This window comes from Myotis yumanensis, unplaced genomic scaffold (assembly GCF_028538775.1).
Source record: "Myotis yumanensis isolate MYYU_CA2020_CCGP unplaced genomic scaffold, mMyoYum1.0.hap1 SCAF_9, whole genome shotgun sequence".
NCBI classification, from domain to species: domain Eukaryota; kingdom Metazoa; phylum Chordata; class Mammalia; order Chiroptera; family Vespertilionidae; genus Myotis; species Myotis yumanensis.
Genome location: NW_027223760.1, coordinates 32,135,044 through 32,256,939, shown reverse-complemented (window position 1 = coordinate 32,256,939; position 121,896 = coordinate 32,135,044). Strand labels below are relative to the sequence as shown.

At 44.7% G+C, this 121,896-nt stretch overlaps 1 protein-coding gene and 1 long non-coding RNA gene across 3 annotated transcripts; one reads left to right on the top strand and one right to left on the bottom strand.

Moving 5' to 3' along the window:
• The first annotated feature begins 392 nt into the window (after positions 1-392).
• Positions 393-48,756, top strand: SLC37A3 (solute carrier family 37 member 3). Of its 2 annotated transcripts, none has more exons than XM_070424023.1 (15): positions 393-411; positions 11,180-11,341; positions 13,257-13,362; positions 24,323-24,415; positions 27,977-28,060; positions 30,503-30,648; positions 34,345-34,441; positions 36,698-36,782; positions 37,466-37,644; positions 39,872-40,013; positions 41,782-41,883; positions 42,473-42,520; positions 43,531-43,682; positions 45,663-45,728; positions 47,412-48,756. In XM_070424023.1, the coding sequence occupies exons 2-15, from the start codon at positions 11,253-11,255 to the stop codon at positions 47,502-47,504; spliced, it is 1,482 nt and encodes a 493-aa protein (XP_070280124.1). In that variant the 5' UTR covers positions 393-411; positions 11,180-11,252; the 3' UTR covers positions 47,505-48,756. The 2 variants fall into 2 exon arrangements, with proteins under 2 accessions (XP_070280124.1, XP_070280123.1); XM_070424022.1 differs by lacking the exon at positions 393-411 and adding an exon at positions 1,271-1,358.
• A 2,689-nt stretch (positions 48,757-51,445) lies between these two features.
• Positions 51,446-53,420, bottom strand: LOC139016888 (uncharacterized). Its single transcript, XR_011472735.1, has 3 exons — positions 53,339-53,420; positions 52,356-52,601; positions 51,446-51,690 (listed from the first exon to the last, which is right to left on the bottom strand). It is a non-coding gene; the product is annotated as an uncharacterized lncRNA (long non-coding RNA).
• Between the last annotated feature and the right edge of the window lie 68,476 nt (positions 53,421-121,896).

Genomic DNA, 121,896 nt, shown 5'->3' with positions numbered 1-121,896 from the left:
ACGCTGATAGCACATTTCCCCAGATACACCCTTAGGTGACTAGAAACAAAACTACTACTGCATTGCACACATTCCCCTCCTCCCTTTTCTTTCAAAATTTCTTTCTGCGTATGTTTAAAATACATGTACAGTATATATTTGTAATGGCTAGATAACCTGTGGCTAGTCTCACTGCTCAGGAATGTTTCCTCCAGGACCTGGCAACCATCTTTGAAATGCAAACAACCAGGAAGATAGTGTCCCTAACACCCAGTTCCTGTGTAAGTGTAGGAGCCTAACTTTTTTTTAAGGGATTATAATTTTATTAAATCATCTGCAAACCAGATGGGCTGCCCAAAATGGCGTCAGCTTAACAGCCTAACTTTTGTGGGCACCTTGCTCCAATCTGCAAGACTATCTCCTGTCCTAAAGGTATGGAAATTTGTTTCTCCTCTGGTTAAGCCAACACAGGTTTTGTCTCCCCAGTTTCCCTGATAAAGTTAGGATGTGTGACCTTGTCATGTCCTCTCATTTGAGAACATGCTTTTTAGTGGGTTGTCTTGGCTTGGCTATATAAAGGGGAGATTCTTTCTGTCTTTGCAATCTTAGTGCATTGCTTGTAAAGTGCATCACATTCTGGATTAAAGTTTATTTAATAACAAAACGGTTTCCTAGTCTATTACTTTTGTGGAAAGACTTCTGGGTTGGGAGTTTTTTGTTTTTTCCTCCTAATTATATTTCCCCAATAGTTTGAAAGCAGCCCAGAAGGACAGAGACCCTTGTTCAAAGTTAAGTGTTGTAAGACCTTTAATTTTTGCTTGAGGCCTCCAGGACCGGAACATTCATTTATTTGAGTAGGTGGGGTGCGACATAGAACAGTGAATGATACTGGTAGACTATGGGCAACTGTATTTAATTAAACAATCTAAAGCTTATGCCTTCGTGGCAGGTTAGTAGCACACTTAGCAACACGTTGCTTTCTATAAAAAAAAAAAGAGCGATAAAGCTTTTTGAGAAAAAGGTGATGTATACATCATATCAAATTATATGTTATCTCTCCTTCACTGCTTTTTTCCTAACATTCCTGGACCATATACTGCTCCCCCGCCCGCCGCCCCCGCTGCGCCCCGCCCCCACCCCCCTGTCCCAGCTCCGCCCGCTGCTAGGAGCAGCCCCCGCCTATCCAGTCCCCCCCCGGCCTTCGCGGTCAGACTACAACTCCCAACATGCCACGGGGACCGCGCGGGTCACGTGGGCGCCCGGAAACCCTGACCGCAGCGCTGGGGGTGAGGTGGCGGCGGAGGCGGGCAGCGGGCAACGGGACCAAGCGGAGTGAGCGGAACAGCTGGTCGGAGAGCAGCGATTTCTGCAGGTTTCGGGTGCGCGAGCCGCGGCCGCGGGGCGCAGTCCTAGAAGGGGCCGACAGCGGGGTGGGGGCGCCGCACGGGAGGGCAGGTCCCAGGGGTTTCCAGGAGTCCGGAGGGCGAGGCGGAGATGCCGAGGGTGGCGGCCGGTGGGTGTGGCGCCGCGGGGCTGCCGCGCACTCCTTCCACCCGGTGCCTGGCTCCTCGGGCCCCCTTCCTCCCCCGGTGCTGCGGCCCTGGCGGGGCGGGCGAGGAAGGCAGCCGGAGGTCCGGGAGGCCCGAGGGCCGCGCGGCGGGGCTCCCGTGCGCCTCGCACTTTGCCGGGTGAAGGTGTCCTTTCCAGGCGGGAAGGGGAAGCGTTTGGGAAGGGTGTGCAGAGGCCGAAGAGAGAGGGGGGTGTTAGTGGGGACCCGGGTTTTATTTCTTGGTGACATGGTCTCAGTCCAGGAATTGGGTCGAGTTACGCATTCGCCATTCCCTCGGTGCTCTTATTTGCAGATGTGGTCTGTTTATTCTCACTTTTGACAAGAGGACAATGGGAATGTGTCCACGAGGCTTTCTGAAATAGGAGATGGTGGGTGATGTCACGGCAGCTTTTACTGAAACGTTTATAGGGGGGAGAATATGTTCCTGGGATGAGCAGAATCTCATTCTTAATTCCAACCTTCTTTCTTCCATGTCTTGGTACTTGAATTATTTCTTTCCCATTCGTTGGCTGATTGCTGTGTGTCCGACTCTCTATATATAATTATCTCATGTGATTTTTTTTCTTTTCTTTTTTCATGTGATCTTTAAATGAGAAATTTGAGGCTCAAAGGATTTAACTAGGTGGAGCGTCTTGGATTCCAACTCGAACTTTATATGCTTTTTTGTGAGCCACACGTGGCTTCGGATGACATCATTCTCCTGTTGCTTTTTGATTTCCATCAGAAGACCCAGAAGCAGCACTTTAAAAGTAAAATCAGGGCAATATTTGTTGCTCTCTAGCTGTTAGGATCAAGTGTATCACTGAAGGTTTTATTTTGTCTCTATTCATTTGTGGTAATGAAATGCCACAGCAACGACCATTAACTAGACTCTAGGAGAGGGAAATCTTGTCTTTGGAATGTGTTCAAAATAGGTGGGAAGAATGTGGTTTGGGGAATCTAGAATAAGATGAGAGAATTTACAGGTAACTGCTAGGTATTTTACATTTGTGGTAATGAAACAATTTGAGAAGAGAGAACAATTACAGGAAGACTTGAGTTTTGAATAAAAGGATTTATGTGTTACAGGTAAACGGCTTCAAATGAGATAATGTGGGATAAAGAGACACTTGTATAAATGTTGATCATTGGGCTGCTAAATTACAGCATATACAATACTGTCAAAATAGGTGAACTCACCTATCCATGTAATAGGTTTTCACCTACCTCTCTATACTTTGAGTACTTATAATATTTGTACTTTGCACATGTAAAAACCGAAGTCTAGAAAGGGAACTAATTGCGCATCTAGTGGCCACATTTGAGAGTAGTGTGTAAGAGAACCACTGTTACTAATAAGGTGTATTTTTCCCCATCCTGGATTTATATGTTTTAAGTTTAAGGTGAGATATGTTATATTTTAACGTTTTCCTCGTATACAGTATAACCTAGGGGCTAGGGTCAGGTCTGGGTTTGATTATTCGCATCATCTTTTGAGAGAAAGATTACTTTCTAAAATCTGTTTTCTCATCTGTGAGATGTTATGAGAACTAAATGCATGAATGCAGGCAAGTACCTAGGACAGTGCCTGGCACTTTGAAAGCCTTCAGTGTTGGCCCTCAGAGAATCATTCATGCAGAACGTCTTTACTGATCGTTCTACATGTTCTGCTAGGTGCTGGGGAGATAGCCTCTGGCTTAAGACAGATAAGGCCACTGCTTTTATAGAACTTACGGATGGACAATAAAGGGGTAAACAATTAAACCAGGTAATTACATTGGGAGAAATGTTATGAAGGGAAGGAACAGAGTGAGATGAGACAGGTAGTAGTAACTGAGGGAAACCATTTTTTAAAAAATATTTTATTGATTTTTTACAGAGAGGAAGGGAGAGGGATAGAGAGTTAGAAACATGGATGAGAGAGAAACATCGATCAGCTGCCACATGCCCTTGACCGGAATCAAACCTGGGACCCTTCAGTCCGCAGGTCAACGCTCTATCCACTGAGCCAAACCGGTCACGGCCATTTTTTTTCTTTTTTGATGAAAGTTCAACTATTTTTAAAATCGATTTTTAGAGAGAGCGGAAGGGGAAGGGAGAGAGAGAGAGAGCGAAACATTGATATGAGAGGGAAACATCAATCTGCTGCTTCCTGCATGCCCCCTTGGGGGTGGGGGGAATGGAGCCCACAACCTGCCCGTCCTGGAATTGAACTGGCAACCTTTTGGTGAATGGGAGTCACCCAGCCCACTGAGTCACATTGGCCAGGGCTGAGGGAGGCCATTTAAAATAGAGTGATCAGGATAGGTCACTCTAGAAGAGTACTTTTGAGGACAAGCCAAGAAAAGGAAAGAGCAAGCCATTTGCAAAGAACCAGGAGAAAAACATTTCAGGCTGTGAAACAGCAGATGCAAAGACCCAAAGCAAGAAGGGAGCTTGGTGGGTTTAGGGCCAAGAAAGGGATTAGTGTGGGGAGGTGGGAGTGAGTGTGGAGTTGAGGTACTGGTGAGGGTGCAGAGCAAGGTGGGCAAGGAGTAGGAGGGGAGTGGGCAGCACCTCACTGTATACTGGCCAAGGATTGGAATGTCCTGTAGACTGGAATGTGGCAGCTTTGCAGATGAAGATGTGGATAGACCCCCCAACCTCTGATCAGTGAAGGGAAAGATGGTGCAGAATAGTGTGTGTCACATGCCATCCTGTATGTGTGAATGTGAAGGCCTATCCTGGAATGTATGAGATGCGGAAGCAAGGGTGATGGAGCAGGGAGTGAGATGTCACTGTTATACCCTTTGCTGTCTTCTTTTTTTTTTAGCTTTTTAAACTTTTTTTTTAATCCCTTTGCTATCTTGTGAACTTTCCACCTTATGCATGTAGAACCTATTTGAAACTAATTTAAAAAAAGCCCATTCTCTCAGTTATTGCTTAGGCAGCCCCCTCCTTTATCCTTGGGTTCTTTCTGCCAACCCCAGCTGTCAACTCTACTGCCCCCCACCCCTTAATCTCCCTACTATACAGCTGGAAGGCCATGGCAAAGAGGTTTGTGTTTTTATCTGAGTCCTGGGAAGCCATCAAAGTGTGTTAAGCAGAGGAATGTCGGCTAACGTATGCTTAAAGATATATTTCTGGCCCATGTGTGGAAAATGAGAGTGGGGGCCGGGTAGATGTAGAAACAGTGAAACCCACACAGGAGGCTGTGTGGTTGGCTTGGTGGGGGATGTGGTGGTTTATCTTACCGATGACAGTGGGGATGGAGAGGAAAGGTTGGACTTGGGGTGTATTTTGGAGGTCATAGGGACTGAGCTTAGTAGTGGGTTATATGTGGAAGCTGAGAGAAAAGGAGAAATGAAGGATAAGGCCTAGTTACCTTAGGAAATGGAGCAATGGTGACACCGTTTGTTGAAGTGGGGCATATTGGGGGAGGAATCGGTTTGGAGGGAGGATGAAGAAATCTGTTTCAGATGCAGGGAGGGGTATCATGTGGTTGGTTGCTGTACCTTCGGGAACCCTGGAGTGTCTGAGCTAAAGATCTGGGAGTCATTGACCGAAAGCCCTGGTACTCAATGGAGGAGGAGAGAGAGAATGTTGGAAGTTTAAAGAGAGAAGTGTGAAATCTCTGTCTTCGAGCTTGAGAAAGCAAAATGATTAGGGAAGTGTAGGCTTGCTGGGCAGTATTGCATGTCCTTTGAGGTTTGTGGTTTTGAATCTAAAAAGCACAACCAGCCGGAATGTGTGATTTTCCTCCGCCAGAACCCAACTGCTTGAGTGCAGGGAAGGAGAACGGGGCAAGCAAGAAAAAGAGAGTCCTGTAGGGAGATAGTTCAGATTCTAAGTTGGTGAAGAAGGAGATGAGGACAAGAGGAAGGTATTGGGTGATGGAAAGAATGATGAGGTGACCGAATTGGGAGCCTTGCTGAGGTAAGACGGCTGTCAGAGTGGGCAGTAAGAAAGAAAGCAGTTTTCTGGAAGGAAAGGATGTTTGAAATCCAGTTGGGGAGGTGATTCAGTTATTGGCCATGGCAGGGACCAGGTTTGATCATGGGGTACGTTTTCATTGTGGGGTAGAGGCAGAAGTTGGTGGTGAAGAGGACAGGGATGTGATTGAATACCTCCTGGATGTTGACAGGAGACATAGGCGGTGGTGGGAGGAAGCGCAAGGCAGGAGCTGTCTGCAGGGACAGGGCCCTGGTGGGAGATCAGACAGTGACAGCTGTCAGCACAGCCGGCAGTAAAGCTCAGGGCGTGAGTTTCAAAGAAGCTGGGGTTTCACAAGGAGGAAAAGTGGGTGTGAGAAAAAGATTGCTTCTCCTTGAGAGACCTCAGAGGAAGCAGGGTTATCTAGGGCAGGCAGGAGTTTGCCGGGGTATAACAGAGTTTATTAACCGCTTATCTAGATTCCTAGAGAGCATGGCAACAGTTGGGGCTGGGTGCAACCTACTGTGAATTCAGAAACACTGAAATGAATTTTGATTGTATTAATTATAACAGCATTTACATACACTTGAAAAATTTAGACATCTGTTTATATTTATTTATTTCTTAAAAATATATTTTATTGATTTTTTTACAGAGAGGAAGGGAGAGAGATAGAGAGTTAGAAACATTGATGAGAGAGAAACATCGATCAGCTGCCTCCTGCACAACCCCCACTGGGGATGTGCCCGCAACCAAGGTACATGCCCTTGACTGGAATCGAACCTGGGACCTTTCAGTCCGCAGGCCAACGCTCTATCCACTAAGCCAAACCAGTCAGGGCTGTTTATATTTAGAGCAAAAAAGAAAATGGTTTTCAGAAAGTAGGCTGTGCTTGATGGATTCAGATTTGGCAAAAACTCTGTGTGCTTCCCCAGAGCTCATAGATTATTAGAAATCACTTCTGTGATGTAGGGTATAGAAGTGCAAGGTATTATTATAATTACACTAGTAGCCGGTGCACGAAATTCATTCTCATTAAAAGGGAGTTAATTGCCGAAACTGGTTTGGCTCAGTGGATAGAGCATCGGCCTGCGGACTGAAGGGTCCCAGGTTCGATTCCGGTCAGGGGCATGTACCTGGGTTGCGGGCACATTCCCAGCAGGAGATGTGCAGGAGGCAGCTGATCGATGTTTCTCTCTCATCGATGTTTCTAACTCTCTATCTCTCTCCCTTCCTCTCTGTAAAAAATCAATAAAATATATTAAAAAAAAAAAAGGGAATTAATTGCCCTAACCAGTTTGGCTCAGTGGATAGAGCATCGGCCTTTGGACTCAAGGGTCCTGAATTTGATTCTGGTCAAGGGCATGTACCTTGCTTTCGGGCACATCCCCAGTGGGGAGTGTGCAGGAGGCAGCTGATCGATGTTTCTCTCTCATCGATGTTTCTAACTCTCTATCCCTCTCCCTTCCTCTCTGTAAAAAATCAATAAAATATATTTTTTTAAAAAAGGAAATTAATTAGTGGAGATATTTTAATATTGCTATTTGCCCTTTCTCTATAATAGAAGTGTGAGAGATGAAAGGAAATTAGTAAAATGTATATGAAAATAATATATAAATTTATTAATAAATAAACAGTAACAAAAGGATATAACAACGACAGAGGCATGATATAAAAACGACAAAAACATGATATGAAAACAAAAACATGATATAAAAACAACAGTGATGCAAACAATGACTGATAAAGTGATTAAACTTATTCTAATATCTCCCTGTACACCGTGTTAAGAGTGAAAACACTTTCAGAGTGCTTGACTAATTTCCCTTATGATGAAGTACTTAGAACTTTAACTGAAACATCACATGCTCTTCAAACTCGAGAGAAAGCAACATATAACTGACCATGTGCAAAAATGGGTTCAGGTAGGAATATGCCTACTTTGTCTAGAGTTTGTCCTTGTGATTTATCAATAGTCATCACAAATGCTGGCATCACGGGAAACCATCATTGAATCAATTTAAATGGGAGGCCAGTGTCAGATGGGGACACATTAATTCTTGGAATCAGAACAGCCTCTCCCTCTGCAGATCCTGTTAATACTTCAGCTTTGATAATGTTAGGTCGTAATCTTTTGAAAATAAATCTGGTACCATTACAAAGACCCCATTTACTATTGACATTTCTCAATAGCATGATGATTGCACCCACTTTCAATTTTAATTTATGACACAGCATTGCCGAAGGAGTAATACTATTAAGAAATTCGATGGCAAAATTTTCCTTTTCAGCATCATCTGTGGAATCAATGGAATCATCACTCAAATATGTGTGAAAATCTCCATCGAGTATATCCAAATTTTCTTCACTTAATTTTTGAACATGCTCATTTTTTGGACAAAGAATTACACGTTTAGATATATTTTTAATATTATCTATAGCAGTGGTTCTCAACCTTGGCTGCACATTAGAATCACCTGGGAATCTTTTTAAAATCCTGATTCCTGGGCCTCATCCTCCAGAAATTGTTTTTTGTGTTATGGCGCGGGGCCACAACATTAGTAACAAAGAAACAGAATTAAAACTTTATTGTGGGGAGCCGCTAGTGTTTTGGACAGGTTCAAGCCTTGGGCTGATGAGAGGGCACAGTCCTCTCATTGCCACGTGCAAGTCCCAGCTTATAGGGCAGGGCCCTCCCAGCACAATTATAGCCAATAGCTGTAGTTGTAAGCTTGAACCTATGGTCCGAACACATGGCCCCACGTGCCTGAATGATGTAGGCTTGATAGAGTTCAGGTACATGTAGTTGAGTAGGATTGAAACCCAGGAGAATGTTGTAAACATCTTGGTCACGCCCTTACTTTGCCTCATAGATTCTGCTATAAAATAAAGGTATGGCTTTGGGCATGGTCGCTGTCTCTCAGAGAAGCAGCGTCCCACCGAGACCCCGGCTTTCATTCTCTTGTCTGTCTTTTCTAAGCCTTTCAGTTGCCCCCACTCAGGTTCACCCTTGGCTGTGCTGGCGTGGCACACTTTATAAAGAGATGCCTCCACGCTCCCAGGGCCCGCCTTACAGGAAACAGCTCCGGGAAACAGCTTGGGGGAGGGCACAGCTGTTGCCAAGACAACCCCTGCAGGACTGACTTCTTTCTGCTTGGTCGCAGTTCTGGTTGTGATGAACACCACCCAGGGTTTTTATATAAGTAGATAGGACCAGATGTTATAGTAGTATTCATTTTAAAAGTCACTCTGCCAGTAGCAGGTGAATATTTAAAACCACTTTCTCCATATACTTATTAAGCCTTTTCTCCCCCATCACTATAGCCAAGGAAAAGGTGGTTTATTTAGAAAGTAAATCCAGATGGTCCAAAACAGCTTGTTAGTCATTAAAGCTATTAATGTAACTGTACAGCCCTGAAATACACAACCATTATTGCCAAAGTGATGTAATCCTAACTTGTTGGAGTGTAAATTTTTGGAATTATTTTCCCTGATAAATTATTGAATTTCATAACCCATAACCTTTCCTGAAGTACTCAGCACAGTGTTTTGAGGTGTGAATGTGTTCAAAGAGCTATCCTTTATAAAGAATGGCTGAAGTTTCCAGTTGTCCCACTTGGGTTGCATGTTTAATTTTTGGGAGTGGAGATAAATTTAGCAGTAACGCTAATAGCTCTCAGTTTGGTAACTTTCTGGAATTACAGACAGCAGGTTTATTTGTTACATTTTGTAAATGGAATTTTACAGTCTTACTCAACTCATAATTTTGTTAAAAATTTTCAGGGACAATGGTTAAATGAAGTTAGTTACATTCTGCTGATGTGAGATTAATCCTGGGCAGATCAGTGACTAAAATAATTATCTTAAGTCTTTGCATAAATTGTTTATTTTAGTTTCATAACTATTAGAGATAGGCCATCTGCAATTTATAGAGATTAACTTGTCCAAGGGCTCACAGCCAGTAAGTGAAGCAGTTATAATGTTTATCAAGAATGGCCTTTTAGCCAGGTGGCTCAGTTGGTTGGAGCGTCAGCCTGTGCTCCAAAAGGTTTCGGGTTCAATTCCCGGTCAGGGCACATGCCTAGGTTGTGGGTTTGATCCCCAGTCGGGAGCGTATGGGAGACAACTGATTGAACTTTCTCTCTCCCTTCCTCTGTCTAAAAAATCAATTAAAAACATATACTCAGGTGAGGATTAAAAAAAATAAAGAAAGGCCTTTCGCCTGGGTCTTGCATCATTTAAAGTTTGGATACATCACCAAGCTGTGACTAATGAAAATGGGCGTATAATAGCAGTTACAGGGAGCACAGCCTTGAAAGCAATGCCCTGTGATTTGCTAATTTAAGTATTGGGAGCTTTTGAGTTTGTTTCCTACCTTGACTATTATAGTGCATTTATCATACAAGTCATTTTGTTAATTTAATTTTTCCTAATATGCAGATCAGTTATAGGACTTGTTCAGTGCTGTTGGATGTTTCCCTCTTGATTATAAAAGTGATATATACATTTATTGTAGAATTTTTAGGGAAGTATATAGAAAATTAAAATTAATCCTAATCCCACTACTTAAGAAGAACTAGTATATTCCCATATACTATTATTTGTAAATAGTATGTAAATATGAATGGGGGGGGAAGGGGACATATGTAATACTTTCAACAATAAAGAATTATTAAAAAATAGTATGTAAATATGGAGTTCATTATATTTATACTTCATTTAACATTTTCTCATGTTATTAAAAAAAGTTAATTCATCATGTTAAATATATGTATTTTTATTTCATAGAGGAAGGGAGAGGGGGAACATCAGTGATGAGAGAGAATCATTGATTGGCTACCTCCTACACACCCCCTACTGGGGACCAGGCATATGCCCTGACTGGGAATCGAACCGTGACCTCCGGGTTCATAGGTGGACACTCAACCACTGAGCCATGCCAGACTCTTGATGAACTTGGCCAGATTGTCTTCCTGTAATACTGTACTAATTTTCACTTCCCTCAGCATCATATGAGAGTTCAGAAATCATTGGACTTTGAGCTGTATTGGCCACAATCTGTTGTGTTTTTTAAAATTTATTTATCGCCGAAACCGGTTTGGCTCAGTGGATAGAGCGTCGATTCTGGTCAAGGGCATGTACCTGGGCTGCGGGCACATCCCCAGTAGGAGATGTGCAGGAGGCAACTGATCGATGTTTCTCTCTCATCGATGTTTCTAACTCTCTATCTCTCTCCCTTCCTCTCTGTAAAAAATCAACAAAATATATTAAGTAAAATAAAATAAAATAAAATAAAAGTTATTTATCTTTATCATTGAGAGTATTACAGATGTCCCCCAGGCCACAGTCTGTTTTAACTATGCAAACATTTTCTTGCCTTTATTAGCATTTTTTATATTCCTAATGAGATATTATTTGGTAAATTGAATAGCCATTTCATTTCTTCTGAATTGTCTATTCATTTCCTTTGCTCATTTTTTTTCTGTTAAAGTGGTTGATTTTCTTATCAGTTTGCATGAGAGTTCTTCCTATTAGGGTGTAACCTTTGGTCAAGGATTCCTTTTTTTTAAAGGACTAGCTAACTGCTGTAAAACGTAATTATCCATCTGTTTTTCTGGTGTCAGCTAGCCCACATGATTTTTCTTTCAAGGCCTGATTATATGCTGACTGGCTATAAGCTTAAATAATTCAGTGTTGGGATAAACTGAGTAATGTTAATAATGTGTTTTGCCTTTCCAGAAAGAAGAAATGGTGTAAGCCATCCACTATCCAAATTTTAAGGTCAAAGACTGGAAGGAAGGTCAGGAAGAACATGGCCTGGCCAAGTGTTTTTCAGAGAGGAACTCTGCTGTCCCGGTTCAGCCATCATCATGTTGTCGTGTTCCTGCTCACCTTCTTCAGGTAAGGGGATTGCTGCAACTGTTGCTGTTTTTTCCTTTTGAGGGAGATACTTATTCATGGCGAGTTTCTCATGCAGGAACTTGTATGGACTTAACATGAAATAGCCTAGTTACTCCTCTTGTACTTCTTTTTTTAAAAAAAATATATTTTATTGATTTTTTACAGAGAGGAAGGGAGGGAGATAGATAGTCAGAAACATCGATGGGAGAGAAACATCGACCAGCCGCCTCCTGCACATCCCCCACGGGGGATGTGCCCGCAACCCAGGTACATGCCCTTGACCGGAATCGAACCCGGGACCTTTCAGTCCGCAGGCCGATGCTCTATCCACTGAGCCAAACCGGTTTTGGCTCTTGTACTTCTTGATAGCTCTAATAAAGTAGTTCTTGGGGGCTCTTTTGCCTGTATTTGGCAATGTCTGGAGACATTTTTGGTTGCCATGCTATTTGCATTTAGTGGGTAGAGACTAGGGATGCTGCTAAACATCCTACAATGCACAAGACAACCCCCCACAAATAGAGGATTTGGGGGCCTAAAATGTCAGTGGTGCTGTGATTGAGAATATAAAGCCCTATATTTGTTAAAATGAGGAGCTTGAGAACAAAGGGTGTGCATGTTCAGGGACCACCCTGTCCCTCCTTGAGTAGTAAAAATGGTATGAGAGAGTTATGAGGAACTCTGGTAACTCATGTGAGGTCCCTGCCCAGTCAGCGTGATTCAAGAATCGTCCATGTTTGTGAGTCAATTCTGTGGCCCTCAGTGGCCCTCTTTAGTGGTCTGTTGATGACACAAAGTAGGCCTTTTGGTGTTAGGGGCATGTTATTCATAACCCTGTGACTCAACTATTTTGATTATTTTTTCTGAATAGATTTTCTTCTTTATTAAAGGTACCACAAATGAGGATGATGGTTTTTTTGTTTGTTTTATTTTCAAGTAGAAACTAGGAAAATGGTTCTCTAATTATGTAAGAGTTGATAGGTAGTTTTAGACGCTTGGTTTAGGGGATATCCATTTGTGAGGGGTGGGAGGAAGCAGTAGTATGAGGAAATGCAGGACCCAAAGAAAAAGCTACTGCCCTGGCCAGTGTTGGTCAGTGGTTGGAGCGTCAGTTCTTCTCCCTAAGGGTTGTGGGTTCGATTCCCGGTCAAGGGCACAGTACCTGGATTTTGGGTTCCCTCTCCACCCCTGGTCGTGACGTGTGGAAGGCAACCAGTCAATGTATCTCTCTCACATTGATGTTTCTCTCCCTTGCCTCTCCTCCCTTCCACTCTCTCTGAAAAGCAGTGGAAAAATATCTTCTTGTGGGGATTAACAAATAAAAAATAAAAAACCAAAAAGCTACTGAATGGCTAGTGCAATGAGCAGTCAGTGTTTGTTAAAGACTTAAAATTTTTTACAGAACTGCAACCATAATTTATTATTTTTATTTATTTATTTTAAAATATATTTTTATTGATTTCAGAGAGGAAGGGAGAGAGAGATAGAAACATCAATGATGAGAGAGAATCACTGATCGACTGCCTCCTGTACGCCTCCTATTAGGGATGGGGCCCCCAACCCAGGCATGTGCCTTGACTGGGAATCGAACCATGACCTCCTGGATCATAGGTTGATGCTCAACCACTGAGCCATACTGGCCGGGCCAGAACTGAACCATAATTTAAAGTGGGTTGGGATCAGTCACATTTTCATCTTCTAGATCCAGGGATAAGTTATGAGTGAACGTGGGGGCTGATATTGAAGGAGATTAGTTAATTATTTCTTTTGCTTTGCAGAGACTAATTCAGTTGATAGTCCTTATAAGGCAGTATTTTTCTTTTTCTAAAACTAAAAGAACAAATAGGAATATGTCTGTGATTTCATTAAAGGCTGTTTTCTTTGCTATTTGTTCAGCTGTATTTCTTCTCTTTTGTAGTTACTCGTTGCTCCATGCATCAAGAAAAACGTTTAGCAATGTCAAAGTCAGCATCTCTAAGCAGTGGACCCCGAGTGCTTTTAACAGATCGATTGAACCTGTAGAGGTAAGTAGAACAAAGTGCTGGGATGGATTTAAGGGAACCGTGCCTACTTCTGAATTCTTCCCAAGGTCTTCTATTTTGTTTCATTTGCTTAGGACTCTGAAATGGCTTACTATTTCCTGTGGCATACAATCCATACTCTTCTGTTTGATTTCTTAGCTTGCCCTGATTCAATAACACTCCAATCAGCTTATTTCTCACTGTTTTGAAATCACACAATTCTGGCTAGGCCATTTTTTCATTGAGTTTCACAAGTACTCTGCTTATTTCTGTCTTTGAGATTTTGCTCATGTTCTTTTGTAAGCTCATTTACCTTCTTTCCACTTATCAAAATTGTGCTTTTCTCTTTGTGTCAAGATAAAATGTCACTTTTTAAAAATAGAGTTTTTTTCTTGCTTCTGCTGTGTTTTATTTCCTAAACTGTGCACACTGTGTATTACATAGTTTAATGTCTCAGTATTTGCACACTCTCTGATTGATTCATTTGTTCATTTGTATCTTGCTTAAGTTCAGAGAGTATGTAGCCTAGTTCCTTGTACTCACATGGGCCAAGAACATTCTTTGATGACTGGGACAGAGATGCTGCCTTTATAGCACCTACCTCAATACACAAATCCATTCCACTCAGTTTTTTTTTTCTTTTATTGCTTAAATTATTACAAAGGGTATTACATATGTCTCCTCCCCCCCCCCCCCCCCCCCCCCCGCCCTTGACAATCCCCTGGCCTCCCCTACCCCCCAGTGTCTTATGTCCATTGGTTATGCTTATATGCATGCATACAAGTCCTTCGGTTGATCTCTTACCCCCTCCACTCAGTCTTTACCACATTATTTGAGTTCTGCTTAGGTGGAATTATAGCTGTTTATTTATATTTGTAGCATGTTTTATTTCTTAAGAATTATTTCCCTGATTTGGACCAATTTAAAGTTGACAGAGATCTAAAGGTTATATGCTGCCCCCAAAATGTAAATATGTTATTCAGGCAATTGCTTATTGTGGATCTATCTTGCATAACCCTGTTCTAGGCACTGAGGACACAGAGAGTAAAATCCTAGAGGACAAAAAAAAAAAAAAAAGCCTATCATCATGGAGCTGATGGTCTAGTGGGGAGGCTCCCGAATAGTTTTCCTGAATTTAACTTGATAAGTTCCTCATAGGAACTTTTATTATTATTCTTTTAAATACATTTTTATTGATTTCAGAGAGGAAGAGAGAAAGAGAAAGATCAATGATGAGAGAGAATCATTGATTGGCTGCCTCCTGCATGCTCCCTACTGGGGATCAGGCCCGCAACCCAGGCATGTGCCCTTGACCAGAATCAAACCTGGGACCCTTCATTCTGCAGGCTGATGCTCTATCCACTGAGCTAAACTGGCTAGGGCCTGATAGGGACTTCTAAAAGGAAAGGTGTTAAGAATAGAGAGCTGGGCCGAAACCGGTTTGGCTCGGTGGATAGAGCGTCGGCCTGCGGACTGAGGGGTCCCGGGTTCGATTCCGGTCAAAGGGCATGTGCCTTGGTTGCGGGCATATCCCCAGTGGGAGATGTGCAGGAGGCGGCTGGTCGGTGTTTCTCTCTCATCGATGTTTCTAGCTATCTCTCTCCCTTCCTCTCTGTAAAAAATCAATAAAAAATATATTAAAAAAAAAAAGAATAGAGAGCTGGATTTCCGACGGATGCTTGACTTGTGCTGTGTGGACAGCGAATCCCTCTAAATGATCATTGACTGACTCATCACAAACCTTCAAGATGGCCTGGCCTCAGATCATGCGCCCTAACCTCCCACCAGTATGGTGTCTTTCTTTGTGGTTATTGAAGATGACCACCTAGCTTCTGTTTTAAAACCTGTAGGGAGAAGAAACTCCCTATTTTTCTGAGATGCACAATTATATTTTTCACCAACTCTCATTATTAGGAAGTTCTTCTATTGACATAAACATGTTCTGCTGTTTAATTTTGAGCCATGTACACAAAGTCTGTTCCCACTGCACAAGGCCTGTTGTATATCTGAGAAAAGCCTGCCTCCCCAAGTTCTTCTTGTTTAGGTAAAACATCCCCGGCCCCTTCAACTGTAGTTTAATGACACTGAACACTAAATGTGGTATTTCAGGTACCGTCTGTATAAATACAGAACAATAGGGTTTGGTTTAGGCACTACATTTCTGGTTGTACTGCCTAAAGCTGCCTTCGTGTTTTAGATAACTGGGTTGAGAGTCCCCAAGTCCACCCCCAGGTTTGATGATTCGCTAGGAAGATTGACAGGACTTAGCATATAGTTGTATTCAAAGCTGTGGTTCATTACAGGTCAGGGGATACAGAGCCAAGTCAGCAAAGAGGAAAAAAAGCACATAGGGTGAGGCCTGGAGGAAACCGGCACAGGCCTCCGGGAGCCCTTTTCCAGGAGTCACACAGGGTGTGCTTAATTCTTCCAGCACAAGTTGTGACAACACAGGTGAGAAGTTGTCTACTAGGGAAGCCCGATAGGGACAGGGTGCCCACGATTTTTATTGGAGCTGGTCGTGGAGGCACTCTGCCTGGCACATATGAAAATCGCACACTCCCAGAAGGAAAGCAGGTGTTGCTCATAAACCACATTGTTTGAACAGTTCAGACACAGTAAGCCAGTCTTAGCAGGGAATTATGGGAACCCTCTGGGGATCCAAGTTTCCAGATGCCAGGCAAGGGCCAGCCTTGCAAGCAGGTCTTTTTAAGGATAGCAATCTCAGGCCTGTTGTGTTAACTCTTTCCTGCCAGGGACCATGTTACATTATTAGCTTGTTTTGAACTGGCATTAACTTTTCTGCTTAGCTATTTATTTCCTTACTCTGCTGCTAAGATAGGTTTCACTGTGGCGCTGTTTTAGAACTGTGGATGAAATAGTTTGGATGGGTTGGTTTTGTAGAAGTCAGATGCTGACTCATCGAGGAGAGCTGTGTGTATGTGGACCTGCCTCGTGGAGAGCAGTGCTGACTTTCCATTCTTTCTTTAGACTTTCAAACCCAGGGTTGTTTCCTGAAGACTACTGCTGGGAGTGCAGAGGTGGCATGCACCCTCACTCCTCCTGTGCTGGGGTCTATAACACCTTTACTCTAGCTTCCCTTTGAGACTCCTCCTTGTCTGAAGTGGAAAGGAACTTAGTGGCAGAAGTATATGTAAATGAGTATGTACTCTAAAAAATATTTTGTTTACATATATTGTTAAACATTTCTTAAATGCCTTAAATAGCATCATCAAAAAGTATTTATTACAGCTTTTGTTTTTATTTTTTTCCCCATTGATTTTTTTTTTTTAGAGGGAGTGGAAGGGAGGGAGGGAGAGGCAGGGAGAGAGAGAGAGAGGGGGAGAGAGAAAGAAAGAGAGAGAGAAACATGGATGTGAGAGAGACACATTGATTGGTTGCCTTCTGCATGTGACCTGACCAGGGCCAGGGATTGAACCTACAACCCAGTTACGTGCCCTTGATGTGGAATCGAACTGGAGGGCTGACACTCTAACTTCTGACCATACCAACCAGGGTGCTTTTGTTTTTATGCATAGCTATCTTAGGTACTTTATGGCGAATTAAGCATGCCTTGAGAATTTATAATGGATTCCACTGACATGGACAAACATTGGAAATACTAAGTGAAACTAGCATGAAATCTCTGTTTATAGATAATAAAGAGGTAATGGCTAAATCTAATATTTGAGGACAACTTGACTGAAAATTGTTAACAAAAATTTGTTCTATTAAATTAAAAAGTCTTACCTCTCTAGACAGTACAGTCCTTCTTTGAGAATGGTGTAAGAGCCCTGGCCAGTGTGGCTCAGTTGGTTGGGCATCATCCTGTGCACTGAAAGGTCGCTGGTTCGATTCCTGGTCAGGGCACATGCCTGGGTTTGTAGCTCAGTCCCCAGTAGGGGGCGTGCAGGAGGCAGCCAATTGATGTTTCTCTCTCTCTTCCTCTCTCTGTAAAATCAATAAAAACATGTTTAAAAAAAAAAGAGAGAATAGCGTAAGAGATTCTTGAGTTCTCTTCAGGAGAAGGATGCAGGGTTCAGGGTGTCTTCAACATTCCATCTCAACCACATCACAGCTCCTGTCCCTCAGATTCTCACCTGAGACGGAGAGCAAACCCCTAACTCAGGTCGCTTGAGCTCACCTGTGCACAGGAAGCTCTTTCACATCCGTGGTTCCCCCACCTCAGTGCACAGCCCTTACTCTGTGACAAACATTCTCACCGTGACCTTTTGAATGTGCCCACAATGTCATGCTTCCAGGAAGTGTCCCAACATGTAGCAATTGTAGTGACTTAGCACGCGCCTCCCCCACAACACACGGAAACCTTACATACATGCAGGCCGGTACATTCACGTGGTAATTGTACATGCTTGCAGGACAGCTTGAATCACTGGAGCATTTGAAGCCATTTTGTCCATGACTTTCATTAAACATTGGACGATTCACTAAGTGCACTTGGACCATTTCTCACCTACTGGTATTAGTCATCTTGATCAGAGCTATATTACGGACCTAAACTTTCTTCATTAGGCTTTTTCTGTTAACCTATTTTCTGACTCTTTTTGTTAGTCCTACTTTGTTGTTTTAGTTTTTGGTTCTGTTTTTTTTACACTTGTTAAGTAGGCAAGCAAAAGTATATTTCAGCTGAATTCTGGCAGTGAAACAGAAAAAAGCTGTTTGCAGTCTGTCAGTTCCTGGGAAAACCATGTGCTCGGGAGTTCGGTGGCTTCCCCCAAGAGTAAAGAAAATGCTGAAACTTGCAGCAGCTCCTTGAGGCCTGGGTCTCTAGGTCACCTGGGTGTGTGCCCAAGAGGGCTTAATCCTGGGTCCTGTTGAGCCCAGATGACATCAGGGATCAAAGATTGTGGTTAGAGGGGAAATGTGGCAAAATAACTAATTGGAGGTATTTAGGGCCCCAATTGGCACGCTGAAATACTGATTGATCTAGGTGTGAGCTGGTTTCTTATCGATCATGAAAGCAGTGCCTGTTGTTAAAGTAAAAGACCGGTGCCATAAGCCACCCAGAAACGAGTCCCAGTACTTTAGAATCACACTTTACATATTTTCTAATAATTTCAGATTTTACTTCCTGTTGAAGATACATGTTTTTTAGTTGTTCATTGTGATTTTTGTTTTTACTATTCTAAGTCAGAATTTCTCTTCTTGCCCTGGCCATTGTGGCTCAGTGGGTTGGAGCATCCTCCTGTACACCAAAAGGTTGTGGGTTTCAAGTTTGATCACTGGTCAGGGCATGTAATAGAGGCAACCGGTTGGTGTTTCTCTATCTCTCTCTTTTTCCCTCCCCCCCTCCCTCTCTCCTTCCCCCTCACCTCCTTCCCCTCTCTAAAATCAGTAAACATATCCTTGGGTGAGGATTAAAAAAATTTTTTTCCTTCTTTAATAACCCATCTCAGAAATCATTTAGTCCAGCAGTTCTTGAACTTTTTGGTTATGTGGATTTATATACATACTAGTGGCCCAGTGACAAAAATTTGTGCACTTGGGGGGCATCCCTCAGCCCAGCCTGGCCCCTCTAACAGTCTGGGAACCCTCACAGGATGTCCTACTGATGTCCCTGTGAGGAGCTGGCCTAAGCTGAAGTCTGGCCTCCCTCTGTGGAAGGCAACTGGCCGATCAGGTATATAGATACTTTCTGAAGGCAGCACAGACTCCTTCCTTATTTCTTTCCTCTGCAGTTAGAGAATAGGGGACTAAAAGGTGGACACAGAACTGTGGCCGGGCCTGGGGCTCTTGTAGGTAGCAGAAAGAAGGAGAGGGCTGGGGAAATTCTAGACATGGTTTTCTTCAATTGTCCTCCCTTCATCCGGGCCCCTTGCTCTATTCTCCCCTTGTTGTGATGGACGCTTGGGCCTCGGACTGACAGGAGCCCAGCGACGGTGAAGTTCAGCCCCCTCACTTCTCAGCTGAACATACAACCACCTCACATTTCAAGTGGAGCTGTTTTCAAGTGGCTACAGTGCTGGCAATTCATGCCTCCCGGCCTTTCCCCTCTCGGGTTTCCTCGGGTCAATTGCAAACTTCACCGAGACACCGAAGCAACTGTGCCCTGGTACTTCTGCACCGGCCCCTGCCCGGGCCCACACCAGGAGGATCCCAGCTGAGGTCCCCTCCCTGCACCCAGCGCTCTCCTCCCTGTTCTACTACTGAGGGAAGGGAACAGCTCACCTTCTCTGGACCCTGCCAACCTGGCAGGCTGAGGCACAGGCCAGGCGGTGCAGCTGAGGGTGCTGGTGGCTGCGAGCCTTCTCCCACTCCCTGAAGCGTGGGGTGGGGTTGCAGCAGCTCACAGCTGCCCCTGGGCACCATGCATGGAGATACCACTCTCCACTGAGCCACCGTCTGCCCAGGACCTGTGGGGGTTGGGGTGGCCTCGGGCTCCCACTGGCCCCACTGTAGCCAGACTTGGCTTGGCCGGCCACCCCCACCACCGGAGGGCTGTGCATGCCCCATGGGCCTCATTGCCCTCATGAATCCCCGTGGTCTGGCGATCCCATCCCAGGAAGTGGCCATCCTGATTGCCATAGCGCACTCTCCGGTGGCCTGCACAGCAAGCATGTAGGCAGGAGCTGGGCCTCTGAGGGGAAGGAGGAGGGATGTGGGCCAGGGCAGAAGTGGGGAACTTGGTGGTGTAAACACAGCCCCTCCCCCACCTCGTGCCTGCCCCTCGCTGCACTGCATTCCCCAACCACTGGGTGCCTCTGCCCAGCACTGTGCTCTCGGGCCTGGGGTGGGGATGAGGGACCTGGAGCTGCGGCCTGAAGGCAGCCCTCGCTGGCCTGAATCACAGTGGTTGATCAGGGAGGGATGCGGGGTGCCAAATTCGTCTCTCTCTCTCTCTCTTTCTCTCTCTCAGAGGGCCCCGTGTCTGGGCGGGCAGGCAGGGCTCAGGCCCTGCTCACCATTGTATTGCTGCCTGCTCTGTTGCTGCTGAGGCGGTGGCGGGGACTGCTGACCTGGCCCAGGCCCCTGGCCAGCCTCCTGCGCCTGGACCCCAAGCAGCAGCGGAGCTTCCAGCAGCCAAAGCAGCAGCAGCAGCCAGCTGGGGGGCGGCGGCGGTGGTGGCCAGAGTCCCAGCTCCCCTCTGCCATGGCCCCGCTGGGAGCGCCCTGGCACAAAGTTCCCAGCTCCCGGGCGCCGGCGGCTGGGGACTTCTTAGGTGCCTCCTCCTCCCCACCGCCCTCACTTCATGAATCGCAAGTTTCCCCAGAGGCAGCGGCTGGCTGCAGGACGCAGAGCAAGAGTCAGAGGAGCAGGCTGAGTGTGGCTTGGGCTGGACAGAGAGCACCGGCGCAGAGGAGATCTCCCAGGCGGCAGGGGGAGTCGCTGCCCCCTGGGGAGATCTCCTCCGCGTGCGATGCCCTCCATCAAGCCCGAGCCAGAGCCGCGCTTGGCCCACTCCCCTGTCTCCCGCTCTGGGTCCTGCAGCCGTTGCCTCCGCGGAAAATTGGGATTCATGAAGCTCGGACAGCTGGGAGAGCCGGGTGGCTCCAGTGCTCCAGGGTTGCCTCCTGCCTTCCTGGCCCTGGGCTGGATGGCTCCTGGCGGGCCTGCGGGGCTCATGCTAAGGCAAGCAATGCGGCTGATTCCCGGCCCACCCCCGGGTCGCACACAGGAGTGGGCCCCCTGTCTCTGGTAGGCGGTGGAAGTGATCAGCACCACTTGCCTTGGCCCCAGCCCCCGCCCACCCCCGTCGCACACAGGAGTGGGCCCCCTGTCTCTGGTAGGCGGGCGAAGTGATCGGCACCTTGCCTTGGCCCCAGCCCCTGCCCACCTGTGGATCGCACAGGGGAGTGGACCCCGAGTCTCCGGTGGGCGGGAGAGGGCTCCGGTGTAGTGACCAGCACGCTTGCCTTACCCCCAGCCCCCGCTAGCCCCGATGGTTCACCGGGGCTGGATGGCGGCTTGCACTGCCCCTGCCGGCAATATGCAAATTAGCCGCCATCTTGGTTGGCGGTTAACCGCCATCTTTGCTGACAGCTAATTTGCATATTGCCCGTGATTAGCCAATGGGAAGGGTAGCGGTCGTACGCCAATTACCATGTTTCTCTTTTATTAGATAGGATATATGTGTGTGTGTGTGTGTGTGTATATATATACACACATATATACACACACACACACACACACACACACATATATATACTGTTTTAGAAATTAAAACAAATTAAAAAATACACGATTAAGTTATTTTCAAGTGAATTAACCTACAACATGTTAACATGAATGACATTTAAAAAAATATATATTTTTATTGATTTCAGAGAGGAATGGAGAAGGAGAGAGAGATAGAAATATCAATGATGAGAGAGTCATTGATTGGCTGCCTCCTGCACACCCCTGACTGGGGACTGATCCTGCAGCCCGGGTGGGCATGTGCCCTGACCAGGAATTGAATTGTGACCTCTTGGTTCATAGGTCGATGCTCAGCCACTGAGCCATGCTGGCTGGGCAACATGAGTGACATTTTATGAAAAATGACTTTTTCAAGACAAAAAAAATCACTTAGTGAGGAGAATGGCATTGATTGACACATTCTTGCAAATCTCTTCCTGTCTGGCTGAATAGAATACAATGGGTCTTCATGTCTACTTCTGAATTTCAAGTCTCTGAAGAGTTTGTCTTCCATAGATACATGGTGGAAACGGGGGAAGTATTTTAACAGCCTTTTCAGCTAATTGTGGGTATTTGTCTGATATTACACCAGAATTTGACAAGTAGCAATTTCTTGAAGGGTAGTTGCAATGTGGAATCCGAAACTGTATTAATTAACTTTTTATAACCTTACATTAACATCCATTTGTCTATCTTGTACTTTAAATGAATCTTGAAGTGACAGGCTTGTTTCATTCTTTTTTGAGGAAATATCTGCCAGATACTCAAATCTGCCAAATACAGTACTCAAATACTCAAAACTGGGCCCTATGTCTGTCAGTCATTCTTTCAAGTAAAAATGACTTACCAGCTTGCCGCTCACACAGTTGCACAGTGCTTTCCTCCAGGACAGAGTCTGGTATGCAGAGTCTGTATGTGTATTTTCCACCTCATCACACAGAATAGTAAAAGTAAGTATACTCAGGGGCCAGATTTAATACAATTAATAATTTTTACTACTTCATTAAGAACATTCTCAAGTGAAATTGACCTTTTTTTTCTTTACTGTCAGTGTGGCAATAAAGAATATAGTAATTAATATAGCACAGTTTGGTGTAACTGCTCGATTCATGCCAAAGCACAGCAGTTTTACCCACCACAGCTTTTGCTTCATCAATGTTAAAGTTAAAGGGGAAAAAGAAAATAACTACAGTAGGACTAAAGGCCCGGTGCATGGATTTGTGCACCGGTGGGGTCCCTCAGCCTGGACTGAGCCCTCTTGCAATCTGGGATCCCTCAGGGGTTGTTGTACTGCCGGTTTTGTTCCGATCCCCGCAGGTCAGGCCGAGGGACTCCACCAGTGTGTGAATCTGTGCACCGGGCTTCTAGTATACATATAAGATCTTTGGTTGATCTCTTCCCACCCTCCCCCCACTCCTTCCCTCTCAGATTCATCAGTCTATTCCATGTTTCCATGCCTGTGCGTTGAGCGTCTGCCCCTGGTGGTCAGTGCATGTCATAGCTACCAGTCGAGTGGTCGCTTAGGCTTTTGTATATATAGATAGTCTTCCCGTATCCTTAGGGGATACATTCTAAGACCCCAGCAGATGCCTGAAACTGGATAGTACCAAATCCTGGTATGCAGGATTTTCCTATATATACATACCTCTAATAAAGATTAATTATAAATTAGGCACAATAACAGATTAACAACAATAACTAATTATAAAATAGAACAATTATAACAATACCGTATATAATAAAACCCTAATATGCAAATTGCCCCTTCAGGCAGTCGTTCGACCGGGAGACCGTGAGTTTGACCGCTTGCTATGACGTGCGCTGACTACCGGGGGTGGTGTGGAACATGGCAGGTGTCGGCGATGTGGCGCCTGGGCAGGGGGCTGTGACCTCTCACCGGCTACCTGGGGGCAGGGGTGATGGGGACGGAGCTGCAGTGAGAATGTGGGGTGTCCGTCGAGCTCGCTCTCACTCCCCCTGCTAACCTCCCCTGGGATGCCAGGGCTCATGCTCTGGGGAAGCCCCTGTACTCAAGTACTGGGCGCCTGCGAGGAGCCTGCCCCGCACCTGCATGGCCTCTTTTGGGTGAGCCGGGCCACAGCTGCTGGGACTGCAGGGGCCAGTCGGGCTCCCCGTGAGTTCGAGCAGGAGTTGGTCTGTGAGGCCGGCCAGGAGAAGCGTGCTGCCTGCCAACTTCTGTGCAGCGCCGCTTGGTGGCCCAGAGGCCCACACTGCGCCCTGGCCCTTGGTGTCCGGCTGTGCTTACCGCATCTCTGGGTGGGGACTTGGGCGCCATGACTCAAGCGGAGGGGGGCGTGTGGCAGCCCAGGGGCCCAGGTGCTGCCCAGGGCCTAGAGGTCAGCTGGGACCTGTCCTTCCACGTCAGACGCTTGAGCTTTGACCGCTGGCCAGGCCTAGGGACTGCACCTGTGCACAAATTTTGTGCACTGGGTCTCTAGTATTGTAATAAAAGTTATGTGAATGTAGTCTCTCTTTTTCTTTCCCTTCCTTCCACTCTCCTGTTCTTGAATGTGCATACTCGCCCCTCCTCCCCAATATACTGAAATATTTTGGAGCTCAGTTGATCTTAGGTAACTGAAACTGTGGAAAGCAAAACCTTGGATAACGGGGGTTCCTGTATTAAATGAATAGTTTTGACTGAGGGTAAGGGGGGCAGGCTACTGTATTATGGAAATAGTTGGACTTTGTGTGCTCTTTTCAGCATCACCAGTCTCTGAGAGTGGGGGAGGTTGTACGTGAAGGTGCCTGGAGGAATATAAAGGACTGGCGGATACCAGTGGGACTGACCTGCTCTTGTGTGTTCCTGTAGATCTGGAGCAGCAACCATTTGTTCCCCAGTGCGGAGGAAGCCACTCTTTTCCTCGGAACACTGGATACTATTTTTCTCTTCTCCTATGCCGTGGTAAGTTTTAGAATTCCAGGGCTTTAAAGAAAGATGTAAAAGGAAATGGCTCCAAGTTTTATGACATTCATAAGACATTTTGAATTTACTGACTGAAGAGTGTTCAGAAGTTTATATTTTGTGTCCTTCTCATCCATCCATTCATTGACAAATTGAGCACATAGCATGTGCCAGGGACTGTTCCAGTCAATGAGAATTCATCAGCGGACAACATAGGAAAAACCCTACCTTTATAAAGTTTCTGTCTTGGAGTGGGAGCTAAGAGAGACAAACAGTCACAAAATGCTACAAATAAGTAAATTATAAAGTATATTTAAAGGTGGTAAGTGCTGTGGAGGAAAATAAAGCATGGAAAGGGGAATAGATAGCTCAGGTGGGGGTGTAATTTAAGTAGGGTGGCTGGGGAAAACGTCACAAAGAAGGGGTTATTTGAACAGAGACCTGCAGTCGGTAAATGAGGTCAGACATGTAGGCTGGAGACACACATTTCAGACTCCTTTGCGTGTACCTGATTTTTAAAATTATGAGACTGAGTGAAATCATCAAGAGAATTGGTGAGACCCTGGCCTGTGTGGCTCAGCTGTTGGGCATCGTCCCATGCACTGAAGGTTGCCGGTTCAATTCCTGGTCAGGGCACATGCCCAGGGTTGTGGGCTCAGTTTCTAGTAGGGGGTGTGCAGGAGGCAGCTGATCGATGTTTCTCTCCCTCCCTTCCCTTCTCTCTCTTAAAATCAATTTAAAAAAATCTAAAAAAAAAAGAAAAAAAAAAAGCCCTAACCGGTTTGGCTCAGTGGATAGAATGTCGGCCTGCGGACTGAAAGGTCTCAGGTTCGATTCTGGTCAAGGGCATGTACCTTGGTTGCGGGCACATCCCCAGTAGGGTGTGTGCAGGAGGCAGCTGATCGATGTTTCTCTCTCATCGATGTTTCTAACTCTCTATCCCTCTCCCCTCCTCTCTGTAAAAAAAAAAAAAGAAAAAGGAAAAAAGAGAGAGTTGGTGAAGATAGAGAAGAAGTGCGAAAACTGAGCCATGGGTTTCCAGCATTTAGAACAGGGGTGGGGAACGTCCAGATCTTGGGCCATATAAGCCTTGCCAAGATATTAGGGGTGAGTTAATTAAATGTTTGACCAAATATAGTGGGCTAATTTAAAAAAAAATTCTGACAATATTTTTAAAAAAATACATTTTTATTTATTTCAGAGAGGAAGAGAGAGGGAGATAGAAACATTAATGATGAGAGAGAATCATTGATTGGCTGCCTCCTGCGTGTCCCACACTGGGAACCGAGCCCACAACCTGGGCATGTGCCCTTGACCAGAATCGAACCCCAGACCGTTCAGTCCCCAGGCTGGTGCTCTATCCACTGAGCCAACCCCACCAGGGCTAGCAGGATAATTTTTAAGTTGATAATTTATGGCCCCTGAATAATGTTGTAAATATCCTTGGCCGAAAGAAGGTTCCCTACCCCAGAAGTGAGGTAGGGAAGATGAGGAACGGGCAGGGAGGCTGAGATGGAGCTGTGGGGAGCAAGAGTACCGAGAGAGGGTGGAGTCCTGGGAGCCATCCAGGACTGGGTGGCAGGGGCTGACTCTGTCTGAGGTTGTCCTCGGATTGGGCAGCCAGGGGGTCTGGTTGTAGGGAATGTCAGTGGTGGCTGTCAAGTTAGAGCTGTGGGGCCAGGGGTGGCAACCGCTGGCACTGGGCACTGTGGGAGCAGTCTGACCTTTTTTCCCAGCATCTTTTTTCCTGTCTTGGAAATTGTCCAGTGATGTGAAATACTGGGTGAAAGTCCCAAAGTAATCTCTCAAGGTTTATTTGGGTAGTTATTAGAATACCTTCAAAGAGGACAGTTAGAAAATTGGAACAGAAATTAGATCATGTAGCCTAGCTCCTCACCCGGGGCATATATGGTCATTCCGAGTGAGGCTTCTCTATGAGCCTTTTATGCAGTGTTTTTTAATTAAAGATTTTAAAATTGATTTTTAGAGAGAAAGGAAAGGAGAGAGAGAAGCATCGATGTGAGAGCAAAACATCTGTTAGTCAGCTGCATCCTGGGCATGTGCCCTTGACCGGAATTGAGGTCCCCCACCCCAGGCATGTGCACCAACCTCTCAGGGAACCATTAACCCTGAGTGCACAAGAGGACATCCAACCACACCCATCCAACCACACCCATGAAGTACTTTAAGAATCAATGGAGTCTAGTGGAAAAACCAGTTCTACCACTATCAACTAGCTGTGTTAAACTTGGTTTCACACTGGCGTTTAACCTTTTTTTAAATCCTCACTGAGGATATGTTTGTTTATTGATTTTAGAGAGAGAAGGGAAGGGGGAGAGCAAGAGTGAGAGAAACATCAATTTGAGAGAGAAATATCAATCGGTTTCCTTCTGTACACATCCTGACCGGGAATTGAACTTGTAACCTTTCGGTATATGGGATGATGCTCCAATTAACTGAGCCACCCGGCCAGGGTTAACCTTTTTTTGATATGTAGTTTCCTCGTCTATAGGGTTGTGATAGTGCTTGTCTATAGGATAAAATAGATTTCAGAGGTAAAAGGTAAGTGCCATGGAAAATTGGTGATTGTGGTTCTTCTATTGAGCTGTGTTTTCTTCTATAACTTCCAGGTATTGTGCAGGCAGTTGGAGCAGCACAGAATAAATTGATTCTCTAATCTGAAACATAACAGAAATTTTCTTCATCCTCATTATTCTCTATAGCATAAGACCATGGATGAGTGGCAGCTATAGAACATAGAATTCTCCAGTGTTTGCAGGTGCCCTTTCAAGTTAGTGAAAGCTTGTCCATAATGAGGGAGAAACATTTATTATGATATTTGTCATCTACATTTTCTCTAATACAGATTGTCAATTTATCAGAAATACTTGTATCAAAATCTAGGTTTTTAGTAGGGTCTTTTATTCATTTTACATATTTATGGAAGAAACCTAAAGTGTGTTGCCCTTAGCTCTTTAGTCTGCTTGCTTCTATGATCTGAGCATTTTAATTTCTGCTACTCTGTGGCAGGAGAGCAGAAGGCAGAACATTTGTACCTCTGATCAGCTAATTATTGCCTCTGCCTCCCTAGCTCCTTGCCTTGTGGTGTCATGAAACCCAAGGGTCAGATTAAAGAGGCAGCACCTGTGCTCCAGATCTTCATTCAGAATGCAAATGGCCAAGAGGAATGCCTTTGGGAAAGCAGATAACGGATGGTTAGGAGTTACTCTCTCCTGGAAAAGGAAATGGAATTGTCTGCTTGTGTTATTGGAAGGATCTTTGTTTGTTTTTCCCACTCTCCTTTTAGGCAGTTAGGGGATGGGATTAAGTAGAACGTAAGTTTTGCACTGAATTGCAATGTCCCAGGGTGTGTGTGCAGAAGCCGTGTCATTTCATGAAACATTTGTGAAACTGTTATAGACAGCTCGCCTGGGCATGAGAATGAGATTTAATGTGAAGTAATCTCAGTGTATTGCTTGCCTCATTTGCTTTGCAGTGCCTCTTTTTTTCAGGCTGTGTTGTAATTCAAGGCTGAAAAAGAAAATGCTTTGTTTTTTTTAGGGCCTTTTCATCAGCGGTATTGTTGGGGATCGGCTTAATTTACGATACGTTCTATCTTTTGGCATGTGCTCTTCTGCATTAGTGGTAAGTTTGAATGTTTTTAAAAAGTGATGATGATGATGATGATTGTCAGGTTTTTAGGATCCAAGCAATCCCCCTACTTCTGTATGTAGAAGAGAATAAATTAATCTTCAGTTGTTGAATCCCTTGCCTGCCTTTTCAGTTTAGGGAGTCTGTTACAAGTATGATTTGGGTCATGTCCCTTCCTTGACTCTAATTCACCAAAGTCAGTGCATAAATAGCATGCCGTTCAGTGCTGCCCAGAGCCTGGTCCCAGCCACCTGCAGTCGCATCTGTCACTGTGCTTCACTGCTCTGCTTGGTCAGACTACTCTCCGTGGCCCTGACATGTCCGGCTGCTTTCTGCCTCACTCCTGTTGTTCCTGCTGTTCTGCCCTGCCCGGATGGCCCTCTGTTCAGCTCTCCAGTCTCACTCAACGTCTCCTGCAAGTCCCTGGCTAAGTGATAATTCCTTCATAATGCCTTACTTTACTAACCCCCTCCCCCCCCCCCCCCCCCCCCCGCCGCCCCTAACTTCCCCAGAAGTCACCGTTCCTCTTTGGAGCTCCCTGCCTGCATTTCTTTCTTTGAAGGCATGAATGTTGTCTATTGCGTAGCCTACTTGGTCTGTGTCAGTCCTGCTTTCCTGGGAGGGTGGATCCCAGTGGTTAGATCACAGACTTCCTGAGAGGGCACTGCCTGTTTTCAGTCCCTCCCCTGCAATTTCCTAGCTGTGATTTCTGTGGGCTTCAGCTTCCTCGCTTGAATCCCTCTGCCTAGGGCCACATTGAGGATTAGACTAGTTGCTGTGTGTAAGGAAGGCATTTGGAACAGTGCCTGGCGCAGTACATGGGCAAGATCCCTGTGAGTCATCTTGATTTGCTTACGAGGGTCTGGTGAGAAATTTTTGTTGATTGAATAAAGGCATGGAGTTTGGTTAGACTCTATTTTATTATTGTTTTTCACTGTCTGCCATTTGTGTACAGGGAAAAATGTATTTTCCTTAGAAATTTTAGAGATTGAACCATTTTATTTATTCACAAGCTGCTCACCACACATATGTACATACTATTTCAAAACCTTTTTTAAAACATATGTAAACAAATTAAAAAAAAAATTGAAGTGTGTACATAAACTCACCCTTTTTAGTGTATAGTCCTGAATATTGACCAGCGAGTATAGTGTGTAACTGCCATCTCTCCTCCTTCCCCTGGTCTCTGACCATCACTGACCATTTTCCTGTCCTTAGAGTTTTGCTCATTTCAGAATGCCATGTAACTGGCATCACACAGTATTCTATGTACCCATGCCAGGTATTCCCAAAAGAGACTTCAACCGCAAATAACATGTCCACTTGAGCAAAATGCCTGGGAAGAAAAGCAGAGATATGAATGCTACTAAATGACTGAGCCTATCAAGAGTTATCAGATTCACTTAGTAGCGACACTAGTAGAGACAGCTGGCGCTTCCCAGTCCCCACGACAGTCTTGCACAAACACAGGCCTGAGGAAGAGGAAACGGAAACGCAGGTGACCCTCGAACAGCATGGGTTTGAACTGCGTGGGTCCACTTGTATGGGAATTTTTTCAATAGATACTGTAAATGTATTTTCTCTCGTGATTTTCTTTTTTCCCCCAAATATGTTTTTATGTATTTTTATATATTCAGAGAGGAAGGGAGAAGACGAGAGAGATAGAAACATCAATGATAAGAGGGAATCATTGATCGGCTGCCTCTAGCACGCCCCACACTGGGAGTTGAGCCTGCAACTTGGGCATGTGCCCCAACCGGGAATTGAACCGTGACCTCCTGGTTCATAGGTTGATGCTCAACCACCAAGCCACTCCTGCGGGCTCTCCTTATGATTTTCTTAATACCATTTTCTTTTCTTTAGCTTATTTATTGTAAGAATACAGCCTATAATACATAAACACACAAAATATGTATTAGTCGACTCTTCAATATATTGGTAAGGCTTCCTGCCAACAGTAGGCTATTAGAAGTTAAGTTTTGGGGGAGTGAAAAGTTAAACATGGACTGTGACTGCTTGGGGGTCAGCAGCTCTGGCCTCCATGTTGTTTAAGGTCCACTCTCCTGTTCCTTCCCATCAGGTATCCTGCTGTGGGTTTTGCCTTCCTTTCCCTTTTTTGAAACACAGTGATCTACATATAAAAGGAGGTCAGACAATGAGGACTTAACTTTTTAGAGTTGAAGATACCAGTTGGAGGGATGATCACTAATGAGTTTTATGCCTCTTTGGTTGGCAGTGGTTTGGTGGTTGTCTCATGCACTCAGTGCTGCTTTGAGCAGGAGCATCCCAAGAGTCTGCCACATGTCTCGTAGGTCGAGACATTGAATGTCTCCTTCCTTAGCCTCTTCTCGCAGAAACACAGTGTGCTTGGCAGTTGAGTGTGCTCCAGGTGTCCACATGGATGTTACATGTCCCTCTTTCTCCCTCTTCCCCAAGGTGTTTACCTTTGGCACTGTCACAGAATGGCTGCATTTCTACAACAAGTGGCTGTACTGCTGCCTGTGGATTGTGAATGGCCTGCTGCAGTCCACTGGGTGGCCCTGTGTGGTTGCTGTCATGGGCAACTGGTTTGGGAAAGCTGGGTATGCCGCCTCCTTTCTCTTTAATTTTTCTTTTTAAGTGGTTTTAATACCGGATTATTCAGACTTGTCAATTAACTCAGTCCCTTCAACACTACCCATGTTCTCCCTTCATTTAGAAAGTTAGAATCGTTCAGTGAGAGGTTTCACGTCAAAGTGTATTGGAAATAGTGTCGACCTTAGTGATGATCCACCCCTGCCCATCACGTCCACAACACTCTCTGGCCATAGTCAGATTTTGAGTGTCTCCGTTTTTTCTTTAATCTTCCCTTGAGAGAGCATAACTATCTCAGGTGCAGTCCCATCAGGATCTTCCTGTGGATTTTGCCTTCCTTTCCCTTTTTCAAGACTTGGTGATCTTCTTTAGCCTTCTTCCATCAAATATAAGGAAACCAAGGCCAAAGAGATCCAGGGGACTTGCCTAAAGTCACGTAGCAAAGGCTCTAATAAGATGCAATGGAGAATGCCAAACTGGGGCATTTTCCCCTACACCTTTAATTATTAGATTGTATTTGAGTTTGTGTGTGTGGTGTGGGCCAAGGATGTGAGGATAGGCACCCGCTAAAGTATCTTCTAGGCCACCAGGAAGAAGAGCCACGCTTAATTTACAGGATGGAGATAAGTTCAGACACCCGAAGACTTGGCTTTGTTGTATGCCATTATATGTGACACTCCAATTTCAGGAATATTATTAATTTGAATTCCTATAATTTTTATAGATAAATATTTGTGTTGTGAGATACACATTTATCTTATCGATGGCTCTATCTTTTCTGTTTGTTTACACTTTTCCATTGGGGCCAGTTGTGCACCAGGCATTGTCCACCAGCTCAGTGATCCGCGCATGCCTGACCTAGCCTCTCGGTTTCCAGCTTCCCCGGTTTCACAATGGGGGATGTTTTCTGGCTGTAACGTTGTGAAAGTTCACCTATAAAATGTCTGTGATCAGAATAAGCACCACTTAATGAGAATGCTCTGATGATATTTCAGTGTGCTAGTAGTTCTATTTCTAACTCTAGCATCACTGGTTTAACAGAATTGATTTTGGAGGCTCTTGTTCCCCCTATAATACTTTCGTTTTCTTTTGGAGTGGATGATGCTGTCTGCTCATGTGCTATTTATTGTTATTAAGACTTTTAAGGTAATTTTTTCCCATTTACGATTTTTGAAAATTATACAGATGCTACTTGTTTATTGTAGACAGACTGGATAATATAAATGAGCAGAGAGAAATAAAGATAAAACCACCTGAAATCCTATCAACTAAAGATAATTACTTTGACATGTATCAGTTTGATAGCAGTGACTGGGCAGGCTGATCATTTCCTTATTTCTTTGGATCAGTTACAAAGAAACAAAAATTCAAGAAAGTCGTCACAGTTTCTGTTAGAAAGTAAGAACATTTGTTTTTAAACAAGTAACATTAGTGAGTGAAGTTGACAATGCACTGCTTGGGACACAGTGACTTTTCCTATGAAACATAACAAGAAACCACAAAGTGCTAATAAGACTATGACAACTTAAAGTCACAGTTATTTTCAGCCAGCTTTTTGTAAACACATGTCTTTGGCCAGCAGGTTCAGTCTGGCCTTCTGACTCTTTCCTCCAGAACACTCTTGACAGATCTTAATATTTAAGAGGATTGGGCATTTTAGCACGGGGGAGGAGCATAGAGATCATCTGGTTCAAGTCATTTGTTTCCAAGTGAAAAAAGTTGGGGCTCAGCGGAATGCAGTGATCTATTGAGGCCGTTGCCCACAAAGCTGTTACCTTGGAAGAGTCAGGCCCCTTCTAGTTGTTAGGGTCAGAGTTAGTCACACACATCTGTGTGCAGCACCGAGCCCTGTCCTGTACATCACTGCACTCAGTCCTTGCAGAGCTGTCACAGGCTCTCCCAGTTGAGAACACTGAGCCTTCGCTGTAACTTACTTGAAATTAACAGCTGGAGGTAGCAGCCTCATACTTGTGAACAGCCTTTATTTTTCAGTGTGGCTTCCCTGTTCATTTCTAAGATTCCTTCTGTCTCAATGAGACAATAAAAATGTTTAAGGAGTTAGATAATCTAGCACAGTGTGTTATTAATATGTATCAAATAGATAAAATACAAATGTGAACTTTTTAAAAATTAACTTTTTAATCCCTTTTTCTTTCACCAGCCTCACTGCCAGTGGCTATGTTCAGAGCTAATTCATTTTTCTCCAAGTCGTGTGTGAAAGCTAGTTTCCCTTCCACAGACTCTTCCTCTCCCCATCCATCTTTTAAAATGGCTTTATTGAGTTGTACAATAAGTTGCATGTGTTTAAAATGTATTATTTGATGAGTTTTGGCAAGAATACACCCGTAAAACCATCATCACAGTTAAAATATTGGACATCCCCCCCCCCCCCCCCCCAAAGTTTCTTTGTGCTCCTTGGCAATTTCTCCTCCCAACACACACCCCCACTGCCATCTCCAGGCAACGACTGATCTGCTTTCTGTCACTCTAGGTTAATTAGGATTGTCTAAACTTGTGTATAAATGGAGTCACACACTATGTACTCTTTCTTGTTTGTCTTCTTTCACTCACGATAATTTGAGATTCAGATTCACTCATGTTGCATATGTTGATAGTCCATTCCTTTTCATAGCTGAATAATAATTCATTGTACCACAGTTTGGTGATCTGTCTACGTGCTGATGAACATTTGGGGTGTTTTTAGTTTTTGGCTGTCATAAATAAAGCCATTGTGGACAAATGCTTTCATTTCAAATTCTTGTATGGACAAATGCTTTCATTTCCCTTGGATAAATACCTTGAATAGATTGGCCGGATCATATGATAGGTATTTTTATACCTTTTTAAGAAATTGGTAGTCTCTTCCATGTGGTTGTACCATTTTACATTTCTACCAGCAGAGTGTAAAGTGTTCTAGTTACTGTATATCTTTGCCAACACTTGGTATGCTCAGTCTTTTTTATTTTAGCTATTCTGTAGCTGAATCGTGATACATTGTGGTTTTAATTTGCATTTCCCTGATGTGTGATGTTGAGCATCTTTATATATACATCCACCAGGAGAGGAACGGAGAGGGAGAGATAGAAACATCAATGATGAGAGAGAATCATCGATCGGTGCCTCCTGCACGCCCCCTACTGGGAATTGAGCCTGCAACCTGGGCATGTGTCCTTGACTGGGATCCAACCTGGGACGCTTCAGTCTGCACCTGGTCTACACTCTATCCACTGAGCCAAACCAGCTAGGGCTGTTGAGCATCTTTTTATGTGCTATTTACATCATATTTTTTATATGTGAAGTATCTATTACAATCTTTTGTCCCTTCTCAAAAAAATTTTTATTTTGAGATGATTGAAGATTCATACTCTAACATTTTGTTGCATTGTCTGTTTTCATATTATTGAATTTTGAGAGTTCTTTATATGTCAGATACAAATCTTATCAGATATGTGATATGTAATATTTTCTCTTCTAGTCTGTGACTTGTCTTTTTAAATTCTCTGAATAGTTTCTTTCGATGAGCCCTAAATTAAACTTTAGTATAATAGTCAGGATGTTTTGTCATGTGGGTGTACTTAAATCTAAAAATAAAATGTTAATTCTCTGTGTTGTGAACCTTTTTGTTTTGGCAATTTTGTATTTGAACCTTGAATCAAATCCCTTCTTATTCTGTTGTCTTCTGTGTTCTGCTGTCTCCATCTTAGCCGAGGCGTTGTTTTTGGTCTCTGGAGTGCCTGTGCTTCGGTGGGCAACATTTTGGGAGCGTGCCTGGCCTCTTCTGTTCTGCAGTATGGTTATGAGGTAGGTATTTCTTTCTTAGCATTTTCTCGAGCAAATAAATGTTTTGGTTTTTTTAGGAAATAATACTGTGGCCATTTAAAATCACATTGAGCTGTGTCTGGGTAAGACAAGGCTTGTGATAAAAGTGAACAAACTTGTGCAGCCAGAGTGGCTCAGTGGTTGAATGTTGACCCACATGTACCAGGATGTCACGGTTTGATTCCGGGTCAGGGCACATTGTGGGCTCGATCCCCAGTAGTGGGTGTACAGGAGGCAGTTGACCAATGATTCTCTCTCATCAGTGATATTTCTATCCCTTTCTCCCTCTCCCTTCCTCTCTAAAACTGACAAAAATATATTTTTAAAAATTATAAAAAGAAAAAAAAGAAAACTTGACAAATGGAAACATACAGCAACATTATTCCTGAAGAATACCCAAATCTAAAGACATATAATCAGGAAAAGGTATTTGCAACTCGTTAAAGATAAAGAACTGATCTTCCTAATATAAACAAGCATCCACAGATTGATAAGAAAAAGACCAACAACACAGGAAAAAAGGTAAAGGACTTGAACGTCTAGTTGGTAAAAAGGAACTAGGAACACCTTACAAACACACTTCCCTTATAACTTTATTCCATTAATATTCATTAAGCTCCTCTAAGGGCCTCTAGGCAGTAGAGAATGCACATGGGGCTAAAACTCTTTGCCCTTTATGGAGCTAGATAGTAGTCCTCGGAGAAATGCAATTAAAGAAACTGCACTGAATGTTTATTAGATTGGTAAAAACCCAAAAGTGTGATAATACGTTGTGTTCATGAGGATGTGGAAAAACGGGCATTGCAGTTGGCAAAGTGAATAACTCCTCTCGGGGTCAGTATGGGACAGTCTCTCAAAACTGCAGCTATTCTGCCCGTGGAGGGGCTCTCCGCCTCCAGGAATGAACCCCGCAGGTGAATATGCTTCGGCAGGCACAGTGACATGCTACAGGGTCACTTATTTCAGTGTGTGCCACAGCAGAATGTTGGTAACGAATGTCAGCCAAAAGGGAAATAGTTACCTTGGGATACACCTGTTCAGTGGGGTGCTGTGCAGCTGTGAAATAGGATTGCAAAGCTCTCTCTGTACCGATAGGGAACTATCTCAATGGTGTTTATTAAGTGAAAAAAGCAGGGATGCTAAATAGTGAGTATTGAATGACGCCATTTGTGTAAAATGGAGGAAGAAGTCAAGAGTACATATTTGTATTGGCTTGTATGTTTCTGAAGCAATCTCTGGAAAGTAAAAATACAGTAATAATGGTTATATGCTGCGAAAATGAGGATTGAGTGGACGGGAAAAGGGGTGTGGGGAGAGTTTTTACATCTTTTTGTTGCTTAAATCATGTAAATGTGTTGCCTATTCAGAAACCTAAATAATTAAAAGTAGATAAGTTGCTCTTTTTTTTAAAAAAATATTTTTTATTGGTTTCAGAGAGAAAGGAAGTGGGAGAGAGAGATAGAAACATCAGTGATGAGCGAGGATCACACTGGGGATGGAGCCCATAGCCTGGGCATGTGCCTTGACTGGGAATTGAACTGTGACCTCCTGGTTCATAGGTCAATGCTCAACCACTGAGCCATGCCGGCTGGGCCCAAATCAGTTTTATATTCCTGTTACGTCTCAGCAGAAGCCCTCTGCCTTGACTGTGAGGATGGCTTTCCATCTCACTCCCACCCTCTGCCTTTGCTTCAGTTGTGCCCAGAAAGATGGTCAGTTGCTTTGATCTTCAGCTTTTCCTTAACGCATTGTGCAGCTACTTCAGCCTCTTAAGCGGGTTCCTTCTTCTAAATTCTTGTACATGGTTTTTTATTAGGATTTGGCTTCCTCATTTATTCAGCTACATGCTGCCTTATATTATTGTTGTGTTTATTGTTTGATTCCCCTAACTGGGTAGAATATCATCAATGGCAGATATGTCTCTTTTGGGAGGCCGTGCAATGCAAAGAATAAGATTTTTGGAGTTAGTCTGGATTTCACAGTCATACCACTCAGTGTTCAGGGGACCTTAATTATCCTCTCTGAGCCTCAGAGTGTCATTGGGAAAATCTAAGAGAAAACACAAGTGAAACATAGCTCAGTGCCTGGCACAGGCTAAGCACTCAGCACTCATTTTCTTCCCAGTGTCCCATCCTTCCTGCCCCGTTCCTCACCCCCCGCCTCCCACCTTGCACACGTGTCTCTGATGAGTGTCCCAGACGCATAAGGAGCATCTGCCCTCTGCCCTCTTCCCTCTAGTACGCCTTCCTGGTGACGGCGGCCGTGCAGTTTGCTGGTGGGGTCGTCATCTTCTTTGGACTCCTGGTGTCACCTGAAGAAATTGGTGAGGACAAGCTGTCGCTCTTGTTACTGTTATGGGCGAAGAGAAGTCTGAGGTCAGGACAGTTAGTCTCTTTTCTCCTAGGAGAACTGTGAGCTCCTTGCAGTGGGTTAAAGGAGCAGTATTGCTGTTGTGTCTTGGGTCCAGCTAAGCCCACTGTAGCTGCACGTGTTTGAGGGGAGTGAGGCTCACCTGTTACAGATATAGGGAAAACTCATTTGCAAATGAGTTTTATAATTGAGATGTATTTCTAATTTCACTTCTTGAGACAGATTTCTTTCATAAAAATAATTTAGTGTGATATTTATCTCTTGTTAAATACAGAATTTGTACAAGCGAAACCACAGAAGCAAATACATGTTTGATTCTATCCTTTGAATATTATTAGAGGTACATCAGGTTAATAGTATGTAATTGACTCCTTTTTGTACATGAGAGAGCTAGAATGATTTAGTTGAGAACACATTGCTTTGAAGCCAGATAAAGTGAAATTAGAATCCCAGGTTTGTTGTGATGTTGACCTTAATTGACCTTAGTTGAACTTGGCCTGTGAACCTGGTTGCTTCTTCTATGAAGTGCAAATAAAATAATATTGACTCCATAAGTAATGATACATGCAAAGCACTTAGCACAACACCAGGCACCTAGAAGGCACTCTGTAAATGATGCTGTTACTGTGGTTTTAGGTCTCCCAGGTATTGAGGCAGAAGAAAACGTCGAAGAAGACTCACACAAGCCATTAATTAATGGTGCTGAAAATGAAGATGAATATGAGCCTAATTACTCAGTCCAAGAAGGCAGCACTATCACCCAAGTCAAGGCAATAAGCTTTTATCAGGCTTGTTGCCTTCCTGGAGTTATACCGGTAAGGATCGTTCAAATCTCCTTGCCACAACCAGTGAGCTATTATAGCTGGAGATGACCTCTACCTGGGACAAAGCATCGTTAAGTATTTAGATTCTCTTGGATACTTAATTTTAGAAATACTTTCAGAGGAATAGTGGATAGTGCCCCTCAACTTATTTTTATATTAGCAACACTGGAAATTTTTTCTGACATCTAAGCAGAGGTCGGCAAACCTTTTCTATGAAGAGCCAGAGAGTAATGTGTTTAGCTTTGTGGGGACCGCACAGTCTCTGCTACAACTACTTAACTCCAGAGCAAAAGAAATGAATGAATGGGCATGCCAGATTTGGCCCTGAGCCCTAGCTTGCTGACCCTGACCTAGCATTTGAGTAAGAAGTCAACGTTGGTATTTTTAAATATATACTTTATGTCCTGTTGCAGTATTAGAAAATTATATGTCAACCAAGAGGGGTTTTGAATGGGTCGTTAAATCTGCCCTATTTGCTGATATTCTTATTCTAGGAAGAAATACTTATTTGCCCTTTTATGAAAAGGCCCAGAGCAGAATACTCCACAGTATTTCTTGGTAATGCATTCCAGTGTTTCCACAACCTTTATAGCCAGGAGAATTTTCTAACGTTTAAACTAAATCCCTTCTGCTGCAGTTTTTCTGTCTTGATGTTTCGGGCGCTCTAGCACGGGAGTGGAAGTTAAGAGGCCTAGGTTATGTTTCCAGCTTACCCACTAACTGTCTGTGAGGCCTGGGGTAAGTCACTCAGCCCAACCTTGTGTCTCAGTTCCCCTTCCTGTGGAGCACACCAGTCCTCCCTGGGTCTAGAATGGGTTATGGCATTGTGAACACGCACTGGCTCTTATTTAATTGCTCAGTGGTAGCCCCTGAGCTAGACTGAGTCTGCAGGTTGTCATATTTCATGCTCATCAGTTCCCTTCTGCCTATGCCCCAAGCTCAGTAAGAGAACTGACATTTGCAAACGGATTGTTAAGTATATGTTAAAACGTAAGTTCCCACGATTTTTAAAAAGATGATGTATAAGGTTCATGCAAGTTCCTTTAGTCCTGTTCTTATGCTAAAGATCAGTATTTTTAATTAGTTATTAAGTAGATTACTAGTTAGTAATAGATTCATTTCTGAGACAGACCTTAAAAATTTGTTGTGATTAAATATGGAAGCTTTCACTATTCCTTTGTATTTCCCAAGCTGTTTTTTCCTGACATGGATAGGGATGTAAAGGAAATCTAGTTAACTTAATTCCTTTGTCTCTGTAACAGGCTGTCTGGACAGAATGCACTCATGACTGGGACTTGGCTCTCTAGGGGGTGGCTATGGCCCGGCCAGGGAAGCTGTTTTAAACAAGTGATACCTAGGGAATAACTGGCAGCTCCAGGGAAAAGAATATACTAGCCAGACACCCTTTGAAGTCAGTCTCTCTGTTCCTCCCCCTTTTTCCTTTGATGCTAAATGTCAGGATTTCCTGGTAATAATGTGTTGAATATAGGAGTCTTAGTGCCACTGCCATCGTAAGGCAGCGGCACCTTTTATTCCTCAAAGTAGAACCACAAGGCCCATGACAATCATGCTCCTTTCTTTTTGACTCACTAAAGATACTCTTTTTTTAAAAAATATTCTTTGCTTTTCCACTAGATGTGGGAATGTAAAGCTTTTGGAAACTATAATATGAAAGTAGTTGTAATATTGATGCTTTTCTTAGACCTTGGAACTATAGTTTAGTCATGTTATTCTCCATGGTTCATAATATTAACTTTGCAGGAAATAGAAGAACCAAAATAGTTTGGTTGCTTGCAATAGAAGCTGTGAGGTTTACTGGGTTTATTTGCTATGGTTAATGCTAGTTGGTGGCATGAATACCTTTAATCTTTGTCTAAATAAAGAAATATGAGTATGTGCCCTGCCTTACAGGTTCAAAACACTGGTTTGCTTGTACCAGAGAACTGAAAGGAGAAAAAAAGGGAGGATTAGGAGATGGTCATCTGTGTTTTCTCTTCCCAAGGCCTGTTGTAAATGCCTTTCTAGAAGTTAATGGGGATAAAGAGAAGAGGGAGACTAGGTAAAGTCAGGCCAATAGGAATTTGTAGAAAAGGTTAATTTTACAGTAAGGCTATCCGTCCCAAACTTCTCCATTTTGTTTTGCTGTTTAGTGACATTAGAAACTGTGGCCCTGCTGTGCAGTTTGTTCCTTACTGATAGTTGAATGTGTTTCTTGCAGTACTCACTCGCCTATGCCTGCTTGAAGTTAGTGAACTACTCCTTCTTCTTCTGGTTGCCCTTTTACCTGAGCAACAACTTTGGGTGGAAGGAGGCTGAAGCTGACAAGCTGTCCATTTGGTACGATGTCGGAGGGATTATAGGTAATGCCTGTGATGCATCTTTTTCTATAGTAGTTATGAAGTCTGACATCATTTCAAGTTTTATTACTTATTCTACAGCCATTTTCCCTAAACTGTCCTACCAGTAAACAGCCAAACTCTTAAAAAAAAGTTTGTATAAAAGACCCAGCCTATGGCAGCCTCTGACTTATGGGGCCCTTACGCTCAGACCTTTGTTGATAGATCTGTTCTCTTGTTGTCCTAGGATGTTTCCCTCTGTGACCTCTTTTAATGTAACCCTTGCATACACTTTTGCTAAATCTTAGCTCTCAGCTGTGCACATTAGTTAGTGTATAGATTGTAAGATCATGGAGGTGGGAATAATAGCAGGAATTGATATTTGTGAATATTTTGTAGCTGCTTTGTACACAGATTTTAGTAATGACTTTTAATTATAGCTGGAAGTATAAACAGAAAGTAAGAAACTTTAAGATAGGCGTTCAGAATGCATTTTAGTGGGTGTGACTTAAATGGCTATGACAAAGCCTTAACATCCTTTCTGTAATGTTTACATTTAGAATTGTGGTAAGACTGAACTACCCTGAGCCCGTGAAAGCACCTGGTGTAGCCTTAGGTGATATACTACCATTGTATTTGAACTTGTTTGCCCTCTTCTTAGATCCAGAGTCAAAGGTGAGGTTGCCACCTTTAGACCTGACCATACTTCTGTGTCCTACTATCTGATGAAGATGTACCAGATGTCCTGTAGTGCCTAGAACTTAACATGGGACTGTATTTAAATGCAACTGTGTTGCTTGAAGAGTTCATATCACCTTTTTATTTTTTTAATATATTTTATTGATTTTTTTAAAAAAATACATATTTTATTGATTTTTTACAGAGAGGAAGGGAGAGGGATAGAGAGTTAGAAACATCGATGAGAGAGAAACATCGATCAGCTGCCTCCTGCACACCCCAAACTGGGGATGTGCCTGCAACCAAGGTACATGCCCTTAACCGGAATTGAACCTGGGACCTTTCAGTCCGCAGGCTGACACTCTATCCACTGAGCCAAACCGGTTAGGGCCTCTTTTTATTTTTATTTATTTATTTTAATCCTCACCAGAGGATACACTTACTGATCCCAGAGAGAGAGGAAGGGAGCGAGGGAGGGAAAGTGGAAGGGTGGAAAAAGAGAGAGAGAGATGGGGGCAGGAGGGGAGAGAAGAGAAACATTGATGTAGCACATTGATTAGTTGCCTTCTGTATGTGCAAATAGGTATGTGCCCTGATCAGGAATCGAACCTGCAAACCTTTTGACATATGGGATGATGCTCCAGCCAACTGAGCCACCTGGCCAGGGCAACATGTCACCTCTTTTTAAACATCAGGACCTGGTAGTTATTATTAAGCCATAATTTCTGCATTTAATTATAGTGAATATTTATTGGCTGCTACTAATAGCCTTTGAGGCATGGTCCTTAATCATCCTTTAAATAAAAAGCAAAAAAAATCCAAAAAACCTTCACAGTTGGTTAGAGAAGAGAAACAAGGGGCAGTGGGTGGCCTTGGTGATTTTCCCTTTTTCCTTATTTTGGTGTCTGATTTGTGGTGCCCTGTCCCCATCAGCCATCGTGAGTCATCTTCCTGAAAGGAAATTATGGAGGAAACTTAGGAGAGTCCGCCATCTTTCTGGATAGACCAGTGTTAGGATCTGGATAGCGGGTGGAGGGTACCTGAAGAGCACGTTTCAGGTAACCGAGCTAAATTATAAATGATTTTGATTATGATGCACTCTTTGTGCCTAAAGGTGGAACTCTGCAAGGCTTCATCTCTGATGTGTTACAGAAGAGAGCACCCGTTTTAGCTCTGAGCCTGTTTCTGGCAATTGGGTCCCTGGTTGGATACAGTCGTGAGTATTCCCTTGCAATTAAATGTCCTGATCTCTTAGGACTAAGGCATTTGCCTTGAGTCACTGGTCAGCCCGGGGGCGATCCTGGAGCCCAGCTGCAAAGGCATGCTGGGAGACCTTTGTATTGTCCTGTGACTACCTGGTGGAAGTATCATCACATAGTTTTATTTGTGTCGGGAAGGAAACTGGCATCTCTTCTGCTTTGTTGGTTTGTTTAAAAGGTTGCTTGGGAGGGTATATGCTTTGTTTGAGGGTCAGCTCCAGAGGAACAGCATTAGAGCCAATAAAACAATAAAAGGGAAAGGGTTTCAAAAGAGGAAAGATGGTCATTAGTGAGTTTGGTGTATGTCCCTTAAGATGCTACTGAGATTGGAGTAGGGTCTTTCCGTAGCTTTTAGAAGTCTCATTAGCTTGAGCACCAGCAAGAGACAGACATTACAAATAAAAGTTGGAAGAGGCCGTGAAAGAGTTGTATCCCTTTGTTGTGTCTGGGTGTGATCTGCGAGGTCACAGAGACCCAGGTCTTTGTGGACTGTCCAGTGGAGGCACACGTGATGCGCTTTTAAAGTCAGCATGTCTTTCCTCACAGGTTCTCCAAACAACAAGTCCATCAATGCACTTCTGATGGCTGTTACAGGTATGGCATCTGGCTCCATTTCACTGTTGTATTTCCTCTATAAGTAAAAAGGGAAAAAGGAAACGGTTTCCCTCAGTTTGAGTTACACTAAAACCTTAATTACAGAGAATTCAGTTGGTGAAAGGAAAGACAGACACAGCAGATTCTGTTTCTCTGCTGTTACGTGACCTCCTCAGTCCTTCAGTTACACAATCACCTTTGGACAGAGGTGTCCTAACCGTTTTGATCGCTGCCCCAGCTTCTCACATCACTTCTGGAAGTGGCCTAGGAAGCTGCTACCTTGGAAACTAATTCACCAGCTTTCAAAAAGCCCTGTAGAGCTAGTTTTTCCTCCTGTGTTGGAATTGGTCAGTATTTCTTCACTTCAGCCCCAGATGAAACAGTTGAGTGTGTATAGGGGCCATGTTATAGAAAAATTTCTTATTTTTAAACTTTAGATTGTACTCAGCATAGTGAGAGCTGCTCATGCCACCCGAGGCTCATGGAACGGATTGCAGCGTGTTAAGGGATTCACGCGGGCCAACTCCTGCACAGTCCTTTGGATGGCTTCCCTGAGAGTAGTGCAGATAGAACCACCTGCACCGTTTAAATAGCTTTTTCTCTTCTCTCTCCTTTTTTCATTATGTTTGGTTGACTTTGGTAGTCAGATGCTCTGTGATCCACCTCTATGACATAACTTGACAAGCTAGTGCAACTAGTTATTAATGAATGCACACTTCACAGGATTAGAAAGACTGTGTGTTCACTATATTTTCTATATGTTTGGTTTCTATGAAATATACTAGTGTGTCATGTAATTCAAGAAGGGATTTCAGAAAAGTGGATGGTAATTAATTTGAAGATGGTACTACCTGGGAGAGTTTTCATTTTTACTGGTTACTTTCCCCTTTTTTTTCTGTTTCTCTCCAACATAGTGGCTAGAATTGTGGGATAAGTGTTTGCCTTATTCACTGGATTCCTAGTGGGGTTATGAATAGTGTTTTAATAAGAACCTCTCTGTGTATGACTAGGATTTTTTATTGGCGGACCTTCTAATATGATTAGCTCTGCTATCTCTGCTGACTTGGGTCGCCAAGAGCTCATCCAAGGCAGCAGTGAGGCTTTGGCGACGGTCACAGGAATTGTTGACGGAACTGGGAGCATTGGAGCTGCGGTGGGCCAGGTAAGTGAGCAGGGGAGGGGTTGAAATTGAGTGTTAAGTAGTCCTTCATCCAGTGGAAGAATTTATAACTGCCCGCTGGGCCACAGTAGGTGGCACTCTTGTGCTGAGTGTGATGTGCTGAGAGCCTGGGCTTGAGAACCTGGAGGTTTGGTTCTCTCTAAGGGCCAGTTGTACTGGGAGCCTGGGGTTGAGTCCTCTCTGAGAGCCAGCTGTACTGGAAGCCCTTTCTGGGGTTGAGTCCTTTCTAAGGTCCATATGGAAGGTGCCTCTACATTTTTAGTTCCTTTTTTCCACTTTTACTTCTAGATTCTTCCTTTCTGGAAATAAGCTCACACCTCATCAGATAGATCCTTCAGTCCCAGCCTGCTACCCCTGCTTTCTAGCCTGAACTTGGCACTCCAAGGAGGCCATGAGACACATGCTTCTCATTATTCCCCACCTGATGTGTAAACCCTACCAAACACACATGTACACATGCTCATTACATGGGTCCCCACCAGAAGTGGCCAGGGATCTGCAGCTGCTCTGACTCACTTTCCCTGCTTCCTACAACATTCTAAGTCATTAGGGAAATGCAGATAAAAACCAGAGTGTAATACCACTTCATACCTATTAGGATAGGTATAATTTAAAAACACACACACAAAATAACAAGTATTGATGAAGCCATGGAGAAATTGGAGTTTTCATACATTGCTGGTGAAAATGTAAAATGTTAAAGCTATTATAGAAAACTGGTGGTTCTAAAGCAAGTTAAACATTAGAATTACCATATGGCCCAGCAATTCCACTCTGAGGTATATATCCCTAGGAGTGGAATTTCAATGAATTGAAAACAGGGTTTCAGATATTCATATGCCAATGTTCATTGCAGCACTATTTATAATAGTCAAAAGGTGGAAACAACTCAAGTGTTGACCAGTAGGTGACTAGAGAAACAAAATGTGGTATCTATAATAATAAAAGCATAATATGCTAATTAGATCGGACAGCCAAACAACTGGACGACCTTCTGGACGAAGCCTCGGCTGCGAGGGCTGAGGCAAGCCACTGCGGCTGCGAGGGCTTAGCCCCTTGCACAGATTTCATGCATCGGGCCTCTAGTATCTACATAATGGAATATTACTCAGCCATGAAAAGGAATGAAGTTCTGATACGTAGTACAACATGGTTGAACCTTCAAAACAGTATTCTAAGTGAAATAAACCGGACACAAAGGGTAAATACTGTGTGATTCCACTTAACCAGAAATATCCAGAATAGGAAATTCAGAGGCAGAAAGCACATTAGAGGTTACCAGGGACTGGGGAAAAGGGGTGATGGGGAGTTATTGCTTAATGGGTACAGAGGTTCTGTTTGGGTGCTGAAAAATTTTGGAAACAGATGGTGGTGATGGTTATGCAACATTGTGAATGTATTTGATGCCACTGAGTCGTACACCAAAAAATGGTTAAGATGGCAAATTTTATGTTACATATTTTACCATAATAAAAAAAGTAAAGGGGTTAAATGCTATCAGATCCTTTTTATTAATTAAAAGTAAATTAAAAGAATATGCTGTAAAATGTTAAAGATACAGTAATCTTATGAGCAAACAGCATAATTGTAAAGTGAGTGATACCCTTAAAAGACAAAGTATTTTTGGAAGCACCAATTATAATACCTTTCATTGGAAGAAAGAACGGAAGTGACTTGAGGATGTTCATCTTCCTCTCTCAATAGCAAAGTGAATAGAAAGAAACCTTCTGAACTCATGTCTTCTGTTGTGCAGTTTTGGACTCTGCCAGCTTACAAAGTGAAGGCCGTTAATACAGCTCACATAGGAACATGTATGTGAAAGGGCTTTGTAAACTGCAAAACACTATGCAAATCCTAACTCCCGTCTTCTTTTCTGGAAGAGCCATGTTTAATCTGCTTACAGCTACTTGATTTTATTAATTCATGAAGGATTACGTAATAATTTCTTTTTCTCCGTTTTAGTATTTAGTGTCTTTGATCCAGGACAACCTTGGATGGATGTGGGTGTTCTACTTTTTCATTCTCATGGTAAGTGTGTGCCCCCCTTTTTTTGAACTAGTAAGTTTTCTTACTGATTTACTTCAAAGCATTTACTTAAATTATTTCTTAAACCAGAAAAATTACTGATTGCTTTTAAAAACCCTTTGTAAAAAATAAGATTTTGTCAGTCTAAAAGACATTCTTTTTTCAAGGAAGGAAAGGGCCCTTAGTTTGTCCTTGACCCGAGTCTAATGAGTATTGTCATTTATAAAACCAGAAAAAATGACAAGAGACTTACTAAAAGTATCACCAATCATTAATCGGTCTCTTCCAGGGTACCCTGCGTCTGCTGAATATAATTGGGGAATTCTGAAGGAAATTACAGTGGGCGGGCACCAAGCCACATAGGGTTAAAAAAGAAGCTGTGATTAACACTGTGTCCTGTAGGTTCTAAAAAGAACCCGAGTCTCTTGAGAAAATATCTGTTGTGCCTTAGACTGGAACTTTATCCTGTCTGGGAAATAGCCAATACAGAGTAAGGCCTTGTGCTTTTGAAATACTGCTTTCTGCTCAGTAGGCATATGATGGAGTCTGTCCATTATTGGTGAGACAGTGCTGCAGACAGGTCTGTTTGAGAGCGTCTATGACAGCTTCGTCCACCAGGGGATGCATTCAGTTTGTCCCTAAATCTAGGGCTTCCTAATTGAAGGCAGCCTCAGTTGTCCCAAGTCCAGACACTGCATCTTGTCCAGGGAGTCAGGGGGGCAGTTCAGCACCGGAGTTCCCTGGTGCCGCCTGCAGGCTTACATTCTCTGCTGTCACAGAGGATGCTTCCTTCCGCCCAGCTGCCTTCTAGCTTCTGGAGATGGGGGCATGGGACTCTGTCCACTTCCGACACCCGTGCTAAGTAGAGGGCAATGTCTCCTGATGAACTTTCTGCTATGATCACACTAGAACTTCTAATAGAAAAAAAAAACTGGATCTATAATAAGAAACACATTTTTTTTTATTTTTTTTTATATATTTTATTGATTTTTTACAGAGAGGAAGGGAGAGAGATAGAGAGTTAGAAACATCGATGAGAGAGACATCGATCAGCTGCCTCCTGCACATCTCCTACTGGGGATGTGCCCGCAACCCAGGTACATGCCCTTGACCGGAATCGAACCTGGGACCTTACAGTCCGCAGGCCGACGCTCTATCCACTGAGCCAAACCGGTTTCGGCAAGAAACACATTTTAAAAATATTTTTATTGATTTCAGAGTGGAAGGGAGAGGGAGAGAGAGATAGAAACATCAGTGATGAGAGAGAATCATTGATCGGTTGCCTCCTGCACACTCCACGCTGGGGATCGAACCTGCAACTCAGGCATATACCCTGACCGGGAATTGAATTGTGACCTCCTGGTTCATAGGTTGGCACTCGGCCAGGCCAGGCGAGAAACACTTTTTAAAATCTGAGCCCCAGTATCGGATTTTCTGTTCTACCCGTCACAAATTATTTAATTTGTGTACCTCAGTTCTTTTATTTGGAGACTATAATGTAACATTAAGTATTTTTTAATATTAACTAATTTTCAAAGTTATTTTTTAATTCATTGAAGATTAGATTTATTTTGTATGAAGTCAAAATGAATGTAATTGTTCAAAGTCATTATGTTCAAAACCTGATGCTCCAACAGAATTAATTAAATTGTTACCGCACATTTAATGCTTTTCTTCTCTTCACAGACAAGTTGTACAATTGTATTTATTTCGCCATTAATAGTGAGGGAAATGCGTTCTCTTATGCAAAGACGACAAGCTCGCATACTGAGTGGATGACTGGTGCCCCAGAAGAACAAGAATAATAGGAGACACATTAGGACTATAATTTCTTTTAATTTGTCCCGTTTTGGAGTTGTCTTAAGAGCTCCAAAATAACCTCAGATGGCCAAGCCTCTTTCAACAGTGTCAGCTTCTTGCGATGCTGACCAGAGCGAGGTGGGTTATTTTGCTACACTACAGGAATGATCGCTGATGAGTTTTATTGTTGTTTCATGAATGTACAAATGGCCTGTGAATCTGCCAGTGTCTTTGTTGGGCCTGTTGAGGTTTATCCCTTTAACCTTAAAGGCTACATTGGATTTGGACCTTTGTTCTCCAGCCTGGGAAACTGAGTGACCACAAGCAGCCGTACATGGTTTATATCAAAGTCGGGCTCCGTGAATAGAAAGGCTCGTTGCATTTTGCTTTGGAAATGAGTTTGCAGAGGGTAGCTCATCTTCGAAGCATCAAATCCTGAGAAGGTGCTCCAGCTGGATCCAGAATAAGCCTGCCTTGGACCAAGAATGCCTTTGTTAATCACGGTGGGAAAAATCATGCTACATGCAGAAGCAGACTAGCTCCAAATTGCTGCCAACTTGTTCTCCACCTTCATTCAAAACTAACTCTGGCTCTTGGCAGTATGGAGTCACCCTTTCAAGGACCATAAGGTGTATCAGTTGTGAACATTCCAACGTGTCACCCACAAGTACTCAAGCCCAGGTTTGCTGTTGGATCCACAAGGAAGTGAATCTGCTCAGCCCTGTTTTCAGAGGACTGACCCCTGTCCCAGCTGGTGCCTGGAGTAGCCTCAGCAGGAGCCTAGGATTAGAGAGAAAGGAAGGGGGACCTTTGTCCTAGTTATCGGTAGCGTGTGACATGGAATCGCACTAAGGGACCACTAGGGCCTGGGGGTGGGGGGGTTACATATCTATTCTTTAGAGGTTTGTGGAGTATCGGTCTTCAGGGCTTTGAATTCTAGACTGATTATCAATATTTCAAGGCCATTCTGGATAAATATTCTAAATCATGTAAGCAAACTAGGGGGGGAATGTGCAATTTTGAGGTCTGCCTAATTTGCTTTGGGTTAGGGAATATTTTTCAGCCTCCTGCTTTATACTCCGAAATGTGGTATGTTTGTGAACTTAATGTTATTTAATCAAGCAGATTTCCAATCAGTTAATTGCTCATTACTGACAAAAAGGGAAAATATGAAACACAGGAAGGGAAAATAAACTGACTTTTATAATAAATGTCTGTCCATCTGGTTATTTAAATTTATACTCTGAGCTCCATCTTTTAGGATGTGACTCATGCCTTATGATTTCCTGCTATTGAGTGTTCCCTGGTGACCACTCACCAGCCCTACAGTGTCGGCAGATTGTACAGTTTCTCCCTGTAGGTGCAGGACCAGCCATTTCTATGCTCTTCCCTTTGTGTGAGGTGCTGCTGTGTTTGGATGAGTTGCCTGGTTGTAATTTAAGAATATTGTCTAGATGAACCCCATTCTGATTGTTTACCCTCTCCCTGGAATTTGAGCGAGTATGGAAAATTCGTGTGTTTGAATCACTTCAGAGAGTAGCAAAGTTTCCCACTGGCAGATTTGAGTTTTTAGAGCTATTCAGAGTGAAGACAGGTGGCAGTCTCGGCCTCTGACCGCCTCAGGTGCATGATTCCTCTGGCTGAGGGTGTGCTGATCAGAACAGTGCAGTCATTTGGGTTTTTCCTCTACATTTTGAGTGCCACCAAAAGCAAAGAGAGTGGGGAAGGTGTTCACTGAATTCACAGCAGGTGGTTAGAAGATGGATGAGAAATGTGGAGACAAGAAGAGGAAGAGCCGGGCAGACCAGGAGGTCAGATGGGCAGTCCAGGGGCACTGGCGGTGCAGCACACGTCCTGTTCTGCCGTCACCCGGTGCAGCTCCTGGCAGCAGAGCTGTCCCAGAAGCAGGAACTTGTGTGTGGAATCCTGCTCCCTTCTGTAGTTACACGGTTGCAATGTATTAAAATGGTTTTCCCAGCGTGGTGAGTTGGCTTCAAGTCTGTTCTACTGCACTTGTGGTCCACTAATTCACTTCGCTGTGCTGCTCGGCGTTGCCACCGATGGCACTTGCTGCAGCCTCTTTTATAATGTTGCTCACTTCCTCAAAAAAAGCCGTCTCTCCCGCAGTCTGCTGGTCTTCCATCTTCCCCCGCGCGTCCCCTCCGCCTCGCCTGGTATGGTCACATCTTTCTATCCCAACACCAACTGTTGTTTTCTTACCAGTTTAAACTTAGATGCACCTGAAATGAAATTACAAATAACTGCTCAGCACTGAACGACATTCTATGTTGCACTCTGGATATATTGCGTTACTGTTTTAGTTCTGACCATCTACATAGGGATTAGTGTTAAGGAAGTCCCAAGAATTAACTTCACTTTCTTACTGTTTTTGCCATGAAGAAAAGGCCATAGTGAGGCTGATTCAGAAGTGGAAATGCATTCTTCGCTGGCAGCTTGCTCTCTGATGTTCATTAGGTTGAAGTAAAATGCTCTGGCCTGCCTTCTCATGTTAGACATTTTCTCCTTCCACATAGTTTCAAAGGAAGAAAAGCCCCTCCCCCTTCCTGCCTATTCAGTTCCTTCCTGCTTCTTGGAGGACCAGAGCCCCACAGTGAACATTCACACAAGAAATGCCTGCATCCCTCCATGTGGGGGATGAAGGATGCAAGATGCTCCCATCTGCTCCTTCCCTTCTGTAAAACCTCCAGAAGTCCTCCTTGCCTCCCATATAAATAACTGATAAAGCCTTCTCTTATCTCTACTAGTTCTTCTGACTCACATCCTGTTTATCTTTTCACGACCAAATCCTTTGAGTTGGTGTCTGCTGCCTTCCTGGCTGTACTACTGTCTTCCTCCTTAACTAGGTAACTAACTAGATCTGTTTGCCCAGGGCGTCCTGGCTTCTGCCTGATGTTCTGACATAATTATCAACAGTACTTCTCTTTGCTCTTCAATTTGGACACCTTATCCTTAACCTCTGACGCCTTATTTCATCATCCCACAGAGACTGACAGAAACTATGCATCTGAAGGTCATAGCATTTAGAGATCTTTTTTAAAAAATATATATTTTATTGATTTTTACAGAGAGGAAGGGAGAGGGACAGAGAGTTAGAAACATCGATGAGAAAGAAACATCAAGCAGCTGCCTCCTGCACACCCCCCACTGGGCATGTGCCAGCAACCAAGGTACATGCCCTTGACCGGAATCGAACCTGGGACCCTTCAGTCCACAGGCCGATGCTCTACCAACTGAGCCAAACCAGTTAGGGCTAGAGATCTTTTTTTTTTAAGAATATATATATTGATTTCAGAGAGGAAGGGAGTGGGAGAGAGAGATAGAGACATCAACGATGAGAGAGAATCATTGATTGGCTGCCTCTTGCACACCCTCCACTGGGGACCGAGCCCACAACCTGGGTTTGTGCCTTGACCTGGAATCGAACCATGACCTTCTGGTTCATAGGTCAATGCTCAACCTCTGAGCCACAGTAACCAGGCTAGAGATCTTTTTTAGACATTTCCTTATCTTAATCCTGCTCTTGTACTTGACACTGGACTTTCCCCCTTTGACTTCCATGGCATTTTAATTTATTGAACTTTCTTACCTCCTCCCTTTTACTGGGTTCTCTTCTCCACTCACCCTCTGCTAGTTTCTTTCCTACAGTAGGTGTCACCAACTTTTCTGTTGAGCTGTTCTCATAATCTGCCATTAGCTCTGCTAAATAGTAAGAAACCACTAAAGAGAGGTATAGCATCCGCTTGTTAAATACCACCTGGCATAAGGTTTTTCCATCTAGTTTCCATCCACTTTACTGAATTTCCCATTGCCACTTCACAAACCCACTACAAAATCAGACCGGTCAGCTTATTACTTGCTACCAATGGCAGCTTGTTTTCATATCTTGTCTTTATTTTTATTTAAAAAAAAAAACTTCAGCGAGGAAGGGAGAGGGAGAGAGAAACATCGTGACGGAGACACATCAATCAGCTGCCTCCTGCACGCTTCCTACTGGGAATTGAGCCCGCAACCTGGGCATGTGCCCTGAGCGGGAATGGAACTCGGGACCTCTTGGTCCATGGGACGACATTCAATCCGTTGAGCCACACCAACTGGGCATATCTTCTTGTCTTTACATTTTTTTTTTTTTTTTTTTTGGAAGCACCTGTTATTTAAAAAATTGAAAAAGTTTAATTGTGGTAAAATACACATAAAATTTACCATCTTAACTGTTGTAAGTGTATGGTCGAGTAGTGTAATTATATTCACATTGTGGTGCACACCTTCTTGTCTCAATTCACACTTCTTGTCTATAATACCCCTTTTAATGCTCAGCTTTCTGAATCTTAATTTTCCTTCAAGGTTTGGCCAAGCTCCATCTAATCCAAGAAACCTTCCCCAGCCAGCCTTAGTAGCCCTCCACTTATTAGCCGTTTCATCCAGACGCAGGTTTTCCTTCCCACATAGGCCTCCACTGCCTCACCTTACTTTGGTAGCAGTATCGATATTGTTTGGTGCTTAGCTGTTTCTGTCTTACCTATTTTTATATCTAATTCCCCAGGGACCATGTTGCTCTTTTACTCCAGTCCCTAGTTCCTCGTGTGGTTGGTTCTGAGTATATGTTGATCATGCTAGAAAAGGTGGAAAGAAAATGAGAGGGTGGGCAAAGCGGGCTGTGACTCCCTGACTCTACAAATGACCCTTTGCCTTGCATAACACAGGACACGGCCTCCTGATGCAGCAAAGGGCCCGGTTATCCCGCTGTCCGCGGTTCAGGCTGCCGTCTTTACTCCCACTGCACAGTCCAGAGCTGTTCCAGGTAGAACTCACAGTCTGCCGCAGGCTGGCTGATTTTACTGCCTTATTTTGCACTCGGGTTGTTTCTGGGTAAGTTGTCATTTCCTCAATTAAGTTGTGAGCGTCCAAGAGTCAGTTCCATGTCCAAGGACGCTGTAGCTGTTTCATCAAGGCAGCAGGCTGACCTTCTCACGTGGCCTCTGGACCTTTAGATTCAGGGTCTTCCTGTGCTTCTCCTGAAATGCCCTGAGCGTTTCTGGTGACCAAGTTTGTTTCAGCCTATATCCAGAGTAAATCAAATTAAATGTAAAAAACAGCTGTTTATGCGATGATACAAATCACTTACATGATTTTATATGCCTGTGTATTAGTATAGGTAACTCATGTGGCTACATGTTATACGTATGTTATACATATGTTATGTAACTTTATGTATACAAGTATAACTTCAGCATACAAGTATATGCTCACACACATACATAAGTATGTACGTATATCTCAAGTCTAATACTTGAGAAGGAATTCTGTACCTGAGCACCAGTGGTGTGGTCTTCCCATGAACACTGGATGCAATACTTCATATGCACACACCTCTCTTAAAACGCCATTCCGTTCACTACTCTCTCCCACCACATCTTTGTAAGGTAGGCAGGGCAGCTGGTTCTGTTCCTTGGATGTGAGAACAGGCTCAGAGAGGTTAAGTGGTCTGCCCAGGGTCACACAATCTGACAAGTGACAGAACAAGGACTAAGCCACAACCCAGGCCTTTTGATTTAACGCCAGTGTTTTTTCCCTTATGCCATGTGGCCTCGTCTCATTTAACTTCATCTTATCCTAGGTTTACTTCCAAGCTATCAACTGTGCAACTGCTCTCCTCTTTTCTGAGGGCCAGTTTCTTGGAGGATGATCAGGCCTGTCTGACCCTGTGAGGATTTGCAGGTCCGCTGCCCCCAGCCCCGCACCTGCTGCTTGACCGAGTGGCCCCAGAGCCCACCAGAGCCACCCTGCACCCACACCTTAGCGTCTCTGCAGTGCCTTCTGCTCCAGGTTTGCTTTTTAAAAAACACTTCTTCCTTCTTTTTCCTGGTCCTTCTGTCTGAAGCTCAGGAGGATTGCATTGTGTAATCTCTTCCTTCCTCCCCGGCCCCTGGATAGGGCGGATCCCACCTTTGCCCAGTCGGACTCGTTACCAAGGTCCCACTCTTCCTCTTCCTTCTAATGAGTGTTTCATTCACTTTGAATGAGGCTCTAAGATGCCATTAGTCAGCTTTTTACTGCCTGCTGTTGCCTGCTGATTAAAGAAACAATTTTTTTCCCTTTGCCCTTTTAGAAATTAGATAAGAAGTAGCAAAATCACTTGAGACTATTTTAAACCCCCTTTATCACAAGGAAGTTGTCATCTCATAACTTCATCATCAGTGAAATGCTTATAAAAGGGCCACCCTGTTTGATGGGAATGTTGTGGATTTTAATGGGATAATTGTATTTAGGTAAAACCTTTCATCTGAGGACTTCAAAGGCCTTCACCTTATTTAACAGTTATTATCATGCCCTAAAGAGTGACATCAGGATACCATAGGCCTAGGTTTTGTATGTGGGTGTGTGCATTTGCTGATTTATTTAGTGTTTTGTTTGCTTTCCTAGTCTCACCCTAGGAAGTTTCATGAATCAAAAAGTTTTGCACTTGATTTCCATTAAAAAATTGTACCTAATGCCGAAACCGGTTTGGCTCAGTGGATAGAGCATCGGCCTGCGGACTGAAAGGTCCCGGGTTCGATTCCGGTCAGGGGCATGTACCTGGGTTGTGGGCACATCCCATGTAGGAGATGTGCAGGAGGCAGCTGATCGATGTTTCTCTCTCATCGATGTTTCTAACTCTCTATCTCTCTCCCTTCCTCTCTGTAAAAAATCAATAAAATATATTAAAAAAAAAATTGTACCTAATGAATAGCATACATGACTTGCCTTTGTTTGGTGGAATGAAGATGTTCAAGGGCTTATAAAATAAAGAACAACCCCTGAGGAGCCAGGAGGGGGAGCTGGGAGGGAGAGCAGCAGGGAGCTCCTTCCCCAGGTCCTGCATGGTCACGAAATAGTCTGACCATTGTTCGCACTAGTTGGGTCCACACAGAAGATGATTCTGTGAAAAAGCTCTTGGAGGGAATATAAGTGCTGCATGATCATCCAGATGGTCACTTAACAGGACTTTTGAGAAACAAGCCCATGTCATCACTGAAGGCAAGTTTCCTCATTAGGTTAAAACAAGACCAAAGCTGCCCCTCCCCCCGGTGTACTCCCCTCTCCCCTGGTCCCTGCCCAACACACACAACACACACACACACACGCACACGCACACACACACACACACACCCATCTGCAGTGTGGCTTTGGCATAGTCTGTGTAACCAGCTCATTTGATGCTGCAGGGTCACGGTGATTCTAAATTTATAAGATTTTAGGTCAACATTTATGTTTTCCTCCTACTCCCCAAAGGAACAGCTCACTATTACCCTATCCATATCTCTGTATCTCTGGCCACATGTACGTCTTGACTCAGCAGGGGGAGACAAAGTTGCAAAGACGGTGCCTGCTGTACTTTTTAGCACGGCCGGCCGCATGTTCTTTATTTCATTATTACTTTATATCCGTTTGTTTTGAAACCCTCCTGGCTAGTTATTCTCTTTGAAGTTCTCAGTTCCCCCTGCCCCAGCCTCCTATCATCTGAGGACTGCAGACAGCCTGTCTTACTGAAAGATCAAGATTATCTGGAGCTTCTCCACTTGGACAGTTCTCTGTCTCTCAGAGGAATTAACTTCACTCGAAATCCCACTTGCTTTGATTAGTTTCCACTGTTTTGTTTTTTCCATCTTCACCTGAGGATATTTTTTCCATTGATTTCCAGAGAGAATGGAAGGAAGGGGACAGGGGAAGAGAGAGAAAGAAACATCGATGTGAGAGAGACGCATTGATCGGTTGGTTGCCTCCTGCATGTGCCCCTACCAGAGCTGGAGAATCTGCAACTGAGGTGTGTGCCCTTGACTGGGAATTGAACCCATGACCCTTCGGTCTGTGGGCTGTCCCTCCAACCACTGAGTCAAACTGGCCAGGGCCTTTTTTTCAGTCTTTAAACTCTGCAGACTCCTCAATTGATACCTTCAACCACCCCCCTATGCCTGGTTGTTACCATTCCTGGAAGATCTACCCATGCAAACCTGGATGATCTACCCAGCAACCCTGAAGCCTACCCATGCAAACCCAGATGGTCTAAACCGGATGGTCACCCCTGAAAACCTCGTTTCATTCACCAACTATTCCTTCCCTAATCTGGACTCCAGCTTTGAATTGTGAATTACAGAGGTTAGAGCTCAAGGGAGGTCCTTCTTCCTCCCCCGTATGTGGATTCCTCTGTGTCATCCTGGACACAGTCATGGCCTGGACCTCTTCCAGAGACACAGTACACTCTCCCTTGTGAGGCCATCCCATGGGAATAGCTCTGATTGTTAGGAAATTCGTGCTCCTACAGAGTGGAACTCTCCTTATAATGTCTTCCATTGGTCCTAATTCTTCCTTCTAAAGCAACCCAGATATATGTTTTCTTGTGGTGTATTTGAAAATAATTTCAGTCTCTCCTTTTCAGCATTTAAAAAATTTTTAAAAAAATATTTTTATTGATTTCATGGAGTAAGGGGGAGAGAGAGAGAAAGAGAGAGAGAGAGAGAGAGAGAGAAATAGAGAAACATCAATGATGAGAATCATTGATCAGCTGCCTCCTGCATGCCCCCTACTGGAGGCCAAGCACACAACTGGGGCATGTGCCCTGACTGGGAATCGAACTGTGACCTCCTGGTTCATAGGTCGCTGCTCAACCATGAGCCATGCCAGTGGGCCAGCATTTGAAATTTATTGAAACTATTCCCCCAGTTATTGATTTCTGATAAAATCTGACAGACCCGTTCTTTACTGTTGAAGTTGTTGACTACCTTCTCATTCTTTTTAAAAAATATGTATTTTATTGGTTTTTTTTTTTTTTTCAGAGAGGAAGGGAGAAGGAGAGGAATAGAGAGTTAGAAACATGGATGAGAGAGAAACATTGATCAGCTGTTTCCTGCACACTCCCTACTGGGGATGTGCCCGCAACCAAGGTACATGCCCTTGACCGGAATCGAACCTGGGACCCTTTAGTCCGCAGGCCGATGCTCTATCCACGGAGCCAAACTGGTCAGGGCCCTTCTCATTCTTTAAAGTCTACTTTTCACTCCAATTTAATTCCCCCATCCCTTCTAGTTTTCAATCCCAAGAAAACTCTCCAAATAAAATTGTTTCATCTTTTGTGTTCTTGAGATTCTTGTTCATAGTCTATTTTCAGCCTTATCTTCAACCTGTCTACAAAACTCTAGAAAGTCAGTACTATCTTCTGATCATTTTTGAAAAATCCCCTCATAGAGCAGTTAGTAAGTGGAAGGTAGAACTTTGCCAATGTTCTACTGCCAATACTTCCTTCAGAAAGTTCACTTTTTAAATTTCCCCAAAGCCTAAGGTAGCTATCAAATATTTATCTCTAGCCCCAATTTGTTTATCATTTTCCAATCTTAAATTGCCTGGAGATCAGATATCTGCAGGCAGCCCAACTTAATATCATTCATTTTCTCACCCCAGTCCCTGCAAACCCCACTACCCATATAACTTTCCTGTTGGTCTTTGTTTAATAAACTCCTTAAAATGCTTTTTTGAGTGACCTTTGGCATCAAGGCATATTTAGATTCTTATTCATTAAGTAGCTCTCTCTCATTACTGGACTACCAGTCCTCAGTTTTGCCATGATCCTCACACTTTCTGGTTTCTCCTTAACTGAAGGTGGTAACACCATGCTACAGTTAAAGAGAGACTGTCCCCCCAGGGCCGGGGATTGAGCCTGCAACTTATGTACGTGCCCTTGACCGAAATTGAATCCAAGACTCTTCAGTCCAAAGGCCGATGCTCTATCTACTGACCCAACCCAGCTAGGGCTCCCCTTGTCTTTTTTTTTTAACCTTACTACTTTATTGAGGTATAATTTGCACATACCATACAAGTTACCCAATTTTTTTGTTTTTTGTTTTGTTTTTTGTTTTTTTCTTTTTTTTTTTAAAATCTTTATTGTTCAGATTATTACATTTGTTCCTCTTTTTTCCCCCCATAACTCCCCTCCTTCCAGCTCCCACCCCACCCTCCACCCTCACTCCCCACCCGCTGAGTTCATCCATAGGTGCATGATTTTTGTCCAGTCACTTCCCGCATCTCCCACACCCCTTTTCCCCCAAGAATAGTCAGTCCATTCCCTTTCTATGTCCCTGATTCATTATAGTCACCAGTTCATTCTGTACATCAGGTTATTTATTCACTTGATTCTTAGATTCATTTGTTGATAGATGCATATTTGTTGTTCATAATTTGTATCTTTACCTTTTTCTTCTTCTTCCTCTTCTTAAAGGATACCTTTCAGCATTTCATATAATACTGGTTTGGCGGTGATGAACTCCTTTAGTTTTTCCTTATCTGTGAAGCTCTTTATCTGACCTTCAATTCTGAATGATAGCTTTGCTGGATAAAGTAATCTTGGTTGTAGGTTCTTGGTATTCAGCACTTTGAATATTTCTTGCCATTCCCTTCTGGCCTGCAAAGTTTCTGTTGAGAAATCAGCTGACAGTCATATGGGTATTCCCTTGTAGGTAATTGAGCCTCTTTCTCTTGCTGCTTTTAAGATTCTCTCTTTGTCTTTTGCTCTTGGCATTTTAATGATGATGTGTCTTGGTGTGGTCCTCTTTGGATTCCTTTTGTTTGGGGTTCTCTGCGCTTCTTGGACCTGTAAGTCCATTTCTTTCTCCAGGTGGGGGAAATTTTCTGCCATTATTTCTTGAAATAGGTTTTCAATATCTTGCTGTCTCTCATCTTCTGGCACTCCAATGACTCTGATATTAGTCTGCTTAAAGCTGTCCCAGAGGCTCCTTACACTATCTTCACACTTTCGGATTCTTTTTTCATTTTGCTTTTCCAATTGGGTGTTTTTTGTCAAATCTTTGGTTTGATTCTTGTGCTCCTCTGGTCTGCTATTGGGTATAATATTCTTTATTTCAGTCCGTGTATGCTTACTTTCTAATTTCTTTATCGTAGCATCGAGGGTCTCATTAGTTTTCGTGAGGCTCTGCACAAATTTATGGCAAGCCCTCAAAATTGCGATTCTTAGCTCCATATCTTCCATTTCTGTCATGTTTTTTTGTCTCCGCATCTTATATGCTTTCTTGGTGCCCCCCCTTGTGGTCTCTGTGCGCAGTCTTGTTCTAGCCAAGCCTTAATTGTTGTAGTTAACACTAGAGGGATTTGACCACCAGGCCGACTGGCTGTAGGAATCAGCTGTGGAAAACGTCTGTCTTCTGGGGAGGCGTTATTCCAGCCTTTGCCTGAGGCGGTTGGCAAATGGTTGTGCGCAGGGCCTGGGCGGGGCGGGCTCAACGGGGCGGGGGGAGGGAGCAGCTATGGCCGCTCTCAGTCCGTCCCCAGGGGCTCTGCCTCTCTGTCCCAACAACCGCTGCAAACCTCGGAGGGGCCGTAGCCAGACAGTCCCGCTTCTCCCGTTTGAGTCTGGGTCCCTAGAGACTCGCCCGGATCTGTAGTCCAGAGTCTGAGACTCGCTCCTGATTGAAAACGACAATCGTGCCCTCAGCCGCCAGCCCGCTTTGCGCGCGCACCCTCACCACCGCACCGCCGTACCTTTAAATTTTCCACACTGCGCCTCCGCTGAGCATCGGAATGCTGTTGTTTTTGCTTCTAGTTGAAGAGACTCTCCTCAGCCAGCCTTCCCGTGGTTCTGGTTGATGTCCGCTCCGACTTTTAGTTGTATTTTTGAAGTGGTTGTCCACGGCGGCAGTCTCCGGTGTTTACCTATGCCGCCATCTTCGATTCTTCAGGAAAGCCTCTGGGCCAAGTTACCCAATTAAAGTGTGCAGTGGTCTTAGGGATATTCATAGAGGTCTGCACCTATTACTACTGTCAAGAACATTTTCATCACCCCCAAAATAAACCCCACACCCATCAGTAGTCACTCTCCCTTCTCCTCGCTCCCCAGCTCCAAGCAACTCCTGGTTTATATCCTATATCTATGGATCTGTCTATTCTGGACATCTATATATATAGAAGGCTAATATGCTAAGTGTCTGACTCTCAAACAGGTCGCTATGACACACACTGACCACCAGGAGGCAGATGCTCAGTGCAGGAGCTGCCTAGCTGCAGTGACTTGGCAGCGGTGGTTCTCAGATGACACACCCCAAAACCAGAGAGGAGGGAGCTCAATTCCTTGTGGGGTTGCATGAGTCCACCTTTGGCCATGGGTTATGTTGTTGCTGGGGCACTGTTGGCCCTGAATCTGGTTTACTGCACTCTTGCATTTGCGTTCTACACCCTGTATGAGAGCAACTTTACAGAGTGCCCTCTTGCACTCTGCGACCCCTCAGGGGATGTCAGAGAGCTGGTTTCGGCCTGATCCCTGTAGGCCAGGCTGAGGGACCCCACCTGCCGGAGGGACCCCACCTGCCGGAGGGACCCTGCTCACTCCAGACCCTAGGGAGGGACCGCAGGAGGTTGGCTCCAGGCCCGCCCCTTCTAATTAATTTCCTTTTAATGTGCATGAGTCTGTGCACCAGGTCACTAGTTTTATATAAATGAATCATATAATATGTTGTCATTTGTGATTGGCTTCTTTCGCTTAGCATAATGTTTTCAGGGCTGTACTAACTGGGTTTTCTTAGATTCTGTATTTGCCTATTTTGGCATCCATTCATCAGAGGACTAATTGTGTTAATTATATTTTAAAATTTTCTCTATTCTTGATGCTCCGGCATTTGTGGCCTCCTTGACTCAAGGGCAGAAACTGCCCTTCCAGGGCTATCCTGTTCTTAGAGACAGTTAAGGGCTCACCCTGGAGCACACTCTTCATATGCAAATGACCTAGTCCAGAGCCCACACCCTAACCAGTCACCTCCTTCATCAAACCCTCATACACCAAGCTGGTATTTCCCCTGCCCTGAATCAACCCCAGGCCAGGTACCAGACACCTAGGGACAACCTCTTCTCAAAGCCTGCCAGAATTATTCAGACCAACCAGTCCTAAGCTGTTTACTCTGTCCCGCCTCACCTTTCCTTCAGAAAACAATGCAGGCTCTGGCTTGCTCCTTCTGCCTCCTGACCAAACGAGAGCTTCCCACGCGGCCCCATGTGGTGGTGATGTGCCCCACCCCCTAAGGGATTTTAAGTAATAAAGATCTTAAAATGGCATGGACCTCTCTGTGTCATCACTCAGCCACCTCCATAAACGAAAATCCTGCAGGTCCAGTTGAGACAAAGTTATTGTAGCAACAAGTAACATTATGACTGAATTGTATATGTAAACCACACTTGGTTTATTCATTTATCAGTTGGTGGACATTTGGGCTATTCCCACTTTTTGGCTAGTATGAATAATGCTACTATGAGTGTTTGTGTACAGCTTTTTGTGTGGCTATATGTGTTCAGGTTTCTTGGGTATACAGGTATTCCCTGCTTTCCTTAAGTTCACGGTAGGCCACTTCGTTTTTACAAAAGACATTGGTACGGTAACGGCTTTCTTCATAAAAACCCTGTTTGGATTTCTTTTGGTTAGGGAAAACAGGTACTAATGAAGGTCTTTGGTAAAACTGAAGTGGAGTAATGTGGACTTTATAAGATATCTTTACCTAGCCCAAGGCCATGAAGATTTACTCCTAAGTTTTCTAAGCATTTTATTGTTTTAGTCCTTACATTTAGGTTCATTTTGAGTTAATTTTTGTATATCGGATCAGGTGAGAGTCCAAGTTCATTCTTTTGCATGTGGATATCCAGTTGTCCCAGCATCACTGGTTGAAAAGACAGTTAGTTCCCCATTGAATTTTCTGGCATTCTTGTCAAAGATCAATTGGCCATAAATGTAAGGATTTATTTCTGAACTCTCAATTCTGTTCCATTGATCTATTTGTCCACATGGACCTATATGTCTATCCTTATGCCAGTACCACACAGTCTTGATTATTGTAGTTCTGTAGTAAGTTTTAAAATCAAGACTTATGAGTCCTCCAACTTTGTTCTTTTTTTTTTTTTTTTTCCAATTTTGATTTGGTGATCTGGGTCCCTTGAATTTCCACATGAATTTTAGAATGAGTTTGTTAATTTCTGCCAAAAGGGGAAAAAATGGCAGCTGGAATTTTGAAAGGGATTGTGTTGACTCTGTGATCAATTTGGAAAGTATTGCCATCTTAACAATATTAAATCTTCCACTCCATGAATATGGGATATCTTTCCACTTATTTAGGTCTCCTTTAATTTCTTTCAAGTAATGTTTCATAGTTTTCAGTGTACAAGTCTTGCACTTCTTTTGTTATATTTATTTCTAAATATATATTTTTTCATTTTGATGCTATTGGGAATGGAATTATTTGCTTAATTTCATCTTGTTCATTGCTTAGTATACTGAGATACAATTGATTTTTGTGTATTGATCTTATATCCTGCAACCGAGATGAACTTACTTTTTGTTCTAATAATTCCTTTATGGAATCCTTAGGATTTTTAATATGTGAGATTACATCACCTGGGACTAGAGAAAGTTTACTTCTTCCTTTCCAATTGGGATGCCATTATTTCTTTTTCTTGTCTAATTTGCCTGGTTAGTGTTGAATAGAAGTGGTGCGAGTGGCCACTTCTTGCTCCTGATCTTAGGAAGAATGCATCCAGTCTTCATCATTAAGTATGATGTTAGCTGTGGGTTTTTCATAGATGGCCTCTTGCCTTTTTGTCATCCTACACTATCCTTTCTTTTTTTCTTTTCTACTCTCGGGCTTTATAAGTAGAATGTGGACCTCAGAATCAGACTTGAGTCTGAATTGATTGTTTTATGATTTCTATAAAAAAATATTGTGTGCTAGACACCAGTATGTAAAAGAAAACCCCTCCCCCCAAACTACTAAGGGTCAGTTAGAGAGACTGTTGGGTGGGATTAAATGCTGTGGTATGATAAGTGCTATGATGGGAGGATGGCCAGGCAGTGAGGAGGACAGAAAGTGGGCCCCTGGGAAGATTAGTGCAACTTGAGGATTTGGTGCCTGAATCACTCTTAAACAACTGTAGGAGATGGGGGAGGTGGCTGGATTCTGCAAACCACAGTTAAGTCACAGGTAAGGTGGGACTGGAATGTGGGGTGCTTGCAAGTAAGGGGCCTGAGGTGATCCCAAAGAGTTAGCGGAGCATCTTACCAAGGGCCTTGCACCTTCTGCAGGCTTTGTGAGGACTGGATTTGTGTTAGAACCCTTGAGTGGTGGGGAAGGAGATTGGGTTGGTGCTGGGTGAGACCATGAATGGGGAAACCTGGAGACAGGAGACTATTGCCAAAGCAGAGGAGAATTGAAGGCCTAAAGTAGGTTGGTAGAAGGGAATAGGTCAAGGAAGATTTGAAGGTAGAATTAACAAGGCATGTTATAATTGACTAAGGTGAAAAAGATGGATTTGGAGAGAATGACTCTCAAGTTTCTGATGTGGGCATCTGGCTTGTTTGGTGGACTAACATGATATTCAGTTTTTTTATCTGTAAAGGGGAAAAATATTTCACAGATAATATATGCAAATCTCTGTGCATAAGAATATGATTGAGACTCAATAAATACCCATTCTTATTTCCCCTCATTTTGTTTCTGTTTCTTCCATTCTCCAAATGTCGGTCTTCATTTTGTTAGTTCCATCTTCAGAATGCTTTTCTTTGCTGTGCCCGTCAGTTCCCACCATCCCCCGGTGCGGATAACTCCCGCATCTCTCTCTGCCCTGACCTCGCTTCTATTTTTTATTGTATTCGGGGCCTCTCAGTGCTCACAGGGAGAGCCATCCTCCAAATCCATAGGCCTCATGTACCTCCTCATGTCCATAGGCCTCTTACTAACATTGTCATTTTCTCAGCCAAACCAGCTTAAAATCATTTTTTTTCTCATTGAAAAACACACATACTCTGGTGGTTTCTCGTGTTCCAGTCGTGATGTCTTTCTCTCTCGCCCTCATTTCCTCACATACAGTGAAAAGTTGCCGGGAGCCGGTCCATCCTTGCTGCTTGACACAGTCGCTGCAGGAAAGAAACATCTGCACAGCATATGTTTCAATGGACCTGGCATATATAGCATACTGTTCTTAATGTTTGCTCCCTTTAAGCGCCATGTGTTTTAACCAAGGTCACCTCTCCGAGAAAGGTTGTTTCCCCAGGTGGGGATCTTTCCCTGAGGTTAGGGAGGGGATACAACCCCTTAATTAAGTGCCAGGCGGGTAGTTAAGCTACATAATCTTTACTCCCTGGAATGGAGATAAGAAACGCCCTAACCTTTGTAATAGAAATTGACAGGATTAAAATCGGCTGGTATAAATACGGATGTAACAAGACAATAAACATCAGATCCTCATCAGATCCTCATCAGCTCCTGGTCAGATCCTAACCAGAACCTAGCCAGAGAACATGGCAAAAGATCCTGGACAGAACCTGGCTACAGAACTTCACTGGAGAACCTAGACAGAACATGGCAAAAGAACCTGGATAGAACCTGGCTAAAGAACCTGGTGACTGAACCTGGCTGGAGAACCTGGAGAACCTAGCTGGAGAACCTAGCGAGAGAACATGGCACCAGAACTTGGTTGGAGATCCTGACCAGAACTTGGTTGGAGTTCCTAACCAGAACTTCGCTGGAGATCCTGACCAGAACTTCGCTGGAGATCCTGGAGGGAGAACCTCGCTATGCTGATGAACTGAAACCAGTTTCCATGTCATTCATTCTTCGCCGACTCCGTCCACACCTTTGGGGATCCCTGGACCCGTTGGGGTTGGACCCCAACAAAAGGCCAGGCTCAGTTTAGCCCTGTCCACACCTCTTCTGTCCCACGGTTACTGCCTTTGTTCAGGCTTCCTCACTCCCATCTGAAATACAGCACAAGTTCTGTACCTCTAACTTCCTTCCTTTTTGATCCATCCGGCAGGCACCTGCCAGACTGAGTTTGTGGAGACTCTGATTTGATCATGATCTCACCCTGTTGAGGGCCTTCAGTGAGTTCCCCACATCCACCAAGCCCAAGCTTGTCATTTAAGGTACTGCATGTCCAAACCCAAGGTGCCTCTCCAGTCTTAGCTCCCTGCATTCTTGTAGAAAAAATTGGACTTTTCTATGCCTTTGGTATCACCTCTGTGTCTTCCCTTGTGGAAACTATACTTGTTCTCCAAGGCACAGGTCATGAATCCTGCCTGACTTTCATCAAACCAGGTAGTTCTCCTTCTCCATGTCCTGTAGGACTTGGCGCTGATTTAAAATGATCTGTGTACATACCTTACCTCTTCTGCTAGGTTTAATCCTCTTGAGGGTGCCTCCTTCATCTCTGTAACCCCCCAAATGCCTTTGTTGCACTTAATAAATATTAGTCAATGGGATGCACTACGTTTCTCATCTTCCTGAAGCATGAACTTTGTTTTTCCAAGTGCCCATGCCCAAGGGTCTGTGAGACAGACAGTGAGGACGAAGGACAGCTGACTTTCTCCTGTGGAGCCTCTTGTAATTTAACATAGATAGTATGACGATATCACCAAGGCACATTCTTTCTATGTATGTATGTATTTATTTATTTAAGCATTATTTTTTTCTCCTTTAATCCTCACCTGAGGACATGCTTAGAGAGAGAAAGGGAGGGAGGGAGGGAGGGAGGGAGAGAGAGAGAGAGAGAGACAGACAGACAGAGAAAGTCAATTGTTGCCTTTTGCACATGCCCTGATCCAGATTAAACCCACAACCCAGGCATCTGCCACTCTGGCCAGTCTACAAAGACACATTCTTATTTAAATGCCTGGTTGATTTCACCTACACAGCACTTAACTCTTTACAGCAAGCATGTCACACCCTCGGCCGTGGGCCTTATGCCTCGTTTATTTGGCTGGTGTTAGCCTTTGAGTTTGACATGCTTGCTTTGCAGGGTCTGCATGGCCGTAAGTCATCATGGACTCCTTGGGGCCCGATAGATGGAGAAATCAACCCGAGTACCATGCACTGTGCAGAGCTCTTGGGATCAGTCTGATTTCCCCTGTAGTATCTGAAACTGGAACTTACACACTTCTTAGGTACTTTCAGTCAAAATAAATAGCCAGGTGATTCATTTGGGAAATTCCACAGGTATGCCCTGCCCTGCCCTCCCCTGCCCTTCCCTGAAATGGCTGCTTAGCAAGGCCACTGCAACCGGGCCTGAAGGAGGTGGCTCTCGGTTTCAGTTTCCTATCAGTGATTTCCAAGAACCGAGAAGGGAGGAGGAAGGAATAGAAAGAGTTACATAGTTCCTGTCTCAGGCTAAAAAAGCTCAAATACTCCATTCCTACTTGTCTCCTGACAGCCAGAAGAGAAAGGAGAGAAACTGTGAAGGGTGCCAACAAGAGCATCCGTGTCCTCGGCAGAGCTCAGAATAGCATTCGCAGCTCTCGGTGACTCATCCTGCGCAGGCCTGCCCACCCGTGATCAGAGTGGCTGAGGACAGGGTGAGTCAGGCCTCCCGCAGCTTCCTCCCGGCTGTGCTGCCAGCAGAAGATGCGGGAGGCAGTGCCCCGAGGAGAGGTGCCTGCTGTGGCCCGTCCCTTCTGGAAGGGCTTCCTGCTCCATCTGCACGAAGCTCTAGCGACATTTGGCGAGGAAGGAAATCCTGATGTTTGGAAGAGAGCGATTGTTTTAGGGGCCTATCTAAATTTGGGGCCTCCCGACCCCATTGAGCTGAGCAGTGCTCCTACATCCGTCTTTACAGTATCCCTCATGGTTAGATTCGGCACCTGTTAATCCGATTGGCATTCTCTTCTCTTTCTTTGTCCCACTCTTTTCTCTTTGCATCTCTCTCTCTCTCCTTGCTCAGGCAGAATTTATATCTAAGAAATCACACGCACAAAGAAATCACAGCTTTGGATTTTTCCTTCTCAGGATAGTTTTCAACCAGGCGCATCCAAATCTCTTGGTTGGCCCTTGCCTATCGCTAGCTCTGATGGAGAGGATATCCCAGTGTTCTCGACACTGTCCCCTTACTGTGCATCCAGGCCCAGAGGCCAGCACATCTGTCCCCCTAGGACGCACAGCAGAATCACGAGTTTAACGACCATCCTAACACCGAATCAGGCTTAAAAACTGATCCTTCTTCATCGATCCACCGAGACAGCCCCGGTCTCGAGGTCTCCTTCAGCCCAGCTTCCCATTCTCTCGTCAGCGCCCAGCTCTTGCTGCTTTATCCGTGGAGCAACGCATTTTTTGTCTTCTGCCTCTTTCCCAACATTGAGTTCCTGGGGTCTACTCCGGTTAAATCTGACATGCCCCTGTTCCTCTCCCACAGTGGGAGCTCCTGCTTCCAGCTCCGCCTGTGCCTGTCACCAGCGTCATCCCAGAATGGGTTAGAGCAGTGGTTCTCAACCTTCTGGCCCTTTAAATACAGTTCCTCATGTTGTGACCCAACCATAAAATTATTTTCGTTGCTACTTCATAACTGTAATGTTGCTACTGTTATGAATCGTAATGTAAATATCTGATATGCAGGATGGTCTTAGGCGACCTGTGAAAGGGTCGTTCGACCCCCAAAGGGGTCGCGACCCACAGGTTGAGAACCGCTGGGTTAGAGAAATGCAGGCACGGCCAGGCTCCCTGGCTTGTCTAGAATGGCATGGCTTGTCTGGGTGAGTGGTAATTTACCGCGTTAGACATTTCTATTTTCCTTCCTCGTGGCTGCACAGCACACATGTTCTGAGGATCATGCAGCTTTAGTAACAAAACATCCAACACATTTATTTCCAAAACCCGCGGGATGAGACGAAGCTCTGGCTGTGTGGTTACACCCTGCGCGAGGTCGGAAAACAGGAGGTTGGGTGCGAGTCATACTTCACTTTTGTGCGAGGGTCAGCCCTGTAATAAATACCACTATGTCCCTGGATCGTGGCTTATTCTAATCCCCAGTGGATGACCCACTTATTTCAAATGTGTTACACGACGTTTTAAAGCACAAGAGGTAGTTATCTAAACTTCATTTCGATGGAATACCCAGGGTGCTTAAATTAAACGTGAAATGTTTTGAGGTAGCTTTCATTTTTATCATCAGAGAAATCTTGTGAAATGGGTAAGACAGAGATTTAAGCCCATGGTAAAGGGAGGACACTGAGGCACAGGCATGAATGAATGAATGAATGAAGTCATTCAGCATTTACTCCAAAAGGCATGGACTTGGCTAGCACAGTTTGAATTAGACCCCTGACCTGTGTTTGATTTCTCTCAGGCCGCTCTCTTTTCCAGAAACCTCTTTTAGATAAGAGAGGAGACAATCTACCCTCAGAAGGACCTATGCTCTGAGTTGTTTTATTAAAGGGGGAAAGGGTTTCCCTGAGTTATCCACATGCTATTCCATAGAGTGGTATATTTATCACCTGGAATTTATCCTAAGCTCTAGGAGCAGGCTCCCTCTTGCAGGCCCTCAGGACTCCACTCCTCTGTCTCCGCCCACACCTCCCTAGACCCGGTCCTGCTAGCATCCTCCTCACTTTCTCATGAAAGAACCACTGCCCATCACACTGGCTCCTTTTCTTGTCAGCACCCTGACTTGTGGGGCAGGAGAGGGAATGGAATACTCTTTGCTGCCTAGAGATGCTCCCCTTCATTCCACAAATCTTTATTGAGCACCTGCTGTGTGCTGGGCTCTCTGCTAGGTCTGTAGATACAAAGAGAAGGAGAGGTCCTGCCCTTGAGGATTAGAGTTTAGTATTGGAAACAAATTCGTGTTCCATCACCATTATTCAGCACCCCTTTCTCCTGTAGGTCCCGGATTCTGATTCACCACCTATCATCACTTCCATCTGCTGACTTCGAGGACTCTTCCCATGACGAGTGTAGTACTGAACTGACAGTGTCCCACCCTTTCTACTGCCACCACTGCCAAAGCATTGGGCATCCATGTTACTGACCATCCAGCATCCCCCCATCTGGTTTTTTAGGCCTCCTTCACTATGGCACCTCCCTCTGTAGGACATTTCAGTCCTAGGAGGGCAGTTTGGCTTATTGGACTTCATCATCATGTGGGACTGCTCCTCCTCCAGCCTTTTCAACTCAAAGTCTCTCTTTCACAGGATTGATGGCTCTCTTCTTCTCTGCCAGACATCACTAATCGATGGACAGGGCACTTGGTCCAACTGAGCCTGGACACAGGTTTGAAAGTCCTTCTTCACGTGAACACTAGTGCCCCTGTATCTTCATATTTGGCCCAAGGGGTTACAACCTCTTTCTCTCTCCCCACCTCTTTTCTCTCTCTCTCTCTCTCTCTCTCTCTCTTTCTCTTCTCTTCTCTTCTCTTCTCTTCTCTTCTCTTCTCTTCTCTTCTCTTCTCTCTCTCTCTCTCTCTCTCTCTCTCTCTCTCTCTCTCTCTCCTCTCTCTCTCTCTCCCTCCCCTCTTTCCTTCTTCCCTTCCTCCCTCTTTCCCTCCCTCCCTCCCTTCCTTCCTTCCCACTTCCACTCATCATGACCTTGAAGCCTTAGATCTCATTTTCCCAGCCACTCCAAGGCCACCTTCTCTTGTTTCCCTGAAAAACTCAGAAAACCCCAGCGTTGACCATTTCAAAGATGTGCCTTGTATGATCTGAGAATGCCTCCCTGCTTGGATTTTTAGCACTAATCCTGAGCATACTTAGAAACTACCTGTCATGGGTTTTAACTCTCCCCGCCGAGAGCGCCAAGCGTTGGTGGCTGGGCCACAGGGTGGGTTTGCTCTGTCAGTGCTCTCCAGCCTCATCTTAATTCTTTCTCTGTTGGCTCCCAGTGTCACATTCCGCAATAGATGTGCCATTGTTGAGCCATCAGAGTCATTCCTGGCCCCTCTCTTGAAGTAGAAACTTCATTTCTTAAGTATGAAGCCATCTTCCTTCCTCTCTAAAAAACTGACTCTTTATTCTCTCCCACCCTTCTCCCCTTCCTTCTGTCTGCATCATCGTAACCCTCTGCCAAGTCTCTCCACTCAGCTCCCTCTCTTAACTTTTGCTCCATCAATTCACTTTTCTTTCTCTTTCCAATCTTCAGTATCCTCCATGCTACCGATTCCACTCCTTCTGTCTCTCCTAACCTAAAAAACAGACAAAAACCACAAATCACAAATCAAAATGATGTAAAAAAGACCTTCCCCTTCAACATACAGCTCTCTTCATCTTCATTGCTATATGAATCGAAAATCGACACCCTAAAACATGTAGCCACCACCCTCTGCCCCATCCTGACACTCCCTCTCCCCTCCCACCATCAGTGTCAGTCTATTGATCTATTACTCCTCCCAAGAGCCCCCTTTCCATCCCCACCCTCCTCACTACTCCCATCCCATGGCCACTGTTCAGGCCCAGACCTACCTTAACTCTCACCTAGCTGTGCAGGAGCCTCTGTCTCCTCTTCCAGCCCATGTTAGACACTGATGCCTAGCTAACCAGTCTCAGGGACAGCTTTGAGAACTTCATTCTTCTGCTCAAAATTAAGTGGAAAATACTTGATTGGGCAACATGGCACCTGGTTCTGCCTCCCTACCCCCACCACATTTCCAGCTACCTCCTTACTTGGATTCTTCTCCAGCCAAACTGGACTCCATACTAAAATACACCTTCTAGATCTTTACTTATGCTGTTTCTTCTCCTGAAGCAGCCTCACCTTCCTACCTAACCTTCAAGGGCATTCAAGTTCATCACCTTCATGATCACAACCAGGAGTGACCTCTGTTCTCAATCTCTCGAAGCACATTTTTGGAGCTTCCTGAAACCCTATCGTATAACTACTATTAGGTCTATTTCTAGCCTTTACTCTCCTTGAGGATAAGGGATACATATTTTTAATTTGATCTCTGCTTTGCCCCATGCTGGTGTCTAGTTTAGAGCTTTGCATTATCACCGGGTCCTTGCTCAGTGCACATGTGGGTCCAGTGTTGATCACTGGGAGCCCAAGGTCCCAAACTGGTGGCCCCCAGCACACGTAGTAACCCTGACATGTTTTGTTTAGCCACTCTAGATGGGGTAAAAAATAAAATTTTCATTTAACCATTTTAAGTGTACAATTTTCAGTGGCATTGATTACATTTACAACTTTGTACAACCAACACCGATATCTATTTCTAAAATGTTTTAATCACCCTGAACAGAAACTCTCTAACTATGAGGCAATAACTCCCCAGCCCCTGGTAACCTCTTACCTACTTACTGTCTATGAATTTGCCTCTTCTAGATAGTTTATATAAGTGGAATTATGCAATATTTATGTCTGCTTTATATCATAATGTTTTCAGGGTTCATCCATGTTGTAGCCTATACCAATACTCATTCCTTTTTATAGCTCAACTAGAGGCCTGGTGCACAGATTCATGCACTGGTGGGGTCCCTCAGCCTGGTTGCGAGGATCGGGCTGAAACCAGCTCTCTGACATCCCCCGAGGGGTCCTAGATTGCAAGAGGGCACAGGCCAAGCCAAGGGACCCACTGGTGCACGATCAGGGCCAGGAAGGGACTACAGGAAGGTTCCAGGGTGTGTCAGGCCTGTCTTGTCCAGTCCCCATTGGCCAGACCCCAATAGCAAGCTAACCTACCAGTCGGAGCACCTGCCCCCTGGTGGTCAGTGCGTGTCATAGTGACTGGTTGAATGGTCGAATGCTCAGACACTTAGCATATTAGCCTAAATGTCCTTCCCACTGTCTGACTGGTCGCTGTGATGTGCACTGACCACCAGGGGGCAGACGCTCAATGTAAGAGCTGCCGTGACGCGGACAGAGAAACAGCACCATGGACCTGGAGCCGACAAAGCAACACTCAGCTTCCCCCAAGTGGGACACAGGCCCTGCCATCACCCCTAAGCGACAGCCCACCAAATTGAAGCCGATGCTGCCATGACGCAAAATGCAGCCCCCAGCCCAGCCCGCAAAAAGTGGCTGTGGGCGCCAGGTACTGACGTCATGTTTTTGTTGACATTCTGAAGCCGAAATTGTCAACAGAATATGTCTGAAGACCAACTATTAGCACAACGTACCTCTGAAGCCGAAAGAAAGTGATGTCGTTGACAGAATATGTCTGAAGAACAGTCATCGACAGGTACTACCAATATGGTAGGAACTGCCTTCATAGCGAAAATGAAGTAAATGAGGATGCAGTTATCGAACACAATTGTGGTGGAATGACTGTTACATGTCAATGTTGCCTATCCCTAAATTTCTCTGATGAAAAACCATCTGATGGAAAATTTACTCGATGTTGTAGCAAAGGCAAAGTTTGTCCAAATGATATAAATTTTCCAGAATACCCAGCATATTTAATATATTTTTTATTGATTTCAGAGAGGAAGGGAGAGGGAGATAGAGAGAGAAACATCAATGATGAGAGAGAATCATTGATTGGCTGCCTCCTGCACACCCCCTACTGGGGATCGAGCCCAAAACCTGAGCATGTGCCCTTGACTAGAATTGAACGCGGGACCCTCCAGTCCACAGGCCAACGCTCTATCCACTGAGCCAAACCAGCTAGGGCAACCCAGCATATTTGAAAAGATTAATGATAAATGAAGATTCTGACAGTAACAATTTCATGGAAAATATTTGTTATATCATGCTGTTATTGTTTATTAATCTATATATTATTTTAATGTACATTTTACTAATTTTCTTTCATCTCTGACACTTCTATTATAGAGAAAGGGTGAATAGCGATATTAAAATATTTCTTCTAATTTCCTTTCAGTGTGCACAAATTCATGCACCAGGCCACTAGTATATAGATACTATTCAATGGGATGGATATACCACATTTTGTTTATTCATCTATTGATGGACACTTGGGTGGTTTCCTCCTTTTGACTATTGTGAATAAGCTGCAGTGAACATTGGCATACAAGTATCTGTTTAAGTCCCTGTTTTCATTTATTTTGGGTATGTACCTAGGAGTGGATTAGCTGGGTTATATGGTAACTCTATGTTTAGCTTTTTGAGGAACTCACTGTAGAGTTTTAAAACTGAAATTACTTAACAACTTTAAAAATTGAGGGATTACACATAAAATTTAGATTTTTGTCCCAACTTCTCTTGAAAAAAATTAGAAGTTTATCACTCCTGGGTTCACCTCTCTGTGGGGATATGAGCAGCTGGGGAGGAGGAGGGTCCACACCTTGTAGCTGGGCATCTGGTCTTCAGCTCAACAAGGTTCTCATCTGCTCGGCTTCAGACCTTGGCATTCCCTTCCTGGGCCCAGTTTTAAGCCTTCGCTCTGATCCCCTCCCTTCAGTCACTCTTTCCCTTCCGTGTTTGTAATCATTTCGTTCTATTATTGGTGTACATGCCATTCCTTCCCATCTAGGCTGCAGTTGTCTGAGGGCAGCTTGACTGTTTTCATTTGTGATTGATCAGGCCTGATCGGCACATTGTCGGTAACCAAAGTTTTGGTATATTGAATTTTTGAATTGAATATCTGAGGTTTAGGGCAGAACTAATTTGCACAGTTATGACCGACAGAGTCAACCAAGTGCTAGATTGCATTGTGGAATGTTATAAGAAAATGGAAAGAAGTCTGAACTTGGGGAAATGAATTACAGATTACAGGCAATGTGGGAAGGACGAACCACTTCCTCATTTGAAATATTTCTCCATTAGGGTTTTGTTTTGTGTCACTCTAGGCCAGTCTTATGTAGAAAGCCATCTAAAAAGTGATTTCTGGAAAACTGAGGTACAATATCATAGAACAAATTAGTAAGAAATAGAATTAAAATGTAATGCCTGTATCAACACACAAAATAATAAATTTGGACCCCTATCTCAAACTGCATATAAAAATAATCCAAATGGATCATCACTTATTAAGAGCTAAACCATAAATTTCTTAGAAGAAAACATAGGAGTAAATCTTTGTGATGTTGAGTCAGGCAGTGGTTTCTTAGAGATACACCAAAAGCACAAGCAACCGAACAAAAAATAAATAAACTGGACTTCATCAAATTGAAACCTTTTGTGTTACAAGGGACTCTATTAAGAAAGTAGAAAAAGCTCACAGAATGGGAGAAAATATTTGCAAATCATATATCTGATAAGGAACTTGTATTTACAATATATAAAAAGCTTTTACAACTCAACAATAAAAATACAAATACTCCAATTAAAAATATGCAAAAAGTATGAAGAGATAGTTTTCTAAAGAAGTTATGTCAATGGCCAATCATCCCATGGAAAAGCTAAAAATTATTAGTTATTAGGGAAATGCAAATCAAAACCACAATGGAATACCATTTCATACCCATAAGGATGGCTATAAAATAAAGAAAATGGCAATAACAAACAGAGTATTTATGGAGAAGTTGGAACCCTCAGACATTGCTGGTGGGGTTGTAAATGGGGTAGCCACTTTGGAAAACAGTTTTGCAGTCCCTCAAAATGTTGAACATATGATCCAGAAATTCTAGTTTTTTATATATATATATATATATATGAAATGAAAACATACACAACCATTCATTGCAGTAATATCATAGTAACTTTCAAGTGGAAGCAACCCAAATTTCTGTCAACTAGTGAATGGACGAACAAAATGTCTATTTAACGTATACAATGAAATATTATTCAGCCATAAAAAGGAATGAAGTGCTGATACATGCCATAATACAGATGCATCTTATAAGCATTATGACGAGTGAAAGAAGTCAGACACACGAAACTACAGATTGTATGACTCCATTTATATGAAATGTGCACAATAGGCAAATCTATAAAGATAGAAAGTAGATTAGTGGTTATCTGGGGCTGGGAGGGAGGGTAATGGGGAGTGATGGGTACAGGGTTTCTTTTTGGGGGGATGAAAATGCTCTAAAATTAGATTGAGTGATAGTTGCACAACTCTGTGAATATATTAAAAACTACTGAACTGTAAAAAAGAAAAAAACAGAGGACCCAGACATAAAATGCTATTCATTCCTTTTACATAACTAATAAAATACACAATCCTAAAAGATGACAAAAAAAAGTATCTGATGTAATTGAGACTAAAGCATTTACAGATGAATTGGAATGATGTGTTGAGTTTGCTTTAAAATGCTCCAGGTACCCCTCCACACAAAATAAACTTGGCTAGGAGATAGATTAAATAAAATGGGAAACATGTCAATAATTTTTGAAGCTGTGGGGTGGACACATAGCAGTTCATTATACTGCTCTATTTTTGTGAATGTTAAAAATTTTTTCCATAATATAAATTTTGAGAAAAGCATCTGTAGTTCAGTAGATACACAAAAAGTGTGTCTGTTTTTTGGGGAGCTCTATGTGGAGGGCTGTGATTGTGGACCCCATGTGGTTATAGCCAGGCACGTGTATCTGTGTGGGTGAGGAAGAATGAGGATTTACCTGAAGGAGGGGCCAGAGCACTTTGGGGGGATGTCGTCTGGGGCTGCTGTACAACGTACCACAAACTAGGAGGCGGGGAGAAGGAACGGGGCTCAAAACAATAGACATTTATTCTCTCGAGTTCTGGAGGCTAGAAGTCCAAAAGTCAAGTGGTCAGCAGGGCCGGGCTCATTATGAAGCTCTAAGGCAGGATCCACCCTTGCCTCTGCCAGCTTGTGACGGTGCCAGCAATCCTTGGTGCTCCTGGCTGGCAGGTACATCACTCCAATTTCTGTCTCTGTTGTCACATGGGGTTCTCCCTGTCCCTCTTTACATCATCTTCCCTCCGTGTGTGTCTGTCTCCAACTCTGCTTTCTCTACATGTAAGGGTGCCACCCTAATTGAGTATGACCTCATCCTAACTTGATTACATCCGCCAAGACCCTATTTCCAAATAAGGTCACATTCACAGGTCGCAGGGTTAGGACTTCAAAGTATCTTTGTGTGTGTGGGAGGGTTGGGGGCACACAGTTCTACCCACAAAAGGACACAAGGCAGAAGCAGCAGAAACATAAGAGAAGCCCTTAGCAGTGCCCATCTCTGCTGCTGGGTCTTTGGTGGTCCATAGGCAGGGGAGGGGGGACACAGTGTAGACCAGCAGTTGTCAACCTGTGGGTCGCGACCCCTTTGGGGGTCGAACGACCCTTTCACAGGGGTCGCCTAAGACCATCGGAAAACACATATATAATTACATATTGTTTTTGTGATTAATCACTATGCTTTAACTATGTTCAATTTGTAACAATGAAAATACATCCTGCATATCAGATATTTACATTACAATTCATAACAGTAGCAAAATTACAGTTATGAAGTAGCAGTGAAAATAATTTTATGGTTGGGGGTCACCACAACATGAGAAACTGTATTAAAGGGTCGTGGCATTAGGAAGGTTGAGAACCACTGGTGTAGACAATGGCTAGACTTCACCGAAATGCATCGCTCCCTGGCCAGCTTCGTCTTGTCTAAACGGAGACAAGACTTTTCTGGGACCCATTTCTGCTCGGCAGCCTTGATTGATGAGTGACACATGTAGACTCTTCCAGTCTATCAGCCCTTCCACCAGAGAGTTCTCGGGATAATTCTAACAGCATTCACTTGAGAAGGTTGCAGTGAAGGTCAGTGTCTTACTTGGACTCAGACACGCACATTGCCTTTAGCGGTTATCTTTTGAGCTGGCTGCGGAAGTTATTTTGGACTCCACAGTTAAGTTGACCCAGAAACCATGCCTCCTTTGAATCTTCCTCTGAATGTTATGGCTCTGACTCCGTAACTCAGGATTACATTGTGCTGTTCTTTGCTCTGTAATCTTACTGTGGCCTTTGACCAAAAACAATAAAATCGGACCCCTGCGTTAAATGGTTCTTAAAATATATATAATTTAATCCTAGTAAACCAGATGTCTGATGAGCGCCATGTACTTTCCGGCAGTGTGAGCTCCTCCATTCTGCATGAACTGCGTGGGCCCGGAGGGTGGGTTACCATCCAGCGGACGCGGAGGGAGTAGAGGTTGGAGGAGGAAGGAGGAAGGGGCTGGACCTTGGGTTCATTCACTATCTTTACCCTCTATTTCAGCTCCAGTCTATGAAGTGATTTTCTTTTTTTGTTAATCCTCATCCGAGGATTTTTTTTTTCATTGAGTTTTAGAGAGAGTGAAAGGGAGGAGGAAGGAAGGGAGAGAGAGGAAAAGAGTGAGAGCAAGTGAGAGAGAGAGAGAGAGAGAAAGAGAGAGATCTATTGGTTGTGTCCTGCACATGCCCCTAACTGGGTGGGGGATGAAACTGCACCCCAAGTACGTGCCCTTGACTGGGAATCGATGCGTGGATGGACACTCTGACCATAGAGCCACACCAGCCAAGGCTTGATGGAGTGGTTTTCAAGCCTCTGTTTTCACCTCATGGCTCTCAGAAGGGTGGGAAAGGCTGGACAGGAAGGAGCTGATGTTCTGCAGAGAACAGGGAGGAGGCTGCCTGACCCCCGGGGCAGGGAAGGGAAGCTGGAGGAACTCTGGTGCAGCCTGAGTTTGAAACACTGGGTTCCCAGACAGAGACTGAAGGGCCTGAGTGCACTAGATGAAATACTGACCCTTGGATCCCAAGGCCTGTGTACAGTGGAGGTTAGAGCCAATAGTGGAGTAGAGATGTTTTAAGAGCACCCCGTGTCTTGCCTGCATCCTAAGGAGTAGGCACTGTGCTAACAGCTTTACGTGCGTTGGGTACCTGCCAGCTGCCCTGAATTTCTGTCCTGTGTTTGTGAGCAATTCATTTCTTTACCTTGGGTGGGCTCTTCCATTGTGTCTTTCAAAATCCAGGTTTACAAAAGGGTCTCCGTTTGATGGTAAAGCTCGTTCCTCCCTCCTCCTGCGGTGCAGTTAACACACTGGGTGCAATTTGTAGAGAGTCTGTTTACAGAGGGCTTGGTAAGAAGACCCTTTTTCTTTCTTTCTTTTTTATTTTTAAGACCCTTTTTCTTGAAAGCACAGAAACCCGAATAACGGAAAGGCTCAGGGCCCACTGGTGGCTCACTTGCCACAAGAATACTGAATGCAGTAGAATTAATTGCCCTACAAGAAAGGACTGGGTCTGAGGTCCCAGGAGCCTTTTAGAACTGGATTAGAGGAACCATACACGCACCTCTGACAGCCCGTCAGAACCTCACCTAACATACAATAGAGCCGGTGGCTTTTAAAAAAACGACCCATTAGAAAGGATCTTCCGCACGAGCCCATTATTTCCTTTGTTAGTTTGGATCAGAGTCCAGAAGCCCTAACCAGTCAGAGTTCTGTTGCATTCCTGCTGTGGTTTGAGTCTCTTCCTTTCATGTCCTGTTCTCGGTGGAGATGGCACAGACACTGCTACCTTCCAGGGTCTGTGTATCTGTTAAGTTCCCGAGAACCAGCTAACTGGCACATTTACATCATTGCTACCTTCCTTATGCGTGTTTCTGACTTCTTGGTCATTTTCTGTTTTCTGTTGGAATTTTTGGTTTCTCCGTATTTCTGTTAAAAAGTGGCACATTCTAGTCTCCTAGCCTTGTTTTTCATCTCCCTTTTCCCAGAAGACAGGGAAGAGTGAGTTCCTTCAATTGTTGAGAACTCTGGAGACAGCGTGAAAAGGGAAGTGGCTGTGACAACTTACAGGAGGTCAGATGAGGGCTTCTCGCTTTCACTCATGTCCCCGCCCTTCACTTACCCGGAGCATTGGATGGACATTCACTTGTGACGCTGAGGTCTTTACCCTGAGTTCTGTCAACACCCTTAAAAATGCAGCCTGTTCTAAAGTGTGAGCCGCTGTCCACTGCTGCCTCAGCCTGAATGACAATGCGGTACCACACCCTCGGGCCCTGCAGTGCCGTTTACAAAGAGGGCAAGGAGAGCCCTCCTAGCGCCTTTTGTGCCGACTCTCGAGGACCTCCTGCTGCACTTGGACGATCGACCATTCCTCTGTGAACCAGGCGGGACGCACACCACCAGGGATCGCTGAAGGGCTTACAAACAACGTCTTAATAGCCATGATTCTGCACTTGCATGTGGAATCTAAAAACACAAAACAAACAAAAACAAACACATAGAAACAGAGAACAAAAGGATGGTTGCCAGAGGGGAGCCGGTGTAGTGATGGGTGAAAAGGGGAAGCAGAATCTAGTCAATAATATTGTGTTACATTTGCATAGGGACAGACAATTATTAGAATTAGTGAGGTGTTCCCATTGTAAGGTATAAAAATGTTGAATCACTATACTGTACCCCTGAAACTCATATGATGAATATAACTTGTATACCAACTGTACTTCAATATAAATACAGAAAAAAACATAACAAGCCCATAAAACCCAAGATGTAAACTTTCCTTTCAGAAGTAATCTCTTTGCTCTTTCTCCTTCTTCATCATTCCCTCTTCCCTTTCCAAGTATCTCCTCTTCTGGGCTTGTTCCTCCTCCCTTCCCTCAAATCATCCCTGGTGGTCCTCTGGGTTTTAGGAGGGAGAAGAAGGAAGCTCATATTTATTGATCATTAATTAATTGCTGGAGGGGCGCAGACATGATAGGAGAGAGGTGCGGCTGCCTGTGAGATTCGGGGCGTTCCTCAAGAGTGCTTCCCAAATTTGAATGCGTCTATGATTAGGAATGACCTGGCGATCTGCTTAGAATGCAGATTCCGGTTGAGCAGTTCTGGGTGGGGCTGCAGTTTTTGCATTTCTAACAAGCTGCCAGGTGGCGCTGGTCCCTGGCCCACACTTGGAGCAGCAAGCGTTGAAGGTGGGGCTCTGCCTCCTTAGATAACTGAGAACAGAAAAGGGTGTTTGTAGGAAGCCAGGAGTTCTTAAACCACCTCTTTTCATCTGCAGTGAAACCAGTGTAACTATTAAGAACACTGTTTACCAGTCCAGCGTGTCTTGCTCCACGTAAGGAATACAAGGTGTTCCTTTACTGACCAACGTGGCTTTGTCATGAAAGCTTTTGGCTCAATTGTTGCCAGGGTGCTGCCAGGGGAACCAGCCACACAGAGGGAATGTGTAATCCAATATTATTGTTGGGTTAAAATAACGAGCTCTGACCTTAGACAGGTAGGAAGGGTCTGGTTTCACTCTTTTGCTCAGGTGACAGGCCAGCACCCTGGGCTGGCTGGGCCAACCTGGGTGCCTTTCTCCCTGGGGGTGCTCCAGACCCTTCCTCTGGGTAGAGAAAACTAGACGGTTGAACTGTCCAGAACAGCGGCCGCCAACCGGTGGTCCGTGGACCACTGGTGGTCCGTGAGGTCCGAAAGGTTGGCGACCGCTGGTCAGAGACATCAGTATGTTCACATCTATTTGCTTATGAGAACCTGACCTGCCACTGCGCTCTGGGGGTTTGGATCGACACAGTGTTTAGAAAACAAACCAACTGAATACAATACGACCCAGATTGAGGTCATATTAAAACGAAGGGGACTCATTCAGGGCCATGCTATTTTAAATGAAATGACCTTGATGTTATCTCACCCGTAGAGATGAGAGAGAGACTATTGTGTGGCACTGCTCTATCACAGTCCTCCCTGTTAGGGCAGAGAAAGCTACAGAACGAAAAAGGCAAGGCCAACTTCTCTTTTCAGATTCAGCTGGAGCCGGACACTGAGAAAAATCAAGTCCTCCTGTTGACACAGAGAGCCACGTTGACTGCAGACTAGTAAGTGCTAAAGGTCCTTGGGGGTCACCTAACATGTGTTTAATGTGGGGGGTCATTGTCCTCTGGGCTTCCTTCTCCCCCAAAACACACATTCATAATCTTTCATGTAATTTCCAGGGATTAACAGATTCTCTAGTGCAATGGTCGGCAAACTCATTAGTCAACAGAGCCAAATATCAACAGTACAACGATTGAAATTTCTTTTGAGAGCCAAATTTTTTAAACTTAAACTATATAGGTAGGTACATTGTTATTAACTTAATTAGGGTACTCCTAAGGCTTAGGAAGAGCCACACTCAAGAGGCCAAAGAGCCGCATGTGGCTCGCCAGCCGAAGTTCGCCGACCACGGCTCTAGTGGACCCATGGATTTCAAGGTAAAAGCCTGTGATGCAGTATGCTTCCTTGTTTTTGTAGGTGAGAAAACTGAGGCCCAGAAAGATGCTCCACCACTGGTCTCATAGCAACGCTTATGGTGAACTAATTAGGCAAGAGGATCTAAGTGCCACGAATGTCCACGGGGAGCCAAGGTGAGTGTCTGCACATCCTTTCCTCCCAAAGGCCCTGCGAAGCACAAGCACCAAGAGGTTTTTGTGAGAGTTAGAACTTTTAGCTGGGAGAACCCCAATATTTACCCCAATAACATTTGAAGAGAAGTAGAAATAGTTGAGGCGGAAACTTATTGTACCTGGATTTCATGATGTGTGCAAAAGACGTAAGTGAGGAGCCCTGCTGCTCCTTGGTGGCTGTGTGCTAACCTGCAGTTTGGGGTGTTTTTAGGGCAGGTAATAAATTCCTTTCAAAGTTTGAATTCACATCCCAACGTGAATCTCCCACATCACTGAAGGCATTGAAGCCGAAGTCTCAATTTGGCAACATATGTTGGGGGTCCAGCCTTCAATGCAATGCCCAACACAGTCTAGATCAGCCATGGGCAAACTACGGCCCACGGGCCAGATGTGGCCCGTTTGAAATGAATAAAACTAAAAAAAAAAAGACCGTACCCTTTTATGTAATGATGTTTACTTTGAATTTATATTAGTTCACACAAACACTCCATCCATGCTTTTGTTCCGGCCCTCCGGTCCAGTTTAAGAACCCATTGTGGCCCTCGAGTCAAAAAGTTTGCCCACCCCTAGTCTAGATGCTCAATAGTCATTTGGATACATGGGCTTTCTTTAACATTATGACAGTTTTCTGGAGATGGGAGATGCAGGAAGCTGGAGGGAGACCGGTATACAATGTGTAAGCCAGGGGTCCTCAGACTTTTTAAACGGGGGGCCAGTTCACTGTCCCTCAGACCATTGGAGGGCCGGACTATAGTTTAAAAAAAAAACTATGAACACATTCCTATGCACACTGCACATATCTTATTTTGAAGTAAAAAAACAAAACGGGAACAAATACAGTATTTGTATTTGCATGTTGCCCGCGGGCCGTAGTTTGAGGAACCCTGGTGTAAGCACACAGTAGGCAGTGGGGCTCCTGGGGAGCGATTTAGACTCTTACAAACAAAATGTCGAGCAAATGAAGTTGGACACAAAACAATACACATGGTATGATTCCACTTATATGAAGAGCCCACACGGACCAAGTTAACCTGTGCCCTTCGAAGCTGGAGTTCTGGTTATCTTGGGTGAGCGGGGGTTAGTGAGGGAGGGCAGGTGGGAAATGGGGCTTCCAGGGTGTGGCAGAGCTCCCGTTCTTAATCTGGGTGCTGGGTACACCTGTGGGTTTACTTTGTAGTGACTTCTCACATGATACTCTTAGGATGTAACACTTTCCTCTCTGTGTGTTATACTTAAAAATATTCATTTGAACACCACCTCCTTCTCCCAAATGAAGGATGTAGGCCAGTGCTTCTCGAACTTGAATGTGCATACAAGTCCCCTGGGAATCTCATTAAAATGCAAAATTCTCATTCATTTGGTCTTGGGAGGGGCGTGCGAGTCTGCGTTTCTAGAGACTCGTATGCTCAGGATCTTTCTTTAGAGACATTCCAGGAATCTGATGAAAGTATCCTAGGCCTCTCCTTGCACGTGCGAAGGAGACAATAGGTAGGAATATTCACCTAGGAAATGATAAACCAATGGAGTGGTGATTTTCAAGGCCAGCCCAGGCCTTCCTGTGGGTCTGTGAAATTCACCTGCTCATGGCGCCTTCACAGGTGATGTTCTGACTGCTGGGTGGCAATCAGAGCCTAGAGCTGTGCCACTCCAGTGAAGCGACACCCCCCTCGCAGCCCACATTAGGGCCCTGAGCCTGCCCGTCTCATAAAAGCCACTGGAGACGGAGAGGCTGTTGACCCAAAGAGCCTGGTGAGAGCTTTGGGAGCTTGGCTTCCCCTTCCATCCACAGGTATGGGCACAGCTGGACGTTTAGCCACCATGGCTGCTGCACAAATAGATGGACACCCTGGCTCCTCTTTGCAAAACTCCGTCAGATACAGATCTCTAAACACCACCTTTGTATCACGAAAAACCATTATTCTGAGCAAAAAAAGGCAAGTCACACACAATATGATTCCTTTCCTAGAAGTAGTAGAACCAGAAAAAAAAAAAAAAGAGTAAGTGCCTTGTTAGGAATAGAGACATAGGGAGTAAAATATGAGAAGAAAGGAAATGGTTCTGCACCCCACAGGGGTGGTGTCCCCTGGAGCTGGAGAGGAAGGTGCAGGGGCCCCAGGGCCTTCCACGTGCCGGGACCAGTCTATGCACGGTCATGGGCACACAGCTGTGCAGCCTGTTACTCTGTGAACGGCCCTTGTACACATTGTAAGTACTCTCTTACTTTATGCGATGGTCACAATGCCAAAATGAAATGCAACGTAGTATCTTATGATGCATTTTAGGTTGGGATTTTTTTAGGACTTGACATTTTTTTAGGACTTTTTAACACTGTTATTTTAAAATTTTTGACGCATCAGAGTAAGTTGGTAACGGTGATTTTTTTGGAAGGACACTTTATTTTGAGATTCTGCCTCTCTTGTTTTTTTGGTGTTAAAATTGCTGTTTCCTTGTATGGCATTTTGATGAAATGTTGATGATAGTAACTGTATATTGGGGATTTAAAAACAAAAAGCTCCCTTGTAGGTAAAATAACAAATTGACGAGTGTAAATTGCCCCACCCCTTCCTTTTAAAAAAAGTTAATTGGCCCATGAACCAGGAGGTCATGGTTCCATTCCACTCAGGACAAATGCCTGGGTTGCAGCTAGATCCCCAGTAGGGGGTGTGCAGGAGACAGCCAATCAGTGATTTTCTCTCATCATTGATGTTTCTATCCCTCTCTTCCTCTCTCTGAAATCAATAAAAACATATTTTAAAAAAATTTGGACATGAGACTGTCCTATTAAACTTTAAAAAAAGCAAAAAATAAAAAACAAAATAAAAGTTAACTGGTCTGTGGCATCCAAAAGGCTGAGACCACAGGTGTAGACATTGGGAAAGGAAGACATTGCCTTGATATCCAGCTCTAAGGAGTTTGCAAAATACTCCAGCTACTAATGAACAGGGGGCAGGGAGGAGGAGTGATACCCGGAGAAGATGAGAAGGATGGGTAGTACCTACTACAGTTCTTCAGAGAGTTTTCAGATACATTGCATGTTCGTTTGGTAATCTTCCTGTGGCTTTCAAAGAAAGAAATTGGGTAAAGAGAAGCAGAACGGCTGTGTCATATTTAGGAGGACACTAGCAAGTAGAACTGTGTTGTAACTTCACTTTTCCAAAAACTGAAGCTGTAAGTTCACTGCCACCAAGGAACAGTGCTCACAGAATCCGAGAGGCGGGAAAGGAGTTAGAGGTAATATAACAGCTATCATAACAGCCTGCATTTATTGGCTTTTCAACTATGTGCCCTGTGTGCGTGCTTTGCAGACACCAGCCCATTTGATCTCTCATCAACTTTAAGGGTAGGTATTTATCCCATTTTATTTCACTTTAGATTAGGACTCATTATACACATATATGTCTGGAGGGGGATCATTTTCAATTCACAGAAAATTTTGTAAAGATAGTACAGAAAGTTCCCATGTGCCCTTCACCCAGCTTCTCCTGATGCTAAGTTCTTATATAACTACTAGAGGCCCAGTGCACGAAATTTGTGCATTCAGGGTAGGGGGGGTCCCTCAGCCTGGCCTGCGCCCTCTCGCAGTCCAGGACCCCTCACTCCTTACCACCCGCCTGCTTGCTGCTCCTTAGCACTGCCACGGAGGCGAGAGAGGCTCCTGCCACCGTGGTCGCACTTACCAGCCATGAGCCCAGCTTTTGGCTGAACAGTGCGCCCCCTGTGGGAGCACACTGACCACCAGGGGGCAGCACCTGCGTTGAGCATCTGCCCCCTGGTGGTCAGTGCACGTCATAGCAACCAGTTGTTCTGCTGTTCGGTTAATTTGCATATTAGGCTTTTATTATATAGGACTAGGAGCCCAGTGTGCGAATTCGCACGGTGCCGCCCACCCTCAAGTTGCCTTGGGCTGGTCCCGCCTTCTCCCATCTCTCTGCCTCCCCACTCCAGCCTCCCCCCTTCTCTGCTCCCATCTTCCCGCTTCCACCCCATCTCCCGTCTCTGGAGCAACACTCCAAAGAGCATGCAGGCAGCCTCCTGATGATAGGAGCTAATAAAGAGGTAATATGCTAATGGTCCAGTCATGACGTGTTACGGCATCCCAGCTAATTTGCATGTTACCTTTTTATATGTATAGTGGTACATTTGTCAAAACGAAGAGATTAACATTGATATAATACTATGGACTCAACTACAGGGTTTTATTAGGATTTCAAGAGTTTTTCCACGAATGTTCTTTTCCTCTTCTAAGACCCAAACAGGATAGCACATTGTATTTAGTTGTGTCTCTTTAATCTGAGCCAGTCTATTAATCTTCCCTTGACATGATATATCCTCCTATCTAATAATAGACAAACATGGTAATTAACCATACCTCCGCTATGCTTCCCATTGGCTAATCAGCGAGATATGCAAATTAACTGCCAACCAAGATGGCGGCCGGCAGCCACGCAGCTGAAGCGAACATGAGGCTTGGTTGCTGCGGCGATGGAGGAAGCCAAGGTTCCCCGCCTGCCACGGCCCAGCTCTGAGCTCCGGAAGAAACAATGTTTCAATTATAGAAGCTAAACAAACCCCAGATACCTGCTTTCAGCCAGCTTGCCTCCGGAGCTGGAGCCATAACAAAGTTTCAATTATGGAAGGTAAATAAATCCCAGAATAAAAAAAAAAGAAAAAAAGGAGAGACTGGGAGCTTCAGTTGCAGGCTTGGCCCGCCTGAAAACAGCCCTCAGCATCTCATCCAGACTGGCCAGGCACCCCAGTGGGGCCCCCCACCCTGAAGGGGGTGTGGCCAGCCTGAAAACAGCCCTCAGCCCTTCATCCAGGCTGGCCAGGCACCCCAGTGGGGACCCCCACCCTAAAAGGGGTGTGGGCAGCCTGAAAACAGCCATCAGCCCCTCACCCAGGCTGGCCAGGCACCCAAGTGGGACCCCCACCCTGATCCGGGACACCCTTCAGGGCAAACCAGCCAGCCCCTACCCGTGCACCAGGCCTCTATCCTATATAGTAAAAGGGTAATATGCAAACTGACCCTAACAGCAGAAAGACTGGGAATGACTGGTCACTATGACACACACTGACCACCAGGGGGCAGACACTCAATGCAGGAGCTGCCCTCTGGTGGTCAGTGAGCTCCCACATGGAGGAGCTCTGCTCAGCCACAAGCCAGGCTGGTGGCTGCCAGTACAGCGGTGGTGGTGGGAGCCTCTCCTGCCTCCTCAGCAGCGCTAAGGATGTCCGGCTGCAGCTTAGGTCTGCTCCCCACTGGCAAGTAGACATCCCCCGAGGGCTGCCGGGCTGCCAGAGGGATGTCTGATTGCCAGCTTAGGCCCAATCCCCTGGGGAGCAGGCCTCAGCCAGCAGATGGTCATCCCCCAAGGGGTCCCAGACTGTGAGAGGGCACAGGCTGGGCTGAGGAACACCCCCCCCCCCCCCAGTGCACAAATTTTTGTGCACCGGGCATCTAGTTTAATTATAAAGACTTCAAGCCCTAGGACGGGGGGGGGGGGGGGGGGGGGAGAACCGGGTGGAGGGGAGCTATGGGGGGAAAAAGAGGAACAACTGTAATAATCTGAACAATAAAAATTTAATTATTTTAAAAAAAAAAGACTTCAAGTCCAAAGGAAACAATTCAGAGTGAAAGGCAACCTATAGAATGGGAGAACATATATGTAAACTATATGTCAACTTTTTTAACACCAAAATCTATAAGGAACTCCTACAACTCACCACCAAAACCCCCAAATAACTTGATTAACAAATAGGCAGAGACTTGAATAGACATTTCTACAAAGAAGATGGCCAACAAGCATGTGAACCGGTGCTCAACACCTGGAATCAGCAGGGCCATGCAAATCAACACCACAGTGGAGAGCCCCTTGCACCCACTAGATGGCCACTAAAAACCAAACCAAACCAAGTGTTGGCAAGGGTGTGGAGAAATTGGAAATCTGGTGCACTGTTAGGGGGAATGTCACCTGGTGCAGCTGCCATGGAAAATAGCATAGAGGTTCCTCAAAAAATCAAAAGTAGAACCACCGTCTGATCCAGAAATTCTACTTTTGGGTATATATCCAAAATAACTAAAAGCGGGTTCTGCTAGCAGCATTATGTTTACTGTAGCAATATTTATAATTGCCAAGAAGTGAAAGCAGCTAGTTGCCTATTGACAGATGAATGGGTAAAATAAATGTGTATACATGCATATATAAAAAATATATACATATATACACACATACAAGGGAATATTATTCAGCCTTAAAAAGGAAGCAGATCTGTCCTACTATCTGTCATATGCAACAATGTGGCTGAACCTTGGGGACATTATGAGAAGTGAAATAAGCCAGTCACAGAAAGACAAACACTGTCTGAGTCCACTTACATGAGACGCCTGGAATAGTCAGACTCCTGGGAAGTAGGATGGTGGTTGCCAGGGGCGGGGGAATGGGGAGCTGTTGTTCCGAGGGCAGAGTTTCGGTTTTACAGGACAGAGAGCTGCAGAGACCTGTTGCACAACAATGGGCATCTAGTTAACACTACTGAACTGCACACGCAAAAAGGTCAATTTTATGCTATGTGTGTGGGTTTTTGTTTTTGTTTTGTTTTTTACCACAATAAAAACAACAAAAACTTCAAGCCTCATGGATACTTACAAAGGAAAAAACAACAAACCATCCCTAGCTGGTTTGGCTCAGTGGATAGAGCGCTGGCCTATGTACTGAAGGGTCCTAGGTTCGATTCTGGTCAAGGGCATGTACCTTGGTTGCAGGCTTGATTCCCAGCCCTGGTCGTGGCGTGTATGGGAGGCAGCCAATTGATGTATCTCTCTCACAGCGATGTTCTCTCTGTCTCTTCCCCTCCCTTTCACTCTCTTTAAAAATCAGTGGAAAAACTATCTTCAGATGAGTATTAACAAACAAACACACATACAGCCAGGAGGAAGAGGAGGTAACTCATCTCTGGAGTAGCCCACCGCAGAAGGTTCATGTCCACCCACTGCCCTCCTACCTTTGTTCTTGCAGAGACTGGTTTTGTTTGGCGTTTGCTCTCCAGGGGGTCATCAAGGAAGGGGCTCTGCTTTAAGAGTGTATTATTTACTCTTAGGAAGAGTTTTGCAACTTGAGTTTTCTGCCTCTGCACAGTTCTTTATTGTTGGATATTTTGTTTCTTCCAGGCAAAAACACCCACCACCTACAGGGACAGCTGCACCCTACCTCTCGCTGTGGGAAGGACCTGGAGGACAGCGATGGGGAAATCTTCCCCAGTGGGCAGCACTTTCGCAGTTCACCTGGTTGTTCATTTTGCCTGGCAGAGGAGATGGCTGGAGGTACGGTTGGCATCAGTTCGTGGGCTTTGGCTAATGGTTTGGCTGGTGGTCAGGGACTTGTAGAATAATGATTGAAAAACTGATGACAAGGAGGTCTAGGGAGCAGGTATGTGGACAGATTTCTATGAGTGGGAGTGAAAGGGGGTCTCAGCAGAGGAGCATTTTAATGATCAGGAGGAGAGATTGATCCATTCTGTGGATGTCATTCAGCCTCCTTCCCCGGCCACTCCAGCCATTGCCCGATGTCAGGGGTGAAGGTCATTCATGGGCTCAGCAACATGGACTTTAAACACTGTCTGACAGTGGGACAAAGGCATAAAGGCTACGGTAACGAGAAGGTACCTTCAGGTCCAAAGACACTGGCAGCCTAGCTCGCTCGTGTGGCTCGGTGGTTGAGCGTCAACCCATGAACCAGGAGGTTAGGGTTTGATTTCTGTCAGGGCACATGCCTGGGTTGTAGTCTTGATTCCCAGTAGGGGGCGTGCAGGAAGCTGCTGATTGATGTTTCTCTCTCATCATTGATGTTTCTATCTCTCTCTCCCTCTTCCTTCCTCTCTGAAATCAATTAAAAAAATTATATATATGGACACTGCAGGCAACTCTATAGAATACAATGAGATATTATGGGGTAATTTAATTACAGGAATGTAGGATCAGCTTAGACAGATGACCTAGCAGTTCTGTACAAATTATTATCCACTACAAACCCCTGTTACTGTATTTTTTTAATAGTATAACTCAGGTACTGATGATTGACAAGACAAAGGGACAAAGAGTGCAGTGTGCCAGGGGACATCCCTCCTGGTGGTCTTGTGATGGATGATTGTTTATCATCAATACTACACCAGTTTGATATTCATCTCAGTTGTCATGCCATTCCTGCTTAACAAAAATATTTATGGTTACATTTTATGGAACACAAACAGATAATGATCAACTAGAAGGCTTTGATAAGCTTGCTAAGGACAGTGAGGTTGGTCAGAGATCACAGCATGAAACTTAGGAATGAAATGAAATCCAGGACACAGAGATGGAGTTAGTTTTGTCCACATCTACACCTATGAACTCACCAAGGCCCATCCTGCTGAAGTCACTGCGGAGTGCCCAGTCTGCCAGCCGAGACCAACAGTAATATGGCACCACTCCCCAGAGTAGTCAGCCAGCTGCCTGGTGACAGATTGGTTCCATTGGGCCACTTCCACCAGGGAAGCAGCAGTGTTTGGTTCTTACCAGAATAGACACTCTGGTCATCGATTTGCCTTCTCTGCCCACGATGCTTCTACCAAAACTACCATTTGTGGCCCGGCTGGTGTGGGTCAGTGGTTGAGCATCGACCTAGGAACCAGGAGATCACGGTTCGATTCCCCGTCAGGGCACATGCCTGGGTTGTGGGCTCGATCCCCAGTAGGGGCCATGCAGGAAGCAGCCAATCAATGATTCTCTCTCATCCTTGATATTTATCTATCTCTTCCTCTCCCTTCCTCTCTGAAATCAATAAAAATATATTTTTAAAAAGAACAAAAAAAACAAAACTACCATCTATGGACTTATGGAGTGCTTTATGCACAATCAAGGTATTTCACACAGCATCATTTCTGAGCAGAAACTCATTTCACTGAAAATGGGCCCAGTGCTTATGGAATTCATTGGTTTTAGCATAGTCCCCATTATCCAAGACGAGTTGGGTTGACAGAATTATGGAATGACCTTCCAAAGACTTGGCTATGATGCCAGCTGGGTGGCAACACTTTTGGATTTGGGGCAGTGTTCTCCAGGATGCTCTAACTCGGCATCTAATATATAGAGCTGAGTCTCCCATAGCCAGGATCCACCAGGCCAGGCAGGAAGGGGTGGAAACGGAGTAGTCCCTCTCACTATTCCCCTAGTGACCTTTCTGTTCCTGCAACTGTAGGCTCTGCTAGTGTAGAGGTCTTAGTTCCCAAGGAGGGAATGCTTCTACCAGGAACACAACAGCGATTCCATCGAACTGAAAACCCATACAATCACCTGGCCACTGTGGATACCTTATGCCATTGACTTATTAGGCAAAGAAGGGAGTTACTGTATGGCCTGGGGGAAGTGATCGCGACTACCAAGGGAACTTGGGTTGCAGCTACACCATGTGGGTAAGAAGGAATATGCCTGGAGTATAGCTGATCCCCTATGCAGTGGTTGGCAAACTCATTAGTCAACAGAGCCAAATAACAACAGTACAATGATTGAAATTTCTTTTGAGAGCCCAATTTTTTAAACTTAAACTATATAGGTAGGTACATTGTTATTAACTTAATTAGGGTACTCCTAAGGCTTACGAAGAGCCACACTCAAGGGGCCAAAGAGCCGCATGTGGCTTTTGAGCCGCAGTTTGCCGACCACGGCCCTATGGGATTTCTTAGTATGCCCTATGGCTAAAGTCAGTAGAAAACCATAGCAACTCAATTCAGGCAAGACTGCTAATGGGCCCTAACTGGTTTGGCTTAGTGGATAGAGCGTCGGCCTGTGGACTGAAGGGTCCCAGGTTCGATTCCGGTCAAGGGCATGTACCTGGGTTGCGGGCACATCCCCAGTAGGAGGTATGCAGGAGGCAGCTGATCGATATTTCTCTCTCATCGATGTTTCTAACTCTCTCTCTCTCTTCCTCTCTGTAAAAAAATCAATAAAATATATATAATAAAAAAAAAAAAAAAAAAAAAAAGACTGCTAATGGCCCAAACTCTTCAAGAATAACAGTTTGGTCACCCCAGCAGGCAGGGAACCACAACCTGCAGTGGGCAAAGGGGATTTGCAGTGGGAAGAGGAAGGTAATTAAAAATATCAGCTATGCTGCCCAGTGGTGTGGCTCAGTGGTTGAGTGGCAACCCAGAAACCAAGAGGTCACGGGTTCAATTCCCAGTCAGGATACATACCTGGGTTGTGGTCTCAATTCCCATTATGGAGTGTGCAGGAGGCAGCCGATAGATCAGTGGTTCTCAACCTTCCTAATGCCAGGACCCTTTAATACAGTTCCTCATGTTGTGGTGACCCCAATTTCATTGTTACAAGTTGAACATAATTAAAGCATAGTAATTAATCACAAAACAATATGTAATTATATATGTGTTTTCCGATGGTCTTAGGCGACCCCTGTGAAAGGGTCGTTCGACCCCCACAGGGGTCGCGACCCACAGGTTGAGAACCACTGCGATAGATGAAGTTTCTTTCATCGATGTTTCTGTCTCTCTATCCCTCTCCTTTCCTCTATCTCTAAAAATCAATAAAAACGTTAAAAAACATCAGCTATGCTTACATGACCAATGGCAGAAAAGGGGACTATAACAATTATGATCTTGAAATGAATATGTTGTTAAATACCTATAAATTAACCAACAATTTTTGTTTTCTTTTCCTCTCCTTTCCCTTTAATAGACATGCTGATTACAATTAATCTTATAGCTCAGTATTTTAGTTACAGGATCATGAAGGGGGAATGTGAGTTAGCTAGAAGAAGAAACATCACTCAAAGACAAAGAGGGGTGTTGGGGTCCATCCCCAGCAGGTCCAGGGATCCCCAAAGGTGTGGACGGAGTCAGCGAAGAATGAATGACATGGAAACTGGTTTCAGTTCATCAGCATAGCGAGGTTCTCCCTTCAGGATCTCCAGCCAAGTTCTGGTTAGGATCTCCAACCAAGTTCTGGTGCCATGTTCTCTCACTAGGTTCTCCAGCCAGGTTCTCCAGGTTCTCCAGCCAGGTTCAGTCACCAGGTTCTTTAGCCAGGTTCTATCCAGGTTCTTTTGCCATGTTCTGTCTAGGTTCTCCAGTGAAGTTCTGTAGCCAGGTTCTGTCCAGGATCTTTTGCCATGTTCTGTCTAGGTTCTCCAGTGAAGTTCTGGAGCCAGGTTCTGTCCAGGATCTTTTGCCATGTTCTCTGGCTAGGTTCTGGTTAGGATCTGATGAAGATCTGATGATTATTGTCTTGTTACATCCGTATTTATACCAGCCGATTTTAATCCTGTCAATTTCTATTACAAAGGTTAGGGCGTTTCTTATCTCCATTCCAGGGAGTAAAGATTATGTAGCTTAACTACCCTCCTGGCACTTAATTAAGGGGTTGTATCCCCTCCCTAACCTCAGGGAAAAATCCCCACCTGGGGAAACAACCCTTCTCTGAGAGGTGACCATGGTTAAAACACATAGCACCAAGAAGGTGAGCAAACATATTAAAAACAGTATGCCATATATGCCAGATCCCTTGAAACAGCAAGGATGGACCGGCTCCCGGCAGAGGGTGTTTGCATCTCTTCTGGGGAAGGGGTGGCATGCTTTGGGTGGTATGTGGACAGTCGTACATGCTAGGTGGAAGCATTACTATGTTACTGTCTTTATCTAGAAGTTAAGCATGGTTTAAAGAGTCCCAATCTGAGAAGGGGTACTCCGGTGACTTTATAATATATTCACTTGGCTAGGCTGAACGATATTTCTCAGACTCCCTGCTCTGTGTGTTACCAATTAGTGGGCCACAAGAGAGAATTGGAGGGTAGAGTGAAGCAGCAGCCGTTTGATAGCATACCAGTTGTCACTCACCTGCTGGCTCGCCTCATGCAGGCACGGCAGAAGCCCAGCCTGCAATTGCTCCACCTTCCCCTGATCCTCCAACTCCTGGGCCAGACATGCCGTTAGCTCCATGACAGAGGGCAGCGACTGCTTCTGCAAAACACCCAGCCCTCAAGGTCAGGGTGGTGAGAGCTGACACAGTTTCAGTTCATTCCAGCTGCTCCCAGCTTGTGCTTGTGGGTTACAGCCTGTCCGTGCTGGTCTTCCATTTCACATCCATTTTCCTCCTAACTGCCTGTGGACTTCAAGCTCCGGCACTGGACTTCATACATGTGAAGACAAATACATACATCATTTCTTAGTCAGCTCCCATGATTGCTAAGCTCAAATCTCTGCAACAAATCTCTCTGTCTCCCTATCTCTCTACCTAATTATCAACTTTTGGATGGACTTATGGGATTACATGGGGAGCCTGAGACCAAATTTGTTTTTTTCCTTCCTTTAATAGTCATCTGCTTTTTTTTTTTTTTTAAATTTCTTCTACCAGTGTGTCTGAGCAATTCTTTTTTTCCCTTTAAATCTTTGAAGCTCAGAATCCATTAGGGCAATCAATGTTGGGGATATTAAAACATTTTTTTTTCTGGCAGATACACTATCTTTTCAATCTTCAGATTGAATTTTTCATTCCAGTCAGAGAAGTTTTCTCATATTATATCTCTAAGTTCCTTTTGTTGAGATCTGTACACAAAGGACATCAATTATCCTTAATTAATAGATCATCTTTGGCTTCCATATCTATCACATTCTTTCTAGTTGCTTCAATCTTTTTGTTTTTTCCCTCTATATCCACTATTATCTTAAGTCTTCCCTCCATGATGTTAATTTGATTTTAGCCATGATTATTTTCTTTTCTAATTAATTTATTATACCTGTTATCATAATATTTTGATTTTCAATGTATTCCCTAAGGTCTTCAACCTCCTTTTTCATCTCATTCTGTTACTTTATTATCTCAATTTTTAGTTTTTATGTTATTAAATTAAATCCTATTATGTTGTTTTAAAATGCTAAACACTTGCAGAGAATCGCTCTTATTTGGATTCTAGTCTCCAGAACTGTGAGGCAATCCATTTCTGTTGTCTAGGCCACCCTTAGGTGGTACTTCCTTATGGCAGCCCTAGCTAACTAATATACCTCCCCTTATTTAACATTTCAACCAGCCCCAGCACACACACTTTCTCTTCTTGCTTATTTTTCTTTTTTGCAACTTATCTTCTAATATATTGCATAATTTCCTTATTTATTTTGTTTGATACCTGTCTTTTCTTTTAAGAATGAGGGCTGAGATTTTACTTTGGTTCACTGATTTACCTCTAGGGCCTAGCACATAGTAGAAGCTCAATAAATAGTTACTGAGTGAATAAATACAATTAAATCTGACACTTAGCATGTGCTTACAAACGATCCAGTGTTAGGCCTATTGACAGCTAATGTAATCATATTGACTGGCTTTATGATTTCTTTTGAAAATGTCTTTGGATCTATTCATTCATTCACTCATTCAGGTAATATTTATTGAGGGCTTACTACATGACAGGTATTGTGCTCAATGGTAAACAAAACCAAGAGGGAGGCCCCAGTTGGTTTGGCTCGATAGAGCATCGGCCTGCAGACTGAAGGGTCCCAGGTTTGGTTCAGGTCAAGGACACATGCTGGGTTGCGGGCTTGATCCCCAGTGGGTGGTGTACAGGAGGCAGCCAATCAATGATTCTCTCTCATCATTGATGTTTCTATCTCTATCTCCCTCTCCCTTCCTCTCTAAAATCAATAAAAATATATTAAAAAACAAAAAGAGGGAGAAAGAGACAATAAATAGCTTATGGCAGAGTGTCGGGTAGTGATGGGCACAGTGAAAGGTAAACAGGGTAAATGTTCCAGGTAACTGTTGGTGTGAAGCAAACCACCCAGAAGCTTAGTAGCCTAAAACAACGATTCTGTATTCTCTCTCATGGTTCTTCGGCGGGCTGGGCTCACGAGGGTGGTTCTTGCTGGGATCTCACACGTGGTGCTGTCAGATGTTGGCCAGGCCTTGCATCATCTGAAGGACAGGCTGGGTGGGACATCCGAGGTGGCTCACTCACTTGGCCACTGTTGATGTTGGCCACCAGCTGGGAGTTCAGTCCACGTCCTGGGGCCTCTCCACGTGACCTGGGCTTCTCAGCATGGCAGCTTGGCTCTGGAAGGAGCTCTCCAAGAGCAAGTGTTCCAAGAAGCAGGAAGCAGAGGCGGCCAGGGCAGCTAAAGGCTGTGCTTGGACCTGGATCTGTGTCATTTCTGTTGGTTAAAGATTCCAGGAGCTGAAGAAAGAAAACATGGAATAGAATTGCTGTGGCACCTTTGGAAAACACAGTTCACACCTAAGGGGATACTGAGTGGTGGGCAAGCAGGAGAAAGAGGTGCTCTTTGCAGGGAAGGCCTCTCTGATTAGGTGCCCTTTGCGCACAGGCCTGAGGGGCATGAGGAAATGACCCATGAGGCTATCTGGGGAAGGGTGTTCTAGGCCACGGCTGGCAAGTTCAAAGTCCCTGAGGCAGGAGCCTGTTGGGCATGGTGAGGGGCAGCCAAGGTGAGGTGGGAGGGGAGCTGTGGGATCAGTACTTATAAGACTCCAGCAATGTCTTACTCTTAGGACCGAAGGGGTCACAGATGTGTCCTGGTATTTCTTTCTTTAAAAAAAAATTTTTTTTAAATTGATTTCAGAGAGGAAGGAAGAGGGAGAGAGTGATAGAAACATCAATGATGGGAGAATCATTGATTGGCTTCCTCCTCCACGCCTCCTATTAGGGATGGAGCCTGCAACCTGGGCATGTGCCCTGACTAGGAATAGAACTGTGACCTCCTGGTTCATAGGTTGATGCTCAACCACTGAGGCCAGGCTGTCCTGGTTTTTAAATGGACTGGGACCTTTGCAGCAGCCCTTGCTGATGACTCTGTCACGCCTGCTCTGTGTTGGAATCTCTCCTTCCCCACCATGAGCCCATTGGTGCTCTCACCTGCAGGTCTGCCCTTTGCTCCTTGATCTCTACCAACCCATGAGGCCTTGTCATTGAGTGACTGTCCTTGACCCAGAAGCCTGGTGCCACCCACCTCACCCATGTTGCTATGTTTGCTGCTCTGATACTCTGGATCATGCACCCTAGGTCAAGCCCTGGAGGCCCCTGTCATAGCTGTGGTGTCCCAGCACTGTGCTGCGCCGGCACGGCCAAGGGTGAACCCAAGTGGGGGTGATGAAAGGATTAAGAAAAGACAGACATGAGAACGAAAGCTGGGTCTCGGTGGGACGCTGCTTCTGAGAGACAGCGACCATGCCCAAAAGCCGTGTCTTTATTTTATAGCAGATGCCATGAGGCAAAGTAAGGGCATGATCAAGTTGTTTACAACATTCTCATTGGTTTCAATCCCACTCCACTACATGCACCTGAACTCTATCACTCAGGCACGTGGGGCCACGTGTTCGGACCACAGGCTCAAGCTTACAGCTATAGCTATTGGCTATAATTGTGCTGGGAGAGCTCTGCCATCCAAGCTGGGACTTGCATGTGGCAATGAGAGGACTGTGCCCTCTCAGTAGTCCAAAGCTTGAACCTGTCCAAAACACTGTGGCCGAGCCCCACACAGCACTCCTGCTGCTTAGGTCAGAAATGGGGCCCAGGTGTCCTCTGCTGGGACTGCAGCCTTCCCTGTCTCCTGCCCAGCTCTGGGAGCCTGAATCCTCAGCCTGTGATCCAGCCCCCTCGCTGGCTGATCCCTGCCTCACACCATTGGATTCTCTGGAACCATGACTGACCTCCGCCAGGCTCTAGACCAGCCGTGGGCAAACTATGGCCTGAGGGCCAGATCTGGCCCGTTTGAAATGAATAAAACTGAAAAAAAAAAAGACCATACCCTTTTATGTAATGATGTTTACTTTGAATTTATATTAGTTCACACAAACACTCCATCCATGCTTTTGTTCCGGCCCTCCAGTCCAGTTTAAGAACCCATTGTGGCCCTCGAGTCAAAAAGTTTGCCCAACCCTGCTCTAGACTCATCTGGCTTCCCCTACTGAGGGGCCATCTGTCTCATAGGCCATCTGACAGCAGCTGGGAGAGCGGTTGTTTGGTGGGTAAGGATGCCATTTTGGGAGCTAACCCCTCTGGGTTTGCAGTGTGTCCTAGGACAAGTAGTTCATCCTCCCTGTGCTTTTTTCTTCTTCAATGAGAACTTTAATTGCATTTTTAAAAGGTTCTTAAGAATGATCTGCCATCTTGTTATTTCTGTAACTGGACTACTCTTAGGTCTCCATCAGCCTGAACTATTCCTTTTTCAGAAACTTAGATACCATCCAAAAATATCCTGTTATTCTCGCTTTTAACTGTTGTCACTGCAGGATCAAAGTAGCACCTGAATTTGATTCAAGTTCAACGTCTTTTAATAATTATCTCATCCTTTGGGGTTTGAAATATTGAACAAGCAGTGCCTGGCCTCATTCAAATACCCGTGGTTTATTTCTCACTCAAGAAATTTCAGATTTCAACAAGAGACCCATCCTTCTGAATGACAACAGTGATAGGGAAGTGAGCACACACACCTCCTCTTGTAACGGAAGCCAGGGCAACCCTCTCCATCGTGTTCTGTGCCTAACAACAGCCAGTGTAAACTCTGGCCAGTTCCTTCCTCTTTCCCCACCACTGTCAATCCAGGTCCTCTTTTCTTGCCAAAGAGACTGAGTTCTCCACCAATGTGATTTGAGGCCCCCTGCAGGGCTCCCTGACGCCCCCCCCCCCCCCCCCCCCCGCCCACTCCCCGCCCAGCTCCTGTGTATCCCTGTCAGTGCCACCTACATTTTCTGGAATGTCAACAGTCTGGCTGCTGAGAATGGTCTTTATTCTCACAGTAGATAAGCCCAAAAGAGACTGACCTCACAACAGTATTGACCTCACAGGTTAGCTGTGAGAATTCATTGAGTTGGAGCATATGAAGGGCTTAGAACAGCGGCTCTCAACCCGTGGGTCGTGGCCCCTTTGGCGGTCGAACGACCCTTTCACAGGGGTCGCCTAAGACCATCCTGCATATCAGATATTTATATTACGATTCATAACAGTAGCAACATTACAGTTATGAAGTAGCAAGGAAAATAATTTTATGGTTGGGTCACAACATGAGGAACTGTATTTAAAGGGCCAGAAGGTTGAGAACCACTGGCTTAGAAGGACTCCTGACAACTGAAGGTGTGAGGTGTTGGCTCTAATGACTGTATTAGAGTCTGTGACTCCTTGGACAAGCTCTGAACCTTTCTGTGCTGCTCCCAGAACCAGACCTGCAGCTAGACCCCACCTTGAGGCCCCCATCCACTGGGCCGCTCAGGTTACTTTCCCCTCCTGGTTGGCCCCACTATCCTGATAACCCATCATGCCCCCCACTGGACCTACTCAGAGAGCCCAGAGGCAGAGTATAAAATGTAGCAAGAGCCCATAGGAGTTCCCAGGGGCTGGACCATGGGACCCAAAGTGCAATTGGCACCTTTGGAGACAAAGCAGAGGCCTGAGCCATTGGGGAGCTTCCGAGTGGCCGCACAAGTGGGAGCTTTGGGTGACTAGCTGGAGAGGTGGCAGGATTTTTTCGTTCTATATTTTTTTAAAATTAAAAATAATGTTTTTATTGATTTCAGAGAGAGGGAGAGGGAGAGAGAGATAGAAGCATCAGTGATGACAGAGAATCCTCAATCAGCTGCCTCCTGCATGCCCCCCGCCCAGGATGGAGCCCTCAACCTGGGCATGTGCCCTGACTGGGAATCAAACTGTGAGCTCCTGGTTCATAGGTCAACACTCAATCAGTGAACCACACTGGCCGGGCAGAATTTCTTTATTAGAGGCGCCAGGTGCAAAGAGGGCCATGTAGTCGGAGGAGGCTAAGAGCCCTGGCTTGAGTTTTTTAAGACTGCTGTCTACCAGCATGAGGTTTTTGGGGGTGCTCATGGTTAAGTGGGCGGGGGGTGGGGGGGCAAAGTCTCTCACGCTCCAGTGGCGATGAGCAGACACGTTCCCCTTTTGGGGAATGCTGGTCCATGGAGTCAGCCTGCTCACAAAGGGGTAACGAATCAAGCAACCTTTGAAGGTTAGAAACAGGCTGTGATTTCTGCGTTACTGTGGGAACAAAAGCATAGCAGCATTTTCCACCGTAACCATTTCTAAGTGTTCAGTAGTGTGAGGTATGTTTACACTGTTTGCAGCCAATCTCCAGAACTTTTTCATCTCGCAAAACTGAAACTCTACACTCATTAAACAACTGCTTTTCTCTTCCCGGGCAACCACCACTCTAGTTTCTGTTCCTGTGAACATGACCGCTCCAGATAACTCATGTAAGAGGCATCAGACAGGATTGGTTTCTAGGTTCCTTTTGAAAGCCTGGACTTTCTGAAACCTTTATGGTGGCCACAGTGCACACGCCACCGTCTGACTACCGGGGCCGCTTCCTCTGTCTCTCCCCGGGGATCTCCTGCCTGTGCTCAGCCCACAGGTCTGCCGTTCTCCCTAAGCAATCCTCCCTAGTCAGTCCTCCCTACCCAGTCCTCACTACTCAGTCCTTAGCCAGTGAATCCCCCTTACACTTTTCCTGGCGAGCTCCCCAGATGTCTCCTACCTCCCCTGAGGCTTTGTCTTCCCTGGGCCTCTGCCCCAAAGCCCCCGCCCGGCTCACTCCTGATCCTTCAGGGTTCGACATCCTGGACGAGCATCAGGGAGATTCCTGCAGAACTGGTCCCCGAACCATATTTGAAGCAACACTGCTGCTCTGTAACAACCTGTCTCCTCTCTGTCTTCCCGACCAGTGCCCACTCTGGAAAGGCCCATGGGCTCCCTTCTCCTCACAGCCTGGTCACAGACTCGGGAGCTCAGGGGACATTTGGTGAGTGAGTGAACGAAGCAATCCCCACACAGCTCAGTAGAAAAGTAAGACCAAGAGAGAGGGTTCCAGGTGAGGATGGGGATTGATGCAGGAATCCCCCTAAAACTACAGCAAAGAGATTTAAGGGATAGAAACCCACCAGGAGGGTGAAGTGGCAGACCTGAGGACAGAGTCACATGTGGCCAGTGGGAAAAGCAGAGAACCATGGAGTCCTCAGAAGGTGTACGACAGGCAGTGTAGGGGACCTCAGGAGGTGGGGTGAGCTGGTGAGCACAAACGTACCCCTGTATCTCGTCCACACAGGTGCCCTAATCCCGGGGGGTCCTGGGTTTTCCAGGCTGTACCCACTATTCCTTACAGGGGCTCTGAGCACTCTGACCTGGAGACCCTTTTGGAATAGCTCATCCTGGAGGCTTCACCCATAAGTGGAATATTGTCCTTCCACGATTCAGCTAGATTTGTGCTTAACACCCAGCTTTTCAAAACTCAACAACATTTGGTTAGGTATACATAGCTCCCCCGAGAAACCGACCCAGACAAAGGAACCAGTGGTGGGCGAGAATAGCCCACCCACTCCTGGTGTCATAGGGCTTCCTCTCAACAGACCTCCTTCAGAGCCCTGCTGGCTTCATGAGAAGGACTTCAGAGCATCTTCCCTTCCCTCAGCCAGAGGGATGGGGGCCCTGTGATTTCTCAGTGATGTTTTTTTTCTGCTCGGTTCCCAGTCTGGTCGTTAGAGGAGACAACAGCCATCTCGGGAATTCTCAATAAATGTATATTATTTTAGCTGAAAACATTTTTTTTTAAAGGATGGGAGAGGGAACATTGAACACCTCCTAGAATTATCCTAAGCAAGTAGATGCTGGTTCTGAGTGTAAGAGAGAAGTGCACTTTGAAAAATGGGAAGAGGTGGGAGAAAACCACTGTATGCCTTTCTTAAAGCTGTCTAATGGATATTCTGGGGAAAGGATAGAATTCCTTTAAAAGTTGGGCTGCCCCGCAGCTGAAGCCATGTTGTAAAGCTGTTTGGGACGTAGAAGGGTTAGCAAAGAGACCAACGGTAAGGTCATTTCTAACGATCTGGAACGGTTTAAATGCTGGCTGCCCAGGAAACCGATGATTGGAAAAATAACATCACAGGGTTTTTATATGGCCCACTGGTATCGTGATGCGATGGGATTATTTTCTGACTTTCTGTTTTTGCCACAGGAAGAGGAAGAGGCAAGGGAATCAAAGGGGCGCTCAGATGCGAATCACCAGGGCTTCTCTCAGATAAATTACGAACAGGTGCTTAAAGAATTCTCTTGCTACAATAAAGACACAAAGCAGCCTTTAAACACTTTCGACGTGAACATGCCCTAATTTCAAAAGCAATAGAGCTATATATAACCCCAAAGATAATCTTTTCCTCCAAGGATTAAGCTGAGTAAAAAAATAAAAAAGAAAGAAAGAAAGCAACCCCAACACCCGACTCCTGGGCCTGTGGCAGACATCATTAATCAATCAAGGCAGATTTCTTTTTCCCATGGAACCTAAATGCTGCCCTAGAATTCTTCTCAACAATGTGTGCCTGCCTGACAGCTACTATAAATAGATCTGAATTGGCGTGTGAGCTGAGCCAACTCTAGAGGCCTCTAGCCTGGCCGTTAAAAGTGTAGTCTGTGGAGCCAAATCTCAGCTTACTCTTTCAGATAAGTTTCTGAACCTTTGAAATGTAGATAATAAAAGTACCTATCTCATTGGATTATTATAAGGGTTAGAATAATTACCGGCTTTGAACAGGACAAATAGTAAATACTCAATAAGGGGTTTTCCTCCCAGAATAAAGTGTTAAAGAAGATCATCACTCTTTAACCCTGGAGGAAGAACTAGATTAAGATTGAGTAATAGCTTATGAATTTGTTCAACAGAGATATATTTGGCAACTATTTATATGCCAGACTATGTATCAAATGTGGCTAGTAAAACAAGGCACCAATTTTGTCTAGGTGATATATATATATTAATCCTGTTCAAATTTGGAATCCTTTGAAATGACATATGACAAATTATTGGTTTATATTCAGTTGTTTTACATCATAATTCTATTTAAAAGAAAAAGAATAATTGAGAAGATAATTGGCCAATTATTATTTTTTAAAAATATATTTTATTGATTTTTTTACAGAGAGGAAGGGAGAGGGATAGAGAGTTAGAAACATCGATGAGAGAGTAACATTGATCAGCTGCCTCCTGCACACTCCCTACTGGGCATGTGCCTGCAACCAAGGTACATGCCCTTGCCCGGAATCGAACCTGGGACCCTTGAGTCCACAGGCTGACACTCTATCCATTGAGGCAAACCGGTTAGGGCAATAATTGGCCAATTAAATATGAAAAGCTATTCAACCTCATTAATAAACAGGGAACAAATTAATGCAACAATGAGAATGGGAGTGGAGCAAAGGAGAGAAAAAGACAATAAATCTAGGCATTTAACATCCAAATATAAGGTATTCCAGGAAGAGAGAGAAGAGGCAATTAAGAGGAGAAAAATCACCAAAGAAATAATACAAAAATATTTCCAGACCTAGTGTGTGTGTCTCTAGATGTGAAGGTCCACTGAAGTGCATGGCAAAATGAATGCAAAAGACCCTCCCCAAGGCATATGATCATGGGCATATGATCAATTCTGAATCTCATGGATAAAAAAAGAAAACAAAAACAAAACCAGGATGGGTAGGAGTGTTGGAAACTAGTTATATGCCAAGAAACAAAAGTCAAATTGGCATTGGATTTTTAACCTTAATTTTATACCCAGCCAATCTATCCATCAAGTGTAAAGATAGAACAAAGATATTTTCAGACTTCAGGACTTGAAAATATGCTTCTTTTAAAATAATTATGCTTTAACACATTATTTTTTTAAAAGGATAAAAATCATGACTCATACACAAATATAAAATGAACATGTGTTAAATATCTTTCGTAGTTCATTATGAATGAGGGAACCAGTATGATGTTACAAACAGTTTAAAGAAGTAAAAGAAAAAAAGCTCACATTTTTATGGAATACAGCAATTTTGAAGCTAGTTATATGCAAATCAATTTACAAATATGAAACTGCCTTTTTGAATGGGGTTGGGAGAGGGAAGTGGGCTGTTATTTGTATATCTATAGATAAGAATTACTTTTGCATTGCTGTTAGTTATCCACAATTTACAGAGTGGTAAAGTAGCTCCAAGGCAATGAAAGGCACAGAGCCCCCACAGAAGCAAAATCAAGAAAGGATGTGCTGTAAACAATGTGGTTTTTCAAGGAAGCACAACATTTTCCAAGTACACTCCCCAGTGACTTCTATGGGGATACTGTACTGGAAAATATGCTTCATCAAAGGGAGGGAGTAAAGTGGAGAGAGAGAGAGAGAGAGAGAGAGAGAGAGAGAGGCGAGGGGGGGCGGGCAGGGGAGCTGCAGGACTGCAGTGCAGCATGAAGGGAGAGCCCAGCTGGCTCAGAGCACAGGAGGGAGGACTCCTGAGAGGCTCCAGGAAGAAGAAATGGAACTGATGAGCCCGAGCATCTGGAAAATCCATGGAAAGGCCTTTGGCAGAGCTGTTAATTGAAGGCTCCTATAGGACACTAACGCTAAGTAATAGAAATAAAGTGAATGAAAAACCGGGGCCATCATTAACTTAGGAGTACTGGAAGGTTGCACAAGAATGAAGCTAAGTAATGTTACTTGGCTTAGCAGTGAGTAATACTTCCATCGTCATTACAATATAAATACCAACTATTTATCCAAAATAAAGTGATAAAGTGTAATAAAGTGATATTGGGTGATGGGTGTACATGTGGGAGAGTAGGTATTCACCCACGGAAGCCAGCGAATAATTTCTATAAGTGGGAAGTTAAGAAGTAGCAGTAGAGGAATAGTATTCATAAATATGAAGATAAACACCAGAGAAAGTGGCTTTAGAAGAATTGCCAATGGCTGCCTCTGGGAGGTAGATCCTGCTGTTTTTTCATTAAAAACTTATATATATAACTCTACATATACTTACTTAAAATAAATTGGGGAAAATGATTATACCTTGAAAAGGTAGACATTATTAAGTGCTGCTGAGGTTGGGTCATCTCACATATGACTAGTGAAGTAGAAATTGGCGCAGCCTTTTTGGAAAGGTGACTTGGCAGAATCTAATTAAATTTTCATGTACTCACCCTGCAACCCAGCAATCACACTTGTTGGTCTTTATCCTCAGAGAAACACTTGCCCGTGTGCGCAGGGAAGCAGGCATAAGGATGTTCCTGGAGCATTATCTACGAGGTAAAAGGTGATAATCCTATAAATGTCCAGGGGAAAGGGAAGGGGGCTACAACAACAAAACAGAAAGTCTGGTCTATCCTGTGCTGCGGACACAGCTCTATATCCCATGTGCTGAGCAGGCAAAGGCTCCAAACAACACCAGAACAACAGCATTAGTGTTAAAATCTCCATCCCAGCCACCCAGAATGAAAGGGTGTATTTCTGTATGTTCACATACGTATGTCTGTACAAAGGAGTTCTGGAAGCATATACAGGTTGTCTCCCAAAATGTATGCACACTTTAACAGCTGATAGCTCAATTTTGAAAATAAAATGTATTTTAATAAACCCTGCCTTTGTAATAATTCAATGTGTATGTACACATTTTTGGGGACAGCCCCCTATATATACTCAACTGATAATAATCATCAAGAGGGTACTTTCCTATATCTGTACTATCTTTTGGGGGGGAGAGGGGAAATTAAATTTATTATGGGTGGTATTGGTTAATAAAATTATATAGGTTTCAAGTGTACAGTTCTATGATACATCACCTGTATATTGCATTGTGTGTACACTCCACCCCCAAAGTCACAAATCTGTTTCTTTTTAAAAAATACATATTTTTATTGATTTCAGAGAGGAAGGGAGAGATAGAAACGTCGATGATGAGTATTATTGATAAGCTGCCTCCTACACGCCCCACACTGGGGATTGAGCCTGCAACCTGGGCATGTGCCCGACCTGGAATTGAACAGTGATCTCCTGGTTCATAGGTCAGCGCTCAACCACTGAACTACACCGGCTGGGCACACAAATCTGTTTCTTAAAAAGATTTTTTAAATTGTGGTAAAATGCAACATATATTTACTATCTTAACCATTTTTGAGTGTATGATATAATAGTGTTAAGTACATTCACAGTTTTGTACAACCAATCTCCAGAACTCTTTTTATCTTGCAAATCTGAAACTCGAATGTCCATTAAACAACTCCCATTTTTTCCTTCCCCAGCCCCTGGCAACCACCACTCTACTTCTTGTCTCTCTGAATTGACCACTCTAGGTACCTCATATAAGTGGAATGTACAGTATCTGTCTTTGTGTGTCTGGCTTAGTTCACTTAGCATAATGGCTTCAAGGTTCATCCATGTTGTAGCCTGTGTCAGAATTTTCTTCCTTTTTGGAGCAGATTTGTCCTATTTTTTTTTATGAGCATATATACCTGTATTTTCAGTGAAATTAAAAATAAATACAATTTTCAAAAGAAAAAGCAACACATGCTTAGAAAAAATAAACTGAAAGGAAACCTGGGTCAGGTAATCATGGCCACTTAACTTTTCTTTCATATGTATTTCTTTGTTTGGGTCATGTGTTATTTTAACACTAGAAAAATATTAAAATTAGGAGGCAAGAAAGTAAGCTACTCTGGCTGGGATGGGCGCAGTGGACACTGAGATAGGGATGGAATGTTTGTGCCCAAGGCCTGTCCGTGGACGTGGCCCACCCCCACACTGGGGTCATTGCCCTAAACCATGTAAAAAGAAGCTCAAGAGAACTCATAACCCACAAGGGACAATTTAAAGGACAGCCCCAGTAAAATAATCTGAGTGATGAAAATGTTCTGGAACTAGACAGTGGCAATGGTTTGCACAGTCATGTCAATGAGCTAAATACTGACTTGTCCACTTCAAAATGGTGAACTTTGTGCCTGAGCCGGTTTGGCTCAGTGGGTAGAGTGTTGGTTCAGTCTGCTGGTTCGATTCTGGTCAAGGTCAAGGGCATGTACCTCTGTGGCAGGCTTGATCCCTGGCCACAGTGTACATGCGGAGGCAAACTATTCCATATGTTGATGTTTCTCTGTCTTCCCCTCCCTTCCACTCTCTCTAAAAATCAATGGAAAAATATCCTCTGGTGAGAATTAGGTGAACTTTGTTTCACCACAATTTAAAAAATTAGACTTCCCTTACTAAGGAATGAGATGAAAATGAATATTAGCCCTGACCGGTTTGGCTCAGTGGATAGAGTGTCGGCCTGGGGACTGAAAGGTCTGAGGTTCGATTCCGGTCAAGGGCATGTACCTTGGTTGTGGGCACATCCCCAGTGGGAGGTGTGCAGGAGGCAGCTGATCAATGATTTTCTCTCATCGATGTTTCTAACTCTCTATCCTTCTCCCTTCCTCTCTGTAAAAAATCAATAAAATATATATTTAAAAAAAGAAAGAAAATGAATATTAGGATAGGCAAGCAGCAGGCTCGCCATTCCTGTTTTTTAATCGCATTAGATCTCCCTGCTGAGCAGTTGGGCAGGGGAATGGGCTACCATAATTGGACACCCTGGGTCAGGTGCTCACCCTCAGTTGGGGGTGAGGTCTGTGACTAGGAGAAGCTGGGGGGCAGGGTGCTGGGTAGACGGGCACTGGCATTTGTCATTAGGATTTAGCTATAAAGTTCCCTTGAAGTGAGCCATACCTGTGTTGGTAACCGGAGGGGCATGGGATTACTACCCATTACCTGTCGCAGGCTGGTCACAGTGGGCTCTGGGACAGACAAGTACCCTTAGAAGGTCAAGAAACAAATCCTGACTTAATGCAGAAGGAAACAAACTTAGGGTGCCCTGACCATTTTTCCAGGGGGATTGTAGATAGAGCGCCATTATTCACCTTCACCGGTTTATGACTATTTTCTCTACGTTTTCCTGAACAGTCCAGGCCCGGCAAGGTCTTTACTCTGAACTTGATCTGTTCCCTCTTGGCAAGGCACACCCACACTGAGGATTGCTCTGCCTTGAGAATACCAGGGGAAGTTTTCCAGATGGGCCTGCATTTTCTCTGCACCCCCCAAAAAATAAAGGAGGTGGTCTCCCAACTTTCATGAAATGTTACCTAGGAAAGACATGGGTAAGAATGACGCAGAGACCAAAGTGGGGGTGACTAGAAAGTGGCTTAGTCACATCTCCTGCCTGTGGGTCCCCAGAGGCCTGGGTCCTGCCCCAGTGCCTGCAGCTCAGAGGAGCTGGGCAGGAGAGGAGGGGGGAGAGAGCTAAGTCTGTCCCGGTCTTTCACTGTGATGAAACCGGTGGAGTGTCTGCCAAGAACAGGTCAGGTTCAAAACAGGAAACCCCAGGGTAGTGATAAATGAACACTTCTCTGTAGATTTTACATGGATCTCTAGGGAAAGTGCTGGAACTGATCTCATTCAACATTTTTTTCACAGATCACATTGAAGAGGAAGTGCACAATGAGCTCTCCAGGTTTGCCAACCGCGCTAATCTCTTCCAGGTGCCGAAACACTAAGGTCGTGGGGAACTGCAGGAAGCTGCTACAGCGCTTACCGGGAGGGGCAGGAAAATGCCCAGAAGGGGCAGGAGCAAAGTGCAGTTGGAAGAGCAGAGCCAGACTGCTGCCATGGGTTGTCACAAGCTCCAACAGTGCACTTCCTGGGGATCCTACAGCTCCAAGTGTTGGGGGTGGGGTGGGGTGGGGGGGGGTGGGGAGGAGGGGGCAGGTGGGACAGGAGTGCTGAGGTCCCTGCCCCTCCTGGGAGCCCTGGAACAGCCCCTCCCTCCTGGCCTGCACACAGAAGCTACACTTTCCAGGACACCCTGCCCTTCATAGGATTCCTCCGAGAAAGGCCCGCTTTTCCTCCGTATGCAGTGCTTGGCTCTGTGGCCACCTGCATGGGTTCTCTCCCACTTGCATGACTTGTTGACCTTCCTTGGCTTCTGACCTTACCCCTCCTCTGCTTGCATGGAGTGTGGTGTGGGTTCAACCTGGCCCACACCTGGTACTGCACCTTCAGGCATCCTTTGGTCTTCCCACCCCTTCCAGTGGACCTGCCCTCCTCTCATCCAGCAAGCATTTGCTAGGAGAACAGAGAAGCCCCGTTTAAAGGAAATCCTCTAGAATTGAGGCAGATGCTCCCCAGGCTAGTTCTCAGGAGCATCAACATCTCTCCTTCCCGGAGCCCCTCATCTCTGCTGGGCACTCATGTCAGCCTCAGGTACTTTCTTCAGCTGCTCCTGCTCTTAACGTCACATCTATTTAGTTCGCTTTATTTCTCCTTGGCACTTCCCCTCCCCTCCACCTGATCCCACAAATGGTCCTGATTCTTGTTTTTAGGCACCACAGTCAATGTTCTACTAGTAACTTCCAGTCACTGGGAACTACCCAGCCAGGCCTGGTCTCCACAGACTGAGGAGTTAGAGGATTTGCAGGAAAGAGAAAGTCTTCTAAGGGTGAGAGATTTAGCTTCATCCTACTGTACACACTAATCATTGTATGTTAAGCTATTGCTTTAGCCTTATAAGGAGTAAACTTTCTTTTTAAAAAAATATATTTTATTGATTTTTTACAGAGAGGAAGGGAGAGGGATAGAGAGTTAGAAACATCAATGAGAGAGAAGCATCGATCAGCTGCCTCCTGCACACCCCCTACTGGGGATGTGCCTGCAACCAAGGTACATGCCCTTGACTGGAATCGAACCTGGGACCCTTCAGTCCCCAGGCCGATGCTCTATCCTGTGAGCCAAACCAGCTAGGGCAGGAGTAAACTTTCTTAAGTTTAAGTTGCTGGGAGGGCACCTAATGAAATTACTGATGGGCAGGCAAGGACTGTCAATGAGTACCAAGATCATTAGGTGAAAACTAGTTGGGAAACAGGATACATACATGGTGCCAAAATGCCACCCCACAGAATTACTTGCTAATCACAAAGGGGAAAATGACTTTATACATTAGAAATCTGTGATCGAGTGACCACATTTAGCATCATTAATAGAGGGACTACGACATATAATGGGGTTCCTGATGTCACAGGATGTGAAATGTTCTTGCCACAAATGGTTAACTTTAACCTAATCATCTAATTTCTCAACTAGGGTTCTAGGAAAGAAATAAATCCTAATGACCTAAGGTATCTGTATTAGAGTTCTTCAGAGAAACAGAACCATTAGGGAATAGATCTGTATCTATATCTATATCTGTATCTACTAGTATATCTGTATATATGTCTATATCTATAGTTATATTATCTATGGCTATAGCGATATCTCTACCTCTACATCTATTTAGATATAGAGATAGATACATTAATAATAATAAAGATATTTATTATAAGGAACTGGCTCATGAGGAAGCTAAGAAGTCCCGAGATGTGCAGTTGGCAGGTTGAACACCCAGGAGAGCCAATGTAAGGTGTAAGTTCCAGTCTGGAAGCTGGTAGGCTAGAGACCCAGGAAGAGCAGATTTCTTATTTCATCTGAAGTCGAAGGTCGGGGGGGGGGGGGGGGGCGGCGTGGAACAATGCTCTTTGGAATTGTGACCATGGCGATAGAATTTGCTTTTTTATAATGACTTCCTTTTGTTCTCCTATGAAATTAATAGAGTTGTATTTTATAACTGGGCTACAAGGTGAAAAGAGGTATGTGCCACTATTGAAAATGAGGTTTTCCTGTGAGAGTGAAGCCCAGAATCAACACTTGAGAGACAAGATCAACAGCTTGTAGAAGTAGTCACCACGTGAGGCTTCTGAGATGGCATTGAAGGAGCCCTGGCTTTGGCTTAGACAGAAATGAGCACAAATCTTCCCTCTTCCAATTAAGAGCTGTGAAACTCATCACTGAGGCAATCTGTGTAATTTCTTTGGGCCACACTTTTCTCATCTGTAAAATGGGCAGAATACCATCTACTTTATAGAGATACCGGGAAGATTAGAACTATTGGACATAAGGCCCTGGGCACAATGCCTGGACACAACAAATGGTAGCTACTGTTACTGTTGCTGTCTTGTGGGAACACTCAATAAAGGTGCCAGAAATGTGGTGTAAGGGAAATACAAGGAATTATACAAGAAAGCTACCTTATACTTAGAGTAGTCAAATCACAGAGACAGGAAGTAGAAGGTGGCTGCCTGAGGTTGAGGGAAGGGAGAAGCAGAGAGTTGTTGGATGGCTTAAAACAATGGAAATGTTACAGCTCTAGAGGCTAGAAGTTCTAAATCAAGGTGTCAGAATATCATATCGAGTGTCAACTGTAATTGAAAAAGAAATTTTTTTAAGGTATCTGAAGGGTCACACGCTCTCCGAATGCTCTCGGGGAGGAGCCTTCTTTGCCCCTTCCTAGCTTCCGGGGCCCCAGGCATCCTTTGGCCTTTGGTGGCATCTCTCTGCCTCTCTCTTCACATGGCTTTCTTTTCCATGTCTGTCTTTCTTTGTCTTCTCCTCATCTTATAAGGGCACCAGTCATTAGATTTGGGACACACCCTTTATCCAAGATGGTATCATCTCAACATCCTTAACTAATTATATCTTCAAAGATTCTATTTGCAGATAAGGTCACATTCTGAAGTTCTGGCTGGATGAGAATTTTTTTTTTTGCAGGGGGGGGGCGGACGACACTATTCAACCTACTACACAGTTGCAAATGACAGAAAATTCCATCTAACTAGCTTAAACAAATAAAAATAATTATTGGGACAGCTAGCAGAAAAGTCTAGGAATATACGGAACATCAAGAATGGCTTGACCAAGGAGCTCAGTTTCTCTCATTGAGATCTGTCATTTGCTGTGTAGGCCTCATTCTTAGGCTCTGGTAGCAACCCTATCAAAAAGTAGCTAGTACCTCGCCCTGAACAATATATTTTTTTTAATATATTTTATTGATTTTTTACAGAGAGGAAGGGAGAGAGATAGAGAGCTAGAAACATCGATGAGAGAGAAACATCAATCAGCTGCCTCCTGCACATCTCCTACTGGGGATGTGCCTGCAACCCAGGTACATGCCCTTGACCGGAATCGAACCTGGGACCTTTCAGTCCGCAAGCCGACGCTCTATCCACTGAGCCAAACCGGTTTTGGCTCGCCCTGAACAATATTGGCAAACATCTCATGCATATCATTGGCTCTGATTAAGTTTTATGTCCATCCCTAATACTGTGATCAGGCCTAAGTCTACCTGGTATACCTCAGCTCCAGAGCCAGGGGTAGATTCTGTTCCATTAAAAACACACAGACTGAATGGAGGAGGAGTTCTCCCCAGCGTGAACTTGGGGTTCTATTACCAGGAGAAGTGTGAATGAGTGCTGTGCAGTAAAAAATGTGCCTCCACTAGAATGTTGGTCTTCCTCCATAGTCAAGGAGCTCCTGAAAGGCAGCAACTCTGGTTTTCACGTCTGTATTTGGGAGCCCTGGAGAGCAGCAGGCCCTCATGTAAATATTTTCTGAGTTGTTTTGAATTTTTATTATTATTTTTTTAAACCTCACCCGAGGATATTTTTCCATTGGTTTTTAGAGAGGGTGGAAGAGACAGGGAAAAACAGAGAGAAACATTGATGTGAGAGAAACACATTGACTGGTTGCCTCCTGCATGCATCCTGACCAGGGCCTGGGCTGGGGAGGAGCCTGCAACCGAGGTACATGCCCTTGACTGGAATCGAACCCGGGACCCTTTGGTCACAGGCCGATGTTCTATCCACTGAGCCAAACCGGCTAGGCCTTGTTTTGGATTTTTAACATGATTTAGTCGCTGAGGGATTAATCCAGTATAAATCTGAGACCCAGTTCCCAAACCAGGGTGACACCACCCCATCAAGACACTGCCCCTTGTAAAGCCCCATCCAGGTAGACCAGTTTGCCATCTGTTGTGACATCATTCTTAAAACTTTCCATGAAAGGGAACTGAGACAAAAGGCTGTGTTTGGGTCAACATGGCAGGAAAGAAACACTAGTGGTCGGTAGGTGAAACTGAGGAACAAAGAAATACAGCTGCACCTTCCAGTTATGTCTCAACACACCCAGGAATCTCAATACCTGCAGGGATGGGTATTGCTACTCTCACATACCCGGGAGCCCTGGTGGAGAAAATAAGATTCTGAGTTTATGCCTGTGTCCTCCAGTGGTTGAGGCCTGAAGTGTTGTACCTTCGACACCGCAGAGTGGCCTTGTGTCCCAAGCCCCAGAAGAGCCAGTGCCCAGAGGGTGAATTGAGACAGCCCTCAGCTAGATGCAGCTGGACTCCATAGCCACACTGTGGAGTTAATTTGCTGACCTAGATGTAGTTTGCAGCCCACAAAACCTCATGCCATAGCAAAGCTTTTCTTGTGCTGAGACAGCTGGCCGAGCACGATGTTGCAATGACTCAGTTCTTAGTAAAGAGTCTGAAGAAATTAGGGGCAGGGCTAAAGCCGTAAGACCACAGTTCCAAGGGACCTTCCTGTTTATTCCAGGGCGAGAGAAGGGGAGCCTTCTGTTTGTGGGCACTGGTGTTTCATGAGAAGGAACAAGGCTGGGGCTTTGGGTTTGAGCTCTGTATACACAGTCCACACATGATGGTCAGACAATTATACTTAGACTGGCAACTCAGACGACCATGCAGGCCAAAAACATTTTTGGAAAGTGGTCTTCAAACGATGTGAATCAAGTCATATTTCTCCATGACTTCCATTTTGAAATTGGGACTAGGTTTACATGAGGAAGCCTGCTTCAGTAACACTAGGGTTGAAAACTGTTCTGAGGACTTCCCATTAAACATAGCAGACTAAACATGTGCATAAGCCTTGGTGCCTGCTCCCCCCCCCCCCCCCCCAACCCCACTATAATGTGAAGGTGTCAGGAAATGGATAACCTCCTGCCAGTCAGTGGATGAACTCATTAATGTCCAGGGAGATTTTGTGTGGGGAGGATTATCCACAACTAAGTACACTCTGTTTAAGGTCCCCTTCATTCATCTTTCTCATTTATTGGGCAATTGACATTCTTTTACCATCAACCAACACTCTTAAATATTTACATTGTTTGCACAACTAATAAAGTAAAACTTACTAATTTAGTACATTAGTTGTTTCTAAATATTAACTGTTAATTGCAAATTTATTTAATCAAAATTTATTCTGAGTATTTAATTAAAATGAAAGGTTTACTATTGCCTCCTCAGTGTTTTAAATGACTTAAGAAGTAGATGTCAAGCCACACAGCATGATTCCAAAATTAACCACTATATTTAGGACTAAACTGGTTACAAAACTGCTAATAACATGGATTTAAATTTCTTCATTATTTCTATTCTTGCTTCCTAGGATTAAAATACATTTATTAGATACTAAAAAAAAAATAGCATACATTCATAAGAGAGATAAGAGTGGCTGAGAGAGGAATAAAAAAATTCTACTGATGTTCAGTAGAAATAAATTTACTTTGGATATATTAACTTATTGTGAAATATCCTATATAATAAAGAGCTAATATGCTAATTAGACCCAATAGCAGAACAACCGTCCTGACGACCTTCCGGATGAAGCCAGGGCTGCTCGGGGCTGCGAGGGCCGAGCCCCTTGCACAAATTTCGTGCATTGGGCCTCTAGTACATCTAATAATAAATTGTTATTGTTATGTTCCACAATTGCTAACATTTCACTACATTTGTGTTTTTCCCCCCTCTCTCTAGCTATAAGTCTTTTTTGCTGAGACATCTGAAATTAAGTTTCACACATCCTGACATGGGTTGAATTATGTGGTGGTTTGAATTACATTTCCCCAAAAGGTCGGTTGAAGTCCTAACCTCTGATACCAGTGAATGTGACCTTATTTATAAATAGGGTTTTTGCAGATGTAATCAAGTTAAGATGAGAGCGTACTGGATTATGTGGGCCCTAAATCCAATAACTGGCATTGTTATAAGGAGAGAGAGAGAGATTAGAAGTGATGGAGAGGTACACAGAGAAGGACATGGACTCTGGAGGCAGAGATTGGAGTTAATGCTGTCACGGTCAGGGAACACCAAGGACTGCTGGCCACCACCAGAAGCTGGGAGGAAGCTCTTCCTCCAGAGCCTTCCGGCGAGCATGGCCCTGCTGGTACCCTGGTGTCAGACTTCCACCTTCCAGAACTGGGAGAAGATAAATTTGTGGTTGTAAACTACCCAGCTTGTGGAAATTTGTTATGGCAGTTCCAGAAAACTAACACAACCTCTAAAGATAGGTGTTACCAAGAATGCAGGTACTTCATAGGAGTAAGGACATATTCCACATTATTAACACTATTATCACACCTAAGAAAATTAACAATTCTATAATAGCCAATCCATAATTAAAAGGATCCAATTGTCCTCATAATACCTTTGGTAGTTTTTTTTTTTCTCTTTTGGTTAGAATTCAGTCAAGGTAATCTTATATTCACTTGATTGTTATATCTCTCTAATTTATTTTATTCTAAAGCAGTGGTTCTCAACCTTCCTAATGCCGCGACCCTTTAATACAGTTCCTCATGTTGTGGTGACCCCCAACCATAAAATTATTTTCGGTGCTACTTCATAACTGTAATTTTACTACTGTTATGAATCGTAATGTAAATATCTGATATGCTATATGTGTTTTCCAATGGTTTTGACCCACAGGTTGAGAACCGCTGTTCTAAAGTAATCTACCTTTTTTATAAGATTAACTTTTTGAAGTGTCTGGGTATTAAAAAGTTATTCTTAACAATAAGGAAGATTTTAGTCAAGATTATTGTAATTGAGGAGAGAGATTGGGTTCAACTCAAAATACTGCAAAGACAAGTGGGGATCTTAGCCAAAGAGTAGGATCACTGGATTAAAAAGTACTATGAGGAGACATCAAGGGTAGGGGGATTCTTTTTTTTTTTTTTAATATATTTTATTGATTTTTTTACAGAGAGGAAGGGAGAGGGATAGAGAGTCAGAAACATCGATGAGAGAGAAACATCGATCAGCTTCCTCCTGCACACTCCCTACTGGGTATGTGCCCGCAACCAAGGTACATGCCCTTGGCTGGAATCGAACCTGGGATCGTTGAGTCTGCAGGCTGATGCTCTATCCACTGAGCCAAACCGGTCAGGGCGGGTAGGGGGATTCTTGCTAAAGACAGGTCAAGGGCATAGACATCAAGGGTAGGAGATGAGGAACTTGATTAGATATCAAGAGTGGAAGGTGGATTTGTCAGGTTCTTTGCTAAGACTGGGCTGGGCAGGCCCAAGACAGTGTAGGGACCAAGGTGGAGGCCTAGTTGAAAGAGGGTTCAAAAGAGGCTGCATCAAGTCTGGCCAAAGAGAGAGCCTTTGTCACAGGTCAGTGTCCAATAGTAGATTCCACACTGTGAGTCTGTCCTTTCGATTCCTCTTGGTGTAATTTAATTTCTCCCTCAATCTCCATACTTCGAGATCATAGTCATGAGGCTTGATTAAATTCATGCTCATCATTTTGGCAGGAATAATTCATAGGTGGTATTGTGTATTTCAGATTCTGTCACATCAGAAGGTGCATAATTGTTGCATTATTAGTGATGTTCAGTTTGATAGCTTGGTTAAGATGGTAACCACAGGATCTCTCCATTGTAAAGGGTAATGAGTAAACCATCTGTAAGTGATACAGTAACCTAATGTGAATATCTTACTCTCTAATAACCTTTCACCCAGTGGTTCCACTGATAGATAATTTTGCCTTATTTTTGGGGGGGGCTGCAAAAGTGTGATTTCTAATTCTATCATTCTTTCTACTATTTCTATTAGCTGGGATTTCCCTTCTTTTTCCTCCTGTTTTGAATGTCACAATGGACACGGGTATTTTTTTTTTATTGTGTTACCCATTATAGCCATTATTCATTTTGATGCTCAAATTGTTCCAAATTTGGCCAGTGAGAATCCCTTCCAGTAGCTCCTGTGTCTTTGAATACTTCCCTGTCTCCTGAAACAATCTGATGCTTCAGGCTCACTTTCCCTGCCCTAGACTTGAGGTTGCCATTTCTCCAAGGGACAGAAAACAATCATCCTTTTCCACTACCCATAAGTGAGGTGTCACTCTCCTTACCCATTTACAGTGAGCTGAGGAGTAACCAGTGTTCACTAGGTACCGTGTGCCAGGCGCTGTGCAAGTGTTTTCCATGCGTCACCTCATTAATTCACATACAAACCCTTTCTGGTAAACACTCTTACCATTTCTTAGCCCCATTTTACAGATGAGAAAATCGGGGTGCGAAGAAGTTGAGTTGATTGCATGTGACCACTCAGCTAGCAAATGGAGGAATTAAAATTGGAACTCAGATTTTCTGATTCCAAAATCTAGTTTGGAACTGCTGTGCTATATTGCCAAGTTTGCTACAGAAAAATAAAACAACTTAAAAAGAACTGAACTGCAAAATACCTACAATTTAGAAAAGACAAACAAACAACAGTTAGGCTTTCAGATGATAGGCATTAAGCAAAATTTAAAGAAAAAAGTCCTTGAGAAATCTGGTCCCTTTTCATTAATTCTAAATTGCCAATAATCACAGTTTAGGATAACCTGGGTCAGGCCTGGAATGAGATCAGAAAGACTTCCTACAACTCCACCTTAGCCTGGAATTAACTGGAGCAGGGATTTTGGATCAAGTGAGTGTTAAAAGCCTTGCAAGCTTCTCACAGCTACAAGAAGTTTTCCTGCTCCTGGTCTATTCAGGCTGGTGCTGCCCAGGTTAATGAAAGGGACATCCAGGAGAGAACTGCTCTGATTATGTAACTGTCCTGGCTCTCCCGGTCCCAGCGTGCTGGGGAAGTGAAGGCGGGGGACTTGCCAGGTCATGGGCTGTGACTGCCTGGAGGAAGGCGCCCTACCGACTAGCAGAGCCCCTAAAGTTCTTGTAGGACAAAACGGACTGTCCTGGTTCAAGGGCGAGTGACTTTCTATGAATGAGAGAAACTTCCTCCTCCCAACAGGAATTTCCAGTTGTAGTTATTAGCCTAGGTGTAACCCGAAATTCAAATGTAATTACATTTCTCTTAGAGCTAAGGTCGCCCCTAGCAACCTGCCCATTTCCTGCTTCCTTCTCAGGAGAGTCTTTGGCCTTTTCCTCTTTCCCCCTTGACTTGAGTGCGCAGTTACACCTGGGACGGTGCTTAGCATGGAGCCTGGACTTGGGACACTAAATCTCCAGCCTGCCCTCTCCTACCTTCCCTCCCTGGGTCTTTGCAGGGGCAGGAAGGTACCTGAGCACCGGTACCTCCCTGATGAAGAGGGGTATTCCAGGGAGCAGGGCGGGGGCTGGGGGGGGGGGCGGGCGGCGCACTAGGATAAAGAGGAGGAATAAACAGAAGCAGATGTGCCTTCAGCCCAGGTCCTGGCCCACTGCAAACAGGAAACTGGGATGGCAGCTGATAAGAGCCCTCTCAGGGCTGGGCCTGGCCTCCTGGAGCCAGGAGCAGGCTGGGCTCCTCCTTCCTCATCTCTCCACGGGATCTTGTTTGCCTTCTCTGGGGTCAGGTCGGAGGAGCTTTCTCTTCATTCGAATACAAATCAGATACATTCACATTCTATCTATTATAAATGCCAACGAGCCCTCTTAGTTTTAAAAGATGTGCATGGACAACCATTCTCATGTGAACTACAAGAGTGGAGACTATACATACACATGCACACACACCTCACAGGCACATACACATGCACACAAAAGCACACACATACACACACCTCATACACACATACACACATACCTCACACACACCTCATACACCCATATACACACACACACACACACACACACACACAAGCACCCATCTAGGCTGAGATTACAAAGCCTTGAGGTGACTCTAATGCCCAGGAGTCTCCCAAAACTCCACAGTTGTAGGGACCCTCCAAAGGATGGGCTGTCCAAGCTGTGCTAAAGGGCTCTCAGAGCTATTTTTGGCTACTCATGCCCAATCCGGGAGGGATGACAGCAATGAAAACTCTGGCCTGTAAGGGTGCGAGGGTGGGGGCTGGGGCTCATGGGCCTCCAGCATATCATTTTACATCAATGTTTCCCTTTGAAATGAACATATTTTTATGGACCCCGAACTGACTTACATTTTTAAGTATCACCTGAATACGTGGAAATTTAAACCAAGGTATAAACTGTGTGTGCTGATAAGTAGTCTGATAATCATAAAATTCAGGCAGGAAGGAAAGAAGCGGCCAGGGTCTTACCCAATCATCCCCAACTTCAGGGGTGTCACCAGCAGGGGCTTCTGTTTCTCCGAGACAGCCTCACTGTCACCCGCTGTGGTTCCAGCTTCCACTGGTTGATCCCTGGGCTCAGGAAACACTGCCCCCTATTCTGTCCCTCCCTTGGCTAGGGGTCGTGGTGGCTTCCTGCTGTAGCCCATCTCTGGATGACTGGTTTTTCTATCCTGGTAAGCTTGAGGTGGGGAGGCAGCATTTCATAGGGGTGGTGGTGGTGGTGCAGGTGTCTTAGGTGGAATGCCCCAAAAGCCAACTCTAAGAGGGAGGTTTGGGTGCAGAGAGTTTATGGGGCAGCAGCAGTAGCCGGGAGAGAGTGAGAGAAGCGACTGGCAGAGGGAGATGTTGAAATGTAATGGGGTTGCAACAAAAGCCCCGTCCTGGATCCATGAAGCCAGGATCCCCCTTTAGAGCCCAGGGCCCGGTTTCTGTACTCCCCTCCCCTGCATCGTGGAGTTGGATGAGGCAGCAACCTTCAGGCAGGGCTGTTCCTGGGGAGGGGGAACCTGGGAAGAGGCCACAGCATCCACCTCAGGTTCCAAGCCCAGCTCTGCAATTTACTAGTTGTGTGACCTTGGTCAATTTCCTCATCTGTGAAAAGAGAAATTGTGAGGATTAAGTGAAACCGTGTTCCTCTGCTGGCTTCCCTCCAGGGAGAGCGGCAACGTGTTTGGGCAGGATCCAGGACACTGGGTCAGCCTCAGTTACGAGGGGTGGGGCTCCTGTGCGATAAAGGCTCCTGTGCTCAGGTGTGGCCTTTTCTCCACTTCCTGCTCCAGGGGCTGGGTGGGTGGACCTTGCTCTCACTGGGCTCCCCAACTCCCTGCACAGAATGAGGAAGCTGAGCCAACGTCCTCTTGCAGCCTGGCCCCCTTGCTCTGCCAAGTCTTCCTCCCAGGACCACTGGCTAGTTGGGGCTTATGTGGGGGAGGGGAGTGGGCGCTCTGGATGCTGGTGTCCTCAGTGCTGCCGTCAAGCCTGGGGCACTGCCCGGAGGTGGCGTGTCAGGCTCTGTGCTATGTGCCTTTATCCTCGGTGTGTGCTGACCCTCAGGAAGGGAGGGGTACCCAAATCCCACCTGCACTCTCCACAGTAGAAAAGATGGAAAGAAGTAAATAGAATGGAGTAGGGGGTGTTGAAGGGTGCAGCAGCACCCCAAACTTCTTCAGGGTCCCGCTGCTACACAGGGGGCCTTGCTGTGAATGAGAAAAGGTCCCTCTGGGCAGACACAGCCTCACAAGTGCAAGTGCTCAGCTTAACACACAGTGTCTCTGAGCAAACTGAACAAAGGCCTGGCCCTCCCTGTGCCTTTGACGTGCAGCGCCCAACCCGCCCAACCCTACAGGTGACCTTGAATGGCACAGGCTCCACCTGATGATGCCACAGGCTCCTTGCCCTGCCTCTGCCCTGCCAGTTGTCTCAGCACGCACCAACTCGAAGGCGTAACCTTGGCTTCTGCCCACTTGGTGTGGTCTATGTGCTTGGTAATGACAATCAGGTTCCATGCCACAGAGCCTATCTTCCCACATATCCAACAACTCTCTGTGCCTTAGAGCCTCAGATGCTGCTCTCTGTGATGAAATTCATAGATTCATTGAGTCCTGGGACTGCAAGGGACCCAGCAATGTCACTAATGGCTGCTGAGTGGCCGGAGGACCAAACCTGTTCCCTTGGAGGCCGATCTCCAGACCAGAAGCACCCCAGCCTGGTGGCCTTTGCCCCTGAGGTTCTCCCATATGTTTATCCCCCCAGTCTCCTCTGCTTTGCTCGGAGCCCATCGTAGTAACTTGTGTCATCCATGGACGTGGGCAACAGCATCCCGTCCCCAGGTGTGTCTCGGGAGAGGTGGTGTGAGTAGAACAGAGGTCAGCAGCCAGCTGACTGAGCTGATTTAGCTGGATCTGTTTGCTGCACCCGGTGCTGACCCTCATGACTTTTCTTTAAAAATGGATACAGCCACAACGGGCCTGCATTCCTTCATGAACACTGATGGGGCAAGTGGTGTCTCCCCGGCAGAATTATAGGAGTGGCCCCAACCCCAGTTTTACAGGGAAGAAGAAATTGTTTACTCCAGAGACCGGCAGAATGAGGTGAGACCCTGGCCCCCTTACCAGCTGTGGGGCCCTGACCAAGCTGTTTCTCTGTGCCCCACTTTTCTCGTCTGTTGAACAGGATGATGGAATAACAGTACCCGTCTTATAGGGTTGTTGTAAGGATCCAATGAGGAAGTGCTTATAGCAGCATCTTGTACATATCTGTGTCAGCTATAGGAATGACCACAGGTGCGTTCCCATGGGGTAGAGTAGACATCTCTGTAAAGTTTCCACAGACATCATTTTACTGTCTCAGTGGCCCCCAGATTCCCAGCAATAGATTGTGGCTGGTCCAAGGAATCCCAGGTTGGGAGCCACTCTTTCATCTGGGGGGCCCCCTCTCCTGCTGCCTAGGGTGTGTGTGTGTGGCGGGAGCAGCCTGGGTTCCTGGTCTTACTCTGTCTCCTAGGGGTCAGGTGGGCGGGCAGGGAGGCATGAAGGAAAACACTGTGAACAACCAGTTACGCCCCGTCAACGACCTGGGACTACAGTCCTGATATCCCAAGCAGCCTCGTTTCCTTTAATCAGTCAGTATGGTCTGTCAATGGCAAAGTCTTCCACGGCGTTTTGGGCATTTTTATTTCTGCTCTGACTCCTGCTTGGGGTAATGAGTTCCATGAGCTTACCACCTACAGAGTGAAGTCGGATTTTCTCCTTTTATTTCTGAACATAATTCTCTCAAGCGTTAAGCACAGCCCCCTGGTTGTAGTTCAGGACTTGATGAGTGAGTTCGTGACCACCCTCCCCATCACATTCATGATCCAACACGTTATTCCTTCTTAGCCATTATCTTTCCAGACGGAAGAACCCTCAACGTTTTACTGTATTTTTACAGCCGCTTCCCCTTCCTGTGACAACGTGGGCTGGGACTCTTCCAGTCCCCACTGTAAGCACAAGGACAGGGGTCCCGGCCCAACCACAACAGCCCCCCCCCCCCCCCCCCCCCCCCCGCCCCATGCCACACTCTATTATACTTGGAAGCACTTCCAAGTGCCAAATGAGAATTGCAATTCAATACATGCGAATCACAGTCCTTTTGTGAAAACTGGAAGAAGAGGGGATTGGCTGTTGGTGAAAGAGAGAGAAAGCATAGGCAGAGCACAAGCAAGGGATTTTGCAACAAAGTCTTGGAACAATAAAAGGAGGTGAGGTCTTAGAACTCAGACTTAGAACTCCACCCCACAGCTCCTGTACGTAGCTCACAGAATGTGTCCTATCTGAGGGTGCCCTCCAAGGTGGCAGGTGGGTCCTGGAGTCCAGTCCCCACCCAGTCACCATGCTCCAGGGTGCTGAGCTGCATCAGCCAGAGGGTGTTACCTTTTCCTGATTTGCATAAAGGCACCTTGTAGACCAGCAGAAGCTCTGCCCATTCCCATGTTGGTCAGTATGAAGGCAGCTGTGTCCCGTAGACGGGAAAGGCAGAAAAACCCAGGTCAGAGCTAGGCGCTGGGTCCTGATGTGCCCTGCCATAAAGTCTTCATAGTCATTATCCAGTGAATATTTACTGAGCATCTACTGCGTCCCAGTGCTCTTGTAGGTGTTGAGGAAGACAGACACAGTTCCTGCTCCCACAGAGCTTCCATTACACAGGGACACAAATTAACAAGGTAGATTTAGATGCCACAAGCACCATAATGACCTAGATCAGAGGGTGAGCACACTATGGCCCTTGGCCTATTTTTGTGAGGTCCGTGAGCTAAAGAGTGCTTTTTCTATTTCTAAAGGACTCTCAAACAAAGCCCACCCTTAGTATGCACACAGGCCTACTTACCTAGTACCACTTCATCTGGCCTAGACAGTGACTTGAGGTGATAGGCGGTCTAGTGAGCACTGCTGGTTGCCTCTCATTCACATCTACCACATACATGGTAGCTTTGAGATTTGGGTGGGATGGGGCCTTCACTGCCTAAATAATCAGGGTCCTATCGGCAGTGACTGCTTCAGGTTTATGCCAATCAGCACCTGGGACTCTCCTGGGCTAAGTGATTAGTTAAGTGGAGTCCAGTACTCTCCTTTGAGTGTTAGAAGACAAGAAATTCTCTTCCTGGAAGGGGTGGGATATGGATGTGAGGCCAGGGACTGCACAGCCGTTTTGCTAATGTTCAGGAAGTCACCATGAGGTAAAAGCTGACCCGTTAAACTGAGGGCAACCAGAGAATCACAGAGAAAAGGTCCCAGGACCCTGACCATATGGCTGGAG

Bases quoted from the DNA above. Each gene is read 5' to 3' on its own strand.
- SLC37A3 (XM_070424023.1), top strand. From the start codon at position 11,253: ATGGCCTGGCCAAGTGTTTTTCAGAGAGGAACTCTGCTGTCCCGGTTC. The intron at 11,342-13,256 runs GTAAGGGGATTG...TCTCTTTTGTAG, and splicing joins TTCCTGCTCACCTTCTTCAG to TTACTCGTTGCTCCATGCAT. The intron at 41,884-42,472 runs GTGAGTATTCCC...CTTTCCTCACAG, and splicing joins GTCCCTGGTTGGATACAGTC to GTTCTCCAAACAACAAGTCC.